The 121,623-nt window shown below is 36.6% G+C and overlaps 10 protein-coding genes, 1 long non-coding RNA gene and 5 pseudogenes across 14 annotated transcripts; 10 read left to right on the top strand and 6 right to left on the bottom strand.

Moving 5' to 3' along the window:
* Positions 1–1,234: 1,234 nt before the first annotated feature.
* LOC132182943 (G-type lectin S-receptor-like serine/threonine-protein kinase At4g03230) lies at positions 1,235–5,696 on the top strand. The gene is made up of 7 exons (XM_059596314.2): positions 1,235–1,799; positions 1,937–2,169; positions 3,963–4,174; positions 4,251–4,461; positions 4,591–4,828; positions 4,944–5,079; positions 5,165–5,696. Exons 1-7 carry the CDS (start codon positions 1,270–1,272, stop codon positions 5,588–5,590), a joined length of 1,986 nt encoding a protein of 661 aa, XP_059452297.2. The 5' UTR covers positions 1,235–1,269; the 3' UTR covers positions 5,591–5,696.
* Positions 5,697–7,331: 1,635 nt separating this feature from the next.
* On the top strand, positions 7,332–9,007 carry LOC132182961 (coumaroyl-CoA:anthocyanidin 3-O-glucoside-6''-O-coumaroyltransferase 1 pseudogene; annotated as a pseudogene).
* Positions 9,008–18,191: 9,184 nt separating this feature from the next.
* On the top strand, positions 18,192–21,178 carry LOC132181709 (G-type lectin S-receptor-like serine/threonine-protein kinase At4g03230). Its single transcript, XM_088516701.1, has 8 exons — positions 18,192–18,709; positions 18,838–19,069; positions 19,275–19,373; positions 19,609–19,773; positions 19,857–20,067; positions 20,188–20,425; positions 20,541–20,676; positions 20,762–21,178. Exons 1-8 carry the CDS (start codon positions 18,192–18,194, stop codon positions 21,176–21,178), a joined length of 2,016 nt encoding a protein of 671 aa, XP_088372827.1.
* Positions 21,179–22,840: 1,662 nt separating this feature from the next.
* On the top strand, positions 22,841–24,534 carry LOC132182570 (coumaroyl-CoA:anthocyanidin 3-O-glucoside-6''-O-coumaroyltransferase 1 pseudogene; annotated as a pseudogene).
* An 8,697-nt stretch (positions 24,535–33,231) lies between these two features.
* On the top strand, positions 33,232–36,225 carry LOC148585285 (G-type lectin S-receptor-like serine/threonine-protein kinase At4g03230). Its single transcript, XM_088516700.1, has 8 exons — positions 33,232–33,749; positions 33,878–34,110; positions 34,324–34,404; positions 34,639–34,820; positions 34,904–35,114; positions 35,235–35,472; positions 35,588–35,723; positions 35,809–36,225. Exons 1-8 carry the CDS (start codon positions 33,232–33,234, stop codon positions 36,223–36,225), a joined length of 2,016 nt encoding a protein of 671 aa, XP_088372826.1.
* A 5,106-nt stretch (positions 36,226–41,331) lies between these two features.
* On the bottom strand, positions 41,332–42,185 carry LOC148585284 (uncharacterized). The gene is made up of 2 exons (XM_088516699.1): positions 41,470–42,185; positions 41,332–41,350 (listed from the first exon to the last, which is right to left on the bottom strand). The coding sequence occupies exons 1-2, from the start codon at positions 42,183–42,185 to the stop codon at positions 41,332–41,334; spliced, it is 735 nt and encodes a 244-aa protein (XP_088372825.1).
* Positions 42,186–43,229: 1,044 nt separating this feature from the next.
* LOC132182771 (coumaroyl-CoA:anthocyanidin 3-O-glucoside-6''-O-coumaroyltransferase 1 pseudogene) lies at positions 43,230–44,903 on the top strand (annotated as a pseudogene).
* A 164-nt stretch (positions 44,904–45,067) lies between these two features.
* LOC132182916 (pentatricopeptide repeat-containing protein At4g18840 pseudogene) lies at positions 45,068–49,045 on the bottom strand (annotated as a pseudogene). The gene is made up of 2 exons (XR_015912173.1): positions 46,921–49,045; positions 45,068–45,176 (listed from the first exon to the last, which is right to left on the bottom strand). The product of XR_015912173.1 is annotated as a pentatricopeptide repeat-containing protein At4g18840 pseudogene (transcript).
* Positions 49,046–51,372: 2,327 nt separating this feature from the next.
* On the bottom strand, positions 51,373–56,916 carry LOC132180542 (uncharacterized). The gene is made up of 8 exons (XM_088516423.1): positions 56,770–56,916; positions 55,866–56,673; positions 54,864–54,931; positions 54,708–54,775; positions 52,741–52,844; positions 52,173–52,245; positions 51,911–52,091; positions 51,373–51,759 (listed from the first exon to the last, which is right to left on the bottom strand). The coding sequence occupies exons 3-8, from the start codon at positions 54,919–54,921 to the stop codon at positions 51,674–51,676; spliced, it is 570 nt and encodes a 189-aa protein (XP_088372549.1). The 5' UTR covers positions 54,922–54,931; positions 55,866–56,673; positions 56,770–56,916; the 3' UTR covers positions 51,373–51,673.
* Positions 56,917–58,236: 1,320 nt separating this feature from the next.
* LOC148585283 (pentatricopeptide (PPR) repeat-containing protein) lies at positions 58,237–61,456 on the bottom strand. The gene is made up of 2 exons (XM_088516422.1): positions 61,370–61,456; positions 58,237–60,847 (listed from the first exon to the last, which is right to left on the bottom strand). The coding sequence occupies exon 2, from the start codon at positions 60,513–60,515 to the stop codon at positions 58,287–58,289; it is 2,229 nt and encodes a 742-aa protein (XP_088372548.1). The 5' UTR covers positions 60,516–60,847; positions 61,370–61,456; the 3' UTR covers positions 58,237–58,286.
* A 1,272-nt stretch (positions 61,457–62,728) lies between these two features.
* MAMYB (Duplicated homeodomain-like superfamily protein) lies at positions 62,729–67,606 on the top strand. Of its 2 annotated transcripts, none has more exons than XM_059593888.2 (2): positions 62,729–63,028; positions 66,324–67,606. In XM_059593888.2, exon 2 carries the CDS (start codon positions 66,370–66,372, stop codon positions 67,351–67,353), a length of 984 nt encoding a protein of 327 aa, XP_059449871.2. In that variant the 5' UTR covers positions 62,729–63,028; positions 66,324–66,369; the 3' UTR covers positions 67,354–67,606. The 2 variants fall into 2 exon arrangements, with proteins under 2 accessions (XP_059449871.2, XP_059449872.2); XM_059593889.2 differs by lacking the exon at positions 62,729–63,028 and adding an exon at positions 65,862–66,194.
* Positions 63,035–66,347, top strand: LOC148585282 (putative amidase At4g34880; annotated as a pseudogene). The gene is made up of 4 exons (XR_015912139.1): positions 63,035–65,638; positions 66,023–66,093; positions 66,137–66,194; positions 66,324–66,347. The product of XR_015912139.1 is annotated as a putative amidase At4g34880 (transcript).
* Positions 67,607–80,766: 13,160 nt separating the features above from the next.
* LOC148585281 (uncharacterized) lies at positions 80,767–81,585 on the bottom strand. Its single transcript, XM_088516698.1, has one exon. It carries the CDS (start codon positions 81,583–81,585, stop codon positions 80,767–80,769), a length of 819 nt encoding a protein of 272 aa, XP_088372824.1.
* A 5,619-nt stretch (positions 81,586–87,204) lies between these two features.
* LOC132183212 (anthocyanin 5-aromatic acyltransferase-like) lies at positions 87,205–88,588 on the top strand. Its single transcript, XM_059596614.2, has one exon. The coding sequence runs from the start codon at positions 87,226–87,228 to the stop codon at positions 88,585–88,587; it is 1,362 nt and encodes a 453-aa protein (XP_059452597.2). The 5' UTR covers positions 87,205–87,225; the 3' UTR covers position 88,588.
* Positions 88,589–93,440: 4,852 nt separating this feature from the next.
* LOC148585280 (uncharacterized) lies at positions 93,441–94,308 on the bottom strand. Its single transcript, XR_015912071.1, has 3 exons — positions 94,270–94,308; positions 94,105–94,158; positions 93,441–93,492 (listed from the first exon to the last, which is right to left on the bottom strand). It is a non-coding gene; the product is annotated as an uncharacterized LOC148585280 (long non-coding RNA).
* A 12,517-nt stretch (positions 94,309–106,825) lies between these two features.
* Positions 106,826–108,176, top strand: LOC132181249 (transcription factor MYB102-like). Its single transcript, XM_059594380.2, has 3 exons — positions 106,826–106,983; positions 107,144–107,273; positions 107,372–108,176. Exons 1-3 carry the CDS (start codon positions 106,851–106,853, stop codon positions 108,126–108,128), a joined length of 1,020 nt encoding a protein of 339 aa, XP_059450363.2. The 5' UTR covers positions 106,826–106,850; the 3' UTR covers positions 108,129–108,176.
* Positions 108,177–121,623: the final 13,447 nt, after the last annotated feature.

Genomic DNA, 121,623 nt, shown 5'->3' with positions numbered 1-121,623 from the left:
TGTGTTTCAACTAAAATTTTAATCTTCTCCGGTGTTTAATCACTAAACATCGGGCTATCCTTATACCACATGCAGATTGTTCTATTAGTAGAAGCACCGGAGTCTCTCCCTTCGATAATATTGTCACATGGATTCAACCCAATAAATTGCCCATTGACTTAGCTCCTCTCCCTATGTGCTCTCGTGCTTGTGAGGGAGCTAATGATTTTGTGGGCCAACATATAAGACATTCACAATATTAAAATAATTGTTAAGTGATTAAATTTACATCTTTTTATAATGTTAGGTTTTTAGAATAACCTTGATTCCGTCAATTTACTCCATTTAAATTAAATATTTCACGTGTTGGGCCTCACTTATGAAAAATGGAGTTTAAGCCCACACGTAAGGGAAAGTATTAAAATAATGGTTAAGTAATTAAATTTACCTCTTCTTATAAGTTTATTTTTTTTTAAATAACTGATAATTTAACACACAATGAAGTGGGGAAGTGTCTTGCTATTATGTACCTCTGAAAAAATACAAAATGTATACAGACCAACATAGAGGGTATGTGGAATTCAGTGAATAAAATCTTTATCTCATACAACCAAGTGATAAGATCTCCACATAGATGCAAGAAACTTGTTGAATTGAGGAATTTTTCTTACATTAGGAATAAAATTACAGTTAAAGTAGGCCAAACAGATAGTCAAGGGAATAAAATCTTTATCTCATGCAACCAAGTGATGAGATCTCCACATAGATGCAAGAAACTTGTTGAATTGAGGAATTTTTCTTACATTAGGAATAAAATTACAGTGAAAAGCAAGCCAAATAGATAGCAAAGGCAGAACTCAATTAGTATGAACATCAATAGTGCATTGATATATCTCCCTGCATGTGTAAAGGAACCACTCGCCATGCTTCTCATCGTCTTGATAGCCTCCAGAGAGGACCACTAATTTGGCACCATATATAAGGACAACAACTACTCCACAATGGACCCACTTCAACGTTTTCACACGCGACTTTGAATGCTGAAGCCCGAAGGATCGATGCTTTTTCTTTGTCTTTTATCCCTTTGAATATTGTTGGTGCATTTTGACATTAAAATAATAATAATAATAACACATTCAATTATTGATTGGTTCCTACAAGGAAGTTGCCGATAACTTTCGTGGCCCTTTTTTATGATGCAACGTGGCATCGGAGCTGTGGTATGGTAGGTAGATCTGCAACTCTCAATTTTTTCTGCTAGTCTTGAATCGATAGAGGATAACTTCTTCCATGGCGGCCTTCCATGGATCCTCTTCCTCTTCCTGTTCTTCTTCATCTTCTTCTTTCTCTTCCCTTGCCTCTTCTATTTCTCGATGCACTTACGATGTATTCTTGAGTTTCAGAGGTAAAGATACTCGCAAAACTTTTACTGCACATTTATATGCAGCTTTGTGTCGAAATGATGTCAACACCTTCATGGACAATAAGCTTAGAAGCGGAGAGGAAATTTCACCAGCACTTCTCGAAGCCATTAAAGAATCAGCGATTTCAATCATTGTATTGTCTAAAAACTATGCATCATCCCAATGGTGTTTGGACGAGCTCATGAAGATCCTCGAGTGCAAAAAAACAAGGGGGCAACAAATTCTACCCTTGTTCTATCACGTACATCCATCAGAAGTACGGAATCAAACCAATAGTGTTAGAAAAGCATTTGCTAAACTTCAAGAAAGGTTTAAGCATGATCAAATGAAGTTGCGAAGGTGGAAGACAGCTCTATCACAAATAGGCAATTTGTCAGGGAAGCTTTTGGGGAACAGGTATTTTTAACCACTCTCTTTTTATCTAATCAGACAAAATTCTAAATTCATTTTAACTTTAATTTATATTACGATCATATTTTGAAAAAATTAGTCATTTTTAACACAATGTATTTTTACAAATTTTGTATTGGTAGGAATGAACCTGAATTTATTCACGAAATCATTCAATTGGTGAATTCGATGTTAGTAAAAAATACATACTTCCAAGTTGCCGAGTATCCAGAGTCTCATGTACAATATGTGAAGCCACTTTTAGACTTAGAGAAGAATGACAGTACATGCATGGTAGGTATCTTTGAAACTGGTGGAATTGATAAGACGACTATCGCCAAAGCAATCTACAACTCAATTGCCTCTCTAACTGAAGGTACTTGTTTTCTTGAAAACATTAGAGAAACTTCTTGCCAAAATGGTTTGATCCATTTGCAAAACTCTGAATTGTTCTAATTATGTGGCCTTTCATAATGCACACCATGCACAATTTGACCTTTTTTTCCCTTTCAATTAAAATAGGGTAAGGTTCACATACCCCTTTAAATTATCATCTAATTGACAATGTCCTCCCCCCTCCCCCCCCTCTCGAACTTTCAATTGTCATAATGTTCCTCCCAAACTACAAAAATATTGTCAATATCTACCAAGGGTGTTCAAACGGGGCAGTTATAACTGCACCGCCAATCGCTCACCACTAACTGCTTTGGTAGGCGATTATTAAGACCACTAATCGCCTAAGGTGGTTGCGGTTACTAGTTTTAGGGGTAGGGAAAAGTGATTAATAACCGCTAATCGCCTATCCTTATATATAATAATATAAATGTATATATTTTATATTTTATATTAATAATAGTTATAATATAACATTAAAAAAGACGTAGTTTTGGTGTCAAACACCAAAACAACGTTGTTTTGGAGGAAAACTTTGGCCCAAAACGTTTAAAATAAACCTAAAAAATAAGCCAATTAAAGGCTCCAAACACTTAAAAAGCTGAAAAGCCCATATAAGCGGTTATAAAACTATCGGTTATTGAATTGAATAACCGTTGGTTATAAAATAATTTCGATAACCACCTAGACGGTTGCTGTTGTGGTTATTAAAAGGTGATAATCGCATAAGGCGGTTGCAGTTAGCGATTATAGCTAATAACTGCCGGTTATAACCTCTTGAACACCCCTAGTCCACCCCAAGGCTAGCAAAAAGAAAAATATGCTCTTATATATTTCTCAATAAGACAAAAATATCCATATAAATTTAAAATAATAATAATAATATTTTAAAAATGAAAATTTAAAAAGAATGATTTAAAAAAAAAAATTAAACGAAAAATTTTTAATTATTTTTTAAAAAGCAAAATTTTTTGAAACGAATATTTAAAAAAAAAAAAAAAACTTTTTAAAACCAGAAATTTTTATTTTAAAAAAATTAAAAATTTTGTTTTAGAAAAAGAATATTTTTACTTAAAAAATTTAAAAAACAAAACAATACAAAAATTTTCAATTTTTATATGAAAAAAATATAATTTTTTTTAATTTTTTTCTTATAAAAAAGATTTTTTAAAATAAATAAATAAATTTGCCAATCTTTGGATTTTTTATTTTTTTTTATTTTTTTAGTTTTAGGTTTTTTCTAGAAGTTTCAGTATTTTTTATTTATTTTTTAATTTTTACTAATGATAATTTTGTCATTATGAGAACATTGACAATTTTTGGTAGTTTGGGGGACATTGTCACAATTAATAGTTTGGGATAGATATTATCAATTAGGTGATAGTTTGAGGGGGATATGTGGATTTTTCCCATTAAAATAAAACTATTTATCCTTTCATGTCATTATCATGTAACATAACATATATGGTTGTCTTTTGAACTCAAAAAATAGAAGAAGTGACAGAAGAAATCAAGCACTTCATGCATTAGATAGTGAAAAAAAGGCCAAAGACTTGATAGACTCGGGTGAGTTCTTAAAAACATTAAAAAAAACTTCTCACCAAAAGAGTTCTGATCGATCCATTTGAAAAACTCTCAATTGTTCTAATCATGTGGCTTTTCATAATGCACTTTGTGCACAATTTGCGGTTTTGTCCATTTGAATCAAAATAAAACTATTTACTCTTTCAGTTCATTATCATGCAACTAATATATGTGATTGTCTTTTGAACTCAGAAAGCAAAAAAAGTGATGAAACAAATTTAGTACTTCACAAATTAGACAATGAAAGACATCTCAAAGACTTGATGAACACGAGTAAGTTTAGAGAAGAAGATGAGAAAGGCATAGATATACTATATTTTCATTTGGAAAGAATTGTAGTAGCTACGGATGGCTTCTCATATGCAAACATGATCGGAAAGGGGGGCTTTGGGTATGTTTACAAGGTAATTTCATCAGCATTAATCACTGTTAGTAAACTAGTTTTTGATTATTGGTAACATTGTAAGTATGGTGTCTCAGGGCACATTTCTAGGAGGTCAACAAATTGCGGTAAAAAGACTCTCAAGTGCCTCAAGCCAAGGCTTTCAGGAATTTAAAAATGAGGTGGCATTGATTAAAAACCTTCAACATAGGAATATTGTTAGGCTTCGGGGATATTGCATGGAAGGAGACGAAAAATTTTTACTCTATGAGTACATGCGCAAGGGAAGCTTAGACTCATTTATATTCGGTTGGTCTCTAAACTGAATTCTTAAACCCCTGCAATGCTTGATAAACTATATATATCTTGTTTGAGTACAAGCTGATTTGTTATTGTTGCTAAAACTGTTCTTTGAATGAAAAATGGAAAACTTACAAGATCGAAATCCAAGCAAGTATTTGGATTGGGAAATGCGCGTCAACATCATTTGGGGAATAGCTCGTGGGCTTCTTTATCTTCACCACGACTCCAGATTGAGGATCATCCATAGAGATTTAAAACCTAGCAATATTCTTTTAGATGAGGAGATGAACCCCAAAATAGCTGACTTTGGCTGTGCAACGATTGCTGAAGGCAAAAACATCGAGGCACGCACAATGAAAATAGTTGGAACTTAGTAAGTTTATGGTAGACACTAGATAGTGTAATTGTGAAACCTGATTCAATCGTAACTCTATTTAGACAAACTTTACAAGTGTCTAACTAAACCTCTGATAAACAATATGATGCAGTGGCTATGTCGCTCCAGAGTACATGCAAAGTGGAATTTTCTCTGTCAAATCCGATGTTTATAGCTTTGGTGTTATTCTACTGGAGGCTGTATGTGGAAAAAGGAATACAAAATTATCCATGAGTCTTATAGATTATGTAAGTATGCTTAATTTTTTGTAGTTGTTTATTTATTTGGTCATTTTATACCCCATAAAAAATTTTAATTTTAAAATTGTTTCAGGCATGGATATTGTGGATAGAAAACAAGGTGCTGGATTTAGTGGACCAAACTCTATGTGAAGTTTGCAATGCAGATCAATTCGTGAAGTACATAAATATTGGACTCTTATGTGTACAAGAAGACCCACATGACCGCCCCACCATGTCAAATGTTGTTACCATGCTTGGCAGTGAAGCTGCAGTTCCAACTCCAAAACAGCCAACTCTTTTTCGAAGGACAGGTCTTTCCAACACAACTAATTTTTCAACTAGACCGCAAAAACATACAAAATCAACTATTAGTGAAATCTATGATGAGGTGCATAATGAAAGTCAAAAGAGAGTGAGAGAGAAAAAGACCGATGAAGCTTTAGAGCAACATCTTGTATTAAAGTATGATAAACTATATTACAATGGTCTTTATTTAGAGGAATGCAAGACACCATAATTTTATCAAACATTCATCTAACAAGTCTAATGTCGTGTGGTCCAATCAACCACGCCACTTCAGCCACCATTTTATTGATGTAATTATGTGTAGAAGTGAAGTAAGATTTCACAATGAAGAAAGTAAGTATGAAATCAGTACTTACCGAGAAATGATAATTCATTACTAATGATTGTTTATTTATTTTTTATTTTTTAATTTGGCTACTACTCTTGATAAACTACTCATGAAATGCATATTGTGTCCAAGAAAATAAAATAGGTCATATGATAGCTATCAACAAAGGTAGTAAGTAGTAGGGGGTAATGGCAAACCAGTGGATTGGGTGATGGCAGTCTAAAGGCTCTTTAATAAATAACTAAGCTAAAACTAGAAAGTTTCTAGCAGCAAACAGGTAAACTTTATATGTTGTGAGGATGTAATGGACGTTAAGACGGGTTGGTATTGAGTCTTGATATGAACGAAAGGAGTGCAAATAAAATATATAAAAAAAAAACACTCCATCAATTAACATCTGTTTTTTAAAAAAGCTTCATGAAGTTTCAAGTATGCTAAAGTGATGCATCAAACTATCAACAAGTGCCAAAAATGCCACCCTAGTAATTGTCCCTATCAATTTAGATAAAAAAGTGGTCACGTGCCTCACAGATGACAACTTTTCCGATTATCTTTTAAGCATACCCTTATCCTCTTTAAAATTAAAATAAAAAATTTGCTCATCTATTGACTGTACGTGGGATATCAATAGATGAGCAGATTCTCAAAGAAATGCCGCTGTAAGCTCCATGAATTGGATGGTCCCTATTCCTTTGCTTAATTATCAAAGCCAAGCAAGTCGTCCAAAATGGCAGAAGGTGAAGCGCACCAATTCACTATAAAACACGTCAATACAATGTCTCAATTACAAGCAATCTTGCAATTTTTGGGTCTATCTAGAAAATCATAATTGAAAATTGAAAACGAAAAATTGTAGTTAGCTGTTCTCATACGGTTCTTCTGGTGTTTTCCTGATTTTAGGTGGATATTATTTTTTAAAAAGGTAAAAAAGAAACTTGTCATTATTTTTTTCATCCGATTTTTAGAAAATAATATAAACGTAGGATCAGGAGAACACAAGAAGAGCACATAAAATTATCTATTAAAAATACATACCACAACAAAAGAAGTACCCGGAGAGGAAATAAATAATTTTCCAACCATATATATAACAGTGAGAACAAATTTTATCTTGTGTATAATATTAAGTATTTGTTTACTATAATGCGAGGCATTAATTAAGAGTATTGACCATATTTAATTTTTTAGGAAATAATTTTTTATTATCAATTATTATTTGGAGGCCTTATTAATTGAATTAGGATCATCTCAATTTCAAATGAACCAGATAATATCTAGTTAATTATAGTGGAGATATATTTTTGTCTTTTCACTTTTTTAAGATTTAATTTTTAAATTAAATTAATAAAAAATTAATATACTGACATGACAAAACGGTGCGTAAGAATTATTTTGCATTTTCGATTGATTCAGGGAGTAAAAATTCGAAGAAAAAAAAAAACTTAGAGATTTTACAGTTTTTGCGCGTTGACTAGGGAATTTATAATATATTTACCCTTATTTTAATGATATATGAAAGATTTACGGAATTTATTGTGGGATGTATTTAGATAAAAAATTAAAAAGTAGTTTTATTCCCTAAATTTAAAGAAAATAGTTAGCTATATATATCTAGGCTGCTAATGCTCTTATTTGTTGCTCTCTCTCCCTATCTATCTCTCTTCAACGATGGCTGAACCCTACAGAGTGACGGTGATAGAGGAAAGCCAGGTTGCTCCACCACCCAACTCGGTTCCAACCACATCTCTCCCTCTCACTTTCTTTGACATCCCATGGCTTCCCTGGGGTCCCATGCAACGCCTTTTCTTCTATCAACTTCCTCAACCCACCAACTATTTCACACAAGCCATCCTTCCCACTCTCAAAGACTCTCTCTCCCACACTCTCCAACGCTTCTTTCCCTTTGCAGCCAATCTGGTATACCCTCCACAAACAGACAAACCCCATATCCTCTACACAGAAGGAAACTCTGTCCCTTTCACCGTCGCTGAGGCTGCCGGCGATTTCAACCACCTCATTGCCAATTATCCACGGGATGTTAGAGAATTGCACCACTTCGTGGCACACTTGCCCCCAACACACGTGTCATCCGATGACACGCGTCTAATCCCTCTCATGGCCACGCAAGTCACAGTTTTTCCAAATGAAGGAATTTGTATTGGCATCACCTTTCGCCACGCGGCAGCTGATGGAAGAGCATTCCACCATTTCATGAAATCGTGGGCATCCATATGCAGGAAAGGTGGAGACTTGACTTGCCTTGGCAGCTCACCACCATTCCATGACAGGGCTGTGATCAAAGACCCAAATGGGCTTGCTCACAGTTTCTTGAAGGAAATGGGGAATTGGGCTTCAGCGTTGGAGGAGGACTCGGATCTCATCAACAATATTGCTGAAAAGGTTCGGGCCACAGTTGTTCTGTGCCGAGCCCATATTGAGGGACTAAAGAAGTGGGTCAAAGGTCAATGCACGAACAAAGAAGACTTGGAGCCCTTACACTTATCAACATTTGTGGTAACATGTGCACTCACTTGGGTTTGCTTGATCAAATCCCAACACAAAGGAGTAAGTAACTTTTCGGATGATAATAGTAAGCTCTGCTACTTCATTTTTTCAGCAGATTGCCGAAACCGGCTTAAATTTCCAGTACCATGTGCATATTTTGGAAACTGCATAGCCCCATGTTTTGTAGGACTTGAGAAGCGTGAGGTAGTGGGAGAAACTGGGATTTTCGAAGCTGTGAAAGCTATTGGAAACAAAGTTGGGCAATTGGAGACTGAAGCTTTAAGAGGGGCAGAGACATGGGCGTCGGGTGGGAAAGAAATGTCTGAAATGGGGAGTACTATTGTTTCAGTTGCAGGCTCACCAAGATTGGGTGTTTATGATACAGATTTTGGGTGGGGGAGGCCAAAAAAGAGTGAAGTGGTTCACATTGATGTTACGGGGGCTTTTTCTCTTGCTGAGTGTAGAGATGAGGATGGTGGAATTGAGGTTGGTTTGGCACTTAACAGGAAAAATATTGGTGATTTCAATGCCATCTGGGAACAAAGCTTGAAGCTTTTTTGAATCTCCATTAATTAGCTGCATCACTCTGGCAAATTAAACCGTTAACTGCCAACAAGTTTTGTCAGCAAGTAGCAAGACTTGGATTTCTTACTCACTATGAGTTCTGTTGGCGCCACTGTTTAGAATTATCTTGTTGAGAAAAGTTTATCTTATTTTATCTTTTGCATTATTATCTCTGTTTTCTTTCTATCTTGTTATCCAATAATAAGTTTGTATTTATGTAAGTTTATCTTATTCCAGTTTTAATAAGTTTGAATTTATATTAATATAATTAAATAGAAAATTTTATTTCTGGTGTGAAAAAGAAAGTGACATAGAGAATACAAACTTGAACCAGAGATCTCAAATCCTTTTGAGAAAATCTACAACTGTTTAGGGCAAGTTAGTGAAAGAAACTTTACCTCTTGAAGCATTTCACGGAAGGCAAAGTAGTGGAGTGGATCTGAATCACATAAAGTTCCATTTACATCAAATAGTACTGCTTGAAGAGGAGCAAGTGCAGCACAAGAGAACTTTTGCTGGTTCCACAAAATGAAGAAAATAAGGCAAAAGTACAAAACAAAAATAAATAAATAAATAAAATACATAATGCTAAAAGTTTTTGAAAATATATAAAAAGCTGCATATCAAGAGGTCAAATCGTTCAGTAACTATCTGCAGCTTACTATATGTATTTAAAGGGAACCACTAAATGGTGGTTGCCAATCAACATTTTATGCTAACATTGTCAACATCGTAACAAAACCTATAATGGTTCTCCATCTAAGGGTTGATATAGATCCCAACACATAAGTAGGACACTTGCTCAAAACCATAAAATGACAACATTTAGTGAACAATTTACACATGAAATTCAGATGCTAGTCAAATTAAAATGGAATCCTTTTAGTTCCATGAAGTATATAAAGTACATATCCCCAAATTACATATAGAAACAACTAACACTGACAATTTTCTTGTGTACATGATCTATCCACAGCTATGGCAATGACTTACAGTATTATTTCGGTCAATGGTTCCTATTTCACAGATATATGGTAAAGATGGAATTCAGCAATTCCTATAAAGTTAATGGGATTAAATGATATTTACCAGATATTCGTCTACAAAAGGAAGCATGAATTTTGTAAAGTCACTCCCATGGGGTACTTACCAACTATAAAGTTGAAAACTTTACAAATGATAAACAAGCAAAAATTTCAACTCGCTATGCTTTAACATCCATTTAGTATTAAGCATAAAGTGTGGCAATTGCTCAACAGAGGAAATAATACGAAATAGCCAAACATGAGCACAGGAGGAAGAAAGAAGCAACATCTGATATGCAACCAAACCACGTCGAGCAAGAGTATGCAAATTCACTGGCAGAGAAAACAGCTCTAGTACATGGGAATATAAGAGAAAATAACAAAGATGAAGACAAAATACAGAACCATCTGAATGAAAATAAACCTAATTACCAGAAGAGAAAGTATTAAAATTAAAAGAAAAAAAAGAAAAAAAACTAAAATAGAGAAGCATGGAGTCCCCGTTAGAAATTAACTAGGAAATGAGATGATAAGCATCAGAACTATATTTTAAAAAAATCCAAAATTAAGAGGAGACGCCAGTCTGGGACAAGTCCATTTCGATCTCTAGCATGAAAGGACTAATTAATGATTGATGAACATGAACCAAGTGAAGGACACTACACTATCACAATTAAAAAAGAAAGAAATGTCTTTATCAACAGAATTCAATGCCATCTGGGAACAAAGCTTGAAGCTTTTTTGAATCTCCATTAACTACTGCATCACTCTGGCAAACCGTTAACTACCAACAAGTTTTGTCAGAAAGCAGCAAGACTTTGGATTTCTTAGTCACTATGAGTTCTATTGACGCCACTGTTTAGAATTTTCTTGTTGAGATTAGTTTATCTTATTTTATCTTTTGCATTATTATCTCTGTTTTCTTTCCATCTTGTTATCCGATAATAAGTTTGTATTTATGTAAGTTAATGCAACGACGAAAACGGTAAATGAAGTATTCCAGTTTTAATAAGTTTGTATTTATACTAATATAATTAATATAAATATCCACCGTTCGTTCTGGGAAGACCTACAAGCCTACAACTAGGGATGTTAAAAAAAAGGGGAAAACCAGGACCGGAACCAGAAATCCGGTAGCTAGACCGGAAAACTGGGAAATCGGTTGGAAGAAACCGATAACCAAGGTACTCAGTTCTAGTTATCCGTTTTGGGGTTTTAAATATCCAGTTTTAACTGGATAACTGGGTATATATATATATATTCAAATTTAATATATTTATTATTATTATTTTATACTAGAGTTCACAAAAATCATTAATCGCTTCTCTAGTTTTCTCTTCTTCATTTCTTCTATGTAGGGCTGTTAAGTGAACGAAGCGTCTCGCGAGCAAGCTCGGTCTCGGTTCGCATAAGCTCGGCTCGAATATTAAATGAAGCGTTTCATGAACACGAATCCTGGCTCGAATATTAAACGAAGCAAGCTCGGCTCGACTCGGGTAAGCTCGCGAGCAAGCTCGTATAAGCTCGTGTATATATATAACAAATAATTAATTATATATTTTCTGATTGGCTGATCTCCTCCCATAAATCTCATTATTCATTAAAATCTTAAAATTGCATTTATTTTGGTCTTAATTTGCTCACCAGATTTACATGGGATTTTATATTGTGTTTATTAAATCCTATAAAATTGCATTTCCTAATTGGTTCATTGCCTCCCATAAATCTTATTATTCATTAAAATCTTAAAATTGCATTTATTTTGGTCTTAATTTACACACCGGAATTACATGGGATTTTATACTGTGTTTATTATAGCCAGTAAAATCACATTTCCTGATTGGTTGATTCCCTTCCATAAATCTCATTATTTATTAAAATTTTAAAACTGCATTTATGTTTAAGCGTGAAAAATTTCAGACCCTTCGATTTTGCCAACTGTTTCGCAATAACTACTCACGCCTGCAACAATCAGCCTCTTAACAGTTGACACGTTGCCTCGAAAATGCTACAACATTAAAAATCTCGCAGCCTTGCCAGCTTGCACCCATCATTTCTTTCATTTCCTCATCTCTTCACTTTTACTCATATGGTCATACCAAAACCCTCGCCGCATCTACTGCTTCTTGCTTGGTTTCAATCAAACCCAAATACATGACAGAAAGAGAGATCGAGATGCAGAGATTGAGAGAGAGACCAAGATGCAGAGATTGCGAGAGAGATCGAGATACAGAGATTACAATGGTTGAAAGAAGAAGACGATGAAGCCAAAGAGGAGGGGTTTCCGACCATGGGTTGTTGTGAGCTAAAATCTTTGCCTTTCCTGTGTATTTTCTTTTCGCCCATTGTTTATAAAACAAAAATCACATTGGTTGGGTAAGATTTCACCTACGTTTGATTTAGGTTGAGATTTTGCGATGTGTTCTTTCCTAATTGACATGAAACACAAATAGATTGACTCGACTTAACTGAAGACACAGGAAGGTAGTAGTTGTGAAGCAGATGCTGTAAGATTTGATGACTTGGATGCCCTAAGCGATTGTGCCAAACTGAAGAAGACACCCTGATCCCAATTTGTGCAGTAAATGCTCTGACTTTATTTTTGGTGAAGTGTTGTAGCCTTAATGGGTAGAGACCATCTTCACTTGCCCCTTGTAGGAGGATCTGCCCTGTGAGGTTTTCCTTAATCAAGAAATAGGTATCAGTTAGTTTAAAATGGCAATTATTGTCACGACAAAATTTATTTATTGAAAGTAAATTTGTTGTAGCATCAGGACAATGTAAGATATTTTTAAGATGTAGGAGTTGATTTGAGCGAAGAAAAGAGGAAGAGCCAGTGTGGGAGATACCAAGCCCACTACTATTACCTACTGCTACTGTCTCATTACCCTGATATGGTTGCTGCAGAGTTAGATTTTCCAAGTCATTAGTGATGTGAGTATTGGCTCCACTGTCAGCAAGCCATTCATTTTCATCTTGTAGATCGTTGGATTGGGAAACCATTGCAGCAAGTTCAGATGGTGGATGTCGTCCTTGGAATGAATAATCCATGCGATAAAAGCAATCCAATGCTTGATGATTGGAGCGGCTACATATCTGACAAAGAGGTTTGTTGGATGAGAGGATGCCAGGTTGAGAATTTCTCCTTGGAGTGTAGTTGTTGGGAGAATTGCTTCTTGGAGTGTAGTTGCTAGTGCTTCCAGTAATAGTTTTTCCTTGGGAGAAAGCAGGGGTTGGGAGTATACTAGGAGATCCGTTGAAAGTCTTCTTTGAGGGATAGGAATTTCTGTAATTGGAGAAATGTTTCCTTTGGTTGTTGAATCTCTGTTTGTAACCTGGCTTCTGAGCAGTCATGGCAAAGGATTGTGGTTCATCAATGGCAGCCTGATGTTCAATGAGTTGCTCGTGTCCAAGTAATTCAGACTGAAATTCTTCAAGAGACATAGTGGTATTCTTTGTTATCATGGAGTAGGTCATGACAAAAGAATTGAAGGTGAAGCTTAATCCACCAATGATGTAGGATACAAGGTCATAATCGGTGATGGGGCTGCCGGCGATAGCTAGCGGGTCAGCCAAGGATTTTGCACTTCGAATAAAGGTAACACATGCATTATTACCTTGTCTGAGAGTCTGAAGTTGGCGTCTCAATTGAGTGACATGAGACCTTGATGGAGAAGCATAACGAGTGGCAAGGGTTTTCCATACTTGATTGGAGGTTTTACACCCATAAATAGTAGGCACAAGTGGAGCAGTTAAGGTTGCAATGAACCAATTGAGAATACATTGGTCTTTCTTTTCCCAGAGAATATATTCTGGATTTGGGACATCAGGAGTAGTTTTGTTCGGAGAAGATGGAATAAGCTTTGGTGGGCATGGCTCAGAGCCATCAACAATGCCCATCAAGCCGTTAGTTTTGAGGATGGGCTTAAATTGAAATACACGATAGTTGCTGTCATCGAGCTTGGATTGACAGAGATGCGCAATGTTTGGCATTGTGAAGGATAGAGCGGCGTCGCTGGATTGCGTCATGAGTGCAGTATCAAGGACACGGCAAGGAAATGCGGCTATGATCTGGTGCGGCAAGGAGAAGAATAGCAATGAGGCTGTAATTTGGTGCAACAAGAAGAAAGAAAGTAGGTGCGGCAATCTGGTGCAGTGCGGCAATCTGGTGCAGTACAACAGGTGCGGCAAGAGAAAAGGTGATCTGAGGGCAGCAAGAAGAGCTGGGAATTTGCCTGGAAAAGAAGCTGATTCCGTTGAAGAAGGCCCAAAAATTTGAGAGGGTCAAGGATCTTATTGAGAGGGGTATGAATCGTAAGGCTCTGATACCATGAAAGAAAGCAAAGAAAATTGCTTTTGGCGGAATGAAGTCTCAGCTTTGTTCTCATTGTATATATAGGCAAAGAGTTACAATTGTAATCAAGTTTGACAAACCCAAACTTGATACAAACTAGGAGACCTAATTCAATACAAATAAGTAAAACAAATACAACTAGAACACTAAAGAGAAAAGATAAGAACAACTATAAGGATAATAGTGACAATACTAAAAGATAAGAACAACTATAAAACAGACTCTATTGGTTCCTTAATAGGTTTCAGCCAGAATAGTCAAGCTCGAGCTCAAGCTCGAGCTCGAACAGGGATTCAACCTTATCGAGCCGAGCTCGAACAAGAATCTCATGCTCGAGCCCGAGCCCGAGCCTGATCCCAAAATAAACGAGCCGAGCTTGGACAGCCCAAGCTCGCCTCGTTTACACCCCTACTTCTATGCATGTAGATGAAATTTGTAGTTGAGATTGGTTGATAGAACACACACACACAGATATATATAGTGTGTGTGTGTGTGTGTGTGTGTAGTACTCTATGTAGATGTAGTTTAATCTCATGTATTATGTAAGCTTTTAAAATGAAATTTTATGAAATTTTAAGGCTATTTTTTTTTTTAAAAAAAAATGGTTAAATCACTACAAAAAAAGGATTTTTTATTGACATCGGTTTACTGACGTGTCAGGTTGTCTAACACGTCAGTAAACCCTCCTGACGGGGCAATCCTGACGTGTTTCAGTCGTGAAGAATGTGGGTGTCAGGAATTGGCAATTTCTGACGTGCCAAATATGGCACGTCAGAAATTCCTAACGTGTTAGATCCAACACGTCAGAAAATACTGACGTGTTGGATTTAACACGTCAAAAATTATTCCTGACGTGTCATTTTTCACACGTTAGGAAATTTTTTGACGTGCCACAGGAATTTTTTGACGTGTCAAAAAATGACACGTCAGGAATTCCTGACACGCCATTTTTTGACACGTTAGGAATTCCTGACGCGCCATTTTTAGACACGTCAGGAATTCCTGACACGCCATTTTTTAACACGTCAGGAATTCCTGACGTGTCATCTTTTGACACGTCAGCAAATTTAAAATTATAAAAAATAATAATTTTTCTTTTTTTAATTTTTTTCTGGATTTTTTTAATTAAAAATATTTTTTTTAATTCTGGAACAGTTCGTCTTCTCCCCCAGCTCTCCCTGATCTCGTCCTTCATTTTCACTCTCTCTCTCTCTTCTTTCCTCCATTTTCACTCTCTTAATTTTCTCTCTTCTTTTCTTCATTTTCAAAAACCCAAACCCAAAAAATCAATAAAAAATCAAAAACCCAAATCAAAAAATAAACCTTATCCTTCTTCTCTTCAAATCAAAAATCAAAAATCTCTCAAATCAAATCAAAATAAACAAAATCAAAGCTTCTTCAAATCAAAAATCTCTCTTCTTCGATCCTTTTTTTTTTTTTTTTTTGCTTCGATCTCTTCTCCTTCTTTTTTTTTTTTTCTTTTCTTTTCTGCTGCTTCTCTGGATCTTCTGTTCTTCTCCCATTTTTTTTCTTTTTCTTCTTCTTCCTCGATCTTCTTTTTCTCCTTTTCTTCTTCCCTCTAGAGGAGCTGGTGGCCGGATGTACAGAGAGAAGAGGCTAGGGAGATTGAGAGAGGAGAGAGAGGGCTGAGTTTGGAAATAAAAGAAAAGGGATTAAAGAAGATGAATATATAATAGAATTATAAAGGGAAAAGAAGAGGGAACGAAGATAGGGAAAAAGAAGGAAAAAGTTGAAAATCCCGCTTGTTTTTTTGATATCAGGTTTCTGACGTGCTAAAATTAGCACGTCAGAAATTTCTGACGTGCTATTTTTAGCACGTCAGGAATCTAACATAAAAAAAAAAAAAAAAAAAAAAAAAAAAAAAAAAAGAAGGTGAATATATATAATATAAATAAACCTAATATAAAAAAATATTTATTTATTTATTTATTTCTGAAACATATATATATATATATATATATATATATATATATATATATATATATAAAAGAATTCCTGACGTGCCAAATATGGCACGTCAGGCTTTCTTTTATTTTATTCTTTTTTTTTTTTTTTTTTTTGTCTTCATTATTTTTCTTCTCTCCCTTTCTTAATTAATTAATTCTTCTTCACTCCTTTTTTTTTTTTTTTTTTTTTTTTTTTTCTCTCTCTGCACGTAGGCTTCTATTCTTCTAATTTTTTTTTTCCTTTTCCTTTTCCCCCCCCAAGTTTCAACACACCGTAGTGTGCACGTACAGTACCTTGCAATTTTTTTTTCCTTCTCTCTCTGCACACTAGCTTCTAGCTATCTTCTTCATTTTAATTTTTTTTTTTTTTAAAAAAAAAATTCCTGATGTGCTGAAACTAGCACGTCAGAGGAAGCTAAAAAAAAAAAAAATTGAGATATATATAATATAAACATATTTTTTATAGATTGCTGACGTGCAAAAAATGGCACGTCAGAAATTTCTGACGTGCCATTTTTAGCACATCAGAAACCTGATATATTAAAAAAAAAAAATTGAATTTAAATTTTCTGACATGTCAAATATTGACACGTCAGGAAATACTGACGTGTTGAATGTAACACGTCAATAAATATTGACGTGTCAAATTCAACACGTCAAAAAAAAATTTGTTGACGTGCCAGTTTTGGCACGTCAACATTTACTGACGTGGCAAAAAAATGGTACTGTTTGCCACGTCAAAAAATGACCTTTTTTTTTTTGTAGTGAATTAAGCCCAAAAATTAGCTCTAATACCTAAAAAAAAAATAAGCCCAAAATGCAAAAAAATTAAAAAAATCAGTTACCTAGTCTAGATAACCGGGTACCAATCAGAACCGGCCAGTCATTGTATAACCAGTTAACTGGGTACCCTGGTTTTGGTTGCCGATTTTGGCCAATAACTGGGAACCAAGACCGAGTTTTCACCCCTACCTACAACGGAAACATAGCAATTGTCTGGGAGATTTGACAAGTGTAGCTTCAAAGTTCGAGGGCTGATACTTACGAGCCACTGAACTACTTTGTGATTACCAATGCGGACCTTGGTTGCAGGCCTTTGGAAGTATTTGAAACCCATACACGAGATTTATGCTTGTTTGGAGGTGGCTAGGTTCGGTGGTTGCTCCGGAGCCAAACCTTGATCCAACAGAAATGATCAATGAAATAGTCCAGTTTTATTATAATTATCTTGAGATATGAGACTTCTTTAACATAGAACGACCCATTGCTGTTTATATATATGATGATAAATTCACTGCTGCGCATGATCAAAGATGTTGCCTGGCCTACATATCTCCACAAATCATGGAGTCAAAGTTAAAGAAAGAAACAGCACAGCAAATCACGAAAATATCCCAATCCTTGAGGCGCACACATTATCACATCAGCTCTCACGTCATATAGAAAATAATTCTTGTTTAGCAAGTATATATATATTCTGATATTGAGTTGTATATATATATTCTCTTGACTCAGGAACACACATATAGAGTTGTATATATATATTCAGATATTCTCTTGACTCAAATAGCCAGCATAGCTGTAGCCAAGGATTATACAATTGCTTTAGAGTCCAAGGGAAAACACCTGCAACCAATTAAATCTCGAAGGGTGGTATAATAAGAACTTACTCGTAATGCCTCATTCAACCTTTCAAACTTCAAAAGAATGTTCTTTCTTTTGATAGCCTCCAGAGAGGATCACTTGAACACCACTTCAAAGTTTTCACACGCGACTTTGAATGCTGAAGCCCGAAGGATACTTTTTCTTTGTCTTTTATCCCTTTGAATATTGTTGGTTCATTTTAACATTAAAATAATAATAATAATTTATAATTTATTATAATAATTTAAACATTTTAAAATAATAATAATAACGTACACATTCAATTCTCTTACAAGGAAGTTGCCGTTAAGTTTCTTGGCCCTTTTTTTTTATGATGCAACGCGGCATCGGTACGGTAGGTAGTCCTGCAACTCTAAATTATATTTTTTCTGCTAGTTTTGCATCCATAGAGAATAACTTCTTCCATGGCGGCCATCCATGGATCCTCTTCCTTTTCCTCTTCTTCTTTATCTTCCCCCTTCTCTTCTATCTCTCGGTACACTTCCGATGTATTCTTGAGTTTTAGAGGTGAAGATACTCGCAAAACTTTTACTGCCCATTTATATGCAGCTTTGCATCGAAACGATATCAACACCTTCATGGACGACAAGCTTAGAAGCGGAGAGGAAATTTCACTAGCACTTCTCGAAGCCATTAAAGAATCAGCGATTTCAATCATTGTACTTTCTAAAAACTACGCATCATCCCAATGGTGCTTGGACGAGCTCATGAAGATCCTCGAATGTAGAAAAACAAGGGGCCAACAAACTCTACCCTTGTTCTATCACATATATCCATCAGAAGTACGGAATCAAACCAATAGTGTTGGAAAAGCATTCGCTAAACTTGAAGAAAGGTTTAAGCATGATCAAATGAAGTTGCAAAGGTGGAAGACGGCCCTATCACAAATGGGCAATTTGTCCGGGAAGTTTTTGGGGAACAGGTAATTTTAACCACTCTTTTTATCTAATCAGAAAGAATTCTAAATTCATTTTAACTTTAATTTACATTACAGTCATATTCTTTCGTCATTTTTAACATAATGTATTTTTACAAATTTTGTATTGCAAGGAATGAACCTGGATTTATTCACGAAATCATTCAATTGGTGAATTCGATGTTAGTAAAAAATACATACTTCCAAGTTGCCCACTATCCAAAGTCTTATGTACAATATGTGAAGCCACTTTTAAATTTAAAGAAGAATGACAGTACATGCATGGTAGGTATCTTCGAAACTGGTGGTATTGATAAGACGACTATCGCCAAAGCAATCTACAACTCAATTGCCTCTCTAACTGAAGGTATTAGTTTTCTTGAAAACATTAAAGAAACTTCTCGCCAAAATGGTCTGATCCATTTGCAAAACTCTGAATTGTTCTAATTATGTGGCTTTTCATAATGCTCACCATGTACAATTTGACTTTTTTTTTTTCCTTTCAATTAAAATAAAACTATTTATTCTTTCATGTCATTATCATGTAACATAACATATATGGTTGTCTTTTGAACTCAGAAGAAGTGACCGAAGAAATCGAGCACTTCATGCATTAGATAGTGAAAAAAAAGGCCAAAGACTTGATATACTTGGGTGCGTTCTTGAAAACATTAGAGAAACTTTTGGCCAAAAAGATCTAAACAATTTGCAAAACTCTAGATTGTTCTAATTATGTGGCTTTTCATAATGCACATTGTGCTCAATTTGAGGTTTTGTCCATTTGAATTAAAATAAAACTATTTATCCTTTCGGTTCATTATCATGTAACTAATATATATGATCGTCTTCTGAACTCAGAAAGCTGAAAAAGTGATGAAACAAATTTAGTATGTCACAAATTAGACAATGAGAGACATCTCAAAGACTTGATGAACACGAGTAAGTTTAGAAAAGAAGATGAGAAAGGCATAGATATACTATATTTTCATTTGGAAAGAATTGTTGTAGCTACAAATGGCTTCTCAAATGCAAACAAGATCGGAGAGGGGGGCTTTGGGTCTGTTTATAAGGTAATTTCATCAGCATTAATTAGTGTTAGTGTCTATGTAAATAGTTTTTGATTATTGGTAACATTGTGAATATGGTGTCTCAGGGCACATTTCCAGGAGGTCAAGAAATTGCACTAAAAAGACTCTCAAGTGTCTCAAGCCAAGGCTTTCAGGAATTTAAAAATGAGGTGACGTTGATTGCAAACCTTCAACATAGGAATATTGTTAGGCTTCGAGGATATTGCATGGAAGGAGACAAAAAGATTTTACTCTATGAGTACATGCGCAACGGAAGCATAGACTCATTTATATTCGGTTGGTCTCTAAACTAAATTCTCAAACCCTTGCGATGCTTGATAAAGTACTATATATATCTTGTTTAAGTAAAAGCTGATTTGTTACTGCTCTTTGAATGGAAAATGGAAAACTTGCAAGATCGAAATCCAAGCAAGTATTTGGATTGGAAAATGCGCGTAAACATCATTTGGGGAATAGCTCATGGGCTTCTTTATCTTCACCGCGACTCCAGATTGAGGATCATCCATAGAGATTTAAAACCCAGCAATATTCTTTTAGACGATGAGATGAACCCCAAAATAGCTGACTTTGGCTTGGCAAGGATTGTTGAAGGCAAAAACATTGGGTCACGCACAATGAGAATAGTTGGAACTTAGTAAGTTTATGGTAGACGCTAGATAGTGTAACTATGAAACCTGATTCAATCGTAACTCTATTTAGACAAACTTTACAAGTGCCTAACTAATCCACTGATAAATAATTTGATGCAGTGGCTATGTCGCTCCAGAGTACACACAAAGTGGAATTTTCTCTGTCAAATCTGATGTTTATAGCTTTGGTGTGGTTCTACTAGAGATTGTATGTGGAAAAAGGAATACAAAATTATCCATGAGTCTTATAGGTTATGTAAGTGTATTTAATTTTTTATAGTTGTTAATTTCTTTGGTCATTTTATACCCCATAAAAAATTTTGATTTTAAAATTGTTTCAGGCATGGATATTGTGGGTAAAAAAGAAGGTGCTGGATTTAGTGGACCAAACTCTACGTGAAGTTTGCAATGCAGATCAATTCGTGAAGTACATAAATATTGGACTCTTATGTGTACAAGACGACCCACATGACCGCCCCACCATGTCAAATGTTGTTACCATGCTTGGCAGTGAAGCTGCAACAATTCCAATTCCAAAACAGCCAACTTTTTTTCGAGGTACATGCCTTTCCAACACAACTAATTTGTCAACTAGACCGCTGAAAGGTACAAAATCAACAATTAGTGAAATATATGATGAGGTGAATAATGAAAGAGAAAGGAGAGTGGGAGAGAAAAAATCTGATGAAGCTTTAGAGCTACATCTTGTATTAAAGTATGATAAACTATATTACAATGGTCTTTATTTAGAGGAATGAAAGAAATCATAATTCTATCCAACATTCATCCAATAAGTCTGACATCGTGTGGTCATCAACCACACCTCTTCAGCCACCATTTTATTGAAATAATTATGCGCAGAAGTGAAGTAAGATTTCACAATGAAGAAAGAAGTATGAAAGTACTTATTGATAAATGATATTATAATTCATTACTAATGTTTTCATTTATTTTTTAAAATTTGGCTACTACTCTTGATAAACTGCTCATGAAATGCATATTGTGTCTAAGAAAATAAAATAGCTCATATGATAACTATCAACAAAGCTAGTAAGTAGTAGGGGTAATGGCAAACAAGTGGATCGTGCGATGGCAGTCCAAAGGCTCTTTAATAAATAACTAAGGTAGGACTAGAAAGCTTCGAGCAACGAACAGGCAAACTTTATATGGTATGAGGATCTAATGGACGCTAAGACAAGCCAATAATGAATCTTGATATGAAAGGAGTGAAAATAAGATATAAATTCTATGGAAAAATATAAAAAAACCTCATCAACTAACAACTGTTTTTTAAAAAGCCTCAAGTGTGTTAAAGTGATACATCAAATTATCAACATCTACCAAAAAGGCCACTCCGTTAGTTGCCCCAGTCAATTTGGATGAAAAAGTAGTCACATGCCTTACACATGACCATTTTTTTTTTATCTTCCTGTGACACCTTTATCCTCTTTAAAATTAAATTAATAAAATTAATAAAAAAAATTTCTTTCATATTTTACCGGTGGCCGATCCACCCACATGGGGATTATTTCATATTTTACTGGTTCATAATCCTGCCCTCCATATTCAGAAACTCATAAATGCAACATGCATGAGTGCCCATATTTTGACTCTGTACATGTAATGGATTAATACTTTGATCTTTCACAATAGATCAGCAAACTTTCAAAGAAATGCCTCTGTAAGCTCCATTAATTGATGGTCCCTAATATTCCTTTGCTCAATTAAAGCCAAGCAAGTCGTCCCAAATGGCAGAAGAAGGTGAAGCACACCAATGTACCATAAAATAAAAACACGTCAATACAATGCGTGTTAACGTTGTACGTGTATCACAAGCAATTTTTCAATGTCTCAATTACTGAATTACAAGCAATCTTGCAATACGTTTAATGTTATAATTTAACAAATGCTATTGAATTAATTAATTTTTGGGTCTATCTAAGAAAATTATATTAAAAATGAGAAATGTTAGGTGTTTTCTTACGGTTCTTCTAGTGTTTTCCTAGTTTTATGTAAATATCATTTTCTAAAAAAGTAACTTGTCCGTCATTATTTCTCTCATTCGATTTGTAGAAACTAATATCCACTTAAGATAAGGAGAAAACAAAAAGAGCACTTAGCATTACTCTAGCATTATACACCAACTAAAGAAGTACCCACAGAGGAAATAAATATTTTCCAACTGAATTTTTTTAACATTTTCAATTGATCCGGATAGTAAAAATTTCAAGAAAAAAAAAACTTAGAGATTTCACAGTTTCTGAGCGTTGACTCATAAATTTATAATATATTTACCCTTATTTTAATGATATGGGAAATATTTAAGAAATTTATTGTGGGATGTATTTAGATAAAGAATTAAAAAATAATTTTATTCCCTCAATTTAAGAAAATGGTTATATATATATAATGCTCTTATTTGTTGCTCTCTCCTTATCTATCTCTCTTCAACGATGGCTGAACCCTACAGAGTGACGGTGATAGAGCAAAGCCAGGTTGCTCCACCACCCAACTCGGTTCCAACCACATCTCTCCCTCTCAGTTTCTTTGACATCCCATGGCTTCCCTGTGGTCCCATGCAACGCCTTTTCTTCTATCAACTTCCTCAACCCACCAACTATTTCACACAAGCCATCCTTCCCACTCTCAAACACTCTCAAACACTCTCTCTCCCTCTCTCTCCAACGCTTCTTTCCCTTGGCAGCCAATCTGGTATGCCCTCCACAAACAGACAAACCCCATATCCTCTACACAGAAGGAAACTCTGTCCCTTTCACCGTCGCTGAGGCTGCCGGCGATTTCAACCACCTCATTGCCAATAATCCACGGGATGTTAGAGAATTGCACCACGTCGTGGCACACTTGCCCCCAACACACGTGTTATCCGATGACACGCGTCTAATCCATCTCATGGCCATGCAAGTCACAGTTTTTCCAAATGAAGGAATTTGCATTGGCATCACCTTTCGCCACGCGGCAGCTGATGGAAGAGCAATCCACCATTTCATGAAATCGTGGGCGTCCATATGCAGGACAGGTGGAGACTTGACTTGCCTTGACAGGTCACCGCCTTTCCATGACAGGGCTGTGATCAAAGACCCAAATGGGCTTGATAACAATTACTTGAAGGAAATGGGGAATTGGGCTTCAGCGTGGGAGGAGGACTCAGATCTCATCAACAATATTGCTGAAAAGGTTCGGGCCACATTTGTTATGGGCCGAGCCCACATTGAGGGACTAAAGCAGTGGGTCAAAGGTCAATGCAAGAACAAAGAAGACTTGGAGCCCTTACACTTATCAACATTTGTGGTAACATGTGCACTCATTTGGGGGTGCTTGATCAAATCCCAACACAAAGGAGTAGGCAACTTTTCGGACGATAATAGTAAGCTCTGCTACTTCATTTTTTCAGCAGATTGCCGAAACCGGCTTAAATTTGCAGTACCTTGTACATATTTTGGAAATTGCATAGCACCATGTTTTGTAGCACTTGAGAGGCGTGAGGTAATGGGAGAAACTGGGATTTTCGAAGCTGTGAAAGCTATAGGAAATAAAGTTGGGCAATTGGAGACTGAAGCTTTAAGAGGGGCAGAGACATGGGCGTCGGGTTGGAAAGAAATGTCTAAAATGGGGAGTACTATTGTTTCAGTTGCAGGCTCACCAAGATTGGGTGTTTATGATACAGATTTTGGGTGGGGGAGGCCAAAAAAGAGTGAAGTGGTTCACATTGATGTTACGGGGGCTTTTTCTCTTGCTGAGTGTAGAGATGAGGATGGTGGAATCGAGGTTGGTTTGGCACTTAGCAGGAAAAATATTGGTGATTTCAATGCCATCTGGGAACAAAGCTTGAAGCTTTTTTGAATCTCCATTAATTAGCTGCATCACTCTGGCAAACCGTTAACTACCAACAAGTTTTGTCAGCAAGCAGCAAGACTTTGGATTTCTTACTCACTACGAGTTCTATTGACGCCACTGTTTAGAATTTTCTTGTTGAGAAAAGTTCATCTTGTTTTATCTTTTGCATTATTATCTCTGTTTTCTTTCCATCTTGTTATCCGATAATAAGTTTGTATTTATGTAAGTTAATGCAACGACGAAAACGATAAATGAAGTATTCCAGTTTTAATAAGTTTGTATTTATACTAATATAATTAATATAAATATCCACCGTTCGTTCTGGGAAGACCTACAAGCCTACAACTAGGGATGTTAAAAAAAAGGGGAAAACCAGGACCGGAACCAGAAATCCGGTAGCTAGACCGGAAAACTGGGAAATCGGTTGGAAAAAACCGATAACCAAGGTACTCAGTTCTAGTTATCCGTTTTGGGGTTTTAAATATCCAGTTTTAACTGGATAACTGGGTGTATATATATATATATTCAAATTTAATATATTTATTATTATTAATCACTTCTCTAGTTTTCTCTTCTTCATTTCTTCTATGTAGGGCTGTTAAGTGAGCGAAGCGTCTCGCGAGTAAGCTTGGGCTCGACTCGAATATTAAATGAAGCGTTTCGTAAATACGAATTCTGGCTCGAATATTAAACTAAGCAAGCTCGGCTCGACTCGGCTAAGCTCGCGAGCAAGCTCGTTTAAGCTCGTATATATATATATATATATATATATATATATATATATATATATAACAAATAATTAATTATATATTTTCTGATTGGCTGATCCCCTCCCATAAATCTCATTATTCATTAAAATCTTAAAATTGCATTTATTTTGGTCTTAATTTGCTCACCAGATTTACATGGGATTTTATATTGTGTTTATTAAATCCTATAAAATTGCATTTCCTAATTGGCTCATTGCCTCCCATAAATCTTATTATTCATTAAAATCTTAAAATTGCATTTATTTTGGTCTTAATTTACACACCGGAATTACATGGGATTTTATACTGTGTTTATTATAGCCTGTAAAATCGTATTTCCTGATTGGTTGATTCCCTTCCATAAATCTCATTTTTTATTAAAATCTTAAAACTGCATTTATGTTTAAGCGTGAAAAATTTCAGACCCTTCGATTTTGCCAACTGTTCCGCAATAACTGCTCATGCCTGCAACAATTAGCCTCTCAACAGCTGACATGTTGCCTCGAAAATGCTACAACGTTAAAAATCTCGCAGCCTTGCCAACTTGCACCCACCATTTCTTTCATTTCCTCATCTCTTCACTTTTACTCATATGGTCATACCAAAACCCTCGCTGCATCTACTGCTTCTTGCTTGGTTTCAATCAAACCCAAATACATGACACAGAGAGAGATCGAGATGCAAAGATTGAGAGAGAGACCAAGATGCAGAGATTGCGAGAGAGATCGAGATGCAAAGATTGAGAGAGTTGAAAGAAGAAGACGATGAAGCCAAAGAGGAGGGGTTTCCGACCATGGGTTGTTGTGAGCTAAAATCTTAGCATTTCCTGTGTATTTTCTTTTCGCCCATTGTTTATAAAACAAAAATCACATTGGTTGGGTAAGATTTCACCTACGTTTGATTTAGGTTGAGATTTTGTGATGTGTTCTTTCCTAATTGACATGAAACACAAATAGATTGACTCGACTTAACTGAAGACACAGGAAGGTAGTAGTTGTGAAGCAGATGCTGCAAGATTTGATGACTTGGATGCCCTAAGCGGTTGTGCCAAACTGAAGAAGACACCTTGATCCCAATTTGTGCAGTAAATGCTCTGACTTTATTTTTGGTGAAGTGTTGTAGCCTTAATGGGTAGAGACCATCTTCACTTGCCCCTTGTAGGAGGATCTTCCCTGTGAGGTTGTCCTTAATCAAGAAATAGGTATCAGTTAGTTTAAAATGGCAATTATTGTCACGACAAAATTTATTTATTGAAAGTAAATTTGTTGTAGCATCAGGACAATGTAAGATATTTTTAAGATGTAGGAGTTGATTTGAGCGAAGAAAAGAGGAAGAGCCAGTGTGGGAGATACCAAGTCCACTACCATTACCTACTGCTACTGTCTCATTACCCTGATATGGATGCTGCAGAGTTAGATTTTCCAAGTCATTAGTGATGTGAGTATTGGCTCCACTGTCAACAAGCCATTCATCTTCATCTTGTAGATCGTTGGATTGGGAAACCATTGCAGCAAGTTCAGATGGTGGATGTCGTCCTTGGAATGAATAATCCATGCGATGAAAGCAGTCCAATGCTTGATGATTGGAGCGGCCACATATCTGACAAAGAGGTTTGTTGGATGAGAGGATGCCAGGTTGAGAATTTCTCCTTGGAGTGTAGTTATTTCTCCTTGGAGTGTAGTTGTTGGGAGAATTGCTTCTTGGAGTGTAGTTACTAGTGCTTCCAGTAATAGTTTTTCCTTGGGAGAAAGCAGGGGTTGGGAGTATACCAGGAGATCCGTTGAAAGTCTTCTTTGAGGGATAGGAATTTCTGTAATTGGAGAAATGTTTCCTTTGGTTGTTGAATCTCTGTTTGTAACCTGGCTTCTGAGCAGTCATGGCAAAGGATTGTGGTTCATCAATGGCAGCCTGATATTCAATGAGTTGCTCGTGTCCAAGTAATTCAAACTGAAATTCTTCAAAAGACATAGTGGTATTCTTTGTTATCATGGAGTAAGTCATGACAAAAGAATTGTAGGTGGAGCTTAATCCACCAATGATGTAGGATACAAGGTCATCATCGGTGATGGGGCTGCCGGCGATAGCTAGCTGGTCAGCCAAGGATTTTGCACTTCGTGGATTATTACCTTGTCTGAGAGTCTGAAGTTGGCGTCTCAATTGAGTGATGTGAGACCTTGATGGAGAAGCATAACGAGTGGCAAGGGTTTTCCATACTTGATTGGAGGTTTTACACCCATAAATAGTAGGCACAAGTGGAGCAGTTAAGGTTGCAATTAACCAACTAAGAATACATTGGTCTTTCTTTTCCCAGAGAATATATTCTGGATTTCAGACTTCAGGAGTAGTTTTGTCCGGAGAAGATGGAATAAGCTTTGGTAGGCATGGCTCAGAGCCATCAACAATGCCCATCAAGCCGTTAGTTTTGAGGATGGGCTTAAATTGAAATACCCATCCGAGATAGTTGCTGTCATCGAGCTTGAATTGACAAAGATGCACAATGTTTGGCATTGTGAAGGATAGAGCGGTGTCGCTGGATTGCGTCATGAGTGTAGTATCAAGGACATGGCAAGGAGATGTGGCTATGATCTGGTGCGGCAAGGAGAAGAACAGCAATTAGGCTGTAATTTGGTGCAGCAAGAAGAAAGAAAGTAGGTGCGGCAATTTGGTGCAGTACAGCAGGTGCGGCAAGAGAAAAGGTGATCTGAGGGCAGCAAGAAGAGCTGCAAATTTGCGTGGAGAAGAAGCTGATTCCGTTGAAGAAGGCCCACAAATTTGAGAGGGTCAAGGATCTTATTAAGAGGGGTATGAACCGTAAGGCTCTGATACCATGAAAGAAAGCAAAGAAAATTGCTTTTGGCGGAATGAAGTCTCAGCTTCATTCTCATTGTATATATAGGCAAAGAGTTACAATTGTAATCAAGATTGACAAACCCAAACTGGATACAAACTAGGAGACCTAATTCAATACAAATAAGTAAAACAAATACAACTAGAACACTAAAGAGAAGAGATAAGAACAACTATAAAGATAATACTAGAAGATAAGAACAACTATAAAACAGACTCTATTGGTTCCTTAACAGGTTTCAGCCATAATAGTCGAGCCCGAGCTCGAGCTCGAACAGGGATTCAACCCTATCGAGCCGAGCTCAAAATAGAATCTCATGCTCGAGCCCGAGCCTGAGCCTGATCAAAAAATAAACGAGCCGAGCTTGGACAGCCCAAGCTCGCCCAAGTTCGGCTCATTTACACCCCTACTTCTATGCATGTAGATGAAATTTGTAGTTGAGATCGGTTGATAGAACACACACACACACAAAGATATATATATATATATAGTGTGTGTGTGTGTGTGTGTGTGTGTAGTACTCTATGTAGATGTAGTTTAATTTCATGTGTTATGTAAGCTTTTAAAATGAAATTTTAAGGCTATTTTTTTTTATAAAAAAAAAAAAAAAAGGTTAAATTAAGCCCAAAAATTAGCTCGAATACCTAAAAAAAAAAAAGCCCAAAATGCAAAAAAAAAAAAAAAAAAATCGGTTACCCTAGTCTAGATAACCGGGTACCAATCAGAACCGGCCAGTCATTGTATAACCAGCTAACTGGCTACCCCGGTTTTGGTTGCCGATTTTGGCCAATAACTGGGTGGGAACCAAGACCGAGTTTTCACCCCTACCTACAACAGAAACATAGCAATTGTCTGGGGGATTTGACAAGTGTAGCTTCAAAGTTCGAGGGCTGATACTTATGAGCCACTAAACTACTTTGTGATTATCGATGCGGACCTTGGTTGCAGGCCTTTGGAAGTATTTGAAACCCATACACGAGATTTATGCTTGTTTGGAGGTGGCTAGGTTCGGCGGTTGCTCCAGAGCCGAACCTTGATCCAACAGAAATGATCAATGAAATAGTCCAGTTTTATTATAATTATCTTGAGATATGAGACTTCTTTAACATAGAACGACCCATTGCTATTTATATATATTGTTGGGAATAAATTCATCCTACAAGCCCACCAAATTATGGGCCCAATGGCCAATGATAGGTCCATGAAGATATTAATTAAATAGCAAAGGCTATTTAATTAATTAATAGTCTTATATTCCAATCATGATAATATTGGAATAAAGACGTCCTACTTATCTCTACAAGATGACTATTCAATATTATCTCTACATAATATCGGTTGAATGTTTATCTCTGCATGATAACTGTTGAGTTCTGTCTCAACTTTGGACTCTCAAACCAATTCAAATAAGAAGATCCAGTTCAAGTCTACTTCAACTCTCCAAGCCTATAAATAGGTCCCTACAAGGATCTTGAATTCTGAAATATCCTCACACATATTATTGAACGTATTGAATTATTGTGCGCTGAAGCATAATATTTCTCTTAGAAACTATCTGACCGGTCCTCCGGGGACCCCCTTAACAATATTACTTTTTTGTAGTGATTTGGAGTGCATGACGACGTATTGAAGACTCCGAAGAAAGCGCATCCACCGTGTTGAAAACTGTTCTAACAGTTTGGTGCCGTCTGTGGGAACGACTAGTTTTTTTCTCATTAAAAAAAAAAAAAATTCATCACGGTGCGAGCATGCATTCCGGCGACAACCAACCGGAAGAATTCGCCGATTGCTTTGTCCATAGTAGATCTGCACAGATCTGCCTCCTACATTGCAGATCCACATTCATGGAAACCCAAGCGATCAGCCCATGACAATCACCGCCGGACCTGTTGTTCACTGCTGGACCCGCAGACCCGTGACGTTGCTGTTCGCCGCAGATCACCCAGCTTCGAACCTGCTGTTCACCGCCAAGCACGCAACATAGCCGACCTCCAGACCAGCGACACAACGACGCTGCTGTTCAGATCCGTTTGCTGCCGGAAGCCTGCAGTATCTGTGCGTTGAATTCGTAGATGGACCCGTGAAAAGTAAAAAAGAAGAAGGTTCTGTGCTGCACGTGAGAAGAAAGAAAAAAGAAAAAAGAGAAAAGCAGAAAAGAAAGAAGAGAAGAAAAAGGTGCTGGCCGCAGGAGAGAGAAAAAGAAAAGAAAAAAAAAAGGAAAAAAGAAAAATGTGAAGGGCTGTACGTTGAAGAAATTTGGAGAAGAAAATTAGCGTTTGGTAACAAATTAAGCTATCCTGGTTCAAGTTTATATTCCTATTTTTGCTTAGGAATAGGCTATTCTGGTTTAAGTTTATATTCCTATTCTAGTTGAAAAATAGGCTATCTTGGTTCAAGTTTATATTCCTATTTTTGCTTAGGAATAGGCTATTCTGGTTTAAATTCCAAATTTGGTTTCGATTGGTTGTGAGAATAAGGTAATTCTTATTCCAAATTATTACATTTTGGGATACTCTATCTCGAATAAAAAGAACAAAAAGAACCGGGTATATCACTCCCGGATATGGAAAAGGAAGAACCGGGTATATCACTCTCGGATATTTCAAAAAAGAACTGGGTATATCACCCCCGGATATTTTAAAGAAAGAAGAACCGGGTATATCACTCCCGGATATGGCAAAGGAAGAATCGGGTATATCACTCCCGGATATTTCAAAAAAGAACTGGGTATATCATCCCCGGATATTTTAAAGAAAGAAGAACCGGGTATATCACTCCCGGATATGGCAAAGGAAGAGCCGGGTATGTCACCCCTGGATATGTCACCATCGAAGACAAGGAGAAAACCTTGGTTAAAAACAATTAACGGGAGACAACCCGGTAAAAAACAAGAAGATTCACCCTCAAAAACAAGGACAAGGAGAAAACCTTGGGCAAAAACAAGAACAAGGAGAAAGCCTTGGGCAAAAACGAGAATAGGGAGACAACCCTCTAAAACAAGGACAAGGAGAAAACCTTGGATAAAAACAAGAATAGGGAGACAACCCTCTAAAACAAGGACAAGGAGAAAACATTGGGCAAAAACAATGACAAGGAGAAAACCTTGGGTAAAAACAAGGACAAAGAGAAAACCTTGGGCAAAAACAAGAACAAGGAGAAAACCTTAGGCAAAAACAAGAATAGGGAGACAACCCTCAAAAACAAGGACAACGAGAAAACCTTGGGCAAAAACAAGAATAGGAAGACAACCCTCTAAAACAAGGACAAGGAAAAAACCTTGGGCAAAAACAATCAACGGGAGACAACTCGGTAAAAAACAATGAGCTACCCCAAGACAAACGGGGAACAAATGTTAGTCTGTTTAAAGACTTGTAAATTATTGTTTAAAGGTTATTATGCAGGTTAGGAGCCTAGTTTGTAAAAAGGGGCATTTGAGAGATGACCGGGCATGATCCCCGAGTATCTCAAGGATATGACAGGCTTAGCCCCTGGGCAAAGGAAATAGTTGGGGGTACTCTCAACAACCATAAGACAAGGAGACAACCTTGAGCTAAAAACAAGCAACATGAGACAATCCAGTCACAAAACAATGAATCACCCCAAGGCAAATAGGGAATAAAGGTATTTGTGAGAGAATCGGGCATGATCCCCGGGTGTCTCAAGGATATAATAGGCTTAACCCCCAGGCAAAGGAAAGAGTTTGGGGGTACTTGCGGCAACAAGGAGACAATGAGAAAACCTTGGACAAAAACAAGAAATCACCCCAAGGCGAACGGGAAACAAAGGTATCTCGGAACTAGGACGGGTTTAACCTCGGGCAAAGGATAGAGCTGGGGGTGCTCCTGGGAACTCAGGCGATGCCAAAAACAGAGCTGAAGAGCTCCAACTGACGAGCTCAAAGCACACTCACTAGGGAGACACGAGTCTCGGACAAGGTCAAACAACAAGCCTCCAGAGGGCTTTGACTAAATTCCCATTACCCAAGTACCTTGGCTAAGGGAATTGGGGGGTAACTGTTGGGAATAAATTCATCCTACAAGCCCACCAAATTATGGGCCCAATGGCCAATGATAGGTCCATGAAAATATTAATTAAATAGCAAAGGCTATTTAATTAATTAATAGTCTTATATTCCAATCATGATAATATTGGAATAAAGACGTCCTACTTATCTCTACAAGATGACTATTCAATATTATCTCTACATAATATCGGTTGAATGTTTATCTCTGCATGATAATTGTTGAGTTCTGTCTCAACTTTGGACTCTCAAACCAATTCAAATAAGAAGATCCAGTTCAAGTCTACTTCAACTCTCCAAGCCTATAAATAGGTCCCTACACAAGGTACTAAAGGATCTTGAATTCTGAAATATCCTCACACATATTATTGAACGTATTGAATTATTATGCGCTGAAGCATAATATTTCTCTTAGAAACTATCTGACCGGTCCTCCGGGGACCCCCTTAACAATATTACTTTTTTGTAGTGATTTGGAGTGCATGATGACATATTGAAGACTCCGAAGAAAGCGCATCCACCGTGTTGAAAACTGTTCTAACATATATGATGATAAATTCACTGCTGCGCATGATCAAAGATGTTGCCTGGCCTACATATCTCGACAAATCATGGAGTCAAAGTTAAAGAAAGAAACAGCACAGCAAATCACGAAAATATCCCAATCCTTGAGGCACACACATTATCACATCAGCTCTCACGTCATATAGAAAATAATTCTTGTTTAGTAAGTATATATATATTCTGATATTGAGTTGTATATATATATTCTTTTGACTCAGGAACACACATATAGAGTTGTATATATATATTCAGATATTCTCTTGACTCAAATAGCCAGCATAGCTGTAGCCAAGGATTATACAATTGCTTTAGAGTCCAAGGGAAAACACCTGCAACCAATTAAATCTCGAAGGGTGGTATAATAAGAACTTACTCGTAATGCCTCATTCAACCTTTCAAACTTCAAAAGAATGTTCTTTCTTTTGATAGCCTCCAGAGAGGATCACTTGAACACCACTTCAAAGTTTTCACACGCGACTTTGAATGCTGAAGCCCGAAGGATACTTTTTCTTTGTCTTTTATCCCTTTGAATATTGTTGGTGCATTTTAACATTAAAATAATAATAATAATAATTTATAATTTATTATAATAATTTAAACATTTTAAAATAATAATAATAACGTACACATTCAATTCTCTTACAAGGAAGTTGCCGATAAGTTTCTTGGCCCTTTTTTTTATGATGCAACGCCGCATCGGTACGGTAGGTAGTCCTGCAACTCTAAATTATATTTTTTCTGCTAGTTTTGCATCCATAGAGAATAACTTCTTCCATGGCGGCCTTCCATGGATCCTCTTCCTTTCCCTCTTCTTCTTTATCTTCCCCCTTCTCTTCTATCTCTCGGTGCACTTACGATGTATTCCTGAGTTTTAGAGGTGAAGATACTCGCAAAACTTTTACTGCCCATTTATATGCAGCTTTGCGTCGAAACGATATCAACACCTTCATGGACGACAAGCTTAGAAGCGGAGAGGAAATTTCACCAGCACTTCTCGAAGCCATTAAAGAATCAGCGATTTCAATCATTGTACTTTCTAAAAACTACGCATCATCCCAATGGTGCTTGGACGAGCTCATGAAGATCCTCAAATGTAGAAAAACAAGGGGCCAACAAATTCTACCCTTGTTCTATCACATATATCCATCAGAAGTACGGAATCAAACCAATAGTGTTGGAAAAGCATTCGCTAAACTTGAAGAAAGGTTTAAGCACGATCAAATGAAGTTGCAAAGGTGGAAGACGGCCCTATCACAAATGGGCAATTTGTCCGGGAAGTTTTTGGGGAACAGGTAATTTTAACCACTCTTTTTATCTAATCAGAAAGAATTCTAAATTCATTTTAACTTTAATTTACATTACAGTCATATTCTTTCGTCATTTTTAACATAATGTATTTTTACAAATTTTGTATTGCAAGGAATGAACCTGAATTTATTCACAAAATCATTCAATTGGTGAATTCGATGTTAGTAAAAAATACATACTTCCAAGTTGCCCACTATCCAAAGTCTTATGTACAATATGTGAAGCCACTTTTAAATTTAGAGAAGAATGACAGTACATGCATGGTAGGTATCTTCGAAATTGGTGGTATTGATAAGACGACTATCGCCAAAGCAATCTACAACTCAATTGCCTCTCTAACTGAAGGTATTAGTTTTCTTGAAAACATTAAAGAAACTTCTCGCCAAAATGGTCTGATCCATTTGCAAAACTCTGAATTGTTCTAATTATGTGGCTTTTCATAATGCTCACCATGTACAATTTGACTTCTTTTTTTTTCCTTTCAATTAAAATAAAACTATTTATTCTTTCATGTCATTATCATGTAACATAACATATATGGTTGTCTTTCGAACTCAGAAAACAGAAGAAGTGACCGAAGAAATCGAGCACTTCATGCTTTAGATAGTGAAAAAAAGGCCAAAGACTTGATATACTTGGGTGCGTTCTTGAAAACATTAGAGAAACTTCTGGCCAAAAAGATCTGAACAATTTGCAAAACTCTAGATTGTTCTAATTATGTGGCTTTTCATAATGCACATTGTGCTCAATTTGAGGTTTTGTCCATTTGAATTAAAATAAAACTATTTATCCTTTCAGTTCATTATCATGTAACTAATATATATGATCGTCTTCTGAAATCAGAAAGCAGAAAAAGTGATGAAACAAATTTAGTATGTCACAAATTAGACAATGAGAGACATCTCAAAGACTTGATGAACACGAGTAAGTTTAGAAAAGAAGATGAGAAAGGCATAGATATACTATATTTTCATTTGGAAAGAATTGTTGTAGCTACAGATGGCTTCTCAAATGTAAACAAGATCGGAGAGGGGGGCTTTGGGTCTGTTTATAAGGTAATTTCATCAGCATTAATTAGTGTTAGTGTCTATGTAAATAGTTTTTGATTATTGGTAACATTGTGAATATGGTGTCTCAGGGCGCATTTCCAGGAGGTCAAGAAATTGCACTAAAAAGACTCTCAAGTGTCTCAAGCCAAGGCTTTCAGGAATTTAAAAATGAGGTGACGTTGATTGCAAACCTTCAACATAAGAATATTGTTAGGCTTCAAGGATATTGCATGGAAGGAGACGAAAAGATTTTACTCTATGAGTACATGCGCAACGGAAGCATAGACTCATTTATATTCAGTTGGTCTCTAAACTAAATTCTCAAACCCCTGCGATGCTTGATAAAGTACAATTTATATCTTGTTTAAGTAAAAGCTGATTTGTTACTGTTCTTTGAATGGAAAATGGAAAACTTGCAAGATCGAAATCCAAGCAAGTATTTGGATTGGAAAATGCGCGTCAACATCATTTGGGGAATAGCTCATGGGCTTCTTTATCTTCACCGCGACTCCAGATTGAGGATCATCCATAGAGATTTAAAACCCAGCAATATTCTTTTAGATGATGAGATGAACCCCAAAATAGCTGACTTTGGCTTGGCAAGGATTATTGAAGGCAAAAACACTGGGTCACGCACAATGAGAATAGTTGGAACTTAGTAAGTTTATGGTAGACGCTAGATAGTGTAACTGTGAAACCTGATTCAATCGTAACTCTATTTAGACAAACTTTACAAGTGCCTAACTAATCCACTGATAAATAATATGATGCAGTGGCTATGTCGCTCCAGAGTACACACAAAGTGGAATTTTCTCTGTCAAATCCGATGTTTATAGCTGTAGTGTGGTTCTACTAGAGATTGTATGTGGAAAAAGGAATACAAAATTATCCATGAGTCTTATAGGTTATGTAAGTGTATTTAATTTTTTATAGTTGTTAATTTCTTTGGTCATTTTATACCCCATAAAAAATTTTGATTTTAAAATTGTTTCAGGCGTGGATATTGTGGGTAAAAAACAAGGTGCTGGATTTAGTGGCCCAAACTCTACGTGAAGTTTGCAATGCAGATCAATTCGTGAAGTACATAAATATTGGACTCTTATGTGTACAAGACGACCCACATGACCGCCCCACCATGTCAAATGTTGTTACCATGCTTGGCAGTGAAGCTGCAACAATTCCAATTCCAAAACAGCCAACTTTTTTTCGAGGTGCAAGCCTTTCGAACACAACTAATTTGTCAGCTAGACCGCTGAAAGGTACAAAATCAACAATTAGTGAAATATATGATGAGGTGAATAATGAAAGAGAAAAGAGAGTGGGAGAGAAAAAGTCTGATGAAGCTTTAGAGCTACATCTTGTATTAAAGTATGATAAACTATATTACAATGGTCTTTATTTAGAGGAATGAAAGAAATCATAATTCTATCCAACATTCATCCAATAAGTCTGACATCGTGTGGTCATCAACCACACCTCTTCAGCCACCATTTTATTGATATAATTATGCGCAGAAGTGAAGTAAGATTTCACAATGAAGAAAGAAGTATGAAAGTACTTACTGATAAATGATACTATAATTCATTACTAATGATTTTTTATTTATTTTTTAAAATTTGGCCACTACTCTTGATAAACTGCTCATGAAATGTATATTGTGTCTAAGAAAATAAAATAGCTCATATGATAACTATCAACAAAGCTAGTAAGTAGTAGGGGTAATAGCAAACAAGTGGATCGTGCGATGGCAGTCCAAAGGCTCTTTAATAAATAACTAAGGTAGGACTAGAAAGCTTCGAGCAACAAACAGGCAAACTTTATATGGTATGAGGATCTAATGGACGCTAAGACAAGCCAATAATGAATCTTGATATGAAAGGAGTGAAAATAAGATATAAATTCTATGGAAAAATATAAAAAAACCTCATCAACTAACAACTGTTTTTTAAAAAGCCTCATGAAGTTTTAAGTGTGTTAAAGTGATACATCAAATTATCAACATCTACCAAAAAGGCCACTCCGTTAGTTGCCCCAATCAATTTGGATGAAAAAGTAGTCACATGCCTCACACATGACCATTTTTTAATTTGTTTATCTTCCTGTGACACCTTTATCCTCTTTAAAATTAAATTAATAAAATTAATAAAAAAAATTTCTTTCATATTTTACTGGTGGCCGATCCACCCACATGGGGATTATTTCATATTTTACTGGTTCATAATCCTGCCCTCCATATTCAGAAACTTCATAAATGCAACATGCATGAGTGCCCATATTTTGACTCTGTACATGTAATGGATTAATACTTTGATCTTCCACAATAGATGAGCAAACTTTCAAAGAAATGCCTCTGTAAGCTCCATTAATTGATGGTCCCTAATATTCCTTTGCTCAATTAAAGCCAAGCAAGTCGTCCCAAATGGCAGAAGAAGGTGAAGCACACCAATGCACCATAAAATAAAAACACGTCAATACAATGCGTGTTAACGTTGTGTATCACAAGCAATTTTTCAATGTCTCAATTACTGAATTACAAGCAATCTTGCAATACGTTTAATGTTATAATTTACCAAATGCTATTGAATTAATTATTTTTTGGGTCTATCTAAGAAAATCATATTAAAAATGAGAAATGTTAGGTGTTTTCTTACGGTTCTTCTAGTGTTTTCCTAGTTTTATGCAAATATTATTTTCTAAAAAAGTAACTTGTCCGTCATTATTTCTCTCATTCGATTTGTAGAAACTAATATCCACTTAAGATAAGGAGAAAACAAAAAGAGCACTTAGCATTACTCTAGCATTATACCCCAACTAAAGAAGTACCCGCGGAGGAAATAAATATTTTCCAACTGAATTTTTTTTACATTTTCAATTGATCCAGATAGTAAAAATTTGAAGAAAAAAAAACTTAGAGATTTCACAGTTTCTGAGCGTTGACTGAGAAATTTATAATATAAAATTTAAGAAAATGGTTATATATATATATATATATATATATATATATATATATATATATTGTTGAGAATAAGGTTGTATATTGAATCACAAAATATAATGTACAGAAGAGGCCTATATATAGGCGAATAATACAGACCTAGTAGAATAAGGAAAGGAATAATACAGACCTAGTAGAATAAGGAAAGGTAAACCTAGTAACCCTAGAATACCAAAGAAAGTAAATAATAATAATATAATATTATCTAACAGCCCCCCACAAGCTCAAGGTGGAGTGCGAGAGACCAACTTGAGGTTGGACACAAGATCACGAAAACGTCCTGGAGGATGTGACTTTGTAAAGATGTCTGCGAGCTGATCACGAGACGTGACAGAATGAAGTTGTAGTGAGCCCTGAAGAAGATGATGACGAACAAAATGACAATCAATCTCAATATGTTTTGTCCGTTCATGAAAAACATCATTATGAGCAATCTGAATAGCACTCTTATTATCACAGTATACAGGAGTAGCAGAAGAAAGAGAGACACCCATATCTTGTAACAACCATCGCAACCAAAGAAGCTCCGCGGTAGTGTCAGCTAGAGCACGATATTCTGCCTCTGTGCTAGATCGAGCAACAACAGTCTGTTTCTTACTTCGCCAAGAAATAAGCGAGGTGCCAAGTAGAAAACAATAACCAGTGGTAGAGCGACGATCTGTTGGATCACCCGCCCAATCAGCATCAGTATAAGCATGCAGCTGTAAAGGAGACTGAGAGGAGAAATAAAGCCCATGAAATAATGTCCCCTTCAGATACCGAAGAATGCATAGAACAGCTGAGAAATGAGTGGAGCGAGGAGCAGCCATAAATTGACTCACCTGATGGACAGCATATGAGATATCAGGTCGAGTGACAGTAAGGTAGACAAGACTGCCAACTAAATGCCGATATAAGGTAAAATCATGAAGAGGCTCGCCATCATGAGGAGTGAGACGAGTATTAAGCTCAGTCGGTGTGTCGACAATCTTACTGTCTGTAAGATTTGCCCGAGAAAGTAGATCAGATATATACTTGGCCTGTGTTAAATAATAACCATCTGAAGAAGATGAGATCTCAAGACCAAGAAAATAGCTAAGAGGGCCAAGATCTTTCATCTCAAAGTGTTGACTAAGAAACTGTTTAAGTTCCTGAATACCAGTCATATCATCCCCAGTGATAATCATGTCATCAACATATAGTAGAAGAAGTATGGTACCCCGGTCTGTGCGGCAAATAAACAAGGCAGAATCATAAGAACTAATGGAGTAGCCAAGGCGAGAGATAGTGGCGCTAAACTTAGCAAACCATGCTCGAGGTGCTTGCTTAAGCCCATAGAGTGCTCGACGAAGACGACAAACCTTGTTTGTAGGATGAGATAATCCAGGAGGTGGCTGCATATAAACTTCTTCACTTAAATCACCATTAAGGAAGGCATTTTTGACATCCATTTGACATAGTGACCAATGCCGAGAGGCTGCAACAGCCAAAAGAGCACGCACAGAAGAAAGGCGAGCAACTGGAGCAAAAGTCTCCTCATAATCCACACCATATTCCTGAGTAAAACCTCTGGCCACAAGTCGAGCCTTGTACCTGTCAATAGTACCATCGGAACAAGTCTTGATTTTGTAAACCCACTTACACCCGACCGCAGATTTTCCAAGAGGTAAGTCAACCAGATCCCATGTATTGTTCTTGTGTAAAGCATCAAGTTCCTCTTTCATCGCAGCCTGCCAAAGAGGGTTAGTGGAGGCCTCACGAAAAGAGTGAGGCTCGTGCAAGGTAGCTAAGGCATGAAAGCAATGAAAATCCTGTAAATGGGAAGGAAGAGATCTTACTCGGGTGGATCGACGAATGTCAGGTGATGGAGTGCAGACTGGATCCTCAGATGGAACAGAACCTGGGGAGGCAGGCGAAGAACTTGGGGACGCAGGCAAAGAACTTGGGGACACAGGCGAAGCAGCTTCGAGGGCATCAGATGACTGCAGTTCTAGCGAGAGAGACTCAGGCAAGACATCGGTAGTGGGAGTAGGAGAAAGAGGAAACTCAAAAAGGGTAGTAAAGGGAGGGGATGATGGCATGCTAAATTTGCCGACGTCGTGGAATAGTCGATGCTCCCAAAAAACTACATGACGGGAGATGCGAAGACGACGAGACACAGGATCATAACACCGGTAGCCCTTGTGTTCCACTCCATATCCAACAAAACAACACAACCGAGAACGAGGCTCAAGTTTGGTGCGCTCATGAGGCTGGAGTAAAACAAAACAGGCAGAACCAAAGACACGGAGATGATGATATGAAGGGATAGAGCCAAACAACCGCTCATGAGGAGTACAATTATCAAGGATAGGGGTAGGCAACCTATTGATTGTGTAGACAGCCGTGAGAGTGGCTTCACCCCAAAACGGGGTAGGAACAGATGTGGAAATGAGAAGAGTACGGACAGTGTCTAAAATGTGCCTAAGTTTACGTTCAGCTCGACCATTTTGTTGTGAGGTGCCTGGACACGACAAGTGAGAAACAGTGCCATAATGTTTTAGAATAGCTTGAAAATCATGTTGAGTATATTCTAAAGCATTATCAGAACGAAAAGCCTTAATGGGTTTTGAAAATTGGGTTTCAACCATTTTGGCAAAAGTACGATAAATATCCAATAATTCAGAACGAGATTTCATTAAAAACACCCAAGTGTAACGAGAGAAATCATCAACAAAAATAACAAAATAACGTGAGCCACTCATACTAGCAACAGGAGAAGGTCCCCAAACATCAGAATGAATTAAATCAAAAGAAGCAGTAGCATGAGAGTCACTATTATTAAATGGCAAAGCCGGTTGTTTACCAAGTTGACATGAACTACAATCAAAAGAATTATTGGAAACTGAACCTAACAAACCCTTGGAAGCTAAAAATTGAACGCGAGAGGCAGATGCATGACCAAGACGCGAATGCCAAAGTGCAAGAGATGGTGATGATGAAGAGGCTGCAGCAGAGATGCCTGTGGCGGGGAGATGTAAGGATGATAGTTCAAACATACGCCCAATTCTACGCCCGGTCCCAATGGTCTGATTCGTACGAGGATCCTGTACATGCACACCAGAAAAGTCAAAAACAAGTCTATATCCAAGCTCACACAGTTGGCCAACAGAAAGAAGATTGAAGGATAATCCAGGCACATGAAAAACTTCAGGAACAGAAAGGGAAGGTGTATTGATAGTGCCTATATTTTTAACAGTCATAATGGAGCCATCAGCTGTGCGAATGAATGAAGAATGAGGGGAAGGTACAGATGTGGTAGAGGAAGTAGGGTGAGGTGTCATGTGATTGCAACAAGCAGAGTCAAAGAGCCAAGAGGAAGAGGTACCTGGCAAAACTGAGAGGACAGAGGAAGATGCATTACCAGAACGAGATAGGACGACCTGGTTGACTATTGTCTCGAAGTCAGCTGCAGATAAGGTGACACTGGATCCTGATGCGTGGCCAGAGGGGGCAACTGAAGAGGGAGCAGCTGGAGATGAAGCAGCTGGAGATGAACCACTCTCAGTATGAGCAACTGCTGCTGTGGGTGCATTAGATCTTCCCTTACGCCAACACTTGTCAATAGTGTGCCCTCGACGTCGACAATAGCGACAGTAATTATTATCGCGAGACTTAGGAGGGAGTCGAGAAGCACCTGACCTGTCATAATACTCTCGCTGGAATGACGAGGAGCCAGAGGATGGTGCAGCCAACACTGTATGACTAGGCTGAGAGCGCATAGTCTGCGATCTAGTCTCGGCACGGACAAGTTCGAAGATGGCAGTGTCCAAAGTGGGAAGAGGAGAACTATGTAATAGTTGCACACGAACAGGCTCAAAATCATCACGCAAAGCCATCAAAAATTGGTGAAGGCGATGTTGATCTCTACGGGTAATATACATCTGAGCATCAGTGGGATCCTTCCAAATAGGATCAGAAACATCAATTTGGTTCCACAAGAATTGCATGCGGGCAAGAAAATCATTAATACTCTGACCAGATTCCTGTCTGAGATGGAAAAGTTCAAACAAAAGCTGATACTCGTGAGCACCATCTACAGAAGAATAACGAGAAGCAAGCATATCCCAAGCACCCTTTGCTTCATCAAAGCTGCCAAAGAGTGCAGAAATAGATGGGATAGTGGTATTACGGAACCATGTAAGAATCTGATGATGTTTGCTATCCCAATCAATAAGACGAGTGGTAAAAGCCTCATCTGCCTCAGAATCCTTTTTAACTGGCTTTTGGATCTCCCCAGTGACATAAAGCCAAAGCTTGCGGCCTTTAAGAAAGCTGCGCATAGATTGAGACCACAACATATAGTTTGTGCCATCCAATACAGTCTGAACATGATGAAAAATCTCGTTTTGTGCCATCTGGAAGGCTCAAATGCAAAAACAGACTACAAATATGAAATCAGGACGAAAAAATAGGTAAGAAAGCACCTGGTCAACTCTGAAAGTCAACAAAAAAGTCAATGGTCAACGGTCAAAGTCAACGCTGACGTGGCACCAATGACGTGGCAGTGTCTGACTTGATACTGATGACGTGGCACACAAGCTGACGTGGCACACAGGCTGACGTGACACCGATGACGTGGCACACAGGCTGACGTGGCACCGATGACGTGGCACTGATGACGTGGCACGTAGGGCTGACGTGGCTATGCTGACGTGGCAATTAGGGCTGACGTGGCAGAATGGCGTGGCACGTGGGTGCGATGGCGCGTGTGGTACACGCGCGAACGGAGGAGTCTTTTCGCTGGCGCGTGGATCTGACGCGCGGACCTTCTGGCGGCGCGTGGCGGCGCGTGGAGCTTTTTATGGAGGATCTGAGGCCTGTTCTGGAATCCTGGGGAGCAGATCTATCGATCGGTGACCTGGGGGAAGCAATCGGACCACCGTGGCGGCCGGTGGCTGGACGGCAGTGGCGGAATTGCCGAGCCTTTGGGCGGCGCGTGGCGGCGCGTGAGGGCTCCGATATGGATGTGTGAGGCGGCTCTGGGACGGTTGTCTTCCGGGCTTTCAAGCGGTATAGTGATAAGCTGAAAACCTCGAGGAGAAGATAGAGAACCGTGAAGATCAGAGAGAAGGATTCGCCGAATAACACTGGCGGCGCCGGAGGAAAAATATTTAGCCGCAAAAAAATTTTGAGGTGATTCAGAACCTGTGCTCTGATACCATGTTGAGAATAAGGTTGTATATTGAATCACAAAATATAATGTACAGAAGAGGCCTATATATAGGCGAATAATACAGACCTAGTAGAATAAGGAAAGGAATAATACAGACCTAGTAGAATAAGGAAAGGTAAACCTAGTAACCCTAGAATACCAAAGAAAGTAAATAATAATAATATAATATTATCTAACATATATATATATATAATGCTCTTATTTGTTGCTCTCTCCTTATCTATCTCTCTTCAACGATGGCTGAGCCCTACAGAGTGACGGTGATAGAGCAAAGCCAGGTTGCTCCACCACCCAACTCGGTTCCAACCACATCTCTCCCTCTCACTTTCTTTGACATCCCATGGCTTCCCTGTGGTCCCATGCAACGCCTTTTCTTCTATCAACTTCCTCAACCCACCAACTATTTCACACAAGCCATTCTTCCCACTCTCAAACACTCTCTCTCCCTCACTCTCCAACGCTTCTTTCCCTTGGCAGCCAATCTGGTATGCCCTCCACAAACAGACAAACCCCATATCCTCTACACAGAAGGAAACTCTGTCCCTTTCACCGTCGCTGAGGCTGCCGGCGATTTCAACCACCTCATTGCCAATAATCCACGGGATGTTAGAGAATTGCATCACTTCGTGGCACACTTGCCCCCAACACACGTGTCATCCGATGACACGCGTCTAATCCATCTCATGGCCATGCAAGTCACAGTTTTTCCAAATGAAGGAATTTGCATTGGCATCACCTTTCGCCACGCAGCAGCTGATGGAAGAGCAATCCACCATTTCATGAAATCGTGGGCGTCCATATGCAGGACAGGTGGAGACTTGACTTGCCTTGACAGGTCACCGCCTTTCCATGACAGGGCTGTGATCAAAGACCCAAATGGGCTTGATAACAATTACTTGAAGGAAATGGGGAATTGGGCTCCAGCGTGGGAGGAGGACTCAGATCTCATCAACAATATTGCTGAAAAGGTTCGGGCCACATTTGTTATGGGCCGAGCCCACATTGACGGACTAAAGAAGTGGGTCAAAGGTCAATGCATGAACAAAGAAGACTTGGAGACCTTACACTTATCAACATTTGTGGTAACATGTGCACTCATTTGGGGGTGCTTGATCAAATCCCAACACAAAGGAGTAGGCAACTTTTCGGACGATAATAGTAAGCTCTGCTACTTCATTTTTTCAGCAGATTGCCGAAACCGGCTTAAATTTGCAGTACCTTGTACATATTTTGGAAATTGCATAGCACCATGTTTTGTAGCACTTGAGAGGCGTGAGGTGGTGGGAGAAGCTGGGATTTTCGAAGCTGTGAAAGCTATTGGAAACAAAGTTGGGCAATTGGAGACTGAAGCTTTAAGAGGGGCAGAGACATGGGCGTCGGGTTGGAAAGAAATGTCTGAAATGGGGAGTACTATTGTTTCAGTTGCAGGCTCACCAAGATTGGGTGTTTATGATACAGATTTTGGGTGGGGGAGGCCAAAAAAGAGTGAAGTGGTTCACATTGATGTTACGGGGGCTTTATCTCTTGCTGAGTGTAGAGATGAGGATGGTGGAATCGAGGTTGGTTTGGCACTTAGCAGGAAAAATATTGGTGATTTCAATACCATCTGGGAACAAAGCTTGAAGCTTTTTTGAATCTCCATTAATTAGCTGCATCACTCTGGCAAATTAAACCGTTAACTACCAACAAGTTTTGTCAGCAAGCAGCAAGACTTGGATTTCTTACTCACTATGAGTTCTATTGGCGCCACTGTTTAGAATTATCTTGTTGAGAAAAGTTTATCTTATTTTATCTTTTGCATTATTATCTCTGTTTTCTTTCTATCTTGTTATCCACTAATAAGTTTGTATTTATGTAAGTTAATGCAACGATGAAAATGATCAATGAAGTATTCCAGTTTTAATAAGTTTGTATTTATATTAATATAATTAAATAGAAAATTTTATTTCTCGTGTGAAAAAGAAAGTGACATAGACAATACAAACTTGAACCAGAGATCTCAAATCCTTTTGAGAAAATCTATAACTGTTTAGGGCAAGTTAGTGAAAGAAACTTTACCTCTTGAAGCATTTCACGGAAGGCAAAGTAGTGGAGTGGATCTGAATCACATAAAGTTCCATCTACATCAAATAGTACTGCTTGAAGAGGAGCAAGTGCAGCAAGAGAACTTTTGCTGGTTCCATAAAATGAAGAAAATAAGGCAAAAGTAAAACCAAGTGACACAATAAAAGTAAATAAATAAATAAAATACATGGTGCTAAAAGTTTTTGAAAATATATAAAAAAACAGCATATCAAGAGGTCAGATCATCCGGTAACTATCTGCAGCTTACTGTATGTATTTAAAGGGAACCACTAGATGGTGGTTGCCAATCAACATTTTATGCTAACATTGTCAACACCATAACAAAACCTGTAAAGGTTCTCCATCTAAGGGTTGATATAGATCCCAACAGATAAGTTGGACACTAGCTCAAAACCATAAAATGACAACATTTAGTGAACAAGTTACACATGAAATTCAGATGCTACTCAAATTAAAATGGAATCCTTTCAGTTCCATGAAGTATATAAAGTACATATCCCCAAATTACATATAGAAACAACTAACACTTGACAATTTTCTTGTGTACATGATCTATCAACAGCTATGGCAATGACTTACAGCATTATTTCAGTCAATGGTTCCTATTTCACAGATATATGGTAAAGATGGAATTCAGCAATTCCTATGAAGTTAATGGGATTAAATGATATTTACCAGATATTCGTCTACAAAAGGAAGCATGAATTTTGTAAAGTCTCTCCCATGGAGTACTTACTAACTATAAAGTAGAAAACTTTACAAATGATAAACAAGCAAAAATTCAACTCGCTATGCTTTAGCATCCATTTAGTATTAAGCATTGTGGCAATTGCTCAACAGAGGAAATAAGACGAAATAGCCAAACATGAGCACAGGAGGAAGAAAGAAGCAACATCTGATATGCAACCAAACCACGTCGAGCAAGAGTATGCAAATTCACTGGCAGAGAAAACAGCTCTAGTACATGGGAATATAAGAGAAAATAACAAAGATGAAGACAAAATACAGAACCATCTCAATGAAAATAAACCTAATTACCAGAAGATAAAGTATTAAAATTAAAAGAAAAAAAAAAAACTAAAATAGAGAAGCATGGAGTCCCAGTTAGAAATTAACTAGGAAATGAGATGATAAGCATCAGAACTCTATTTAAAAAAATCCAAAATTAAGAGGAGACGCCAATCTGGGACAAGTTCATTTCGATCTCTAGCATGAAAGAACTAATTAATGATTGATGAACATGAACCACGTGAAGGACACTACACTATCGCAATTAAGAAAGAAAGAAATGTCTTTCTCAACAGAATTCAAGCAGATGCTATGAACAGAATATGCAAGTAATAGTTCCCATGATACAGAATTGGAAAGCAAAACTTTTAGCTGGCCCACAATTCAAAACAATCCAAAACGTAAAAGTTCAGCAAAAAAAATGATGACTGGTGAACATGAACCAAGTGAAGGACTGAATCACGCTATCACAGTTAAGAAAGAAATAAATGTCTTTATCAATAGAATTCAAGTAGATGGTATGAACAAAATGTGCAAGTAATAGTTCCCATTATACAGATTTGAAAAACACAACTTGCTGGCCCACTTTTCAAAACAATCGAAAACGTAAAATTTCAGAAGCACACAGAAGAAAATTTTGGATTTTGATGATATAGAATTGAACGATATCCAGACTAATGAGAATCTCTAACAGGTTGACTTTGGTGCAATAACCCAGAATGTATAAGAAACCAAAATTTCATATGATGGGTACAAGGAAAATCATATGATATATAACAGTACCGCAAAATATGTAACTGAAAACAAAAAAACGTAACAACTACCAAAGAAGAGAGAACAAGAAAACCGGCCAAAGCATACTCTCTTCCTTTCAGAGTCTTCATTCTTTGAAGTGTTGAACCGTTCCCTCACCAGCAGTTCTATACCATAAGTGCATGTCCAACAGTCCAATTGAATACTTAACCTCCATCCATTCCTCTCAATGTGTCTTATCTTCATTGAGCTCACAATTTCTACACCATCTTAGAATCTCTACAAGGCAGTTTCATCTGAGCACCCATCTCACTCAGCATTGAGTATACCATGCTTCTCCGATGGACTGAACCATTCCCAACAAAAGATTCAGATTCAAACTCTCCTAGGTGAACCAGGCTAGACCCAGATGCTTTCTGCAACCCCTTTTCCTTCATCCTCCTTCTCACATACTCTACATCATCCCATTTCCCTTCTGCAGCATATATATTTGATAACAACACATAAGGCCCAATATCCCTAGGTTCCAACTCAATTAGCCGTTTAGCCACAATCTCTCCAAGCTTTGAATTTGAGTGTGTCCTACAAGCAGAAAGTAGAGCTCCCCATAAGGCAGGTCCCGACTCCATAGGCATCTTACTTAAAATCTCCTCTGAATCTTTCATCAAACTGGCCTGGGCAAGAAGATCAACCATGCAACCATAGTGCTCCACCTTTGGTTCGATCATGTAAACTCGACACATTAGATCAAAGCACCACCAACCCTCCAAAACCATTCCTCCATGGGTACATGCAGACAAGACACAGGTGAATGTAGCATCATTTGGCTTTGGCCCTCGCTTCTCCATCTGCATGAATATTTCTAAGGCTTTTGCTGCATTCCCATGCATACCATATCCCATGATCATAGAATTCCACGATACAACACTTCTGTTTGGCATCTCATCAAAAACATCTCTAGCCAAATCCATAGCCCCACATTTTGCATACATTGTCAAAAGAGCCGTTGAAAGTAACAAATCAGGTTTAATCCTATTATTTTTTAAATAAGAATGAACCCAGTTGCCTCTGTCAAGCATCCCCAAGCTTGCACTCGCAGTCAGGACACTCACAAGAGTAGCCTCATTTGGCTTAACCTCTCCTCCATCAATCATCCTATCAAACATTGTCAAACATTCACTGTAATGCTTACATCGTACACAAAGAGCCAACATGATATTCCAAGAAACCACATTCCGCAGAGGCATACGATCAAAGAACTCACGAGCCACAGAAACATTTCCAATCCTAGCATACCCATCAATCATACAATTCCACGACACAACATCTCTACAAGTCATTCTCTCAAACAAACCTTTCGCTGCCTCCATATCCCCAATCCCCACATAACTTGCAATCATAGAATTCCAACTAAAAACATCTCTCTTATACATATCATCAAAAAGTTCACGTGCAACTCCAACCTCCCCATTCTTCACATACCCATCAATCATCGTATTCCAACTCACCAAATCCAAATCAGGCCCCGCATCAAAGACCATCCGAGCATCCCCAATCCTCCCACAAACCGAGTACATATGAATCAACGAGTTTCTCACAAACAAATCAGCCTCAAACCCGAATTTCACCACCCGGGCGTGAGCCTTTTCCCCTTCTCTCACCGACCCAATTTCCGCACAGACCTTGACCAAAAGCGGAAAAGTATAATGATTCGGCACGACCCACTTCCCAACCATTCTTTCATGGTAAAATCCTAAAGCACTACATGGGTCATCGAAATTCACATAGCTTCTCATAATAGTATTACACATAAAAGCATCGGGCTCTTCGAGGCAATCGAATACGTAAACAGCATGTGAAACCATAACCGAAGCGGAGCAAAGCTTCTTCACGACTCGGCTAGCGGCAAGAGAGTGTTGGAAGAGGCCAGAGACTATAAGTTGGGTGTGGACTTGGTTGAACTGTCTAATGCCAGTGCACGATTCCAACGCGTACAAGATGGGATGGCTTAGCTTCAAGATGGGGAGGCCTTGGTTGTCTGTCTCGGTGGGCTCGTCTTGGCCATCGAGCCAGAGCCTTGGTGGGGTTTTGGAGAGGTTTTTCTGGGATTTGAGGAACTTGTCAAGGGAGGGTTTGAATCTAACGGCCATATTTCCTACTTGTAATTTGGCGGGAGGATGATAGGCGGCATCTTGTTGCGACACAAATAGTGTTTGGACTTGGAGTGTGCAGTGAGCCTGAGGGCGAATGATAAAAGGGACAAAAAGTGGGAGACAAATAAATAAACTTAGAAAAATTTTTAAATTGATGTGGTAAGGGTTTTTAAATTAAAAAAAAAATGTAATTCTCTCTCCATTGTCTGCTACTCACGGTCTACTACGTCATTTTAAAAAAAATTTTGAATTCATTTGTTTAATTCCTTAGCACTCCCCTAAAGGAATGATATAAGATAATATATCAAAATTTACCCTTTAGTTTTTGGGTTAAATTCTAATTTACCAGTTTGCAAATTTTTTTTTTTTTTTTTTTTTTCATTTAGGGTTCAAATTCTATCATAAATGGTACCTGATTTATGGGAAAAGATTAACTTAGTACCTCTGTTAGGTTCCGTCAAACGTATCATCACATAGAACTGCCACATTTTTATTTTTTTAATTAATTTTTAATTTTTTAATTTTTTTAGGACACGTGGCATTTATAGGTGACAACACATGGCATTCCGTTAGTTAGGCTAACGAAACCTAACGAAGATACTAAGTTGGTCTTTTCCCGTAAGTCAAGTACCATTTATAGTAGAATTTGAACCCTAGGTGAAAAAAAAAAAGTGCAAACCCAAGTACTAATAAAGTATTTAGCCCTAGTTTTTTTTTTTTTTTTACCATTTTACTCGGTCAATCAATCCTTGATTCAGCCATTGTTTCAAAAAAAAAAAAAAAAGTGATTGAAACTGGCACTTTAATAAAATAGAATAAAAGATTCATATAAATTTTAAGTTATGGGGTTAAGTCAATATCCTAAACATGTTAGTATCAAACTTAACTTAAAAGACTCCAAATAGAAGTTATGAATTCTAAAAATTTCCAAATGAAGAATATTATTCATATTATTTAGGTATGCATATAGAAAGACATTCACATTATAATTGATGTTTGAATTTTCTCTCCAATTCGTTTGGTTTAACGATTTCAAAAATAGCAATTTTACAACATCGTTAATGAAAAAATGATTTTTAAAAATACAGTTAAATGTTTAGTAAAATCGCTATTCAGCCTTTAAAAATGCATTTAAAGTGGAGCATTTTTATAAAAATATACTCCCTTACCTATAATTTGAAAAAATTAATTTTTTTTAGTGCATCGTTTTCCACTACTCTTCATCAACTTCCCCCTCATCGCAATCTCTAGCCTGCTCTCAACCCGCACACCCTTTATCCACAACACGTGGGAACACACATCCTCATCGCGTTGATCCTACGCGCCGCCATTAACCTAAGGGTTTTTTTTTTTTTTTTTTGGCTATGGAAGCTGCAAGAACCAATGGAATGTAGCCCCTGATAAAATACATATTGACCCCTTCTAACTTGGTTTGAATTAGTGGAGCGAAATGATTCACTTTTACATTTGATTTCAAATGGTGAATAACATTACATAACATGGACAGGACAAAAATAATGCACTTACTTTTTACGGAAAAATGCATTTAAAATATTTTTTCAGTTGGTTATAACTTATATAAGAACCCTTAACTTACTGAATCTTGTATACCGTTTAAAAAAATTCATCTATGTAGGTGAAAATGGATAACCCCTTTAAGATTGAAGCCCCCCTATAATAATCTATCCTAAAAAATAATTATGTTATTAATTTCAATTATGCTAGCAGCCAGAGCAAGCTAATAATGATTAAATAATCCGAGTCGCTAATCCCCCATTTTCTTCACTTCTTTTGGTCGTTCATGGTAGCATCTGGTATGAATGGAGGCCAAAGCCTATAGCAACTACATCTGGGGGTCCCGGAACAGAAGCAACACCATGGTGCTTAATATCTAAGACGTTGCAGCAGAGGGCAAGTAACAGAGCGTCATCTGATCACTGCTGGTTGACATGTCTGGTATCGGCAAGCCAACATTGGCGCTTGTGTTACCTCAAAGAATATATCCAGCCATGGTTTAAGGATCCACACCTACGTAGATTACCATTGTTGTAAGCTTCATGCAGGAGGTTGAGCACAATTAAAATTGAGGAAAATTTGTCTAGCCTTCTCGCCAAGCTATAATTGTGTTGGACAACTTGCCAAATGAAAAGTAGAGATTTTGTGGATCCACAGTAATCAATATAGCATCTTGGCTGGAAACAATCAAGTTATGAGTATGTAAAATCCTGTTTCAAATTTCCTCCGAAGTAGAATAAAAGGGAGATTTTCTTCTTTTTTTTTTCTTTTTTTCTTTTTTATATATACCTTCTATCAACTTCCAATCCCGTCATTCAGTCACTGTATTGATACAAATCATGAAGAATAGTGATCCAAATACTAACCGACCGGCATTCAAATTGGCTTTCAATTAGCAACCAATTGTCCAGAAAAAGTTTAACATCTTTCAATTTGGCCATGCGACATTCTGAAAGATCATTATGGTCACATTCCATTGAAGGAAAAGCCAAAGCAAGGAAAAAGTACACAAATGTCAAGCCGTATCATCTATATTTGTTTTTTGCAAAAACTCCGCAACAAGAATAGTCCAGCACTCAAAGCCTTCACACCTGCTCAAAATTACCTAGAATGGAACCACATCCCTGCAAGTGGGAATTCTACTATTACCTTCAGGTCACATATCGGATACAGACCAAAGATATGCTTCTGTTTCTGTAGCTCGTTTCTCATTCGTCCTTTTAAACAATCCCTTCTCAAATCCTACAAGATGCAAAATAAAATCAATTAATCAATTCTGAATGCTAAACATACTTCCGTAAATCCTTTTTTGTTTCTTTGGTGTAAGTTTCAATAGCTTCTTGGAAAAGTAAGTACAAAACATCTGACAGAATGATGATAACAGTGAACTGACCATTACTACGGTCAACTCCGTCCCAATGTCTCCCTGGTCGTATACCATATCGATTTGGTGCAGCATCCAATCCTCTTTTTAACCAACTGTGATTGGGAATGTCCTGAGGAATAATAAACCCCGATTCTTTCATCTTCTCGCTATCCCCTAGGTTCAGGAGATTCAGTTCAGGATGCTTTTTCTGCAAATCTCAAGGAGATATGTTGAATCAGCATTAACTTCTTTAATTTCAGAACAAAAAATAAGCAAGTCAATTACTTACCTTCACCAAATGCGCCATGGGATCACCCCATCTTAATCTCTCTTTCATCATGTTGTCAAGTTCTGGATCATCTCTGCAGACCAGGAATGCATCTATTAATTCCTAAAATAGCAACTAGGTGTACACATAGGAAGACAGGAAAATGAATGTAACGATAGTGCCTTTATTGAACAGAAGATATATATACACACGGTCAAGCACAGCTCATATATTATTCATCAAACCATCTTTTTGTTACCATAAGTAATCTATGATCAGTAAAGGACCTCAAATTTAGTCAGGCACCACAGAGGAGAACAGGCAAGAATCTGTATTCGCACCCACTTATTGTGCTGGATTACATTAACACTGTCATAAACACCAATTTTACAACGGCTTTTCCCCACCTATAAGATCTTCTAAACATATGGTAAAAAAGATGCCCAAATATTTTTGGCATGACAAAATGTCTAAAAATACTTTATAAAAAATTTGTCAACATGAGTGTACTGGAAAAAGCAACTTATTGAAAACACAGAACACATTTAAATGAAAAATGCACCTTGATATCTGACATCTTTAGTTTTACCTGGTTCGTGCAAATGGTTTGTCCTTCTCAAGTTCCAATTCCTGCAGCCTACCTTCAGCTTCCCGCTTTTGAGCCAAGCCCTTGCCCCATTCCAACTTTACCTCCTGATAAAAACACACAGCAAATGAGTATTAACTCTCCTTCTACAAGAAACAGATAAAAGTTTATTTTTCAAGGAAAGAAGCTTTAAACTCAAGCTACAGCATAGCAGAAAGAGAAATTAAAACTTACTCACTAATTCCCCAAGTCCTCAACCAAGATGCACTTAACATATCTAGAAGCCTTTACTTCTCATTCCCCCATACTGGAATAGAATTTCTTCACCGAGTAGTATTGATAACCACCAAGTCTATTTGAGAATTAACAGAATAACTATAGCAACACTAATAAAGTCTCTCAAGATATGAAAAAAGGATGAGGAAAACGAAAATTTTCATAGCTTTGATGAACATCATCACGTTGCAGTTGGTACAAGACTGGTTCTCCCCCACCACAATTAAGTCCTCACAAACAATTGAAAAAAAAAAACTCAGCTTGCACACACATCCCACAAGGGCATAGGCCCCAAACCCCAACTAGCCCTCATCCCTCACAACCCAACTGGCAACATTTCTATCCTTGACAAAAATTTAACATGATATTTAATCATTAGTCAAAATCAAAGATCCATAATTTTAGAATAAAATGAAAAGCTTATTCAGCCAAAGCTAAAATAGACATCACATAACTGAAGAAAGCTAGGAGCATCAATTATTGCTCCCAAATGGTTGTCCAAACATCTACTAATGACAAATAATTTTTTTTTATAAGTAATGTATATTCATTCAAAGCATAGAGGAGTGTAACCCTAGTACACTGGGATTATACAAGAGAACCCTTAAATTATAGAAAAAGAAGAACATAACTCCAAAAACTCAGAAAAATTAGAGACATGCACACTATTCCAGGCCACTTTCCATGTTTGTAGCATCTTCTTCTTTACGATTCATATGTATACAAATAAATAGAAAGAAAACTTTCTGCCAAGTCATATCTATACCATTCAACTTTGTGGATGAGCTCAAAATGTTCTATTTAAAGAATAAACATTAACTTTATAATACAATATAATATGACACCTGACATTTTCAAAAGAGAACCACCATAAAGTTCCTCAGACATAGATCAGTTGGAAAGTGTTCATTTTTATATATATAAGTAATTGAAATATTATTAAAAGCACAAAGCTCAATCTAGGAACACATGAAGTATACAAGAGAAACGCCTATCTAGAAAGAAAAAAAGAACAAAAAATAAAAAATAAAAAAACTTGGTAAGTGTTCCTTTTAAGAGCAGATTTTCTTTGCAACTGTCTAAAGTGAATAACTCCCAATACTTAAATTTCCTATATGTACAGTAATTGAATCTTCACCCCCCCCCCCCCCCAATTATGAAAGAAGAAATGTCAGAAATGTAAAAAGGAAATCTAAAGGTTGATAATTTGAAGCTGTTACTCTTGTGTTAATGCTTTAATATAAGCAATCTAAAACAGGGAAACTTTGTGTCACATTCAAGACACAAAATTTCTTGATTACCACAATATACACACACACACACACATTGAATTTTCCATATTAAAGGTTCAGCCACTAGGATGAAACTTGACATAAGAAAAAAGGGTTTGTGTAATTTTTATAACAAAAGTTATTGCTAAAATTTCTTTTGATAAATAAAGCAAATTTATTAAAAGCAGCAAGAAGTGTAGCCCAAATACACAGGAAATATATAAGAGAAAAACACCCAGCAAGATCAAGAAGAAGGAAAAATATCACAAAAATCATGCCTGACAGTTATTATTAAAATATGGTCAATTATATTGATAAGAATAATTTCTGTGGATTCTGGATCATGACACAATTCACTAGTCAAACATGACTCACTATATCACAACTCAAGCATGACATATTCAAGGTTCTATTCCAAAGTACCTTGGGTTTCTCTTCTACTTTTACTTTCTGCCTTGATTTGAGGAACTCTTCCTTCGATATACGTTCTCCTGCAGCATTGACGAGTGAGACAAAGCTTGCATGCACTACCAAGCTAGACATAACATTAAAAAATTAACAAAAAGGACTTTTCTTGACCTTTTATCCTATCACGATATACAGGTTCCGCCCCTCGACCACTTATAGAAGGATCCATCTTGTTAAACCTGCACAGAGGAACAAATATCAGACACAATAAACAACTTACATTTACTGAACCAAAAATCAAAAAAGAGCATAATAATATAAACCTCAAATCTATATTCCTATTTGTGGCCGTGTTTATGAGAATAATAATACATAAAAGAACTGATCACTGACCACAGTAATATTCTACATTAATCCATAACTCTATTCCCTTGCCCCACACTAAAAAGAACGAAAAATAATCATAGACCATAATTCCGACAAAATTCTAATCACATACAAGCAGACCAGATAGACTTTATATATAGTGAGGATTGTAAATCATGACCATTTATGTCAATGCCTAATGCACATACACTCACAGACAAGTATCTGTAGCTTCCCCTTATAGAGGGCAAATCCAATTTTGACCATTATGGAAACTACGTAACCAATGCATGTGTTTGTAAGCTTAAAACTGGAAATGCTGACTGTCAGAGAAGATCATAGATGCAGCCTCATTGAATCTTGAAGGAGGATTCCATACAGCCTAGCTTCCTAGCCTGGGCACAAATAACGCAGACCCTGTTGCTAACCATGGCAAATGGGAACTTATCCAAAGGTTGCATGCAACAATGCTTATCATGAAAAAAATCACACTACTGCAGTATTGGATGAGTACACCATCGGAACAAGAGGTCAGCAGAAGTTTGTTAATTTTATGTAAAGTCTCATTGCTAGCTACAAGAGAGGGCACACGTTCTCATACCATGATGTAAAACACAAATTATCAATGGCAACTAAGCTCACGATGGATTGGTTTTGAATGTGCATATAAGACAAAAAATTTGAAATGAAATATCTAAAATGACTCAATAAAGATGGTAAGCATAATTCATTGACCATGAAAGTGACATCATCAGAGTGAATTTAAAAAGAAATGTGAAATTTCAACAACATAAAGTAGTTGTATACCTCAACCAATCATTCTTCTTAGTTCTAGCAATCTCTTCACTAATGTCTTGACCAGAAACCAGACCTGTTTTTTGTTGCTCTTTCACTGCAGCTTCCTTTCGACTTTTCCTCGGTGGAGAAAGGTCTGTAGGCAAAGATGCACTTGAAGCATTGGTTTCAATTCGACGTCTACGTGGAGGGGAAAGATCAGGCGGCCCATTTCTCCCAACATCCTTCCGGCTTTTCCTTGGGGGTGAAAGGTCTGACCCCAGGGAAGCGCAGAAATCATCTTGATATGGAGAATCACGACGACCCCGTCAAGGAGGAGAAATGTCAGGTGATGGTGATGGTGTACGATGACACTTCTGCTGCTGCCGTGGAGGTGACAAATCAGCATCTGCTTTGTCAGATTCTAAAGGCCTCACTCCAGGTTCTGATGAAGGTGTGTCATTCCGAACCCTCCGTTTGCGAGGTGGAGACATATCAGAGTTCAGGTCAGTGGAATATGCACGCTTTGTATCGCGTTCAGGTGATGGAGTATGGTGGTGTTTCCGTCGCTGCCATGCAGGTGACAAATCGGTGCTATCTCTGCCAAAATCTGAAGGCTTCAGTTCAGGTTCTGGTGAAGGTGTGTCGTTCCAAACCCTTTCTTTGCGAGGTGGTGACATATCAAAATACGGGTCACTAGATTTCCCATGTTTAGGAGAGAGTGGAACCCAACCACTTCCATCGTCTGATATGGCATTATATGGACGCCTGGCCCTCAGTTGTTCGAGCCTCCTCATCCGCTTTACCTCAATGTCTTCATCAACTTGTGGCTTCTCTTCATCTACATAAAACATTAGAAAATGATCATCACCATAATAACACACTTAACCCAGAATGGCAAACCATATAACACAAACAGAACGTGATGACTTTTTACCATCTGAATCTTCATTTTCCTCTACAAGATTTACTGGTTTCTGCCAAACTGGATCTTCATCCACAACTAAAACGCCCCTTGCATCTGGTTTACTTTCAACCTTCTTTTTCCTCTTCTTCTTCTTTTTCTGCTCTTTTTCACCATTGTTCTCATATCTTTTTAGATATTCTTTAAGGGACTTGGGTCCCGAAGTTGAAACCGCCGCCATTGCTCAATATCAATGAAATTCCTAAAATCGAAGTAGATTCTTATTATACAGCTTAATTTCATGCCAAATATAAAGTTACTCCAGTAGATTTCCTAGCAACATCAAAAGGGTTTTGAGCTCCTCTACTATTGCCAAAACCCAAGCAGACTCTATTAACGGGCTACAATTGCCTATATCTGCATTTTAACTATATTTTGGAATTTTCCACAAGCACAAAAAATCAAACACAAACCAGGCAATAGCAATATCAAGTTGAATCCAATTTCAATCAGATGCTTCTAAGACCTTAAACTCACGCTCTTCAAACACATTCAAATCCTAATTTATCAAATTAAGAACTAAAAACATTTTCCAGTTGACAACTGACCACAAAGTGTATTTAAATTCAATACTGCACACACCACAACTTAACCAACAAATTCGCTTTTATGCATGCAATTCGTAAACTTATATACACAAAAGATATACAAATAAATATATACACATTATTATATATGTATGTAAGGATGTGACTGAGAGAGAGTAGTATCATACCTATGCAGCAGAGAGAGTAGTATCATACCTATGCAGCCTCTTGTGTTATGTGATCCAGTGTCTGAAGGTCCAAAATGGAAGCAAGAAAGGCGCAAAAACAAAGTGCAGTGATTAGGGCTACCAGGGGGCATTAATAGCTGACACATGTCATCATCGAGCACACCAAATATCAGAAGACTTTCAAGTACCGAGAGATTTCCCTTCAAATTTTGTCAAATTTTCTGTTCGAACTTGGGGATTTTCCTTCGATTTTGATAGGATTCTTGACTCAGCCTTTTTTTTTTTTTTCTTTTTTCTCTCTCTCTCATTTAACCGTGCACTTACACGTGGTGAGTATAGTAAAATGGTCCAACTTGGTTTAACAGTCCAAAGTGACGGCAAAAGTGGGATAGAAATTGATAAAATGGCATGTGTGGTGCACGTGACGGGTTGATCGTTTGATTTAACGAGTTTTTGAGAAGAAAATGGTAGTATGATGGGGTCAGGCAGTAAGGTTGGCAGTTCATGGGGGTAAATTGACAATGCGTGGTAGTTGATGAGGGAAAAAGGTAATTACCCTTTTTTTTTTAAAAAAAAAAAAAAAGTATAATCGTGGTAGCATATCCTCTGCCTAGTTCAAGAGGTAAAATCCTTGCCATATAGATGTGTCTCAACTCCAATAAAAAAAATGGTTTTGGAAGGTGATAATGTCTAATCTAGTATGATCCTCACAAATATTTGCATCTATCCAATGAACACAAACTTCCCCCACAGCTTACATATTTCACCCACTTTCTTATGATTTACCTGCTGTCCTACATAAGAGAGCTAACATCTCATCCAATTGTGGATGTAATTTATCTCCTGACAGGAAAACATGAGCCTTCCCTTTCAGCAGTATCCAACTACAGCCAGGAACCTTTGTGACACCCTTCAATTTCATCTTTTTCCTCAACATTGTTCCCTCAACATGCTTCCCATTTGCTGCATAAATGTTACAGAGCACCACATGGGCAGGTGCATTAAAAGGATCCAGTTCAAGGAGTCGTTTGGCTGCACGCCTAGCGATCTCAGCATTTGTCTCATGAAATCCACATACACCAAGCAATGACCCCCAAACAGCACAATCTGACTTAAGGGGTAGCCCCAACGCTAGCTCCTCCGCTTGTTTTACTTTCCCAGCTCGGCCCAAAAGATTAATCATACAAATATAATGCTCCAAACCTGGTTGAATTGCATAAGCATCACTCATGGCTCTAAATATTTCCCCCCCTCGACTGACCAGTCCAGCATGGCTACATGCTGATAGGACCCCCAAAAAAGTAACAGAATCTGGGTGGGTCCCAAATCTAAGCATGTCTTCAAAGATCTTAAGGGTTTCATTTGCTAGCCCATGATGTGAAAACCCCATGATCATGGAATTCCAAGAAATTAAATCCCGAGAAATCATGTTTGAGAATATGCTAAATGCATCACCTATCTCCCCACATTTTGCATACATTGAGATCAGAGAATTCCCGAGAATCAACTCAAATTCATACAATGTTTTCATCATCATGCAATGGAACTGCCTCCCCTGATCAAGATATGACAATGCACCAGTGGCTCCAAGAAGAACAGAATACGTGGAACTTAGAGGTGAAACACCCTGGGCTCGCATTTCTGAAAATAAGTAGGTAGCTTCAGCAAAAAACTCATTTTGGACATGCCCTGAAATCATTGCAGTCCATGCAACTACATCTCTTTCAGGCATATTGTAGAACATATAACATGCCCTCGATACTTGCCCAACACTGAAATAGCCACTAATCATAGAAGTCCATGAGATCTTATCTCGGATGGGTACCATGTCAAACAAATTTTGAGCCTTCTCCAGCTGTGCAATGCGAATATAGCCATTGATCATAGAATTATAAGAATATATATCTGGATTATTCATAAAAATGTAGTGTGCAAAATCCATCATACCAAAAATAGAGTACATGTGAATGAGGCTCCTCGATAACCTGCCATCATAATCATCATAGTCCCAACTGTTAATGACCAGCTGAGCATGCAACTGCATGCCAAGACGATGAAAAGCTACACCAGCACAAGCATAAGCAAGTGAAATGAAGGTCTCCCCATTTGGTTTTACATCAAAATCCCCTCTCATTTCAAGAAAAAGCAACAAAGCTTCTTTATAGAACCCATTCCAAGTGAACCCACCTATCATGGCTGTCCAAGAAACAATGTTCCTCTCAGGCATCCTCTGAAACAGACAATACCCCTCTTCCACATTGCCCATTCTACAATAACCAGTTATCATGCTAGTCCAAGTGACCAAATTTCTCTCTTGCATCTCATCAAACAACACTTTTGCTTCTTCCATTCTACAATTCTCAGCATACCCCGCAATCATAGTATTCCAAGAAACTGTATTCTTATCTGGCATTAGCTGAAAAACCAGCCTTGCTTCTTCCAAATCCCCATTCCTAATCAACCCCACCACCATCGAATTCCAAGAGACAGCATTCCTTTCCGGCATCACTTCAAACAACCTCTTCGCCTCAGCAATCCTTCCTGCATCTGCCAACCCACAAAGCATTGAAGTCCAAGACACAACATTCCTTTCAGGCATCTCCTCAAAGAACCGCCAAGCCTCACTCAACCTACCACTCTGCACATACCCAAACAACATCGCATTATAAGTAATAACATTCCTCTCAAGCATGACATCAAAGAGCGCCCGGGCTTCATCAACAAAGCCATTCTTCGAGTACTTTGACAGCAATGAAGTCCAGTGTACAATTCGGGAATGTCGGTCTCTCTCAGACAATTCTTCAACCATGTTACGTGCTTCTTCAAGCCTACGTTTGGAAAGGTAACGGAGGAGTTGTGAGTCATCATTCGTGAGTTTCGGGTAATGGGTTTTGGAAAATGCGATCTGGGTTTTGAAGCAGCGAGCATAAATGAAACAGTGCTGAAGCTTGGTTACGGTTTTCGAGAGAGAAAGTTGAAAGAATCTGAAACCAATGGCAGGCATTAACCGCTTTTCAAAAGAAGATAACAGGAAAAAAAAAAAAGTTGAGAGAGAAAGTTGAAAGATTATTCTGTAGCCAATTTAGCGGACGTTCAAACGGTGCCGTTTAGAAGGAACCAAAGAACAAGATTAAAAGTTGAAGGATCCGGCTTGGGTGCTGTTCACATCTTCTGTAGAAGTAGGGGTGGGTATCGGTTCAGTTCGGAAAAGTCATTTTCGGTCGGTTAACACAATCCCAAACCTTGGCAAACTTAGAATCGATCAAAGAATAATAAATAAAGTTTCAACTAAGCCACCTCCAACATGGATTACCTTCAATTCCTTAAATTTTCTTCCTTCAATAATCAAACAAATCAAAACATAAATATAATTATCAATATAAAAGAGTAAAATACCACAAATAAGTAATATCAAGTAAGAAAGCAATAAGAATATAAGATGCAAAAACTTAATCAAACAACAATCAATCTTATGAAAGAAAAAAAGCCAATGAATGAACCCCATGCACCCAGCCTATACATCATACCTAAAGCTCCTAAACAACCAAAACCTGACACAAACAGGGAAGAAAAACAAGGGCCCAACAGAAATACAGATTTCAAGAATAATTACAGCAATTAGCAAATGCTTATCCAAAAGAAGAAAATTTATTTGCAGGAAAAATCAAGGTAGCGTAAATCAGATCAAGGTTGCGTAAAAAACTAAAAATCTATCATTTTCATTCCTAAGTATTCCTAAATCCTAATAATATAAACAAACTCGAAAATAAATGCAAAATCAAAGAATCAAAATCTAAACCCTCAATTAGTTCAAAAAATAAAAATCAAAGAAAATGAAGTAACAAGAAAAATCTATACCTGAAAAGACGGGAGACGACGGGAGACGAGAGAGAGATACGACGGCTTGCCGCTTGTAACTAGAAAGCGAGGGAGACGACGGTGAAGTTAAGCCACCGGACACGACGGTGGGTTACCTTTGAAAAACACCCTATTAATAAATGTATCAGAGGCAATAGTAATGTGCGATATGATGACTGATAATGGCCCCTTCCGCAGTTGGAGCATAAATGGTGTGTCCGTATAGATGGATGGTGAGTCGCTTTCGTAATTAGAGCATGAAGAAAGGAGATAAAACTCACATATAACACTACACGAATAAGGTGAATTAGGGTTTTTCTTTTTTTTTTCTTTTTTTTTTTTTTTGTCATGCCTTTTAGGCCTTGTTTGTTTAAACAATTTGGTTTTTCCACGGCACTGCTAACAATAAAAAAATAATAATAATTAAAAAATTAAAAAAATAATGATTAATATAGAAAAGTAAAAAAATAATATTAAAAAATAAAAAAATTTGTTTTGTAGTGATTTTTTTATTTGAATAATAATAAAAAATAAATTATGTGATATAAAAAGTAAGAATGCTTTGATGTTATTTGTTTTAAAAAAATGAGATAAATAGTATTTAGTGAAATTATGGTGTTTGGTGGTGTCTAACAAACACCACCTTAATAAAAGTAGTAGATTAACTACATTTTCTTTTATATATAAAGTGACAGTATATAAATACACTTTAAATAAATGACTCTAAAAGCAAGAAGTATTGTGTCCTTTTGAATATAAATGTTACAAAATAGACTCATTTATAAAAAGTTCTTTAATTTACCGCAATCGTTTAGACCTTTCAAATAGAAAAGTTGCAAAATAAACTCATTTTCAAAAAGGTTTTAATTTGCATCAATATTTTAGACCTTTTGAATAGAAAGGTTGCAAAATAAACTCCTTTACAAAAAGGTCTTTAATTTGCATTAATCTTTTAGACCTTTTGAATAGGAAGGTCGCAAAATAGACTCATTTACAAAAATGTCTCAATTTGCATCGATTTTTTAAACCTTTTGAATAGAAAGGTTGCAAAATAGACTACTTTATAAAATGTTTTTAATTTGCTGCAATCTTTTAGGCTGCGTTTGGGAAATAACTCAAAAAAAGACTGTATTTTTTCTCTCAAAATCAACCGTAACATTTTTACTTTTTACATTACAACAATAATTTTTTATTACTATTTAAATAAAAAAATCACAACAAAATAATTTTTCTTTTTCTTTTTTTCGTACAAAATATTCTAATTTTTTTTTTTCTCGCATCAATCAAATCTGCAATTACAATCCACTTCATTTTTCAAGACTTTGGGCAAACACAGCCTTAGACCTTTTCAATGTAATTAGACTCTTGCGCAAAATAGAACACTTTCCCGTCTCCGTATTTCTCTAATCCGTCTTCCCTTTCCCTTTTGGTTGCTGATAAGCACGAAACAGAGAGTGACAGCCAGAGAGAGGGATCGAGAAGGGGAAAAAAGGCGGAGAGAAAGAGAGTGAGAACCGAGAGGGAGATTGGCGGACAGAGAGAGAGAGTGCGACAGAGGGAGACTGAGACGGAGAGCGAGAGAGAAACTGACCCATCTCCGATCTAGCTCCGGTGAACCTGTTGCCGGTGGCCTCTGAACTCAGATTTCCATTCCAGTTGGTAAATTCTCCTTCCCTTAAACTTTGGGTATTTGATTTTGGAATTTCAAATGAGTAATTGATTTTAGGTTTTCTCCTCTTGAGGTTTCTGTTTTGGGTATTTAATTCTAGTAATTTTCTGATGTTTGATTTGAGTTTCAATTCGTCAATTCATGCCTGTAGTAAGGGTTGATTTTGTGGGTCTTATTCTTTGTTGATTTTTGGGTGTTCTTGATGATTTTATTGTTATGGCTGAATGATAGTAGAGTTTCTGAGAAGGAGATTATGTTGATCTGGGCTCTTGGAGAATTAGCCACAGCTGAATGGGTATAATGTTTATTCTAGGACTTTGATTTGGAGATTGGTGTGATTAATGGGTAAGTTCATTTCTAAGGTCTATTATGTGTTTTGATTATGAATTTGTATTGGGCTTTGGAAGTGTTATTGATTTTAGGTATGTCCTTTATGGATTTTGATGTGCTAGCCCTATGAGTGTTTGTAATTAGTTGGGGTTGTGTTAATGTTTATAGCTTGAGGAAGTAAATTCTTTGAAGGACTTTAGTGTCGCAATCAAGGTGAATTAAGTGGATTTAGTAGGATTATTGAATGAGATTAATTGGATTAATTTCTGGATAGATTAATGAACAAAAATCATACTAGTTGTTAGGATTGATGATGGGCTTGGTTGGCGTGAGATTGGGTTTATTTAGATGGGTATTTTATTAGATGTTTTCTAGAGATTGAGATTGTTAATGTTTGGGCTACTTTGATGATTCTCAGTAATTATGATGGTGGCTTTTCGGTGTAGGTTGGTTTGAGGTGATTTTGAGTGATTGGTATTGAATGTCTTTGGGTTTGTGATTCTCGGCTAAGGTGGGCTGAATGGATGCAGTTTGGATATTTGTGATGATGCTCTCTTGAACTTTATTGATAAAGCTTGGTTGAGGATGGGTTTAGGTTGATAATGCTTAGGAATGATTGGGTCTTGGCAGATTGATGATGTTGGAGCTTCAATGGTTGTTTTCTTTGAGTTTGAAATTGGTGTCTTGGGTTTCGGTGATTTGTGATGTATGAGGGTTGTTTTGGGGTTTGTTATGGAAATGGTACTTTAAGGAGTTGGTAAGTTGAGTTTGACATATTTAATGTTAGGATGTATAAGGGTAAGCATGGTTAGGAGAGGAAGATAAATGGTTCAGAGAAGCCATTCTACTCTACCCAAATGGTTCTCTCCTTTTTGCATCCTCTCTCAACTTATGCATACGAGTTTGTGAGGTTCACATCAATAACATACAAACATAAAGGAATGACTTTAGAGAGCAAGTTATCCTTGTCCATGTTTGTGTTTTAGTCTTTGTGATTCAAAGTGATGAGGAGCTAACTGGGAATAATTTTGGGCACTGCATTGATTCTGTTTTCTGTGGTTGGTAACTTTTCCACATATTTACAGCTTTTTCATCATTTCTTTTTATAATTTATCTTTCTGAACTGAAACTTCTATACATATATTTGATGAACTATCCCATGAGAACCTGTATGAAGCTGCTTTTTGGTGAAGCTTTGGATAATGGAATTAGATCTCTTGTTGTGCAGCTCTTTGGAAACATATATCCTTCATGTACCGTAAAAATGCCTTCATCTAATGGAATTCTTTTTAACCTCAAATTGTCTTTTTTATTACATTTATAACTTGGGTTAAATACTTTTCAGCTCCATGTGATTTAGCAACTTTATTTTTTGCTCCCTCAGTTTCAATCTGCATCACAGATGGTACCTGAGTAAGGGCAAAAAACGGAGATGGTACCTCCGTCTAAATTCCGTCCAAAATTTGACGGAAAGCCACGCTAGCACCATTGAAAAATCGGCACGTGTTCATATATTAATTAAAAATACAAAATACAAATTTTAAAATTAAAAATATTAGAAAATTAGAAGGAAAAAAAAAAAAAAAAAATTTGATTCAGTGAATCATGATAGCCATGACTTCCATGGGTACCAAGAAGTCACAACTCTCCTTCTTTCTCTTCTCATCCCTGCTCCTGATTCTTCTAGCCACGTTATTCTTCGGGGCGCAAGCCATCAAGGGCATGGCCATGGCCGCTTGTTATCTCCCAGAGAAGCCACTGTGCATGATATCCAGCTCGCTTTCAAGCAAAACCAGCTCACCTCCAGGAAACTCGTTGAGTTCTACCTTAAAGAAATTGAGAGGCTAAACCCGACCCTTAAGGGGGTCTTAGAGGTGAACCCAAACACGCTTTTCGAAGCTGATAAAGCTGATCAGGAGCATCATGCTCACACACCCATCTCACTCTCTCTGTTGCACGGCATCCCTATTTTGCTCGAAGATAACATTGCAACCAAGGATAAGCTGAACACCACCGCCGGTTTGTACGCACTGCTCGGCTCAGTTGTGCCACAGGATGCGGGCGTGGCAGCCAAGTTGAGGAAAGCTGGGGCTATTATATTGGGGAAGGCAAGCTTGAGCGAGTGGTCTTATTTTAGGTCCAACAGAGAACCCAATGGTTGGAGCAGCAAAGGTGGGTCTAGAATATTAAGGAAAGCAGCAGAGCCATCCCAAAGGTTGGTTTGGGGTGGCCGAACCACCCCCAAGGGCCCCCCATGGCCCTTGGGGGTGGTTCGGGACCCCCAAGGGCCAATTGAAAAAAAAAAAAAAAAAAAAATAGGGTTGGCCCTTGATTTGATACTCTCTAAGTTTCTTATACCCTTCAAGGAAATAAACATTTTGTCTTGGACGCTACTTCAACATAAAACCGACTCTTGCAAGGATGTCTGAGTTAGTAGATTCTCCGATGAAATCTGATTCCAGTCCCGCTAGCAGTTTTTTTTTTTTTTTTTTTTTTTTTTAATTTTCTAATATTTTAAATTTTAAATTTTTTATTTTGTATTTTTAATTAATATATGGACACGTCGATTTTTTAAGGTGTTGACGTGGCTTTCCGTCAAATTTTGGACGGAATTTAGACGGAGGTACCATTTTCGTTTTTTTACCATTACTCAGGTAGCATTTGTGATACGAATTGAAACCGATGGGGCAAAAAATAATGTTGTTAAATCACAGGGGGCTGAAAGGTATTTAACCTTTATAACTTTTACTTTGGTTTCGGAACTCTAGTTTGGTATCACTTCAGTTTGATGGCCACTACTTTTTGGCAAGCTCCATGGATGGATCGGTAAGTGTTTGCTCTCTTCCTAGAATTATATTTGCTTAATATGTTCTTGTATTGAGCATAACAATAAACCTGACTTCCCCTTAATAAGTAAAGCAGTTTTTGAATAATTGTTATGCTTGTGTGTTGTAGATTTACACTTTAGCTCCAACCTGAAGATTGAGATCTCTAACCAAACATGGAGTTCCTGGACGAAGAGAGCAGGCCCAGGTTCCTCTTCCAGTCTCGCCCAACTACTTCTTCACTGACCAATTCACAAAGCCACCAAAAACCAAGTAAGCCATTCCTCTTCGCCACAATTTCTATCTCCTCCATTCTCCTCCTCCTCTCTCTACTTTTCCTCCAATCTGAACCCTTGAAATCCCTCCTCTTCTGGGTCTCCCTCTCCCTCTTCCTTGGTCCATTCGCCCCCCCTTCTCTCACCGGTGGTGACGTCCGTGTCGGTCAAGGCCCAATCGTCGAGTTCCCTCCCAATCAAGAACCCGAAACATTGGACGAAACCAACAAGCGGGTATCCCAGAAGAGACAGAAACCGCGTAGAAATGAAGGATTTTTGGGCGTGAATTCATTGGTTGTGGTCGAAAAGGATAATGGATTTGCGAGAGAAGAGAAGGAGGGTGGGGAAAATGGAGGGAGTGGAGGTGGGTTAGGTGTGGAGGAAGAGAAGGAGTGGACTGAGGAGGATATTGGGGTGTTGAGGAAGCAATTGATTAAGCATCCAGTGGGGAAGCCAGGGCGGTGGGAGGCGATATCGGAGGCGTTTAGAGGGAGGCATAAGGTGGAGAGTGTGATCAAGACGGCGAAAGAGTTGGGGGAGAGGAAAGTGGATGATGGGGATTCATATGCCCACTTTTTGAGAAAGAGGAAGCCGATGGATAAGCGAGCCGAGGGTGAGGATGGAGGATTGGATGGCAGGGTGGTGGAGAATGGTGAGGCTATGGAAGAGAGTGGTGGTGATGGTGCTGGTGATGGCAGGGTGGGGTGGAGTAATGGGGAGGATATTGCATTGCTTAATGCATTGAAGACGTTTCCTAAAGAGGTGACGATGAGGTGGGAAAAGATTGCGGCTGCTGTGCCGGGGAAGTCGAAGGCGGCTTGTATGAAGAGAGTTGCTGAGTTGAAGAAGGGTTTTCGGAGTGCAAAGGCTGCTACTGAGACCTAGATGAAGAATTGGAAAGTTTTCTGCAGTTTTTTGTGGATTTGGGGATAAATGTTGCAATGTGGAGGCAATAGGTTAGTTGGTACTTTATTTATGGATTGGTTTTATTTGTTCTCTTTCTTATGATATTGAGATTAATGCCCTTGTTTTGATTCTGTGTTCAAGAAATGTTTTTATTTATTATTTGTTTATTTGAGATCGTATGGTAATAAGAATGAATTCAGCTGCTTAAGTGCTTTTCAGAAGTTGATGAGTTGATGAAAGTGGATATGTATCTTTGATCTGATCTGTTATAAATCTCTAGATTTTGTTGTGCCTATATGAGAAACAATATCCTACAGGCCACCATTTGATACTTTAATGGCCCTATCATACATATCAAGTTCCTCCAAACCTATATTTCATTGTCAATTCGTCAATGTCATTATGCTGAATGGGGATTGCATTTTTTTTTTATCAGAAGGATGCTGGCTAGGATTGCTTGTAAAATATACATACATGTAAAAGATATTAGATGTATATTTAATTTTTTTTTTTTTTTTTTGATAGGTAAGATATTAGATGTATATATGTGTGTTTAAGCACACACCTTTCCAAGTGGTAAAACTGTGGCTGAAGCAAGCAGTAGTGTAGAGGCCTCACAATCACTTGTGCAATTGTTTGCATGTCTTCTTTAATCACAAACAAATAGTTGCCCATGCTTTGGTTCTCAACATTTAAAAAAAAAAAAATTGGTGTTGGGAGGTCAAAACTATTCTTGGTTTAGGTACAATTGGTTCAATACATAGGACTAATGCAGAAAAACACTCTGCCTCATAATTGGATAATCTGGCTCATGATCTTTGCTCTGTTGAAGATGTAAGGGAATAAAGGGAATATAGTACATTCATAAACAAAAACTGAGCACAAATTGAAAGTTTTTCATGTGCGTGATTCTTCTTCCCACTAACTTATGAAAATGCTAGCAAAACATGTTGGTACAAGCATCAATAGGCTATAGAAGATTAAATTAGGCTTGGGGAATGGGCAAGACCAGCTAACTGATAAATTGCATGCTCTTTGGTCTGTTGAAGATGTAAGGGAATGTAGTACATTCATAAACAAAATCTGAGCACAAATTGATATTTAAATGATATAGATAATATATATATATATATATATATATATAAATGATATAGATAAAAATATAGCTAATCGGATGTAGGGGCCTTTAAAAATTCATTAGTTAAATTAGATAAAGTGAATTTTGATGAACCATTTTGCATAAAAATTTGGCTCCTCAATTGTGAATGCTCTTAGAATTTTTGTTAAATTCGACGGAAAATGGGTCACAGACCCACAATAACTTGATGTAATATGTATTGCCAGAGTCCAATATATTGGGTTTAGATGCGCAGGCTCCCTATTTGGGCGACATAGGTTATAACTTGGAAACCTCAAGTCCTAAAAGTTTTGTTTTTCAAGTTTATTTAAAAAAAAAAAAAAAAAAAAAAAGAAAAAGAAAAAAAAGATAGCATATGGATTATAAGTAATGTGTACCTTATCTATTGATTTTCTAGGAGTGTAAATTTTCCTTTGCCTCTCATGTTTTTATATTCAAGGAGCTAGAGTATGATTTTAAATCATTTCAAAATATTTTTTATGTTATTTATTGATTTTGTATGAGAGATTCTTTTATATTTTCTAGAAGAGAATCGTTAGAATAATCGTTTTTTACAAAAATAGTTAGATTATTCTATATATAACTATTATTTTCTCTCTCTCTCTCTCTCTCTCTCTCTCTCTATATATATATATATATATATATATATATATATATAGTTGAAATTTCGGCAAAGGGAGAATTTCTCCCCTAGCTAGCCAAAATTTTCGATGAACGAGGATTTTTGGTTTGTTTGAGAAATTGGTCGACAGAAAAATTATAGATTTGATTTTCTGACAATTTTAAAAAATGAGTGTTCTTGAATGCTTTGCGAAGAAATCTTTTTCAAAACAAAAAGTTGTTCCTTTTGTCCATTTAGCTAGAATTTTAGGCCGAAATTGTGTTTTTTAATTTTGGACCCAATTAAGTTTATTGAGTTTTATTATGGCCCATAGTAATTAGGCCATAGATGAAAGGGCCCAACCCCGTCCCCCAAAAAGTGAAGCCCAGGCCCATTATATTTACGTGCGATATGCATGTGACCCAAAATCTTCTTAGTAGTTTACATCAATTTTGGTATCACAATCTCTCTTCTGAATTTTTTTTTTTTTTTTAAAAAAAAAAAATTGGTATCACAACGTTGTTGCAACAGCTGGAAATTAAAGCGTCTTTTTTCTTTTATCTCTTGTAGATTTGTAGTTTCAACTAGGGGTGTCAAAAATTATCGGGAAACCGAAACTGAAAAATCGGAAAACCGGGAAATTAGGGACCTGGTTCCGGTTCCGGTTTGAAAAATTCAAAAACAGGGTACCCCGGTTCCGGTACAGGTTTTTGGTACCCGGTTTTTACCGGGAATACCGGAACCGGGTTTATATATATATATATTAAAAACATTGATTTTTTAGGATTTTTGGGCTGTTTTAGGTTTATTTTTTAATTATTTGGAACAATCACAACAAAGCCTCTTTAATTTAGACAAAAAGACTAATAGATTTTTTTAAAAAAATGAGCAAACTTATGAAGAAAAAAAAAATGGGCTTATTTTAAGCCCAACACCTAAAATAAGCCCAAAAATCAATTTTCTTCAAAAACCGGTTACCGGACCGGGAAAAACCGGAACCAGCCGATAACCGGGACCCTGGTTAAGACTGAGGTCCCGGTTCCGGTTCCGGTTTTGGCCAAAAACCGGAAAACCGGACCGGGTTGACACCCCTAGTTTCAACTATGGAGACCATTATATTTTTTGGATAGACTCAAAAGTCAAATCGGACCTTTTTTTTTTAAAACGAATTATCTCTTCATTGATATAACAATCAAATGGAGGAAAATGTTCTGTATAGTGCCAAATATATAATTTGAAATCTTCACAACTCAAACATTATTTATGACATATACAATAGCCTCTCGGCCTGTTATAAGACAATATCTATGAAAAGTCACCGTCTCAATCAGTTTTAGATCTATAGCAAATTCTGACGAATTACATTTTTATCCGCTGCCAGGTTCTTGATTCTCTAGCTTTTTTTTTATCTCCGCTACTAGTGCTTTATCAATTGCAATCCCCTTCACTACCTTTAACATAATGACAATTCTTCTCTATGCTTGATAACTCTTTTATCATTGGTCTATGGTTTGCTCCCAGAAAATGAACCATAAAAAAACAAATGACCGATCGGAAACCAATTCCGTTATTTTTAAGGATTCGTGAAAACAAAACCCAAGAAAACGAATAAAACTTCACCTCATAGATCACTTCTAAAAGCTAATCTAGAGAGAATATATTCTTATTTAAAAACAACGAAAATACAATAACAAAAACGCAACACCATCACGTGTTCCCCGCGCCGCTAAAAGACACCCCGAAAACCATTGACACATGCGTCCTGATCGATCTATTGTGGAAACAGAAAAATGGAGGGGGAAGGGGGAAAGAGAAAAGGGGTGGGGAGGAGGTAGTCGTAACTCCCTCCCCCCACTCTCAGTCAAACCGAACCTGCCTTGCTTTCCTATTTTGAGGACTTTGATCGAAGTACAAATTCAAATGATCAACTAAATTATCAATTTATTCATAATTATCACATGGCTCAAATTTGTTTTGTTTTGTTTTTTTTTTTTTTTTTAATGCATTAAAAAAAAAAAAACAAACAAACAAACAAACAAACCAAAAAAAAAAAAAAAACCACTTAGAATAAAGTATGTGATAACGATAAGGTTATGATTAGAAATTGGAATTGTATTCCAATTCAACCTATCTAATTATAACCTTATCCCTTTCAGTATGAACCTGCCAAATTTGTTCTCTTATTTTTTTATTTTTTATTTTTTGACATGTCCACACAAGAAAAATGGGAAGAGAATTCGAACTGGTGACCTTTATTTCATTAGGCGTGGTCTACAGCCGATTGAACTACCTCTTAAAGACCAAATTTATCATCTTATTATTCAAATGTTACGGAACGATCCTATCAAATGACAAGGAACTGTCAATATCTCGGCAATTCCCTAGGTCCAGGATCCGATTACTGGGAGATGAATTGGGCTTGCGATAGATATGGTTCAAAATTGGACCAAAATCATCAATGATTAATATCTTCACATCAATTTATTAACGCTATTTAGAGCCATGCTGTAATTTAGAAAGAAAAAAAAAATTATAATTGTGTTGAAAAAAAAAAAAAAAAGAAAAAGAAAGAAACCCCTGAAATAGCTTTTCAGAATATTTTTATTTTCAAACTTTCCCTAAAATATGATTTTTTTTTTTTTTTTTTTTTTAGAGAAAAAAGTAAAAAAGAAGAAGTGTTTTTTAAGTTTTTTACTAGACATATCCATATTTGTCTAGAAGAACTTTTTAAGTTATTTAAAAAAAATTTCAAGCAACTCTTAATATACTATTATACAATTATCATATAACTAGAAAATATAATATTAAAAATCAACCATTTAATCAATATTTGTAAACAAAAATTAAATAAAAAAAGATTGAATTGCCTCGTCATCCCATTATTTGATATATAATTGTATATAATCTACCAAACAAGGCAAATTATATACATTGTATTCCCAAGATATCTTGGACAGGTCCCGATCGAGTCACAAGCTTGTCCCGGTTGAGTCCCAGGTGCAATTCCAAGTTGGTCTCAGTTAGGTCCCGGTAGGACTCGGTTAGGACATCTCTATGACATAGTCGAGACATTTTCGTAATTTGAATTTAATATGATCAAATACATATATAAAATGTCACGAGGTTTTGAGTAATCCGGCTAGTGTTCTCTCGATTATTACTTTTTAGTTTTTAGTAAGTATGGAATTGTTGAAACAATTTTCCAAATGATGACGTGGATAAGGGGTTAGCACAATGCTCTGATAACCGAGCGTTGAGTTCAATAACTGAACGTTGATCTAAAAATAAGAGATGAGAAAAGGGGATCAAAGCTGCCGGCGTTGTCCGGCCGGTGGAAGCTCCGATGCCTAAGTTAGTCACAATGTTTAAGGAAGAAATAAACTTGAAGATTATTGGTTCAGAGAAAAGATAAGCAAAGTATATTGTTTCAGAGGGTGAAAAGGAGTTACCGAAATTATGAGAGGGGACCCCCCTTTTATAGGCATCGAATTGTTCCTGTTCATCTAACACTGTGGACTCACCGAGTGCCCACGTGTTGATAGTATACTAACACAAGATATTTATTTCTAACATTCTAATATTTCTGAGGGTAATGCTCGGTACCTGCCTTAAGCTCGGTTGACCGAGCTTGATGGCCGAGTATCAACAACCCAATCAAACAAGGCTGCTTTACCGAACATGAGTTTGTTTTAAATAATAAAAATGACCGAGTATGAGGGATGGGCCGATAGGTAAGAATTGGGCCCAAATAAGCCGAAATTTGATCCAACAGTTACCCCCCAATTTCCTTTTTCTTTCGAATAGAATAAGGAAATTTATATGGAGGGAACCGAACACAGGTTAGTTTCCACAAGCTCGGTTTTGTTGTTCGGCAAAACGATGCGAGCGGGCTTCTAAACTCCAAATTTTCAAATTTTGAATTTTCAAAAAATAAATCGAAGCGTTTGAGATATTTCACCTGCGCCTTTCGAGAACCACATGTAATCTTCTGGGTGGTTTTGCGTTTCCCGTCATGGCCACGCGTCGGCTTCTAAACCGAGCGAGAAACGTAAAGGTGTCGATTCCCGCCTTTTGAGAGCCACGTGTAAGCTTCTGCACCGAGCGAGGAAGCATAAAGCCGTCGTTTCGTCGAACCCTAGGCCCTAGGGTATTAAATGCTTCGCTCGGTTTTTCTCCCTCTTGCAGATCTTTATAAAGCCTTCTTCCTCGCTTAAAAAAACCCTACCGTCGTTTTTGCAGAAGCCATTGTTGCTTTCAGATTCTCCATTGATTTTCTTTTTAACTTGATTTTTCTCTCGTTACCAAACCTTTCTGCCGAATATTTCTTTTCAAAAGTTGTCTTTCCCAGGATTTCAGCTGAGTTTGTCCTTCTGGTTTTGGGCATTCCATCTTCCTAAACCGTTTTGTCTTCAAGAAATTTCATCTTCTTTCTTCTCTCAACACTTTATTTTCCCGAAAATGAGTCTCGAAGCTGAAGAAGTTCCCATGGAACTGGGCGAATCACACCCGGTTACCTGGCGGGCAAAGATCTTCGAACACAATGAGCCGAGAATACGCGAGGAATGGAAAATCTTAGACTCGGTCCAATTACGCTTCGACGCCGACTGTGTTGGGGCGATAGCGGATGCAAATAGCAATGAAATTTGCGTATATTTAGAGATGTTCCGAGCCGGGTTAAGACTTCCTTTCCCCAGAGTAGTTCGGGAACTGCTGAGCTATATTCGGATAGCCCCTCACCAACTAGCACCGAACGGCTGGAGGTTGTTCTTCGGCAGCATGATTGCTTGGCCGAGCATACTTGGGGAAGACCACCCCCTTACCGTGCCGGAATTCCTTAAGGTTCATAAGCTTACCAGGTGTGCCAGAACCAAGTTTATGTTCACCTTCCAAACTCGGAAGAAGAATAAACTTCTTACCTTCCGATCTACTTATATGAGTAATAAAGGATGGAAAGAGGAATTCTTCTTCATCCGAGGTGACTGGGAGTTTTCACCTTCCGAAGTTATAAGGGACCCAAGTGTTCCTCGGGAGATTACTGCCCCGTCGATCAAAGGTATGAACCGAGCATAGTTTCACTTTTTTCTCTTTTCTTTTTTATCTTTTTTGCGAAACTAATCTGGAACTTGTTCCCAGGTCAACAAGAACCAAACCTGACCGCCAGCGAAGAGTGGCGTGTCAATAAAATAGTTAAACATGCCGAGGGTAATCCATTGGACATGGATTATGATGCTGTCATGACCGAGGAGAATAAAACTCGATATTTATGGACCCCGGCACCTCCAAGGTTGGTAGAAGCCTTAGAAGCTCCTCCGCCGAGGGCCCCAGTGGCCGAGGTGCCGAGACAATCAACTACTAAAGCCTCGAGGGAGAAGACTTTGAAGACCACCGAGCCTTCCAAAGGTAAAGGCAAGAGGAAAGCCGAAGACGTTCCTCTTAAAAAACAATCGGTGAAGCTACCGACCAGCGCAAGAGTCTCAGTGACTACTGCTGATGATCTTGAAGACCTTCACATTCCCTCTGCAAAAGAGAGTAGGAAACGGACCAAGACCTTAGCAGGGAGAATCAAGACGAAAACAAAGGCTGCCGAGGATAGCTCGCAGACAGCTGAACTTGCGACCGAACCCGCACCAGAAGGGGTGACGGGACACTCAGCTCCTGCATGTAAAGAAGTGAGAAGCGGAGGTGCATCTGATTCGAAAATCCTCGAGTCTGTAACAATCGCCCCACATATTAGGGCATACTCCAATGTCCTTGGAGGGGTCAGGGAATTCCTAAACAGACAGGAGAGGTCGGCTCAAGATGCTCCTCCTTCTCAACAAACTCCTCCAATTTTTCCTCGCGCGTCTGCTAAAGCTGAAGCTTTGCTCCCTGAGGCTTCGGAAGTAACTCCTCCCTCGGTCTTTGCTCATCAACCAACTCCAGCCGAGGTTGTGCAAATAAGTTCTTCCGAACATCTTGATGCTGACCAAACCGAGCCTTTGGCTGCACATAGCCAACCTTTCATCGAAGAATTGGCAGCTTCGAGTCCCTCGATTTTCGGAGTTGCTGACCGAGCGTCAATTCCTACCGGATCAACAGCCGCTGAACAAGCTTTTGCTGAAGGGCTGGTTGAAGTGTCCACAGATGACGAGCAGATGGACGCTGCATTTGCTGCAGCTGCTGGTGAAACTGCTGAAGAAGAGATCGGCTTCAAGTTCCCAGTTAGCGGCGAACTCCCACATTTTGCGGAGCTACCCCATCCAATGGAGAGTGGGCTACCGACCATGCCAATGGAGGGTCCTTCTGAGCTTCCGAAGTTCGTCTTTGAGGAGAACCCTGCCGGGTCGTGGCGGGCATCGGGCTCCTCTGCAGAACACGCACTTGACTCGATTCATTGGTCATTCGGGGAGCCCCTCACTCGGTTAAGTGACAAATCGCTGGCCAATCCTTTCGTTCTCCTATCCGGTGCCATCCCGAGTAATAGCCAATTGGAAGTCAACACTCAGCTCCCAAAGGAGGTGATGGAGCATATGCTATACCATCAGCTTGAGGTAATCATATTCCCATACACTTGATTTCTGATGGGAGAATTTCTGTTCTAATAAATTTCTTTCCATTTTGTAGGGTTCGATGAACAGCATGAACTATTATCTTCACTACAGAAAATTTGCTGAGAACCAAGCTCGGGAAGCTGAGTGTGCTAAAAGGAGACTTGAAGAGGCCGAAGCTGAGATACTTCGATTGAAAGCTCAAGGCGCCGAGGCTATTTCTCGGTCGAGCCAGTTGGAATCTGAGCTTGTTGTGGAACGAACCATGCATGCCAGCCAAAAGCTGACTTCTCGACCCTTGAGGAGGGAGCAGCCCTGCTGAAGAAAAGCCTTGATGAGCTCTCGGCTTTGGAGCCTGAGGGCACCCAAAGGAAGCTTGAGGAGGCCGAGTGAAAAATTGCCAACCTGGAGGCTCAGTGCTCTCACAACCTTTCTAGGATTCGGAAGCAGGAAGTCCAAGGGATTGCTGAGAGATCCCGAGTCAGGCAGTTGCTTCTTGATATTGTGGCCTTGGGGAATAAGGTCAATTCTTACAAGAAGAAACATGCTGAGGCCGCGCTTGAGCGCCGTGCTGCTGAGGGCCGAGCTACACGATTTTCTGAAGAGCTAGAAGCAGCTCCAAAAGAAACGGAAGTCAGATAAGAAGAAGGCCAAAGCTGCTGCTAAGAGGGCTGAGGGCCTTAAAGGGAAATTCCTGCGAGCGAAGGAACAAGTGTTCAAATATAAGAACAAAGCTCAGGATTTCTACAAGCAGCTCTCCTTTGCTTCCTGGGCCCGAGATTATGGTTGGGGCACGGGCTTCATCTCAGGTTTCGAAACTTTCCGAAGATGGTCGAGTAACCCTCCCGAAGGTGTCGACCTCAATACAATAAAACCTGAAGATGTGCCTCCCACTGAAGAAGACATTTCAAAAATCTCCATACTCGGCAAAGAGCAAATGCCTGACTGCAAAAGCATCTCAATTTTCGGTTTCGACCCGTTTGCTCGGCGTCAAGTTGGAGAGTCTTCTACGGCAGCTGAGCGTGCCGATGCTCTGGATGACTCGGAGAAGTCGGTGGTTGCATCTGATGATGAATGGGATTGCGCCTCTCCTTGAGTCTCCTAATTGTAAATACCGAGAGAACATCTCTCTTTTTGTATCTAATTTATACAAAATTTTGTAAATGAAAGAAATTTTTCACAATTACAATGAGAAAATCTTGTGCTCGTTGTTCTATTCAGTTTATATTCAAACTATTTTTCACAATTACAATGAGAAAATCTTGTGCTCGGTTGTTCTATTCAGTTTATACTCAAACTTGCACATTAGTATTTGCAAACATACTACGTATACCCCTCTGATTCCCATAGTTTAAAAATGTAATTTATACCGATGGGAATCTTAACGAGGCGTAAAAGAATTTGAACCGAATGTAAAACTTGAATTAATATCACAATACGCCGTGTATTTAACCAAGGATGTGCTGTTTGTGAGCAAGTTATGTTAAACCATGATAAGCGTACGTTTGCTTAAAGAAAATGCTCGGCATGTTCGGTAGGTGCATGCTCGGTATGAAGGCTTAATGCTCGGCGGATTTTGTAGTTGTAAGGACATATGCACTTCATCATCGGGAAAGTGCCTTAGTGAAGTTTACCAAAATACGTTCGGGAACTTCTCTGGCTGTATTTCTCCGTTGAGGAACCTTTGAATAAAGGTTAAGTTCGGAAAGCGCTTTGTTCAGCTATATTTCCGAACTCTTCCTTGGGAAAGCGCCTTAGCGACGTATCACAGAGTTACGCTAGGGAAAGTCTCAGGCTATATCTCGCCAAAGGGTTGGAAAGTGTTATAAATACTTTCCAGAGGATGATCCTCGAAAGAGCGCTTAGTGCAGCTATATCTTTCAAAGCGCGGAATCGCAAATTTGTTAGTTTTTGAGATCGGCATACTTAAGACATTCCTCTCCCTCGGGAAAGCGCTTTAGCGAAATTTAGGCCGAGCGATACTCGGTGATTTCTCCAGCTATGTTTCATCGAGCTTAAATCTTTTTTGATGAAAGATTTGCGTTTGATCTAATGAAAACGCCTTGGAAAGAAAAAATCGAGTGATGCTCGAGAATTCTAGGGCAGTTTTTCATCAAATGCATGGTCTGCCACATTCTTAAGATTTTTGCATGATTATAATCTCAGAGGACCCTTCATTGATATATCTAGATTGACTATAAAAAGAATATAACAAAAGTGATGCTCTGAGAATCATAATTTTATACAAAATACTTCTTAAGATGTTCGGCATTCCATGGTCGTTGAAGCTGTTTTCCTTCGGAGTTTGCAAGGTGGTAAGCTCCTGCTTTGCCACACCTGATCACCTGATATGGTCCTTCCCAATTTGGTGCGAGCTTTCCCTCAGTTGCGTCTTTGGTTGCCAAGGTGACCTTTTTCAAAACCAAATCTCCGACTTTGAAACTTCGATGCTTCACTCGTCGGTTGAAATACCGAGCTACCCTTTGTTGATATGCTGCCATTGTAACCTGGGCCTGATTTTGTTTTTCTTGCAGTAAGTCTTAATTGTAACTTTAGACCTTCGTCATTGAAATTAGGGTTGAATGTGTCTACTCGAAAACTTCCTGATCCGACCTCGGCAGGAATGACAGCCTCGGTTCCGTAGGCTAAAGCGAAAGAAGTCTCCTCGGTTGGAGTCCTTCTGGTTGTGCGGTATGCCCATAGAACTTCGGGAAGATTTTCTGACCATTCACCCTTATGCTGGCCGAGCTTCTTCTTTAGAATCTTGAATATGGTTTTGTTCGTTGCTTCTACCTGTCCGTTTGCTTGAGGATGTCCCGGAGATGAGAAATATTGCCGAACATGAAGTCCGGCACACCAACTCCGAAAGGACTCACAGTCAAACTGCTTTACCATTGTCAGTGACAAATGCGTGAGGAATCCCATATCGACAAATGACACTTCTGCAAAGAAATTTCTCGATGTTCTTAGCGGTAATATTCACCAAAGCTTCGGCTTCTGCCCATTTGGTGAAATAGTCTACAGCGACCACCACGAACCAAACTCCTCCTTTTCCTGTAGGTAATGGCCCCACTATATCTACCCCCCATTGTGAAAATGGCCATGGTGATGAAACCGAGCTCAGTTCTTCTGGGGGTTGTTTGATAGCATTGGCAAAACGCTAACAACTATCACAAGTTTTGACAATATTTATGGAGTCCTGGTTCATGTTTGGCCAGAAGAATCCTGCTCTTACTGCTTTGTGAGCCAAGATGCGGGGTCCCGAGTGACTGCCACAGACTTCTTCATGAATCTCTCGAAGAACATAATTACCCTCTTCCTTTGAGACACATTTAAGCAGTGGTAACATGAAGCCTCGCTTGAAAAGAGCTCCATTGACTTGTGTGAACCGAGCAGCCTTTTGTTTCAACCGTACAACCTTTTTCCTCTCTCCCGGCAAAATTCCTCTTTCAAGGAAACCAACAATTTCTTCAGCCCGAGCGGGCGCAACCTCGATGGTTAGAATAAAAACCTTCTCGGTGATAGAAGGCTGTTGCTGAACTTGTATTATCTGTTCGGATTTTCTTACCTCAGACTCGGTCGAAGAGCCTAAACGGGCCAAATGGTCGGCCTTCTCGTTCTTTTCCCTTGGGATTTTGACAATGCAAAACTTCTTAAAAAACTTCAGCATACCCTGAATCTTGGACAAGTAGAGTTTCATATTGGTGCCTTTAGCCTCAAACTCGCTGCGAATATGGCCGACTACAACTTGTTAATCACTCCGAACTTCCACCAATTCTACTTCTAGCTCTTGAGCTAAACCAAGCCCAGCTATTACAGCTTCATACTTGGCTTCGTTGTTGGTAGTTTTGAATTCCAACCGTAATGAGCTCTTCAACTCTCTTCCATCTGGCGTAATTATTACGACCCCGGCTCCACCATTTCTTTTGGTAAACGAACCATCCACATAAATTACTCATGTGCTCTCTTTCGGCCAATCCTCTTGGTCCTGAATGTTGGTGAATTCTACCACAAAGTCTGCTAAGGCTTGGCCTTTAACAGCACTACGTGGGACAAAGTGAATGTCGAATTCACTAATTTCGATTGCCCAGTTGACCAGCCGACCAGACAAATCTAGTTTCCGAAGCACTTTTTTCAACGGATACTCAGTTAGGACATTGATTGTATGAGCTTGGAAGTACGGTCGGAGCTTCCTGGAAGCAATTACTAAGGCGAAAGCGAGTTTCTCCATCTGTACATATCTTTCCTCAGCACCATGCAGTGCTCGGCTAATGAAGTAGACTGGCTTTTGAACTCCTTCTTCCTCCCGGATCAAGGCCGCACTGACAGCAGTTGGTGATACTGCCAAGTATAGGTACAATGTTTCACCAGGAACAGCTCGGCTGAGGAGAGGTGGACTAACCAGATACCTTTTAAGTTGTTCGAACGCCTATTCGCACTCTTCAGACCATTCGAAAGCCTTGCGTAAAATCTTAAAAAATGGAAGGCACTTATCCGTCGACCGAGAAATGAACCTATTCATGGCTGCAATTCTTCCTGTCAACTGCTGTACCTGCTTCACATTCTTCGGAGATTGCATATCTAATACCGCTTGGATCTTTTCTGGATTAGCTTCGATCCCTCGGCTAGACATCATATAACAGAGAAATTTCCCAGATGAAACTCCGAATGCGCACTTTGTAGGGTTCAACTTCATCTTAAAACGTTCCAATGTTTTAAACACCTCCTGCTAGTCTGTCACATGGTCCATCTGCAGCTTGCTTTTGACCAGCATGTCATCAACATAAACCTCCATATTCTTCCCAATCTGTCTTCTCTTGATCAGATGGATGCATGAAAATCTGATTATAGCCTGAAAAGGCGTCCATGAAGCTTAGCAACTCATACCCTGCTGTTGCATCAACTAAGGAGCTAATATGGGTTAATGGAAAGCTGTCCTTCGGGCAAGCTTTGTTGAGATCGGTAAAATCTACGCACATCCTCCACTTCCCAGATGACTTCTTAACCATTACTACGTTGGATAGCCAATCGGGGTAATGAGCCTCTTCGATGAACTGGGCCTTTAGTAGTTTGCTCACTTCTTCGGCTATCGCCATGTTTCTGTCGGGGGCAAACTTCCTTCGCTTCTACTTTACTGGTTTGACCTTTGGATCAATGTTCAAGTGATGAACAATATCCTTGGGGTCAATCCCAGGCATGTCTTCAGGAGACCATGCAAAAACTTCAAGGTTCTGCTGGAGAAACCGAACAAGGGCTTCTTTAATTCCAGGAGCCAGCTGCGAACCAATCTTGACAACCTTTCCTTCAGCTATAGGTATATCAATTAATGGCTCGGCTGACTCCTTCCTCAACTGCATCTTCCGCTCATCAGCCAAACTACCGATCGTTAATAGTGCCGACTCTGGGTACTTCTTCAAAGATGTATTGTAACACCTTCTAGCAACAACCTGGTCTCCCCTAACCTCTCCGACCCCTTCAATGGTCGGAAACTTCGTTTTCAAGTGATAAGTCGAAGTGACCGCCCTCAGTTGATTCAAAGCCAGGCGACCAATAATCATATTGTAAGCTGATGGTCGGTCAATGACCAAAAAATCCACCATGATGGTAGATTGTCTAGGAGCAGTTCCCGCTGTAACCGGAAGAGAAATCAACCCAATGGGTTGGACATGCTCGCCTGCAAATCCTATCAATGGTGACAAGAATGGTTTCAATTTCTCTCGGCTAATGCCCAATTGTTGAACAACCGTCCAGTAAATGATATCAGCCGAGCTTCCATTATCTACTAAGACTCGGTGAATGGCATGGTTAGCCACTGTTAGAATGATCACCAAAGCATCATCATGTGGCATTGAGACCTCCTTCGCATCTTCCTCCGAGAATGTTAGAACACTCGGTTCCTGCTTTTGAATCTTGGAAGGTTTCTCCAGTGCGAAGATTTCTTCCATTCTAGCTTATTTGGCGTAAGCTTTCCTTGCCGAGCTTGACTCTCCTCCTCCAGCCAGACCTTCTGAGATAGTGTGAATTTCGCCAATAATAGCTTGATTATGAGGATTTTGCTGCTGATTCTGCGTAATCCTCGGGCCATCTCGCCTTTGCCTCTGGTTACGTGATCGGTCATTACCCTGGCCCGAGCGCTGTCCCTGTATATCCTGAGCATTCTTTCCTTTGTTGTTTTCCTTAGCCAAGAAATTCAATAACTTCTCATTTCTTAGAAATTTTTCGATCTCAAACCGAAGACTAATACAATCCTCGGTCTGATGCCCATGATCGTTATGATACTCGCAAAACTTCTGACCACTGCGGTGCTGGGGAGGAGACTTCATCCTTCCTGGCCATCGAAAACTTGGATCCTTCTTAACTTCCATGAACACCCTATAAACAGTTGTATTCAAGGGCGTCCATCCCACATATTATTGATGCTGGACTGGATGAGGTAAAAGACCAACCTTCTTATCTTGAACCTTAAGACTTTGACCGTCTTTTTTCTTCTTCTCGAGTATAACCCTCGGTTTTGTCATAACCGGATCAGCAGCAAACTTACCCTCGGCAGCTTTAGATTTCAGCAATGCTGAGATAGTTTCTTCCTGGTTGATGAATTCCTCGGCCTTGCTGTTGAACTGTCGCAAAGTTCCCGTTTTTGGCTTTTTTGACAACTCGGCCATCAGAGGCCCTTCGGTCTGTATACCATGCATCAATGCTGAGAAGATGGTTTGCTCATCAGTACTCTCTACTGTCAGCTTTTCCCGATTAAACCGCGACAAATATTCTTTTAAGGACTCGTCTTTTCCCTGCATGAGGGACAATAAATATGCTGGGTTCTTCTTCCTTCTTCTAGTGGCAAGAAATTGACCCAGGAACTGTTGCCCAAGGTAATCAAAGCCATCAACCGATTTAGGTTTCAAACTCCTGAACCATTCCTTTGCGACTCCCCTTAAAGTTAAAGGGAAGGCTCGACAAGCAATTTCATCAGGAGTTTCATGAAGGATGATATGAGCTCGGAAACTCTCCATATGGTCGGAAGGATCTCCACTTCCATCGTATTCGCCAATTCGAGGAACCTTGAAATTACCAGGCATGGGGAATCTCATTACTCGGTCGGTGAAAGGTAAGTTGGTGTATTGCATTAGATCTTCAGTAGCAGAGTAATTTTCCCCATTCTCAATTATGAAAGGCATCTTTTCAAACTTCTGCTGGAGATCTTTTACATCTTTGTGTACAGCAGTCTCTGCAGGTTTATCAAGATACGACCGAACATGACGGGAATGGCTACACCGAGAGTTACCGTGGTGGGTTTTGGCATGGCTGGACTCACCATGGCGTGACCTGCCACCCGATTGTGAATTTTTGGTAAGCTCTTGTCGGCTAGTGTTTGCTTTAAGCCGGACAGTGTGAGGATTGCGTTGTATTGAGCTTCCAGTGTTCGGTTGGGTTGACTGTCGTTGGGCTGATGGTGGTTGATTCCTGTGGGACTCTTCTCGTCTTCTCTTCTGTGCCGAGTCTTCTCTAGGAGGTAGCCTAGAGACGATCTCTTCATTTTGCTTCCTCATAGCCTCAACAGACTCGGCTATTTGTTTCATAAAATTCACCATGACAGCTGTTTGGGGATTTGGATCATGTGAGGTTCCGGGTATATCTGTTTGGATGTTTGGAATGATATGAGGAGATGTATCAAGGTGTGGAGGTGTGTTCACCATATCAGAATATATGAGATTAGTAAGAACCGCCAAAATATCGGTTCCCACAGACGGCGCCAAACTGTTGAAACAGTTTTCCGAATGATGACGTGGATAAGGGGTTAGCACAATGCTCTGATAACTGAGCGTTGAGTTCGATAACCGAACGTTGATCTGAAAATAAGAGATGAGAAAAGGGGATCAAAGCTGCCGGCATTGTCCGACCGGTGGAAGCTCCGATGCCTAAGTTAGTCACAATGTTTAAGGAAGAAATAAACTTGAAGATTATTGGATCAGAGAAAAGATAAGCAAAGTAAATTGTTTTAGAGGGTGAAAAGGAGTTACCGAAATTATGAGAGGGGACCCCCCTTTTATAGGCATCGAATTGTTCCTGTTCATCTAACACTGTGGACTCACCGAGTGCCCATGTGTTGATAGTATACTAACACAAGATATTTATTTCTAACATTCTAATATTTCTGAGGGTAATGCTCGGTACTTGCCTTAAGCTCGGTTGACCGAGCTTGATGGCCGAGTATCAACAACCCAATCAAACAAGGCTGCTTTACTGAACATGAGTTTGTTTTAAATAATAAAAATGACCGAGTATGAGGGATGGGCCGATAGGTCAGAATTGGGCCCAAATAAGCCGAAATTTGATCCAACAGGAATAAAAAACGTGGGCCGAGAATAAATTGTCTATATATTATTCTAATCATCACGTTGAAGAAGGTGTAGCCGTGCAGGTGTTGACCAAAATTAGTATGTGATAATGGCATTGGGATTATCGTAATCGTAATGTTAGGAGGTATTAGCCAAAATTTCCTTATAATTATTTTGAGATGAGAATTCTGTAAAAAGCTTTGGTGTTGCTCCATAGCTTGTTTGGATTTCTTGTTTTACCGCAGGATTTCTTTCGGATGCATATAAAAAACAATAAGGCCCCGTTTGGTTCGCGGATTAGACCCTTGGATTGGACTAGCTAACACTAGGTATAGCTAGTCCTTTGTTTGGTAACACTCTATTCCTGGGAATAGCTATTCCCATGGGATTACTAATCCTATATACACGGGGTTAGCTAAGCCACTCAAAAACGAGTGGCTTAGCTAATCCTTTCCTGTGGGATTAAAATTATCGTGTAAATTGCCCACAAAAACCCCACCCTTCTAGCACCCACATCTCTCAAGGAGACTCTGCAAAACGATCTCCATCTCTCAAAGAGCAACGATCTCTCTTCTCTGCGCAAGCGATCTCTCTCCCCTTCTCTTCTCTTCGATTTCTCTTCTTTGTTTCTTGGTTATTTCATTCTCTCTCTATTTCTTGGATTTTTTTTTTTCTCTTTTCTCTTTTTTTTTTTTTTTTTTTTTTTTTCTGTATCGTTTCTCTTTGTTTCTGTTTAGGCTTTTTTTCTAAAAAAAAAAAAAAAAAATTAATTTTTTTTTTATTCTGTTTCTCCATCTCTCTTTCTCTATATTTTCTCAGTTTGATTTTTAATTCAATTATATATATATAGATATAACCTATGTTCAAGCGTACAACCTGTGTTCAAGCGTATATATATATACACACACACGCTTGAACACAGGTTATTCATACCTGTTCAAGCGTGTGTGTGTGTATATATATGTACCCAAAACGTTTTTGAGTTTTTTTTATTTTTCTTCTGTTTTTTTATTTTTTTTGATTCTCTGTATCGTTTATCTTTGATTCTGTTTAGGGTTTATTTTTATTTTTTATTCTGTTTCTCCATCTCTCTTTCTCTATACTTTCTCAGTGTGATTTTTAATTTAGTTATATATATATATATATATATATATATATATATATATATATATATATATATATATATATAATTGAATTAAAAATCACACTGATATATATACACACACTTGAACACAGGTTATTCATACCTGTTCAAGCGTGTATATATATATATAAAATTATATATACATGACATAACTAAAAAAAAAAAAAAAATTATAGTAAAATTGTTTATGTTTCAAAAAAGAAAGAAAGAATGAAAGTCCTTAATAATATAAATTGTATTTATATTATAAGGGTATTTTAGGAAATAAGATCACAATACAATTCCATTCACCAACATATTGCACTGTACCAAACAAAGGAATAGGATTAGGTAGTCTATTCCAGTGTTACAACCAAACAAAAGAATAGGATTAGCTAATCTATTCCCAGTGGTAGCTAATCATTTTCCAATGGACTAGACAATCCGCGAACCAAACGAGGCCTAATTAATTGTGTGGTATATATATATATATACAAAATAATGATTTGTTGCATCATCATATGACGTGACTTTAACATATGAGTTTACCATTATATGGGTGTGACTCTACAGTTTGAAAATAAGGATTTGTTACATCCAGGGACGGAGCCAGAAAATTTTATGGAAGGGGGTCAGCCAAATTTTTTTTTTCGATTCTTTAAAATTCTTTTATTAAAAAAAATTATTTTGGTTGTTTTTTATGAAGTAAAGACTACTGTAAGGGCCAAAAAAAGTGAACATTTAAAAGTAAGGGCCAAAAATAAAAAAACTTAGTGAGTATGGGCCAACAAAATTAAAAATAGGGCCAATTTTTTTTTTTTTTTTTGGAGGGGGCTAAATAACTAAAATTAAAACTTTAATTTTACTTTTTTAATTTTTTAATTTTTTTTAATATTTTTTTTTATTTATAATTTTTTTTCCTTATTTTGGGGGGGACCATGGCCCACCCTGGTCCCCCCCTCCCTCCGTCTCTGGTTACATCATATGACATGACTTTAATATATGAGTAGCGATAATGATTTGTTGCATCATATGATGTGACTTTGACATATGAGTAGCAATCTTGGCTTTACCATTATATGGGTGTGACCCTAGAGTTTATGCTTTCTTTTAATTGCAACATCATAGTGGTGTGAATCGGGTCGGATTCAATTGAGCCACTAGTGGTGGTTTGTTATTGTTGTAATGCCGAGTATTAAAAATTATGAATAACAATAATTAGTTGTTATAATAAAATTGAAGTAGTATTTAGTTTTGGTGATATTTGGGCTAATTAATTTAGTTAAAACTAGATAAATTATTCATCAGATAAAGGTGAATAACAAAGAAGCAAAACTTTCCGAATGAAGATAAAGAAGAAAGAGTTTAAAAAAAGAAGAAAGGGTTTTACAACCCACCTTCTGCACAATGTCTTTTTATTTCTTTTCTTTTCTCTTTTTTTTTTATTATTATTATTTTTTTCTGTTTTTTTACAGAGTGCAGAACGTTTAACAAAAAGAAAAGAAAAAATAAATAATAAATAAATAAATTTTCTGAAAAAAAAAAAAAAAAGTCAAGACAAGTTTTCGCTGCAACATTAATTTGAAAGAGAAGTATTATAATACTAGTTATAATTTCCTGAATAAACATTGAAAAACTAAATACCATGTGCTATTAAAGCCAACCTGGTCAAAAGCCGAAAATCACGGATCCACTAACGTGGCAAATTTTTATTGATGAGAAATTTCTTCCCCACGCTTTGTTAGAAAAAAAAAATCGTTCCATAAAAGAATAAAAATCGTTTTTAAAGGTGTAAAAAATATAAAAATTATCAAAATACACTTTTGACTTCAAAATTTTTTTGTAAAAAAACGTTTTTTTTTTTTTCTATTTAAAAATTTTATTTTTTAAACGCAATTTTAATATATGCTTTAATTTATAAGCAGGATGCTTAATTATTCTCCAAAGCAACTAATCTTAATTATTTTGGTTTTTAATTGGATGAGGTTGCCAAATATATTGACCGTTAGTTATTGATAATGATATTGAATTTGCCAATTTATAAATAGAATCAAAACTCGAATTAGATCAATACAAAGACCAAAAAGAGATCTAGAGAGAGAGAGAGAGAGAGAGAGAGAGAAGGGATGGCTTGCACGCACAAGATTCTTGAGCAAATCCAGGTTGGTCCACTGCCAAGCTCAGCTCCCACAACCTCTCTTCCGCTTACTTTCTTTGACATACCACTGCTTGCAAGCGCCGGCGTCAGATGCCTCTACTTCTACGAATTCCCCCACCCCACCCACCATTTTACACAAATTATCCTTCCAACACTCACACACTCTCTCTCCCTCACTCTCCAACACTTTTTCCCACTCCTTGGAAATCTCATGTGCCCCCCACCTCCCGCCAACCCCTACATCTTCTACACCCACGGCGACTCAATCCCATTAACCATCGCCGAGTCCACCGCCGACAACTTTCACCACCTCGCCGGTCACCACCCACGAGATATCAAACACTTTGCCCACCTCGTCCCAAACTTTCCACCGACCCAAATTACGTCGACCGACACATTCGTTTTCCCTCTTCTATCCATTCAAGTCACTCTGTTTCCCAACGCTGGCATTTGCGTCGCCTTCACAAATCGCCACGTAATCGACGGTCGGATCCGCAGCCTCTTCATGAAATCTTGGGCGTCCGTTTCCAAAGCTAGAGGCGGCGACGACGACTCTTCTTGTCTGCGGCCTTTCTACGACCGGGATGTGATCAAAGACCCAAACGGCGTCATGGCGGTTTTCTTGGCAGAGTATTTTCGCGTGAGATCAACATGGGAGAAAGATACCAGCAACGCTGACGTCTTTCACGGCCACAATGTTAAGGCAACATATGTACTAAATGGAGCAAACATAGAATTTCTGAAAGACAAATACAATTTCTCAAGCTTCGTGGTAACCTGCGCTTTCATTTGGGTTTGCCGGATGAAAACAGAATTTCACGAAGGAGATGCTACAAAACCAGTAGATGACGACGAGCTTTGCTACTTAGCATTCCCAGCAGATTGCCGAAACCGCCTCAAATTTCCGGTACCCTCGACTTACTTTGGAAACTGCTTAGCTTCCTGCAAAGCAGCTGCCAAAAGGAGCGAGCTAGTGGGAGAGGAAGGCTTTGTGGTGGCGGCGAAAGCCATAGCAAGAGAAATTTCCAGGATGAAAAGTAGACCGTTAGAAGGGGCGGAGAAATGGATGGAAGATAGGAAGAATTTGATACGAGCGGGGAATGGGCGTGTTCTCGCAGTCGGTGGGTCTCCAAGTTTTAATGATTATGGGACGGATTTTGGGTGGGGAAAGCCCAAAAAGTTCGAGTTGATTAACCATCCGATATTTATTTCTGTTGCTGATTGTAGAGATGAGGATGGTGCTCTTGAGGTTGGGGTGGTGCTCAGAAGTCGAGCTGCAATGGACACTTTCTCTTCAATATTTGAACAATCTCTAAAATTACTCAACTGATATATATGCTTCTTCAACTTCAGCTGTTGCATGCATAAGAGATCATGCATGCAACTTTATTTGAATAATGATTTGCCTTCTTTATTCCACCGAATCGGGCTTTTTGCCTCCCTATGCTATTGTAGCTGTGTGCTGGCTTTTTTTAATTTATTGTATTTTTTTTTTTTTTTTTTAATAAGGGTTTGACTTCTCATTAAATTTGCTTTCATCATGAGCGATCTTTGGGGTAAAGCCTATGTATTAGATTCAGCCTGCCTGGAGCAGATCTCTTTTATAATTGAAGTTTGGACATGAGTTAGAGGATGTTAAAGTCATAGATAAGATTTGATTATAAGATTTTATGTTCTTAATCTTGAAATCAATGAATGAATATGATCAAAGATTCTCTTAAAAAAAAATAAAAAGGGTTTGCCTTGTTTATTTCTTGTTCATTCTGGTTATATATCCAATTAGGCCGATGGGTTTGCTTTGTTTTTTAACCTACGAAATTAATTTTTCCCATTTGGTCTATTGGAGTCTAAGATATTAGTTGTATATACCATTTGGTCTATTGGAGTCTAAGATATTAGTTATATATATATATATATATATATATATATGTTCCCAAGGGGTAGCTCAATAGGCTGTGGACCACACCTTATGAAGCAGTAGTCACTAGTTCGAATTCGCTCTCCCCCTTCTCTTGTGTGGACATGTCAAAATATATATATATATATATATATATATATATATATATATGGAAAGAAAACAATTCTTCTTTTTCTTTTTCGTTCATCTTTTTCATTTTAGGTTTTTAACCAAGTATATATGATGTGGGTTTTGGAATGTCTATTATTGAGTATATGTATGTTAGTGTAAAAAGTTAATTTTAATCCCATATTAAAAAGATGTTATATATAAGTTTGAACACTTATGTCCAATATGTTATAATATATCATGGTCTCATTTCAAAAACACCCCATTATATAATTTTTTTTTTTTTTTTTAAATATACCCCTTTATATAAATGTATCATAGGCAATGGTAATATGCGATATGATGAATGATAATGGCTCCTTTCGTAATTAGAGCATGAACAAAGATAACATGCATGCATCCTAGAGGTTGCCATAAGATTGATAAAATAAAAAGAAAAAAAACACTGACATCCTCTGGGATGGCCCAAATTCAATAAAGCAATATTCCAAAAACGGCCAAATCAACCTCTTTGTGTAAAAAAATTGCCAAAACTTTGATCTTTGCTTGTTATCATTTGTCTTAAAAGTTTATTTGGAGAGATGAATTTAAAACTTTGATCTTTGCTTGCGGGTGGCCAGGGGTGGCGCCCTTCAATTTTTTTTTTTTTTTTTAAATTTTTAGATTTAATTTTTTTAATTAAATTAATTAATAAAAATTTAATATTTTAATTAGGTAAACGGTGTGTTTTGAATGGCCCTAACGGATGTTAAAAAATTTTGACGGTAGAAAGTTTATTGTAGTTTCGATTGATCCATGAAGTAAATTGTCAAGAAAAAAAATCCAGGGAGTTTTTAATTTTGATGCCTTGACTTAGGGATTTTTAATATATTTTCTCAATCATTTAATCAGTACTTTAACACTCTCTTTCACCTGTGGGCTCAAACTTCATCTTAATAGGTGAAGCCCAACATGTGGCCTCTAACTCTAATACCATATTAAAACACTACTTGTCCTAAAAGCTTAAACGGATAGAAAGATATAAATTTAATCATTTAATTAATATTTTAATACATACAGTGTCCTAAAATCAACCCAATCATGTTTTCCAACCATCCACTCAATTACTGAAACGCCTAGCGCAACAAAGAGTTAAAGTACACTTTGTTGAAATGTCTTCATATTCAACTCATGCACGCATCTTGAAAGAGACATGTGAAATTCTCACTGGAAATATATCTCTGTCTATCTTCACCTTCTAATCAATTTGTTCCTACATTAACTAATCGTGACACCCAATTCCTCCAACACCCTCTCATAGACAAAGATCGAGATCATGACCTTGGTGAATAAACCATGATATTTTCCAAAAATTATATGTTTACTGAAGCTTTGGCAGTACCTAAAAATGTCGTAGATAATACGGTGGGTCCATGAAGACCCAACATTTGACAAAGAAATGTGTAGCAGAAGTTAATGGTGTGGATTGCTATATATATATATATATATATATATATATATATATATATATCATAATGGTAATGCATGCACCCATCTCAATCCTGACTAGTTGGTGCAGTAGGCTCGCAGTCGTATTGGATTAGGATACTCAGTAAACGACAAGAAAATAATACGTAGGTGGGTGGGTCAATGATCATGTCTCAATAGACAAAGAAACATATATGGTTGGTGCAATAGGCTCAGGGCCGGCTCAATGTATTTGGGGGGCTTTAGGCAAAATTTTGAAGTTGGACCTTACTTTTTTTAATATTTAAATATTAATTAAATAATATTTATTTTAATAATATTATTATTATTTTCATTCTCATTGCTGTTTCATGACTTTTAAGTTTAACTTTTAACTAGTTGTCCAAAGAAATTGATGTGGCATATTTGTTTTTTTTTTGAGTTAATTGGTCTTATTTTATAATTGACTTATTATATTTGGACCTTATTTTAGAGGCCTTATATTTTTATGGGAAAAATTTTTGGGCCTTATTTTAAAAATAAAAATAAAAATAAAAATAGGCCTTAAGTTAAAATAAAATTTTTAGGCCTTAATAAAAATTTTTTTGGGACTTATTAAAATAATTTTTAGGCCTTACTAACTGGGGGCCCTAGGCGACCGCCTCAATGGCCTAGCCATTGAGCCGGCCCTGAATAGGCTTGCCTTCTTTTTTATTAGATTAGTCAATACACGATAAGAAAATAATAGGGTGGGTCCTTTAAAAAAAAAATAATAATAGGGTGGGTGGGTCTTCCACGACTCAACAAGCAAGAATATGATAATTTCTATTGAAATGGATAATATTCATTTTATTTTCAAGATTTAAAGTTAGTTTATCTAATGGTGTGATACCCAACTCATAATTATATATTCATGCAGTAACAGAGTTTAACAAAGGACTTAAGTGAGTAGATTATCCGTTGGAATCAATTTATGAATAGAATTTTAATTTTGGATAAAATGTGAGAGAAGTTATGATTTTTGTAAGTTTCAAAGGACAAACAATATATTTGAATTTAATCTAATTTATTTATATAGTTAATTGACAAATTAGACATTGATTTTTGGTTTATGTGCTGAGGTCAATTTATGATTCATCTTGATATTATTTTGAGATTAAAGAATAAAATGCGGCGTTTTACTATCCAAACGTCACTACTTTCTTAATAGTATTACTATTCATGCATCACTATTTACGCTTTGAAATACGATGTTTGAATAGTATTAGTATTCTCGCATCACTATTCACACATGAAATGCGACGTTTGAATAGTGTCATGCGTCACTAGTAACATTTGAAAGGTGTCATGCATTATTGTTCAAACGATACTAAGTAATTTTTAAAAAAATTGACCCTCAAAATTTACGTTTATAACAACCACACACACTCAACACACTAAAAACTTCAAAATTTCTTCATCTTTCATCCATACCTGGGTACATGCTATAGGTATGTTGACCGAAAGAGATTTTAAGGAGTTTATATATATTTACATAAAAAATAAAAAAATTTATAAGATAATTTGATAAAGTAACAAGCATGTGCTTAAAAAAAAAGGGAGAGAGATAGGTGATGTGATGTAGCATAGATTTGGAAACCACATGTGCATTAACTTATCAGAAGAAAGAAGCAAGCAAGAATAGAAAGAAATCGTGCAAAGGATGAAGGCAAGAGAATCACGGCGAGTTTTAAAATTGGCAAATATTGAGCAAAGGGTCGGGTTGTAAAGGAGTGGAGGTTGAAGCGACTAGTGCCACTACAATTAAAACAATTTTTTTCTTATTGGAGATTTTTGACGTTTTATGGGGTTTGACATATCAGAACATTTTTTTGACGTGGCATTTCTAACGTGTGTTGAATGTCAGAAACATAGGAGTCAGTAAATTTTTTTTTCTAATGTATTAGTGATTAGAACATCAGAATTTTTTAACGTTTTACTGTATGACACGTCAGAAATTTTTTCTGACGTATTACTATTTGCCACGTCAAAAAATATTCTGACGTGGCAATAGGAAGAACTCCCACGTCGAAAAATTTTGACGTGGGAGTTTTTCCACGTCAGGATGTTTTCTGACGTGGGACTTCTCCCACGTCAGAAAATCAGGTTCCTTTTTTTTTTTTTCTCATTTGTTTGTTTAATTTACGATTTATTTATTTTTTTCTCATTTGTGTTTTTTTTTTTTGAAAGGCCTTTCACATTTGCTTGAAAGGCCAATTTGTAGGGCCATTGAAAGGCCTTTCACATTTTGAAAGGCCTTTGACCTAATACACATTAATCATCCATCACATTTGTTTAAACTATATATTCATGAAACGACATTAATCATCTATCGAAAATTCGTTAAACCCTAAACGAATTTTTCAGTAATCATCCATAAAAAATGAACCTCCACATTAATCACAAACATGCAAGTATCACAAAATCCATCAAGTATGACAAACATGCCTTTTGTACAAAAACTACAAACAATCAAACCCAAATCTCGACATAATTACATGTAACGGTAAACATCAAATAGATAAGAACAAAATATTTATAAGTTTACCAACTACAAACTGATAAACAAAGCTGATTACATGGCAATAGGTTCCTCATTGTGTACTACTCTAGAGAAGGATTTCAGAAAAATACTGTTTCAGATAGTTCATCAGAATATTTATTTACCATCTCCTCAAACTCCAAGCTATCATTTTCTAGAAAGGACTGCCAAACATTATCCACCTGCAAAAATAGGCACAAAAACTTAATAAAATATGAGACCGTTTAATCAAGTTGCTGATGAACCTAAGACTATCCCCACCCCCACCCCTTACCATGTAAGTAAATCTTTTACTCTCTCTTATTCTTTTTTCTTAATATAAGTATACTCTTGTTGCATTTTTACTTAAATACCTAAAAAATGATCTTTTTTAAGCAATGAAGTCCAAGAAAAGAGTGAAAGTCAAATTTCACAAGATCCAACGATGTATACCAACACGAAATAGAAGCATATTTAAAATTGCACAAAATAAGTTTGAACTAAACAAGTAAACAAACATCAAGTTGAACTTAAAGTGTGTACATGTGTATGCATGTGTATGAGTGCAGCGTCTGTGTGTGTTGGGAGTTGTTGGGGGGGTGGGGGGAAGCAAAGAGAAAGGGAGGAAGACATTGTGCAATTGCTATCCAATACAGAAAGGGAGGAAGACATTGTGCAATTCCTATTCAATACATTGTGCAATTCCTATCCAATTCTCTTCTCAACCAGATGTAATATATCACACTTTAATAGAACATAACATTCCACAGCCAGGAAATTTTTCTAAAACTGGATATCAAAGTAAGTGTAGTCACATCTCCATTGTCATCCTCAAAGCCTATGTTTGATTCCAAATGAGACTCCTTTCCCTGTTTATAAATGATGGTAAAGCCTTACACAGAGCACTAAAATTAATGTATATGGGTGTGAATGTCCGACTGTATAGAAGATAAAAGAATTAAAAGGAGAATAATAGTCACCTTAGGCACCTCCAGACAAGCACTCTCCCTAGGGCTTTCTGTAGCCTGGAAACGCAAATCAAGAATAAGCAACCTATATAACTAATTTTTCGTGGGAAACAAAAATTATTAGAACATAGTAAAAAGAACAAGAAAAAATATTCCTAAAATAAAAGAAAGCATAGGCAACAAAAACAAGAAATCATGGATAAGTTTGTGATGAGGCATTATTTCCACAAACAACTCTTTTTATCATTTCTTCTTTTCTTCCTCTTCTCTCTCTATCTCCTTTCTTTCCTTTTCTTTTTTCTTTTTTTTAATGGAAATAAGCACTCAATTATACTTTTGACCTCATTATCTTTCCTACAAGAAGCCCAATCTATTAAACCCTAAACGAAGTATTGATTAAACATCCATAAAAAAATACTTACTATTTATCATATCGACATAATTACATGTATCACAAACATGTAATTTTTATGTCAATCATATACAATCAAACTATATATGTTACCACGAATAGAGACAAAATTACATGTAACGTTAAACATCAACAAAACAAGAACAAAATATATAATAGGTTTATCAACTACAAACTCACGGACAATGCTTAATCCAGGTCAATAGCTTCCTCATTCTCCAACCTATCTGCATTACCTGGTGATGATAAAACAATCAATTAGGAAGCAATAGGTACATTTCTTATCAGGATCCTAAGCCAAACACAAAAAATGACACCATAATAACTTTAACATATATACTAACCAAAATGACATTACTATAATAGAACCAAAAATGCACTAACTACAAATAATAAGCATCATCAATGCAATATATATATATATATATTTCGACTGAAAAATAATATCCTTCTAAAATTAGCCGCAAAAACAATACTAAAGTTTACTAGTAGAAATAAAAACAAACATCATCGAGGTCATTATCAACAATAAGAACATCAAAAACAATACTAAAAGCAATTAAATGTATCACCAAACCAATGAAGAAAAAAAAAAATTGCAACAAGAGTGTCAATTTATATATATATATATATACCAATTCGTATGTATATGATATATATTCAAGAAAACCAAAAAATAAATAAATAAAAAAAATTGCATTACCTGATCCACTCCCCATCGACGATTTCACCCCAAACAGGCTGGGGACTCTTTGTCTAGCACATCCTTAACTCGAGTCATATCGGAAAATGCTAGTGACGTGGCAACAAAACGTGTATTGTCAGAAAATGCTAATTTTTTTGAAAGTATACTTTCTCGAGTTTGACTCGTTTGAATTTTTTTCGAGCTTGTGGCGAATCTTGATTTTGTGTTCAGCTCGCCAAGGTGGTCTTTGTTCAAGCTCAAGCTCCATTAGTTTTGTAGAACCTGAGCTCTAGTAGGATTATTTACATTTTCTATTCAAGTATAAAAATTAAAAAAGCAAAAATTACTAAGGATAATTTCTCCAAAAATAAATAAATAAATAAAAATAATTTTGACTTGTTGAAATAAAGCTGATGCAGAAATAATAGCGGAAGCAATATAGAGAAAATGACACAAGAATTTACAGGTGGTTCAGTGTTGGACACCTACATCCACCACTCGGAATACCCCTAAGGGTTACATTGTGCTCATTAACTTTTTTTTGTCTACAGTAAAAAAGGTCCCTATTTATAGGGCAATGTCTAAATACAAGTATAGTAATCAAATCCCCTTAATTTGATTACAATCCCAATATTTAATTATAATCAACCCATAAATAGAGAATATTTGATATCAGCATAATTATAGAATATACGGAAAATATTATATATTTTCTATATATTCTAACATCTCCTCTCAAATTCAATGTGGAATATTCTGAAACCTTGAGTTTGAAATTAGAAATAATGATGACGGCGGTGGAGGAGGTGGGAAACGGGCCGTAGATGGTAACAACTGCCGGATGAGATAGCGGTTGACGGGCGGCCAGCAACGACGACAGGTGGCGGTTGGTGAATGCAGATTCAAAAGGGCCAACAATGAGCCAAAACTCAAAAATGGGCCGACAATGGGCCAGGGCTAACTAGGGACAAAACATAAAAAGGGCCGACTTGGGCCAAAAAAAAAAAAAAGAAATTGAGCTCACTTGGGTGGTCATCAGATTGGCGCACTGAACCTGACCGGCGCGTGGTGCGCGTGATGTGGTCATTCTTGCACGTCAATGATGTTGAAGGCCACAAGAAAGTGGTTTTGATACCATGTTGAAATAATGATGATGCAGAAATAATAGCGGAAGCAACATAAAGAAAATGACACAAGGATTCACGGGTGGTTTGGTGTTAGACTCTTACATCCACCACTCGGAATACCCCTAAGGGTTACATTATGCTCATTAACTTTTTTTGTATACAATAAAAAGGTCTCTATTTACAGAGCAATGTCTAAATACAAGCATAGTAATCAAATCCCCTCGATTTGATAACAATCTCAATATTTGATTACAATAAACCCATAAATAGAAAATATTTGATATCAGTATAATTATGGAATATACGAAAAATATTATATATTTTTCATATATTCTAACATCCCCCTCAAACTCAAGGTGAAATATTCTGAAACCTTGAGTTTGAAATCAAGAATAATGATGACGGCGGTGGTGGAGGTGGGGAATGGGCCGTAGATGGTGACGATTGCCGGATGAGATAGATGTTGGCGGGCGGCCAGCGACGACGATAGGTGGCAGTTGGTGAATGCAGATTCAAAAGGGCCAATAACAAGTCAAAACTCCAAAAGGGGCCAACAATGGGCTAGGGTTGACTAGGGCCACAACATAAAAAGGGCCGACTTGGACCAAAAAAATAAAAAGAAAATGAGCTTACTTGGGCAGTTATCAGATCGGCACACCGAACCTGACCGGCTCGTGGTGTGCGTGATGTGGTCACTCTTGCGCATCAATGACGTTGAAGGCCACAAGAAAGTGGCTTTAATACCATGTTGAAATAATGATGATGCGAAAATAATAGCAGAAGCAATATAGAGAAAATGACACAAGGATTTATGAGTGGTTCGGTGTTAGACATCTACATCCACCACTCAGAATACCCATAAGAGTTACATTGTGCTCATTAACTTTTTTTGTCTACAATAGAAAGGTCCACATTTACAAGGCAATGTCTGAATACAAGTATAGTAATCAAATCCCCTTAATTTGATTACAATCCCAATATTTGATTACAATCAACCTATAAATAGAGAATATTTGATATCAGCATTATTATGGAATATACGGAAAATATTATTTATTTTTCATATATTCTAACATGACTAAATTCTTGTGCTTAAAAAATTTTGATTACATTGATTAAGGATTAAAAAAGAAATGCCCGAGCTCGATGCTTGTGCAAGACGTTTTAGCCTAGCTTAAATTCTAATTAGTGATTCTTTCACAGATTTCGAGGATGGTGAGTCTCTGAAGATTATTTGGAGGAGCCTTGTGACTCGGATGAGTAAACTAATACAAACACTTGTTACTTCATATTACTTCATTAACATAACTACTTTATATGATAAACATAGATATTCATAACTCACATAAAATATGTTTAAGAGCAATGCAAACTTTATTTATATGAAAACATGAGATAGAAAACAAATGATGTAAAATTGGAGTTTGTAAATGCATGCATGTAAACAACAATATTAATTGTATCGTATGACATGGTGCTTCATGCACAAATAAAGGCTATGGGCTACTATTATATGGGTTAATCCTTTTGGTTAAGACATTTATATTTATTGTTCGGCCTTGGTACCAATGATTTATAGGTGACCAACGCAACTATGTTTGATTGGTGGTTACAATGACAATGTCCTTAGTAGTATGGATTACCCAAGTTTAAATTCGGTCGAGCCACAAACAATGACAATGTGTAGCAACATGGTATTGTACTATAAGTTCTTTAGGATAGTGACAACCCTTCTACCATATAAGGAGTCAAAGGCTTGGATAGACCATATTGAATACACTATGATTTGTTCACTTGATTATCATATATCTTATATTTATATTGCATACACATGTTTTATGACTGATGAACGATGTCACATATTAATGTTTAAGAAGTTAAATGACCATTTTATTCAAACTAAGTTCACAAATATGATAACTTTTAATTTTGTTTATTTTTACTCACCGAGTCATAGACTTACACTTTATCTTTTCCACTTGTAAAAGATTCGTGTTTTATAGTCATTAAGCCTTTTGAAAATGGATATTGGCCGGGGACCCAACCAGGAGGCTAGCTTTGGACTGCCTAACTAAGTTGATCTTTGAGGAGTTAAACCAATTTTTTAGTGGAAAGTTGTGGCGAAATTTTGATGACCTTCTTCATGATACCATTTTGGGTTTTCTTTGAGTGAACTATCAGTTTTATGGTAACCCTTTGATGAATCGGTAGATTTGCTTATCTTAGATTATGACTGTCTACTAAGATATGATCTGTAATAATTGATTACAACTTGTTGATGGGTCGAAGACCAATACTTTAATGCTTATCTTTATGTTTTATTATTTTGTAGTTGCACTAGTACAGTTATTATTATCGATATTATATTCTTATTATGATATTAGAAAATTCTTCTGTTGTAGGCTCTCTGATGATGGCTTAAAATCTCCGAAGTCTTATTCCTTGGAAGAATTTGACGGAGAGGCATACCAAGAGATAGTTACATGTTACTTATTTCTTGGGGAGTTACAATTACGAATGGGCTGGTGATTAAAAGAAGTTCTTGTGTTCTCAACTCATGGCCTATATAGATGGTGACTGGGCTAATTGCTTGGATGACTGTAAGTTTACTTCAAATTTCTGTGTTTTTCATGGAAGTTATCTTATTTCCTGGTAATCTAAGAAACAACCTATGACCTCTCACTCAAGTATTGATTCTGAATATAAGGCAATTGCCAATGTTGCTGCAGAACTGATCACTTGGCGTCAATCTTTACTCTATAAGCTTGGGGTTTACTTAAACTAAGCTCTATTGTTATTTTGTGATATATTGAGGCCGCATATTTAACCTTAAACTCATTGTTTTATGCATGTACTGATGCAGCTCAGATAATGGTTTTTTAGGGGTGTCAAAAATTACCGGGAAACCGGAACCGGAACCGGAAAACCGGGAAACCGGGGTCCTGGTTCCAGTTCCGGTTTGAAAAATCCAAAAACCGGGTACCCCGGTTTTTGGTACCCGGTTTTTACCGGGAATACCGGAACCGGGTTTCCATTTTATTTAATAATATTTATATATTAATATATATATTATATATATTAATATTTTTTACACTTAGGTTTAGGTTTAGGGTATTTTCAAAAATTAAATTTTTATTTTTAAGGCCCAAATAGGCAAAAACATTGATTTTTTAGGATTTTTGGACTTTTTTAGGTTTATTTTTTAATTATTTGGAACAATCACAACAAAGCTACTTTAATTTAGACAAAGAAACTAATAGGTTCTTTAAAAATTGGGCCAACTTATGAAAAAAAAAAAATTGGCTTATTTTAGGCCCAATACTTAAAATAAGCCCAAAAACCAATTTTTTTGAAAAACCGGTTACCGGACCGGGTAAAACCGAAACCGGCCGGTAACCGGGGTCCCGGTTTCTCAAAATTGAGAACCGGGGTACCCCTATTCCAATTCCGATTTTGGCCAAAAATCGGGAAACCAGACCGAGTTGACACCCCTATGGTTTTTGGTAGTGCACTCGAGTGCACTAAAGCGCGATCGAGCGCACCTGTGCTTGTTACGCCCTGTGACTGCGATCGATCACAATATTGAGCGCACCTGCTCTCTAAACCTGTGATTGAGCGCCCGCGTGCTGCAATCGAGCGCATGCTGGGCATTATGTTAATTTTCTGCATTTTTTATTTTCTTAAACCGACTTTATGTTATTACTTTATTAGGGTTAGGGTTTGAGAGTCTTTATTTCGTTATTTTATTATGTTTAGAGTTTTAGGGGTATTTATGTCATATTTTATTAGGTTTTGGGTTTTAGGGTATAAATATATACTTATGGCCTCCATAGAAAAGGAGTTGTTATTTATTATTGATTCTGTTGAATGAGAATTACTCGTAGGTGAGTTTCCTTCATATTTTTCCTTGAAATCATAGATAGACTCTATATTTTGAGAAGAATTCTTAGGTCATTGATAGACTCAAGATCTAGATTTACATATCTGCTGTTTTATTGTTGTTCTTCATTGCAGCCCACTAAGTCATGCTGCATCAATTGATATCAAAGCTCAATTACTTTTCATGAATGGGGAGGAGCAACCGTTTTGCAAACATAAATGAGGTGCACGTGCACACGAAGATAGCATGTAAGGAGCAACCGAAAATTCGCTTGCGGCACATAAGTGGTGGGCCGAACGGTTGTTGTAGCCAACCAAGACCGCGATGCACGAAGGCGGAAGGCAAATCTATCGCTGAACATTGGCAACACGGAGGATCGATTCAAGGCTATGATGGATTAAATTGAAGACCTCACTACCCAATTATCCAACTTGAGTGGTCAACATGGGAACAGATCTAGAAACCTGTTTGCGGAGCGTCGAACGCACGGACGTCAGCACCTTGCGCAAGCTCATGCCACTCGGTGGGTGAGTATATTCGAACTCAAAATTCCGAAATTCGATAGGGATCTAGAACCCAACAAATTTCTGGATTGGGTGTTGGCTGTTGAAGAAGTTTTTGAATTCAACGGGGTGCCCCGATGAACAATGAGTCTCTTTGGTGGTACACACATTCTAGGGAAGAGTTGGTGCGTGGTGGCAACAATTGAAGAAAAGTAGGAAGCGGGAAGGCAAATTGAAGATCAATAGTTGGGAGAAACTATTAAAATATATGCGGGTCGCTTTCTTGCCCCATAGTTATACTATGAGCCAGAAGTCGCAAAATTGGAGACAATGATCTATGACTGTGACAAAGAAAATAGAAAATTCCTACAAAAAATAGGTATTTAGGGAAACATGGAGTGAGGCGAAAAGTCCACGACAGGCTAATTTGACCCCTACTTGCCAACCACAAATCCATAACCTGAATCTATATTCTGTGGAGGAGAAAAAAGAATCTGTGGATGAAGAGTTTCAGGAATCCGAATTCATTGATGAATAGTTCAAACATGAAGCTATTGCAGTTCCTTCGCAAGGATTAATGGATTACGATTCCCCACCAACCTATGATGACAATGTCAGTGTGGAAGAGCCAATTGAAGGACCTTTGGCATCTGACCTAGAAGACAAGTACGAAGAGTATGGGTTTTCTCCCATGTTTGGCAGCCTCTACCCTGAAGAAGATGACCAAGAGGAAGAGTACGAAAAAGATGGTTTTTCTCCCATGTTTGGTGGCCTCTACCCCGAAGATGATCAATTGGAAGATGAAGAGCCCACGGGTGACATCGCCAACTATGAAGAGGTTGATAAAGACTTTTCAGGTGAAGTGCCTAATTATAATGATGAAGGGGTTGATTATATTGATTTCCTTGGTGTTGAAAGTATTTTAAATTCTCCTAACAACAATTGTGGTGAGTTCAATGCGGATGAGGAAAATTATATGCTCACAAGAGAAACAGCGGTTGACTTGTCCTTGAGTATCTTCATGGCACATGAACGGGAGAAGGAACGAGAGAAGAACGGCAAATCTGAAGTATTGCCAAGTGGTGTGCGGGGATTTCACGACAAACATTGAGGTACTTCGATGATGAGAAGCGTCACGCTTATTGTGGGGTGTTGTCTTGTTTTGATCTCGAGGAAGAGCGAGTAGAATGAGTTGACTGGACATCCGAAAGACCGTGAAAAGAATCGACCGAATTCGAGGATGAATTCTCTCCAACCAGGGCAGAATGATGTAGCGTGGATAATGGCTTCTGGTAATGCGCTTGATTGCACTGAATCGCGATCAAGCGCACCAGCGCTCATTATGCCCTATGACTGCAATCGATCACAACATCGAGCGCACCTGCTCTCTGAAATTGCGATCGAGTGCCCGCGTGCTGTGATAGAGCGCACGCGGGGCATTATGCTAATTTTCTGCATTTATATTTTGAGAAGAATTCCTAAGTCATTGATAGACTCAAAATCTAGAATTACATATCCGCTGCTTTATTATTATTCTTCGTTGCAACCCACTAAGTCACGCTGCATCACGTACCAAATACATTTCTAAGGTATTGTTTTATAATAGCTCTAGAGGCTATTTTGTATATCTGTGTCATAGACATATAGTGTTGGGGCCATAGAGTTTTCAACTTATATCTTTGACATTGTATGATTGAGCATTTTACTCCATATTGATTTTATTTCAATGAAATAACTCGTTTGTTAAAATAAAATAAAAAATAAAAAGTAAAGAAAAGTTGACAATAATAGGTGAGAGTCAAGTTGACAGCAACGACTCCTTGCCTTCAGTGATTTGTTTCCTTTCCAAGTTATTCTCTGTACAAAATTATATAAATAAAAAGCCAACACTCAATGTATTCATGGGCCAACACTCACTGTATTCATGGGCCGATTACAACTATTCTAAAGTTTTATTTCATTATACTAACCAAGATAAATTCCAATTCCAATACCCCAGCTGAAAATGAAAACCCATCACCCAAGTTTCCTTCTCTACTTTTTTTATTTTTTTATTTTTATTTAATTATAACCTTGCTTGACTCGTGTGAATAAATCATCAATCCTAGAGTTACTAACCCAAACCCTATACGAATGTGCAGCACGGTGGCCAAGGAAACAGGTTGATTGACACCAACACAACTAACAATAAACTGATCTACGAGTAATTTTGTCATGTGGAGGATAAACCAGCACCACAAGATTACACTACGTGTCGTCTGTGTTTATGATTATCCGACAACATAATATAATTTTTACGTAAGTGAGATTTTGTAGTACAACTTCTATGCTTCGTATATATACCACCTTATAATTTCATAGTATAAAAAATGTGCATGAAGAACATATAATAATAAGGGTAATTAAATTAAATCAAACCACACATACGTACCCCATATTTGAATTAAACAAATCCAAATATTGCTCAAAGTTTGTTCGAGTGTTGGACACCTCACAGCAAATAATAATTAATTAACAAATAATAACTACAAAGTTTACATAAAACTAATTAATATTAAATTAATTTCATACACATAGATGATGACTATGTAGGGTGAGCCATGCAGAATCAAACCCTAGATTTGCGACAAGTAATTACCTAAAGCTGCATGCTATGTAAGCATATCTATTAAATACATGAACAAATCCTTTAAATAGAAATTATGGTGACGAAACATTGCATGAACTTTCCACACGAAGGTCTACTGGAGATATGGTAGCTAGCCACGAAAAGGGAAAAGGAGAATCATTTTTTTAATTTATTTATTTATTTACAAGAATTAATGCAGCCATGTGTCATCTTAGCCATAACAGTTTTGAGACCTTGTGGGTGATGTTTGAAAGAAGAGATGTCTTCTAGACACCAGACAGTGAGATATGATAAAGATTGAGATTTGCTTCCTACTTGATATATATTTTTGTATATATGTTTATTGGTGTGTATTACGTACGTAGTTGTTTGTGTATGTATGTGAAACCACATGTATAAAATTTTGGATAGAGTATTCTTTTAAATTGATTAAAAAAAGTTCTTCCAATTAATTTAGTTTATAAAATTATCATATGTCCTTTGAGCATGTAACAAACACGTACTATTTTAATATAATCTTTTTAATTATATTAAAAAAAAGTGATTTTCACATATTAAATGACGCGTGATAATTTTATAAACTTCGTCTGGCTGCTAGCTAGTCTAGCGAATCCGTCTTAGTCGCCCCCGGTTTCTGAAACAAGGTTTTTGTAGTAATCAGATCAACTGGATTATACCTTTTAAACTCTATCAATCAATTGCATTGATGAATGAAATAGATCGATGTAGATCAAAAACAAATGTTTTTGAATCTTCTAGAGTGTTTCTTGAAGCAAAGAAAGAAAGGTTAAGAAGCAAGTAAATAATAGCATTTTGACCGTAGGGCAAATCTCTCTTGATAGAGTAAGAATGTAATAATATTTGACCAATTTCTGTGTTTGTTAGATAGAAGTGGATGAGATGCAGCACCAGATTGTCAATGGCTTTGAATTTGGTTTTCCAGATGGAGTGTAAGGCTTAGATGCTACCGCAGATGAAGCAACATGCTTCGTCTGCAAGAAGGGACAAATGTCAAAGAGAGATGGCTTTAGTTGAGAGAGTCGGGGGATGGTTGACTTTTGTTATTGGAGGTAGAGAGGACACCTGTCACTGCTACAAACGTGGCTGGATTCTACAGGCAGGATTTTGAAAAGGTTCCAGCGTGGATAGTTGGCGGGTTGTAGGTATAAACATTTCATCATCTGTTAAAAGAGTGACACTTCATCTTCTTTGCTTACTCAAAAGATTATCCTTAGAAGAGGGAAGAAAGTGTAGTGAAAAAATTTCTTTTATATATATATATATATATATATATATATATTTCAGCTTAAACATTAGGCTAATTGATGGGATATCACATTCACATTCATGTTTTTGTCTCTCAAAATAAAAGATTATGGTTCCATATATATTACAAGTTCTTTATAATATAGTCCCATAAAATAATTCACATAATACCCATTTTCATAAAATATAAATTATTATAGTAATTTATAAAGAACTTATAGTAAACATTATCGTACTCCAAACATTTTTCCCGCAACATATTGTTGCTCTAAGCAGGGTAGGAGATTAATTATTCAAATTAATTTGTGGAGCTTAGAAAATTATTATTTTATTTGGCATTTATATATGGGGGTTATGAAATATAAAATGGAAGCCCAGCCTTCTCCACTTAAATCCTCTTTCCAAATTAATGAAGACAAATTTGGATCACATATGCTTCAATCTATTAATTACTAGAATATTGGGTAAACGGATTATCAATTTTAATGAAGAACCAACACTTGTTAATATATGATTGGACATGAAAAGGTTAAATTCTAAAACGCTCTTAATTTGTGACTCGTCAATGATCGGGCACGTAATTATTTGATACCCAAAAGAAAAAGGAATGGTCGTCATGTAAACACATTTCGTTTGAAATGGTCAAGTAACATTATTTTCAAATCAGAAGGTTTGAACTAACTAGATTCCTAATTATCCAAAGGGAAAAGTGAAATAGAAACAGTACGTGATCATGATGACATATATGACAAACAGCGGCGCAGATGGCCTTTTGTGGATATAAAAGTGAATACCAACTTTTTTTAAAATAAAAAATAAAAATAAAAAGAGTTTATTAAATTAATATTTTTTTAAAAGTACTTAATTTTCACATGCTTTTTTAAAAAAATACATACAACATTTTTCTATTAATCCTATTAAAAATGCATGCATATGTTCTAAAGACAAATTTCTCTTTTTTCTTAAGCCGTCCCATAAAAGAATTAAAGAGAGATTTTGATGTTCTTTCTTTTGTATGAGTGTGAGGTTTTGAGTGTATTGAAGCTTTAAATTGTGAGTTTTTTCTTTTTTGGATCCTAAATTTTTTCCTAACCTATATCAAAGAAAATTAAATTAAGAAAAAAGGGGTAACTTCACTTAAACTTTAACTCGAATTGACAAACCCTTCTTAAATTTTAAAATCTCTCAATTTAGTCTTCTGAACTTTCAATTGCAATCAATTTGGACCCATCCGTCAGATTTTAAATGTTAAATGACGTTTATTCCCCTAATTTTTTTATAAAATTTCAACTTTACCTTTAATTCCAATGCCTTTTTTTATTAAAAAAAAAAAACAAAAAAAAAAACAAAAATCAGTGATATTTTAGTCTTTTTGGTATTTTTAACGGCTAAATTTGACGGATTGGAATGGCTCAAATTGAGAGCAATTGAAAGTTCATAGGATTAAATTGAGAGATTTTGAAGTTTAGAGAAAGTTTGTCAAATCGAGTGAAAGTTCATGGGTTTTTAGTGAAGTTAAATAAAATAAAATAAAAATATGAAGAGGAAGAAAAAAAAAATGATAGTGGCGGACAGAAGAAAAAAAGAAAGAATGACAAAGAATGAACGAATGAAACAGGGAAACAATTTCTCCACCACCCTGACAGGAGACCTAACTATACCTTATAACCCAATCAGTCTCCATTTGAGGTTGAAGGAAAATTGTCAAACCACCCCAAAACATAGTTTTCATGATCCCATTCAAACAAAATTACCAAATGACACCACCCATTAATTTCCAGGGCACGTGTCAACCTTATGCATGCATGATGCATGAATAACGTATAAAATATTCACATGTGCATTATTGTTCATTGTATGTACACACTGTCCTATGCATGACATATCTATGTATGTATTCCATCCTCATCATACTACATACCAAAATAGAGAAACACATGGCATGAGGCCGGTGCCAAATCCTTTTGACTTCAATGCATATCCTACACTCTATATATATGAAGGTCGTCCACACCCATTTGGATCATCAAAAAGTACACTTTTCCCTCGCTCTCCGTACATTCGAAGCTCCTTTACATCCATATTCTACCAATGGGAAGAGCTCCTTGTTGTGACAAGAATGGTCTCAAGAAAGGTCCATGGACTCCAGAGGAAGATCTCAAGCTCACCAACTTCATTCAGCTCCATGGACCAGGCAATTGGAGAACCCTTCCAAAGAATGCAGGTATAATCATCCTTCTTGCCCTACTTCTTTCTGTTTGTGTTTGTGTGTGTTTTTTCAGGCTTCGTCTCGGCTAGATTCCTGAAATACTGTGCATAGTTTTCTTTTCACACGGGTCAAGTAGAACTTTATTTATTTATTTATTGCTCTTTTAAATGTAAAGGGTTGCAAAGATGTGGAAAGAGTTGCCGTCTTCGATGGACAAACTATCTGAGGCCTGATATCAAGAGAGGAAGATTCTCATTTGAAGAAGAAGAGACAATAATCCAATTGCACAGCATCTTAGGAAACAAGTAAGATATATGACAACAATTATTCTCCTAGCCTCTGAATTTTATTTGATTTTTTAAAAAAAGATAATTGGCTAATTAATCTTCTTCTTATACAATAGATGGTCAGCCATAGCAGCTCGCTTGCCTGGAAGAACAGACAATGAAATAAAGAATTACTGGAACACCCACATCAGAAAAAGGCTGCTAAGAACAGGAATTGATCCTGTGACTCATGCTCCTCGCCTTGATCTTCTTGACATATCATCCATCATAACCTCATCTTTATGCAATAATCCTTCTCTTCTCAACATGTCAAACTTTTTAGGCACTACTCAAGCCCTCATGAATCCAGAGCTTTTAAAGCTAGCCACCGCTATCTTATCACTGAAACAACAAAACCAAATGCCCTTTTCAAAAGATCTGCAGGACCAACTTTGCAATTCCTTATTGCAAGACCAACTCCAACCATTACAACAACTCAATCAATATCAACAAGGATTTTCGTCAGAGATGATCACAAACCAACTACTCATGCAAGCCAATATGGAAAATTTAGGTAATAATTCCCAAGAAAATTCAACACCGTCAAGCCTAAATGACGGATTTGTTTCCCAGCAGCCAAACAACATGTATTGCAGCTCGAATGCTACGGTTCCTCATGATCTGCCGGAAAATTCAAATTTCCAGTCGTTCTACAACAGCAATCAGAACTTCAGCTTTGATCAATCTGTTGTGTCAACGCCAATGTCCTCTACTCCCTTGAATTCTTCATCCACATTCATCAACAGCAGCACTGAAGATGAAAGGGAGAGCTATTGCAGCGACTTGTTAAAGTTTGAAATTCCAGAGAGTTTGGACCTCGATGAATTCATGTAATCAATAGATATAGCTAGACATATTATAAAAATATGAGTGATGTATTTTATGTTTGATTTTATATGTAGTGGATGTTGATAATGAAATTCATTGTTTTTTGCTCACCTATTCCTGTCTCTGCCTAAAAAATAGTATAATTCCCAACCCAAAAATTGAAAAGAACAAAATTTATTCTTACTATCATCATGTTTATTGCATTATGAGAACAAACAAGAAGTTGTACATGAAGAAGGCCAGGAGAATTTAAATGGGACTTCGAGCATATACATGTACCTTTACCTCTACAAATGAAATTAAAATATTGGCCGATATAGAGTGAAAAGGGCAAATATTACCTGTAGCATGCATAATTATGATAAAGCTATTTTGAGCAACAATTTTTCAAGACTATGATTTTAGCAAAGCAGTCCAATTTGCTTCAAAAGTACCATTAATTTTTTTTTTAATTAGATGCGAAAAGAATCAACCAATGCCATATATATATATATATATATATATATATGACTAATCTTAATTATAAATGTTATTCATGACCCTAATTTCCGTTAAATTTGTTAGGGCATGCTCAAGCCAGACCCATATATTATATATATGTTCAGTAGAACGGGGGCCAATAAGCCTTCGTGCCAACATTAATATTAACCTTACACTCTTTGACAACTCCTTTACAGCTTGCTAACACGTATCAATGAGTAATACTACAAGTCTCTTTTGTGTCCCTCCAAAAATAATATGGTTCTTAAAATTACCATTGGGCTTATGATTGATCATTATTGGATTTTGATCAAATAGTAATTTTAAGAGCCACATCATTAGTAAATAGACACAAGAAAACTAACACAAGAAGGACTTGTAAAACTACTCCATATCAACATATAATTAGAGACACCGAAACTACTAAAAAAAATGACACCTTTTAATCGCATGCGCCATCAAATTTTAAAAGAGTTGTAGGGATGACATTTTTTGAAAATATATCGGAAGCCTTGCCTTAAATATGTCTTCAATATAAAATCTTGATGATGATGTACTTTGTTATAAAATTTTAATCTTTCTTTGGTGGACATAAGCAACCTTATCCAATATGCAAGTTTAGAATCAAATCTAAGTCAAAATTAACCAAAGTATGTTTGTGAGATAGTTGGCTGCTTGCTCAACAAATTATTTCCCCTTTCTTCAAAGTTGGTCATTTAGTTAATTAAATTGGTCTTGTATATATAGATACGCAAAACATATTATCGCTCAACTATATATAGTAAATTTATATTATATTGTATATTCTTGTTATAATTTCCTCGATATGTTGTCATTTGCGTATAAAGAAATGACTCTAGAACTAGACGAACCTTCCTTGGTTTTTCATTTTGGTACAACGCGGTTTACGTCATCATACATCATCATCATCATCTACTTCTTCTTCTTCTTCTTCTCCCCTCTGCTAGCTTCCTTTTCAGTCTCAACCACCTACACCACGAAGCAGGCCAGCTCATGAGCCACAACTAGCAGCTCTCCTCCAAAAAGTGTGTTCTTGTCTTTACATGGAACTTTCTTGTCTACCAAACAGCTTTTTCAAGCCGAGAAGGAAAATATTGACTCGGCTGCTACCTTTCGGTATAAGTGTGAATGGTGATGGTACTTTAATTATAATTACATGCAATATTGTATTATTAATTTCTACATGTTTTAAAGGCAAAGACGTCTTTTTTTGACTTTAAGACTACCTTGAGGCTGTTCTAAATTAAATTGAGTTTGGTGATACCATTTCTCATTTTTCATATTATAAGTTCGATTCTAAATCAGAATGTGTTATTTGAGAGTTTTTATTTTTATTTTTTAAAAAAAAAAAAAAAAATTACTACTTAAAAACTTAGAAAATATGTGTTGTCAAATTGCATGTAAGGGGTGCGTCTTTTAAAAAACGCACTATTTTTTAAAACTAAACTACAATTTTAAATGTCAAATTGCGATGTAATCATAGTTTAAGAGTCTGTTTAGACTTGCGATTTTAAAAAGTTTGATTTTAAAATAGCGATTTTAAAATGCGCGATTTGAAAACGACTTTTAAAAATGCAGTTTAGACTTTAAAATTACAATTTATCATTTTAAAATGGTGCGTTTTCAAAAAAGCATTCTCATGTGATTGGAAAATGCACATTTTTTACATTTTTAAATCGCAGTTGTTCTAAAACGCAATCCCAAATGATTGATTTTCATTGATTTGGTTTAGAATCGCACTTCTTATTTACGAAATCGCAATGTTAAATGCACTAGTCTAAGGGTCCGTTTAGTTTTGCGATTTAAAAATGTAATTTTTAAAAACGCACTTAAGTGTTTAGCAAAATATCGCAGTTTAACCTCTAAAATTGTGCGTTTTCAAAAAGCGTCTCATTACCTGCAATTTGAAAACGCTTCTCCCAATTTTTTAAAAACACAATTCCAAACGATTCATTTTCATGGATTTGGTTTAAAATCACACTTTTTATTTAGAAAATTACAATGTCAAACACACTCTAACTATATTTTTAAAAATCACGTTTTCAAATCTCATATTTTTTAAAATCGTAAACCTAAATAAAATTTGTGTTTTTTTTTTTTTTTTTCTCTCTCTCTCTCTTTACTGCAGTGTCATAAGAGATAGAGAGGAGCGCTTGTTCCACTTACAAAAGCTGTGATCATTACCATTGTTGTGTTGACTTCAAACAAGGAACATTTATTCTACCAGAAGTGGGGCAAGGGAAATGAGAGATATACACATCTAAAAGTCTCCCAAAGGAAGAAGCTTTTCATGATCATCAATTCTCTTCACATGTTTCAAACGACCTTTTACAAGATTGAACGAAGCATGACACAATTATAATTATTATATATGTTTTAAAATTGGAAGTGTTGCTTTTTTGTTCATTATTTTTCTCGTCATTCCTCCATTTCTGACAATACAAATACACACGTCGCCGCAAGTCAAAATAACTTTTATTTGGCAGAGGAAAAAGGTATCAATTATGCACCCTCCTTATCTTTTCCTAATTAAATTATGCATGCACCTCTTGACTTTGCCATGATGACCATTGATTTGTATGCACATTAATTGCCAACTTTGAGAAAGACAGAGAAACACATTGACAAAAGCAATAGTGCCACGACAATGATAAGAAGACACACACCTATCAAGTCCAATACCCGAATATCTTCGGATTTTCAGTAATTTATTATTTAGATGACTATTCATTCGGACTCTAAATATATATATAAGAGTTTTTATAAGATTTATTTGTTCGATTAGGGGGACGGGTTGCTGAAAAATCTGTTTGAATAAGTGAGTTTATAAGAGTTTTTTTATATTTATTGTCTGAATTGTTAGTAATTTAAACAACAAAATTACTAAAAATTTGTATAAATTAATTACACTATTATAGTTTGCAAAAGACAAAAACTATCACAAGCAATGGGAAAATGCAATGCTCAGAAAAATAATTAATGCAAAAATATGATACTAAAGAGTAATGTTACATGTTATACTATTGTCACAATTTCATCATACGGCAGTGATGTGGTAGTGACCATTTGCTCTTAGAGTAAATATTCTTTAAAAAAATAAAAAATAAATAAGAGCATATAAGCACTACCACATCAACTCGATATGGTGAGGATGAAACCATGGTGGCATTTCCCAATACTAAAACCATACATAGAGGGATGATACAACCCTAACTTTTTTGTCCAATATAAGTCTAATTTTTACCTTCTTTTTTATTTAAAAAATAAAATAAAATAAAAAAATGAAAAAAATTGTCTGAAACAACCCTATCCATTTTTTGTCATTCTTTTATTTGGCATTTTTTAAAAAATAAAAATGATATATTTCTTCATAAAAATTGTCATTTTTTATTAAAAAAAATGTTATTATTATGAAAAAAAAATACCAAATAAAAAAAGGACAAAAAATGAATAGGATTGCTTCAGATATTTTTTTCATTTTTTATTTTATTATTTTTTTTAAAAAAAAAAAAAAGAAAGAGTAAAATTTAAACTTATTTTGAGCAAAAAGTTGGGCTTTAGTATTTCCCTTTCAATTTTCATTTGTAGATTGTAAAATTCTATCACGGAAAGCAATGTTTTGTGGGCCCACACTTATGACCTTGTGGTGTTTTAATAGGGAAGTGGCAGAGCAAGCAAACAGAAAGACTCAACATGGAAAAGCTTACTTAAGGAAAAATAAAATAAAATAAATAAATAAATAAAAGTATAATTGTCGTAAGATGATGTAAAATTAAAAATTAATTATCAATTGTGTTTTTTTTTAACAGTCACATGATCAGTTTGATGAAAGTAATGTGATAATTTACTAAATAACATTACTTAAAAAATAGTTTATTATTATTATTATTATTATTATTAGGATAATTATATAATAAGTTCTTGAGTATCATTAAAATTCAAAAATCCTTAAGTTTTTTTTTTTTTTTGAAAATTTACTCTCTAGATCAATCGAAATGACAATAAAATTTCTACCGTCAAAATTTTTTAACAGCCATTAGTTCCAATCAAAACGCACTGTTTCATTTCATTAAAATATTAATTTTTTTATTAATTTAATTTTAAAATTTAAATCTAAAAAAAAAATTAAAGTGGTGGGGTGGTTCGCCGGCCACGCAAACCCTCTGGGGGTGGGGGATGGCAGAGACCCCTTCAATTTTTTTTTTTTTTTAAAGTTTTTTTATTATTTTTTATTTTTAGATTTAAATTTTAAAATTAAATTGATAAAAAAAAATTAATATTTTAATGAAGTGAAATAGTGCATTTTGATTAGAACTAACGGCTGTTAAAAAATTTTGACGATAGGAATTTTACTGTTATTTCGATTGACCCGGGGAGTAAATTTTTTGAAAAAATACAAAACACTTAAGAATTTTTAAATTTGGAAGGGTTGACTCAGGAACTTATTATATAATTACCCTTATTATTATTATTGGCAGAATAACAGTGATATATATACCTGCTAGGCAAATAATTGACATTATTCAATTACACAAAATACGTCTTTTGGTTATTTGAGTGAAATCCAATGTTAGCAACTATAATTTGGTGGTTAGGAACCACACTTCATGAAGCAGAGATTATTAGTTCAAATCCCTCTCCCTCTTTTGTGTGGACATGTCAAAAAAAAAAAAAAAACACTATAATTTGGTAGGCAAATACCATCATTTTATTAAGTTAAATATGTGAGCTTTTTTTTTAAAAAAAAAATTAGGATTGTTTCCATCAAAATTAGGCTTGACATCGGATTGCCCCTTCAAATGAGAAATTTTAATTTCGCCCCTAAAGATGGATGACCACATGGCCACCCCTCGTTTTTTATTGGGGTGGCCATGTAGCCACCTCTATTTTTTATTTTCTTTTAAAGTAATAAGTCAAGAGGAATGCTAAGCTTACAAACAAATTTTACAAAAAAAAATTTACAAATTGATGTGTTACGACATGATTGGATATAAGATAAGTTCAAATTTTGAAAAACCTAATCATGTTGTGCCACATCAGTTTGTAAAAGTTTTTTTGTAAAATTTGTTTGTAAATCTAGCACTCTCCTTTTTTAAAAGCAGTTTTTGAAAAAAAAAAATGTTATAATTGGTAATTATTTTCTGAAAAGTGTTTTTTTTTTTTTTTTTTGATAAGTGAACAGTGTCTTTTTATGTTTGAAAAACAAAAAGTATTTATGAAAATCATTAGCAAACATTGGTCTTAAAATGTCAAATTTGGTTGGTAGTTTGAACAAATTGATGCACCAAAGCTTAACCGAACAAACCAGGTCGGTGAATTTCTTTCTTTCTTCCTCTTTGACAACGCGCAGCAATCTGTTTTTCTTTTCTTAGCAAACAAGCAATGAGTCAACGATCATGGATATTGCTCTCCATATGTTATGCTCAATCAACGATCATGGGTATGACTCCCCATATGGTATGCTGAATCCTCTGGGCGTAATGAAAGTAAAATCATTGGGCATCATCAACCCATCATAATCCAAATCCACATCCGGCCCTTCAATGAGTAGGGGTTTGGAATTACACATGCACTTGATAAGCATGCAAAATCCAATTACATCAACTTTAGAGAAATGGGAGAAAAATAACCAAAGTGATTAATAGAATTACTCATCAAATTAAAAATTGAGAATTGTGTCACCCCAAATTATATTGCGGGATTTGATTTCAGATGCTAATCACAACTAAAATAATTTCATTACATTCATCTCTCATACCATTGTGTATTATCTTCACCCAGTTCGAAAAAAAACTTTGTCTATCGATGACTACCCCGTTTTTTACGCAGCCACAAGACCCAATTAGAAAATTAAGCAATATTTTCCTTTTTTGTTATTATATATATTTGGTCAGTAAGAACAATTTGATGGACATTCATCTACAACAGACGGGCACATCGGCCTATATTTGGGTAGATGGCCAACATCATGGAAGGAAAACCCAATTATGTTGAGGTTTGAGGGTAAGGCCCAACAGGCATCTTCTTTGACACCCTCATCAGCAACAATCCCTCAACAGGGTTTTTATCTCTTATGTTTTTTCCTCTCTGGCTCTCTCATAAGTATATTCATTCTACGATTAAAAAAAAAAAAGTATATTCATTCTACAAATAAATAAATAAATAAAATCGACATGGGTCACTATCAATTTTATCTTGTAATCTAATGGGTTGGATTATTAGAAAAATATAATCTACAAAAAAAGTGCTAATATTGGTTTTAAAAGAGAGCAATTCATATAATAAATCTAATCCAAATCTGTAATTTATTATTATTATTATTATTTCACTATTTAAAAGATATATATATATACACAATGACAAGACTATACAATGGTGTATAAGTTAATATAGTGTGAATATGTTGTCATGTTATTTAAAATTTTCAAATTAAATATTACTATGTAAAATAGATGCTCTCCGATTTACTTGAAATAGAGATGACTAATTCCGTAACCAACCTCTGGCTTTCACCTAACATTTAACTCTTGGTTACAAGCACATGAAGGAGTGGCCTCAAGCCAAGCATCTAAACCAATATTATGATAATGATAGTGCTATTTCCATCTAGAAAGCTTTTGGGTTTACAAATATTCTATGCATTATTAGGTTTAGGTGCCTCAATTGAGCAAATAACCACCAGATTGAAAAGGTGAGATTATGTGAGAAGAAAAGTCTCACAGATTCGTTTCACTTTTGAAACATGTTTTTCCAATCCTGCCCCACCCTTGGAAACCTTTTATAGTCATCAATTGTATGATTTTCCAAAGTGGGGTCTGCTTACATGCTACGAAAATGGAGTGGTTGAAGTAATTTTAACATTTTCTTTGTTTTATTCTGACCTGCCAGCTCGGAAATTTGAAGCTAAAGGCTGTCCATTATATATGCAAATTCTCTCTGTCACAGATTTGGTTTACGATAATTTTCTAGTTATATATATTATTGCTTTTGTAGTTCTAAAGCGATAAAGCATATATAAACGCTTTGCTTTCTTACCCATCAGGAATCATTCCTTGATAATTTCATGATTTCATCACCTAATGACTATGTGATCATCCAAATTGTTATTTGCATAAATGTTGCATATGTTTACAACTAATTTCATGGTTTTCATGTTAATTAAAGTTCTTTTACCCAAAAAAGAAAAAAAAAAAAAAAAAAGAATATATGTATCCTTGGTCCATCCTTATGCTTTACTAGATAAAAACACATGCAGGATTAGAGATGTTAAAATATTATGAGTTAACTTTATAAAGGTCCCTTGAACTTTCAATTTCACCACTCGAACTTTTAATTTAATGTAATCTACCCCTCTGTTAAGAGTTGGCGTTAAATCCTAACGGATGATATGAAAATATTAAAATATCTTAACCTTTTCCCTTTTTTTTTAAAAAAAAAAAAAAAAAAATTAATGTGAAAGTAAGGGTAAATTTGAAATGTTATAAAAGTTTTAGAAGTATAAAGGTTATTTCATCTATTTTAACGTTTATTTAACGCCAAACCCTAACGAAGGGTGGGTAGATTACGCATCAAATTAAAAGTTTGAGTAATGAAATTAAGAGTTTTTGAACATTAAATGTTCTTTTCAAAATATGTAAAAATTGAGGAAGGCCTTTGTGAAATTTCTTCAAATATTAATTAAATGATTAAATCAATAATTTTTATCATACTTAAGTTTATGAGATTAGTAGTAAAAATATTAAAATATTAATTAAATGATTAAATCAATAATTTTTTTATTACCAATGATAGATTTAGAAGGGGGCAAGGCCCTCCACTAAAAAAATTGCTGAAAAAGGTTTTGCCTGCTTTTAAATTTGTTAAAAATAAACATTTTTGGGTTTTTTTTATTATTATTATTATTCTTTTCCCTTACTTTGGCTCTTCAAAATTTTTTTAATACCATCTGGCCTCGCTAAGGTTAACTTTTTGGTTTTAAACTTTTAACATGAGTAATCATTTAAATAAAAATAAAAGAAATCCGATCACCTTTTTAAGAAATATATATATATATTTAAAAAGTGTATTGCATCAAATTTAAAAATTGGCAAAAGAGAAGTGGTAGATGAAACACAATGTGATGATGATATAATGATATGTTAAGGTTGGATGGAGGGATCAGTGGTGGACACGAGGCATTATAGACACATCCCAAGATTAAAAAGGTACCCTTTTTATTATCTGACAAATCGCTGCCAATTGAGAAAATAGACAAAAGTTGTACCAAACCATCTTCACTAAAGACTAAACTTTCTTAGCTGGATGCCATGACTCTACATCTTTATAGTTTTTTTGCACGAAATTTCCCACTCTCCTGCTAGCTCTTGGAAATCTTTTGCCATGGTTTAATTTTCCTCTCTTTATTTGGTGGGTAAAGTCAATGGAGAAAATAGACATTGCTGTATGTTATTACTGATTGCTGGTCCTCATCCTAAGACATTGCTGCCAAGTAATTTTTTTTTAGTACATTCATTCAAAGGAAATTACAACCACAACAACTACTACAAAAAGAAAATAAAAGAAAGCCTTAATTAGGCCAAGCGGAGGGAGGTGAATCCTTTCCACTGACAATGGGAAAGAAGGAAGAGGAGGGTCGATGGGAATGCTGTTAGAAAAAAATTTGGCTGCGGCCCGTTGTACCACAAAGTGAATACAAAAGTTTGTACTTACATATGTTGACATTCTTAGCTTTTCAACAGGAAAAGGCTGAGATAGAGCCGGGGGTATTAGAAATAACAGGTGTGATGCACCAATCTTGAGAGATTCTAAGGTATTGAAGAGCCATAATTGCAACTTGTGAATCACCTTCAATAATAAAATGATTTGGCTGAAGAGAGGAAGCTAGAGCCACTGCCAAACGAGCACCTTAATTTTCTCTATAATTGGGATGGCAAGGAGCACTGACTCGAGAAACCAGGCTAATAATATGTCTATTAGTGTCACGATAGACTATTGCTTGTGCCGAATAAAAGTCTCTAATAGTAGTATCAAAATTAATTTTAAACCAATCAATCGAGGGGAGACCACTTTTCCACATGCGGCAAGTAATTATTAATTTTTCAAAACTCATAACATTTTCAACCTATCCTTATCCCTAGTTTTTATTTAATAGTGGCAACTCGTATTCACGTGTATTAAGATATAGATATAAGATTATATAAGCTAATCATAATCTAACTCATTTAATTAAACAAGTTATACTTATCAATCTCAACTTGTTAATTTCGTCTCGGGTTTGTGGGTTTTATTAAAAATTATCAGCTTTAAATGTCACGTGTTAGCTTTGGGTTGTATTAAGGAATAAATATAAGACTATATGTGATGACAACTCTATCCTAACCTATTTAATTAAATATGTCATACTCATCAATTATAATCCGTTATTTTTATATTAAATTTACTGCAACAGTCACTTCTTTTGGGGTCTACCCTACCATCAGTATTTTACTATGAGAGGAGTCCTGATCGAGGAGACATTCTACCTCTTGATCTACTGCATCATTACCTACGGTTTACTTTCACATTTCACCAACAAGCAATTTTCATCAAATTGGGATTCCTCCTTTTTCGCTAGAGTACTGCCCAAATCTACTACATATTTCTGATGATTTTCCATTTATTTAATTGAAAGGGAAATAAAAAAAAATACAAATTTCACCTGGAAAGATGTTCAAACTTCTAATGCTAAGATCTACCACCAAAGATTCGTCACCCAAATAAAAAGAACAAAAGAAAAAAAAAACAAAAGAAATCAAACCCAGAAGTACAGTAAAGTTCGCGTATAATATGTACGTGTGGAAAAGAGAAGGAAACAAGTGGCAAAATAAAACTTTTGCAGCCGAAATCTCTGAAAACAAACACCATGCACCACGCCTTCTGTGGGACTGACCAAAACCCCCAGCAACGTACAAGTTGAAGATAATAATGTAATGGGGCCGTCGACGCCATGATTATTACCTTTTTTTCCAACACTTTTTTACTTTGCTCAAACATCTCTCTCTTTTGAACCTAATCCAATTATAATATAATAATAATAACCTAAAAGAAAAGAAAAAGAAAAGGCTACCCCCCCCCCCCCCCTCTCTCTCTCTCTCTCTATCTTTCTTAATCCACAGAGCCCAAAACCCAAAGAAGAAACAAAAACCAACCAAGCTTTTGCAAAGATGCCTTTCTGTTTGAATCATTCTCAGCTTTATGTTTGTCTTTAAACGAATGCTTCACTCCCTCTTCGTCTTTATCTTTTGGAGATTCAAAATTTGTTCTTCTTCTTTCTCTCTCTCTCTCTGCTGCTCTCTGGGCATTGCATTTCTGTTAATAATAATTTTATATCTTTAAAAAAAAAAAAAAAAAAAAAAGTGGAAAAAGTTGGATACTTTGACTGCCATCACCACGCACGACTGGTTGTCTGAGACGTGGTAAAGCTGACCGGGAAGGCAGTAACCACACGCTTAATTTAGTCACGAGGATACGGCTGTCCAAAAGAGCACAGCACGCAAAATGTCAAATCCCTGGGATACCATCACTATCTCAAGGCACTCACGTTCCTCTTTGAGCTCTTTCTTGCCTTTAAAAGTTAATTATTAACTAATTAAATTAACAAATCAAATTTTATGTCTAATCATTGTACTAATTATGAATTGTTTTGTCAATTTATAAAGTAATATAGTAAAAACTACAATGTCACGTTAGTTTTTCTTGTCATATTCATTTCTTTACTCTTGCCTATTCGGTCAAGCACTTGTGCTAATTATTGATTTTATGTGTCCATTAAAGTAAATGTATTTTACATTTTTTTTTAGGGAAAATCATTCTTATCTCATTAATAGAAGAATCAAGAGCATTAAAACTCTTACAATCACAAAACATAACGTTTTGAAAGATCCTAGCCGAAGCTAAAAGATCAAAATCGTAACTAAAAGATTACGCATCAAAGACATCAAACATCCACTAACCTATAACTAATCTTCAATTGGAATAACAGATATGCGCTAGACAGACACAAACTAATGCATAGGTAACTCTTATTCCTCAACCCTGGGATCAAAAGGACCCCATGCCGACATATATCTTCCTGAACCCGAAAGCCAGGATATCGTTCACATCCACAACCCCAAGGGTTTGGACCAAAATAACAAGCGAGTAGATTAAGAGAGGTGTTTCTACAAATATAGAGAAGCATTGTTCCTAATAAGTAGCTCAATCGGCTGAAAACTACACCTCATAAAATATATGTCATTAAATCGAATCTACCTCCACATATGAGGATTTGTCAATAGCCAAAAAAAAAAAAAAAAAAAAAAAAAAAAACGAATGCAAAAAATATTTTATGCTTTTCTCTCACATACTCACTTTTTCTTTAGTTCTTCTTTATTTCTTTATGATTTATTATAAAAAAAAATATTTAAATGATATAAACTAATTAAATAAACAGTCGTATGTGAAATGCATTTAAAAAGTCATTAACTTAAAAAAAGTAATTTTATATATATATATTAATTAGAGAATTCTGTGAATACTCTAATATTTATTGTTGCCTTTTCGGTTGGATATTGGGCTGATTATTGGTTTTATATTAATCCATACAAAACTTATTCTATTTAGTCCTTAGGTTTTCAAGCTATTTCAATTTAATTGCTAAATTTTCAATTTTAACAATTATATTTTGAAGTTTTCTTTTAATTTCAAAAATGTCATTTTATCAATTTACTATCCAATTAATTAGCGATATACCACGTAATTAATACGACGTGGTTGTTGTTCAACACATCATGTTACCAATGTATGTACCATATGGCACAGTTACTTTAAAATTAAAAATACGTGTCAAACAAGAGTCCTGTAACATTAGTTAATTGGGTTGATTTGGTATACCGTTTATTAATTGGTTAACAAGTAGATTGAGAAACCTATTTAAAATAAAATTTAAAAATCTAATTGTCAAAATTAAAAACTTAAACACTAAATTAAAATAGCATAGAAGTTTGTAGATTAAAATTGATTTTTTTCCCTAAATTAAAATACATATATAGACAAATGTTTCTTGAATTATCAGAAGTAAAGCGACTTCAAAGGGGTACTGTAGGCAGTAGGGGACCCTGTGTTAAGTGCAGTACCTTTTTTACTTTTATTCTCCACTATAAACACTGAAAATCTGCTCATGAGCTATGTTCCTCCTCTTCCTATAAACTCACAAGACACAAAGTCTTGGTTGGTCCCCATACAAAGAGAAGTGCGGGCAGCTAGCCAACCTGATCATTAGGCCCAATCTTTTTTTCTTTCTTTCTATATATATATATATATATTTTTTTTTTCATCAAATTAATCTTTTTATAATAGTACAAGAAAACCGTATGATTTATGAAATTATGATGAATGGTACTCATGCCTTTTCTTTTTGGCTTTGCCACAATGCACAAGGCATTTCAACTATTGCCAAAGCATTATTTGATGACGGTTGGATTCGGCCAACAAACGCCTCAAAACAATTTGGCAGTTGGAGGCTTGATGGGGGATGTCAACGGTGAAATTCTTTGATATTAAGTTGGCATAGAAAAAAAAGAAGTTATCAATCGGTTAGGGATTATGTCTCATTAAAATGAGGTTACTAGTTGAAATGTTCTCATTTCTTTTCTCTCCCTTTATACCGACATGTCAAAAACAAGTGAAAAAAATAAAAATAAAAAAAGAAAAAGAAAAAATGATGGAATTGAAGGTTGGGCGAACTAGAGTTATTAGTTAAGTAAAAGTTCCAGAAAACCTTGGTAGACTGGTAGTTTTTCTTTTACTATCTTCTTAATTATTCTTCATAGTTGGATCGATCTTTTTGGGCTATGGAAATTTATAGATCTTGTTGTAAATTATTTTGAGGTGTTTTCCTAAATTTGGGCTGGTTCGTCCCGTGAATGGCGTTGATTCATCCACTATCCACTATCAATGTCATCCTTGTTGCTACAAACTTTCT

The sequence above is a fragment of the Corylus avellana genome, chromosome 5 (genome assembly GCF_965113065.1).
Source record: "Corylus avellana chromosome 5, dhCorAvel1.hap1.2, whole genome shotgun sequence".
In the NCBI taxonomy this organism is placed as follows: Eukaryota; Viridiplantae; Streptophyta; class Magnoliopsida; order Fagales; family Betulaceae; genus Corylus; species Corylus avellana.
This window is presented reverse-complemented; position numbering and strand designations above follow the sequence as displayed.

Coding starts and splice junctions, on each gene's coding strand:
- LOC132182943 (XM_059596314.2), top strand. CDS start 1,270: ATGGCGGCCTTCCATGGATCCTCTTCCTCTTCCTGTTCTTCTTCATCT. Junction 1,800..1,936: donor GGGAAGCTTTTGGGGAACAG/GTATTTTTAACC, acceptor TTGTATTGGTAG/GAATGAACCTGAATTTATTC. Junction 4,829..4,943: donor ATGAAAATAGTTGGAACTTA/GTAAGTTTATGG, acceptor AATATGATGCAG/TGGCTATGTCGCTCCAGAGT.
- LOC132181709 (XM_088516701.1), top strand. CDS start 18,192: ATGGCGGCCATCCATGGATCCTCTTCCTTTTCCTCTTCTTCTTTATCT. Junction 18,710..18,837: donor GGGAAGTTTTTGGGGAACAG/GTAATTTTAACC, acceptor TTGTATTGCAAG/GAATGAACCTGGATTTATTC. Junction 20,426..20,540: donor ATGAGAATAGTTGGAACTTA/GTAAGTTTATGG, acceptor AATTTGATGCAG/TGGCTATGTCGCTCCAGAGT.
- LOC148585285 (XM_088516700.1), top strand. CDS start 33,232: ATGGCGGCCTTCCATGGATCCTCTTCCTTTCCCTCTTCTTCTTTATCT. Junction 33,750..33,877: donor GGGAAGTTTTTGGGGAACAG/GTAATTTTAACC, acceptor TTGTATTGCAAG/GAATGAACCTGAATTTATTC. Junction 35,473..35,587: donor ATGAGAATAGTTGGAACTTA/GTAAGTTTATGG, acceptor AATATGATGCAG/TGGCTATGTCGCTCCAGAGT.
- LOC148585284 (XM_088516699.1), bottom strand. CDS start 42,185: ATGGCACAAAACGAGATTTTTCATCATGTTCAGACTGTATTGGATGGC.
- LOC132180542 (XM_088516423.1), bottom strand. CDS start 54,921: ATGGATCCTTCTATAAGTGGTCGAGGGGCGGAACCTGTATATCGTGAT. Junction 54,776..54,863: donor ATATCGTGATAGGATAAAAG/GTCAAGAAAAGT, acceptor TCAATGCTGCAG/GAGAACGTATATCGAAGGAA. Junction 52,246..52,740: donor AAACCATTTGCACGAACCAG/GTAAAACTAAAG, acceptor CCTGGTCTGCAG/AGATGATCCAGAACTTGACA.
- LOC148585283 (XM_088516422.1), bottom strand. CDS start 60,515: ATGCCTGCCATTGGTTTCAGATTCTTTCAACTTTCTCTCTCGAAAACC.
- MAMYB (XM_059593888.2), top strand. CDS start 66,370: ATGGAGTTCCTGGACGAAGAGAGCAGGCCCAGGTTCCTCTTCCAGTCT.
- LOC148585281 (XM_088516698.1), bottom strand. CDS start 81,585: ATGGAAGAAATCTTCGCACTGGAGAAACCTTCCAAGATTCAAAAGCAG.
- LOC132183212 (XM_059596614.2), top strand. CDS start 87,226: ATGGCTTGCACGCACAAGATTCTTGAGCAAATCCAGGTTGGTCCACTG.
- LOC132181249 (XM_059594380.2), top strand. CDS start 106,851: ATGGGAAGAGCTCCTTGTTGTGACAAGAATGGTCTCAAGAAAGGTCCA. Junction 106,984..107,143: donor AACCCTTCCAAAGAATGCAG/GTATAATCATCC, acceptor TTAAATGTAAAG/GGTTGCAAAGATGTGGAAAG. Junction 107,274..107,371: donor CACAGCATCTTAGGAAACAA/GTAAGATATATG, acceptor CTTATACAATAG/ATGGTCAGCCATAGCAGCTC.